The 144,179-nt window shown below is 45.0% G+C and overlaps 2 protein-coding genes, 1 long non-coding RNA gene and 1 pseudogene across 4 annotated transcripts; 3 read left to right on the forward strand and 1 right to left on the reverse strand.

Annotated features, from left to right (window-relative positions):
• Positions 1–5,366: 5,366 nt before the first annotated feature.
• LOC109452365 (uncharacterized) lies at positions 5,367–7,564 on the forward strand. The gene is made up of 3 exons (XR_012498783.1): positions 5,367–5,573; positions 7,095–7,200; positions 7,438–7,564. It is a non-coding gene; the product is annotated as an uncharacterized LOC109452365 (long non-coding RNA).
• Positions 7,565–7,651: 87 nt separating this feature from the next.
• CABLES1 (Cdk5 and Abl enzyme substrate 1) lies at positions 7,652–116,239 on the reverse strand. Of its 2 annotated transcripts, XM_019741223.2 has the most exons (10): positions 115,044–116,239; positions 68,880–68,951; positions 63,412–63,504; positions 45,795–45,872; positions 30,421–30,517; positions 29,032–29,188; positions 27,539–27,642; positions 13,220–13,326; positions 11,857–12,064; positions 7,652–9,064 (listed from the first exon to the last, which is right to left on the reverse strand). In XM_019741223.2, the coding sequence occupies exons 1-10, from the start codon at positions 115,868–115,870 to the stop codon at positions 8,924–8,926; spliced, it is 1,884 nt and encodes a 627-aa protein (XP_019596782.2). In that variant the 5' UTR covers positions 115,871–116,239; the 3' UTR covers positions 7,652–8,923. The 2 variants fall into 2 exon arrangements, with proteins under 2 accessions (XP_019596782.2, XP_019596783.2); XM_019741224.2 differs by lacking the exon at positions 45,795–45,872 and having other exon boundaries at positions 115,044–116,203.
• LOC109452364 (U6 snRNA-associated Sm-like protein LSm8) lies at positions 69,589–69,878 on the forward strand (annotated as a pseudogene).
• A 9,266-nt stretch (positions 116,240–125,505) lies between the features above and the next one.
• LOC109452321 (large ribosomal subunit protein bL17m) lies at positions 125,506–131,097 on the forward strand. The gene is given in 5 exon segments (XM_074339771.1): positions 125,506–125,594; positions 125,917–125,971; positions 130,460–130,729; positions 130,732–130,827; positions 130,830–131,097. Coding segments are annotated over 5 exon segments (597 nt in total). The 3' UTR covers positions 130,917–131,097.
• Positions 131,098–144,179: the final 13,082 nt, after the last annotated feature.

The raw sequence follows: 144,179 nt of genomic DNA on the forward strand, positions 1-144,179 counted from the left end.
TGTAGTGTACTGAGGTCACTATGGGCCTCAGGTTTTCTCCCCAGCCCCCAGAGGGCAAGGCCCATATTCCTGCAGTAGCCTCAAGGTACCCTGTCCAGTTGTAGGTCAAAAGCTTGATGAGTAAGTATTGCTTCAATAGCAGGCCTGAGATAAGTCGGAATAAGACCCGTCCTGTGGGGCCAGAACAATCTGGTGGAGCTTGTGATCTATAGGCAGCCTGTTTGCATGAGTTGATGAGGTAAAGGAAATGATGAAGAAAATACAAAATATGACTAAATTTTCACCCTCTGCTGCCCCTCCCTGCACCCTACACCCATTTACACACACTAACACACTCACTTTCTCACACACACTTATACACACAGTCATTCACACACACTCTCACACAAACACACGTTCACACAGATACTCGCTCTCACACCTCTGCCTCAGGGACTCATGATTTTAAGAGCTGAGGTAAGAGGGCTGCTCCATACATAAGTCACAGAAGACATTTTCAAGAGGACCCTGGAGGACATTAGCAATGGAATCAAAGGTGAAACTGAGAGGGAGAGAGGGTTTTTTTTCTCTCACTTCTTTGAAAACACTGTGCTGCTCTGGCCCTTTGGCACATTGGGGACAGCACCTGGGGGCCAATGGGTGGGACAGTCGTGGCCCTTGAGGTGGTGGCTTTGGAGGCTGTGGATACCTAAGGGGAGAAGGGGAAGTGTCAGGCAGGGGGAAGGATTGTCACCTGTCAGGTGTGTGAACTCTCAGGTTGTCTTTGATCAATTCTGCCCCCAGTGGGGACAGCACATAGTAAATGCCACCTTGTTCTAGGGCATGACATTTATTTTCATTACGTGGCAAAACTGATTCTTCACTAGCAAGAACTCCCTACCTCCATGGTCTTTCCCAGCTCCCTTGCTCACGTGGGTCCACAGTTGCGTCTGTTGAGATCGGCAGAGCCTGGGCACGTGATTCTGGGCTGCAGGTGAGAAACTCTGCTGAGCCTCAGTTCTCCCATCTTTAAAATGGGAAAGGTAATTAAATCCCCTGCTAAGTTCATGGAAAGAAATGAAAAAAGGTATGTATGTTCACCATATATGTATGTGTGTATGTATGTATACCATATATAGACCATATATGTATACATATGGTGCTTAGCACTGTACCCAGCACATAATAAGCTGTAAATGTTACTGTTGATATTATCATCCAGGGTGGCTTTCCATGGCAGGAGCCTTGGAGTGTCTGAGTAAATGGAATGTGACAATGAGGGAAATTGACTTTAAAGTCTGTTGGCACTTACATATCCAAGTGAGTGTGGAACAGGCAGCCACCCCAGAAGTCCTCATTCCTTCGTTCGGAAAGTCAAAGGGTGCTTACGTTCTCTAGGTGTTCATAAGCACCAATCCCAAGTGGCTCATTCACCTTCCCCATCTCCACAACTATTCCAAACACTTTCACTTGCTTCAAAACTCTTTCCCCATTTTTGCCGTTCCCTTTCCCATTTCGATGGGCCTTGTCTCTTTCTTAAAAGGAAAATAGAAGCTATCAGATGCAAACTCTTTCACCTTCCCAATCTCTTCCATGCAAACTTGCTCACACTGGCACTTCTCTTCTGTGTATAGTTGAGGAGTACTGCCTCTCCAACTTAACATTAATCCCTCTACCTCTGCTCGTTTTGATCCCAGCACCTCCTGCCTTCTCAGGAACCTGACCATAGCTCTCTTTTGGTTATTTGACATTTCCCTCCCAACAGTGGCAGCCCCCGCAAACTCCCACTACACTGGACCTGTCATAGCCCACGCATCTTGAGGCGGAATGCAGGGCAGCAGGAGAGGGGCGTGGGAAAGGCAGGGCAAGGGTGAGAAGCCAGTGCCTCTTTTTCCCACCTGTGGATGGTGGTAATGAATAATGGCTAAGTCATGCCAGTTAACACGTGGGGGTCACATCTCTTTTCACAAGACTGCCCCAGATTCTTCAGGGTGAACCTGGAGGCAGCCAGCAGCATTTTCGACCTGGGCTCTGATTTAGACAACTTACTGATGGGTGGCAGTTCGGGCGGCTTTGTGTGACTTCCTGAGAGACTGATGGCAGGACCTGTGCAGACACAGTTATAAGACAGAGTGTCAGGAGCTCTCACACTCTAGGCCGTTTGTCAGAACGCTCTGCTCCAGAATGGGGGTCCCAGTCAAGCCGGCCGGGCAGCCCAGCCCACCCTCCTCGACACTTCTTGACCGTCTCCATGGGAAACCTCTAGAAGGGAGGAGACTGGAGGGAGAGAAGCCAACAGGCATCTCTGCTTGGCAGGGCACCACGCTGAGGGGATTCTCCAAGGGCCACCTGTGAAGACAGGTGACTTTGGCCAGGGAATGGAACTCCCCCTTGGTGGTGGTAGCTGACCTTCAAGTCATCTGGGAAGAAGACTCGAGGCCACAGGGGCCTCATAATCTCCCCACTGAGTTCCTAAAATAAGCACTCGGAGATAATGTGGGTTAAAGGCAGCAGCAAGGCATCCAGAGTCGATTTGCCTCCTCTCCCAGCACCTGGGTCCCTGTCTGCCCAGCAGTGGGGACAAGAACAGAGTGACCCCTCTAGAGAGCCACAGCGACTCCCTGAGATTGGGTGGGGTGTGAGCACATGAGTGAAGTATCACCAGAACCAGGAGGAGACTACTGGCTGGAAGCTAAGGAACTGCCTGGAAGCAGGAAATGGAATCAGGGCACTCTGCGATTTCCTGCAAAAAGACACTTCCTTGTCATCTCTCTTGAGTCTCCTGATACCACAAATAACTCCACAGCTAGGGTTCCACTGCGGGGCAAGGATAAGCAGTGTCAGCCTTTCCCACCCTCCTACCCCACACTGTGCAGCACAGGGCTGGTGCTGTCCATCCAAAGCCCTACTTAGGGGGTTCATTGACAAGATGGCCCTTCTCTTGGAAACGTAAGGACTGTGGCAATGGAAAGGCTAGCACTGGGACCCAGACGTCTCAGCCAGCTATACCACCAGTCACTGTGTAAAGCTCAGCAGGTAAAGTGTTGGCGTCAGGCCCCTCATGACCTTGTTTTTCCCCAACAGTTTGGCCTGCTCAAAAGTAACTTCATGAGACAAAGAGGGAGAGGATCTAGGAGCGTGAAATATGACTCCCAGGTGTTCACGGGCCCCTCCAGGATCTAACCTCCAAGATCTTTACTCTGACCCCTTGGAAGAGGTGACCACCTGCCTGATTTCCGCTGGGTAGGATGGTTACAGAGCTGGGTTCCTGAATCTTCACCTCCTTCCCTCATACCCCACTTGCTCTGGCCTCTCCAGAACCCTCTCCTCTGCAAAGTGGTGGCCTGGGACAGTTGGGTTCTTGCTGCCCTTCTGAACTGCCGCTCTTGACTGCCCCTGCTTATCTTACATAGCACCCATTTCATTTCTCAAGATTTCTAGGGAACCCTCACACCCTCTCCATCCTTGGACATAGATAACATGGCCTACTCATCCTCTGAAGGGTCTGCCCATTGTCACCCAGGGCTCCAGCAGCCAGCTGCCCCAGGGGACGGAGTGGGGTGGTGCTCATGTCATTGGGCTTGTAGGGGGACCACGCATTACCTCTACCCCTGGCCTCTGCCCTCCTCCCTCTTACCATCCAGCACCGCTGAAGGGTTGGGAGCAGGCATACCTTTCTCCAGCTGCCTGGCAGAACACGTCCCTTCTGGGCAGAACAATTAGGAAGGCGTCCCTTTCTCCAAGCTTATGCCACAGCGTGACTTGGTGAATGAAGCTAGGGCTGAATTCCAGTCCACCTCTCAGCAGCCCCTCAACTGGGCACGCCAGGCAGGGCAAAGCTGCACGGTCGTGCACTCCACAGTGACGCTGGGTCACCTAGACCCTGGGGGTCCAAATAAGTTACTGTGTCTTCCCCATTGGGTCCTAGATGGCGTAGCTGTGCTCCAATAGCTTCCTCCGTAAAGCACTGTTTTATTTCTATTTTTGCTAACTCAGTTCAGTGGGAAGTAAAATAATTGCTTCCATTTATTGAACTCCTACAGGTGTTTGCTGCACCATCTCATGTGCTCCTCCCAAACCCCTGTGATGGGAAGTAAGATCCCCTTCCCAGGGAGCACCTTTCAGTGACTGGCTGAGGTCACAGGGTCTGTTGGCTCTGGCTCCGGAGCCCCTTCTTCCCTTCTCTTCCCCTCTCCCAGGGTCCCTGCCTCTGGTGTCACTCAGGGCTGCTGCTGAAATTCATCCTTTCTGTTCCAGGCCCTCCTGCTTCTGGCTGCTTGCTCTTCCCAGGAGAACCTCTTGCCCACTGGCTCTCCTTCTGCCACTCTCTCCAATACACACAGGGAAGGAGAGGGGAGAGTAATCGATTCCATTTGTGTCTTGTTTTTATTTTGCAAATGAAAATGAAAATTGGTTTCATGGGAGAAGGCAGCTGCCTTAGGAAAAACTTGTATCTGCCTTATTAGGTTGCTGCAAAAGTAATTGCGGTTTAAAAAGTTAAAAATAATTATACAAACCGCAATTACTTTTGCACCAACCTGACAGAATCTCATAAAACAGTAGGTGTCACCAGGGATTATGCCTCAAAGGGGATTTGCTTCTTTTCTTAAGCCAGGGTTTACAGGATAAGAATTTATGGTGAGTGGTTATAGCAGAGGATACCATCAACTTCTCCACTGGACCCACTGTTTTCTTTTTGGTCATCATTTATGATCAGCTCCTGTTCAGAAGCCCCTCATAAAGAAGGACTCCCGAGAACTTTGAGGTTCCAAGGGAACGAATGCCCAGTCGATGGAGAGGGGGCCTGGATACCACCAGTGACCTGAGGAGGGCTGCTTCGGGGTCAGGTGCATTGCAGCAAAACTGTTTTTGTTTTTTGTTTTTTCAAAGGGGCACATGATCTTGGGCTTTCACATCCTTTCTTGATGTTTTCATGGGAGATGTTATATAGGCAAGTACCGTCCCTGGTAGGCACGTCTTCACGGTTCAAATGGTTCAGCCAGTCCTGTATTTGCAGACTTTCTGGAATATCTATTTAAAAGTGTGGATGGTTCTTTCTGGGGTGAGGGCTCTCTGAGAGACCACTCTTACATCCTTTGGTAGTAAGAGGAACTTCATCTATCTTTTTCTTCATATATATATATATATATATATATATGTACAATTTTTGATTATATATACGTATATATAGTCAAAAATTGTATACACATTTCAAGAAAGAAAAAACTGTAAGCACCTCTTGTAATTGCAGAAGTCAAACATAACTTGTATTCATCTTTTGTTATCGGTGTATATTATTACAATTTTAATAGCTTTTCTTTTCTTAAAATGTGTACATTTTTTTGCACCCTGTGTGTGTGTGTGCGTGTGTGTGTGTGTGTGTTTAACCTCAGTTCTGCCTTGCCATTGCACTACTGGAAGCCACCTTTTAAGCTGGTGTTAATGACACGTGACTCAGATTCAGCCCTGATGTTTCCTCCTTTCTCTGGCCCTCAGCAGTCCTCTACCAGGTCCTGCCATGACCTGGCCAGCACTCCTCTACTTAACAGCCTCAACAGCCCCTGGGACATGAACTCAGGCCATCCCTGGAAGAGGTGAGCCCACAAATCCCTTTCTTTGAAAGACTTCTTCCATCACTGGACAAATAACACAACAGGTAACAAAACTACCTGGCTCAAATTTACTTTGTTCTCCAGCCTACCCTTCCCCGACAATTGCAGCGTGCAGGCTGAGGAAGGTCAGAAGACCGCAGGTTCTAATGAGTTATGGAGGTGGAGGGAGAGGGCTGGCTGTTAAGATACTGAACCGGAAATGTCTGAGAGAGAGATAAAGAATTTAGCAGCAGGGGCAGTAAAGAGTTTTATTTGCTGTTTGGGGAGGGAAGGGGACAGAACAGAGTAACAGGGAGGAGGGGAAGGGGCCTCCAATGTCCCCTGCTCCCACATCAGCAAGGCAGTGGCCGTGGTACGGAGTAATTTATTTGGAGTAAGGAACTGCCCCAAAATGGGCCTGCTAGACTAGGACAACAAAAACCAAGAAAAACCATCAGCTTTGCATTTGGTGTGGATTTTCTGCTTTAATATAGGTTTGACTGGGGGAAAGGAGGGAAAGCAGTGGCTTCTACTGTCCCTGGGCTGGCACAAGCTCCGATCCCAAGGGCAGGTATTCTGCGGGACAAGGGACCAGACCCTTCCCAGGCAGGTCACACAGTGGGGCCACTGCTCCTGGAAAGGGCAGCAGCTGCCTGCTTCCTCCCCAGGGTGGCTGCACCAGCCTTTTTGCTTGGTTTGTTCCTAGCTCTTACCTGCCTTCATAGTCAAGGCTGACTACAGGAGCGGAGCCCAGGGTCCCCCAGACCACTCTGAGGAAACCACGTCAAGCAGAGTGGCTAGCACTGTCCCAAGGAACATGTGGCTGGGCAGGGTTTCCCCACAGACATTTGTGCCTGAGGGGCAGGCCTGAGGAGGGAGTGAGGCTTCTAAGGGGCCTGAACCTGCACCCTGTGGTGGAGGGTGGAAGGGCAGAGCCTCGGAGTCTTCTAGAACAGTCTGCTGAGTGGCCTCCTTCTCTCCACACAAGCTCAGGCTGCCTCCTTGAGTCCTTGCAAAGCCTAAGGCAACGGAACTGAGAGGCACATTACTGAGGGGCTCCGGCCGTGAGCTTCACCCCTCCCGCTCCCCCATCTCAGCCTTCTTGCCCTTCAGAAAGCTCATGTTATGAACCAAAAGGAAACCTCTTGACAAAAATCTTTCATCCTCAGCACCCCCTCCCCCCAATTAAAACCAATAAAATTGCCTACTCAACAAACCCGCAGGCCAAAATAGTTTAAAATTTAAGACTGGTCTTTAAAAACAAAATAGACCAATAACTTAAGTCCATCTCATATATTATAAAACCAAATAAATCGTCCCACATTCAAGAACATTCACTTGATTTTAAGACACAGGAAGGATGCAGGCTGTCCTCCCCATGCCTGTCCTAGTGGCGTGTGTCACCCACTGGATGTCCCCCCGAGCTTGGCAGGAGACGCAAGGCAGATGATAGATGGGGAGCTGTGCGGGCAATTTCTAGATGTCAGTGGCTCCTGCTTCTCAGAAAGGCTTTCCACCCACCAGGCACTCACCAGGGAGCTGAGTGAGCTGAGAACCAGGGTGGCTCATCGGAGCTGCAAGTGACAGACACCAGGAGAGGAAGGAAGGTCAAGGACACATTGTATTTAAGGTAATGGAGATGCTTTGAGCGCTTTGTGCTTCCTTCCCAAAGTTGCCTCCTAAACAGTAGGTGCCCCATAAATATTAGTTGATCTAACCAAAGAGATAACATTCATCATAGCCCCCAACAAAATCACTGTCTTAAACTGAATCCAACTAAGGAAATTTGTTAGCAAAATATTTAGCACTAAACTCGGCTACATCTATAAAATGGAAAAGGCAGGTATCCTGTTTGCTCTTTCCCCAGAGGCTCCTTGAATTTTTCCATCCTGCACGACTTTCAGATTCTTCAAGTTCTGCTACCTACAGCTGTATATGCTCAGTTTCCCTGTCGCTCTTTCTCTGGAGTGCTGCAAGAAGCTCCGAACCTGTGTGTGAAAACTGAAGTGGGGATGGTGGCAGGTGAATCAGTAATGCAGGGTGAGAGGTTACATGTGACTAAACATACACATACATGAATATAAAAACAATAAAATATTTTAATTCTCTTTGTACACGGCCACAGGCTTTCTTCAGTCAGGTGAACCCCAGTGGGCACTTGTCTTTGCAGCTATGAGGTGACGGCGTGGTCATGTGCCTCGGTACAGGTGGTCCCAGCGAGTCAGTACAAGTCACAATTAAAATTCTGCACTCACGGCCCTGGGTATGTGGTGGTGATGAGAGTTGCTGCCTCTATCAACGGACACAACCTCAGCTCAAGATGCAGTTTGTCTCAGCTGTAAAACGCCTCAAAATATCAATCACATGTCTTACCCCTAGTTTGGATTTTTATAAAATGCTTTATCTATACATATATACATGGCACAATAAATGTGCTTATTATGCACTCTAACATAGAGCACAGCAATACATACACACCAAGGAGCGTAACCCCAGAGGTCTCCACAGTGGGAAAAGTGCGAAGGTTAAATATATGCACACGGTGTGACGGCAGACAGGTACGGAGCGCCACAGTCCACGCCTTACCACGAGACCCACCCGACACCAAGTGCTTGTCTCCTTTGTCCCATGGGTGGTAGGAGCAGTAATAGAAACAATGTCATTTTCTAAGGGCAGCAGATGTCAGACAATCTGGTACAGAGGGAGTGATTGCTATCCGGAGATTATCTAGAAAGAATTGCTGAAGGTCAGCCTGGCTCATGACCCCAGGCTGACGTCTGCTCTACAGAGGGTGGGGCTGGCTTTGGGGGTTGCGGGCTGATGAGATATCTCTGACACACACACTGTCACACTCACTCATGCACCTGCCCCAGGAGAAAGTGCACTTCAACAGCTGATACAAAAATAGATTGGCACGGTCTTTTGACACAGGGAGGGTATCTTTTAAAAACTTTCCCCCAACTTCTGCAAATTCCCTTCCCCTCTCTAGAACTTCACAGTCTGAGTTGGAGCAGGTTTGGAGACAAGGCCCTGGACCACACTTGCAAGGGTTGTGTGTGCCCGGGGGGAACTGGGGAGGAGACAGCTAATAACTCTTGCGAGTGGAGAGCTGGAAGGGTGTCTGCTGTCTTCTGCACAGGTCTCCCTTCCCTCGCTGAGTAGTAAACATCTCACAGCTCATCTTGGCTAGCCAGACTGAAGAGTCCCTGAAAAGTTTCCAGCTGCATCTACACAAAAACATGCTGAGAGGAAATAAGTTTCGTATGTTGAGTTCCATTTTTGCATTTCCAGTAGTAAGCGCGGGTCCACCGGGCTCAGAAGAAAGGGTCCCTGGCCCCCCTCGGGGGCCTGTGCTAGGAGCTCTGGATCAGGCGTCTGTAATGGGGCATGACTTCGTGCTCTGGCAAATGAAGGGCAAATTCCAAGGCCACTAACACTGGGAATTCAAAGGCAATCAGTTCTCGTCTGTTCAGCCGGAACTTCTCTTCCAGTTTCTGCAACAGAATTAAAGGAAACCAAAAGCATTTTAGCTCCAAAATCAAAATCCTAAGCTTTCTCCATGTGTAACCTCTCCATCCACCAGCCAGTGTTTACAGAGAAGCCCACTGTCAGCAAAACTGGGGGGGGGGGGGAAGAAAGGAAAGCATCAGCTGTATTTCCTGCCCTCAGTCCTGGTGGCGAAGAAATCGAACCTTCCTGAGGATCCACAGTTTGTGGAAGCCTCACGTACATCCCACGACTTCACTTAATCTCTCGATATCTTACAAGGTTGATGCTACATTTATCTCCATTGTACAGATGAGAAAACAGGCTCACGCAGGTAAGGAATTTGTCCACAATGACATGGGCAGTACATGGCAACGCTGAGATTCAAACTTAATTGGGACGCAAACTTCAGTGCTCCCACTAGGTTATTCAGACTTAGAGGTAAGACGGAAAATAGTGCAAATCATTGGCAACAGTAACAATCTCATGGAAAGTTCAGAATTGCATGAGCTGATTATAGTGGACATAGCTGGGTCTTTTTATTTTATGCACAGGGACCCTGGTGAGGTCGCCTCACTTTTAGAACATCACACAACTCATGTGCATCTGAACAGGCTGAGTGCCCAGCGTGTGGCTCTGCACCCAGGGGCTCCCCTCCTGCACTGCCTCTCCGTCCTCCCAGCCGTATGGTCCTGTTGGGGTAGAAGTGATGGAGGAACAATCAGGGTGCAGGTAGGTAGCGAAGGCCTCATTCTGTTTTGGCTTCAACTCAACTGCTGGCTTAATAACAATAATAATAATAATAATAATAATAAAATCTCATCAACAGAGTAGTTGGTCACTGCATTCAGTTTATAACTGGGATGGGAGCTTGTGTTAGGCTAACTGCTACTGCAATTGGCTTGTCAAACCATTATTTACCCTTATTCTACACTAACACGATCAGCTTTTGCTGGGTGGTATTTTATTTGACTATGATTAAGCAGGCATAACATCACTTATAATTTTATTAATATTTGTTACTTCTAAAGATTCATTAAATCAGCAAATATCTATGTAAACCTGTCGAATCTCAGCTCAGATTTGGTATCATCTCCAAGTCAGGTGATTTTGTACCATTGCTTACACTCAGTAAAGCACTGACCTAAAGAATACTTCCTTCCATTGGTGGATGCATGGATAAACAAAATGTGGTATATACATACATTGAAATATTGTTCAGCCTTAAAAAGGAAGGCAATTCTGATAATGCTACAACACGGATGAACCATGATGACATTACGCTAAGTGAAATAAGGCAGATACAAAAGGACAAATGCTGTATGAGTCCACTTATAGGAGGTACCTAGAATAGTCAGAATCACAGAGACAGCAAGTGGAATGGTGGTTGCCAGGGGCTGGGGGGACGGGCGTGGGGGGGTTGTTGTTTAATGGGTACAGAGTGTCAGTTTTGCAAGACGAAACAGTGCTAGAGATGGATGGTAGTGGTGCAAAACAATATGAATGTACTTAATACCACTAAACTGTATACCTAAAAAGAATTAAAATGGTAACTTAAAAAGCAAAAAATAATACTTTTTTATGTGGAGAGTACCTACATTAGCTCCCTTTCTGCTTTTTCTCCTTTGCCACTGAAGACAGCTGCACAGCTAGACATATGGGGCATTATATTAACCATGTCTTTTGTTTTCTGTATTCTGATGCTTGGACATCTTGGAGCCTTGCTGACCCTGGAGGGGCTGTCCCTCCCAGGGTTAGCCAATTCCTAGAGAGCCCAGAGAGTGCATGTTCAAATGAAAACCCACCAATGTGGAGCACACACCCCAACCACTCTATCGGCTCTCATCCTCTGGGCGACTAGGCCCCTTCCCCTGATCACCCAGGGCCAGATGCCAGACACCCAGGGACAGCCTCTGTGCCCAGAGCCCACTAGCCACTCCTACACCTGCTCACCCTGCCTGGCCCATTCCTTCCTGTGACAACAGAAATAAAGTCTCCTGCCCACAGTCCCTCCCACTCCCTCTGAGCCCTGACCAACCCTGGGACTTCCCTGCATGGCCCCTTGTTACGGACTGAATGGTCGTGTCCCCCTAAAATTCAGTACTTTGACATCCTACCCTCCAATGTGATGGCAGTAGGAAGGGGACCTTGGGGAGGTGATTAGGTTTAGAGGAGCTCATGAGAGTGGAGAGCTCATGACGTGATTAGCACCCTTGTAAGAAGAAACCAAAGGTTGCTCTCTCTCTCTCTCTGTGCCATGTGAGGCCACAGTGAGAAGCCAAGAAGAGGGTCCTCACCAGACACCCAAGTAGATGGCACTTCAATCTTGAACGTCCAGCCTCCAGAACTGTCCGCAATGAATGTCTGTTGTTTAAGCCACCCAGTCCATGGTATTTTGTTATGGCAGCATGAGCTAAGACACCCACCTCTTGGGAACAGTAACAAACTAGCTCTTCGATGGCAACTGTGTCCTGATCTGTTGGCTTTCGTGTACCTCAACTTTTCTATGAATACACTATATTTTGAAACAGGCATTCATATATTTGTGTAAGGAGATCAGTGTTCCTTGCTCTGATGGGGCTCTCCTTTAGAAGAACGTAGGAAACACTCAGTCAAACACACGCCCTTCCCCAACGAGAAGACAACCAAGGCTGCAAGAAGCTAAGGCGTGTTGAGCCAATGTGTTTGATGGATGCTCTATGGGTCACATCTCCCAAGACCCCAGTGGTTTCTGTGGCTGTGCGAGTAACACTGGACTAGGGTGAGTGCAACCCCAACCATCAGGACACAGGCTACTTACATCAATTAAATGCTTGACTTCGTGCTTTTTGAGATCACTTCCGATTTTGGCTGCTAACAGCACACATGCTCCAGCACAAAGCTTCCGGTTCTGTTTGTTTAGCTTGCCCTTGAGGGCAAGCTTCTCAAAGTAGACAAAAGCCATGGCAACCGTGGGCTCCTCGAAGCCACAGTCCTCCTGGGCCAGCTTCCGCATCTCTCGCTTCAGACTAGAGAAAGACAGGAAAGAGCGAAGTCTTAGTCGAACTTGGAGTTTCAGGGACCCCAAAGGAAAAAAAGACTACTTCATCTTGAAAGCATTTCCTCTTTCTCATTCCCAGGAGGGTGACGTGGAATGAAATTAAATCCCTGTGAGTGAGAAAGTTACATAATGAGTAAGGAATAGACTCAACTCGCTGGGGCTCCAGACTGCTCTGCTGGTGGAGTGCCGTAGACCATGTCGACATGGGCCACAAAGGACCACACTGAATCCTAGTGGATGTGTCAGGGTTTCTCTGGAAACTAGGAGAGCTGTCCAAAGTGAGAGAGGGAAACTATGAGGAGAACTACAGTCATTCCAGAGAGATGAATATAGAAATAAATTAGGTACTTGGTATCAGCTCTGCAGAATATCGGTTACGTCATTAACTACAGCAGAAGGGCTGGAGTTACAGCACAATGACCAGTGAGTGTGCTTAGGAAAGCTACCCAGCAAGTGGACAGTGTGAAGTTAGTTTTTCTTACCTCTTTGGCTCAGAACATACCAGAATCGAGTCAGTAGTAGGATGCATGTGTACATGTGTATAGGCTAGCCCCCACGACCACACATACACACCCCGATACCCCCAGCCAGATTCTCTCTAGCCCAGCAAGGCCAGTCCTTTTGACTATTTGGTCGGCACACATGAGTCACCAGTCGATCCAATCAGCTACAGAGAAAATACAGGCCTGATTTTGCTTAGGCTGCTTTGCTGACTGATTAAAGATAGGGCTTGGCTGTCACTTCTGGAAAGACAATTGTGGGTAAAGAGTTATCTCAAACCCTACGATACCAACTCTTTTCTCTTTTGTTTTGTCTGCATTTGAGAAAGCAGGGAACCGAATGTTTCCTATTCTCTGCGTTTTCTATAACATAAATCTTAGTAAACTGGTGAGCTACAGAAAGTGTGAAATGATCCACCAAAGGAAGCTCCTCCCAGATCCTGTCAGCTCACGTCAAGAGCTCCGCTTTCTGTCCTGCTGCCCTGGGCTCTCACACAGGGGCGCGAGGCAGCCAGCATCACACGAGCTTCTTTTTGCTGAATGTGCCCATACTTCACTTGAACCATCACACGAAGCATGAGCTGAATGCCTGCTGAGAGGGGGGTTGAAGGGAAAGTTCATACCTCCTTATTTTGCTGAGTGTTAACTTAATGTGAGGAAACTTCTCTTTGAAGGTCTCGTTCATGTCCTTCTTGAGATCTGAGGGCTTCACGTAGTCGATTACTGTGGTCTGTAACAGATCAGGCAACAAGGTCATGCCGTACAGTGAGGGTCCTGGGTAATAATTACGTGTAATGCTCGGCCAGCTGACAACTTCCAACACCACCACACCGTGGGGAACCCAGGTGAGCACTAGTTAAGGGCTCTGCTCCATGCAGGAGCCCGAGCAAGGCCATGGGCCCTGGAGACAGAGGGAAACCAAATCCCTGCTCTTAGCAGAACCAGGTGACATTTAGGAATACCAGCCTCTTGACCTTCAGGGGTCAGTGCCTGGCACAGAGGGGCATCCCTCTTTCAGCTCCTGTGTTTCAGCCTGTAAGTCACACAGTGCTTGGGGCCTGCAATTTGGACTCACAGATCTGGGCGCTCTCTACACTTGACCATCACTAGTGGACTGGCTGTGGGAGGCTGATTGAATGACCCTGACCCTCAGGTTCCACATCTATAAAATGAAAACAGTAACAGTGCCTACTTCATATGGCTATTTCAAGAACCACGTGAGAAGTAAAGTGTCCTGTGCAGTGCCTGGCATACAGCAAGTGCTCAATAAATGTTAGCTATTATTATGTTTTAATTGTGGGGAAATATACTAACATAAAATTTACCATTTTAACCATTTTTAAGTGTACAACTCAGTGTCATTAAGTACATTCACAGTGTTGTGCAGCCATCACCACCATCCATCTCTAGGACTTTTTCATCTTGCAAAACTGAAATTCTATACCCATTAAACACTAACTCCCCATTCCCTCCCCTTGGCTCCTCCCGGCAGCCACCATTCTACTTTCTTTCTCTCTTAATTTCACAATTCTAGGTACCTCATATAAATGGAATCAAATAGTATTTGTCTTTTTGTGACTGGCTTATTTCACTTAGCATGCCCTCAAAGTCCATCCATGTTGTAGCATGTGTCAGGATTTCTTTCCTTTTTAAGGCTGAACAATATTCCATCCTATGTATACAATATTTGCTATTATTAATACCCCCTAGGAACTTGAGTTTCTTCCTCTTTCCCTCCCTGTTTCTAATTCTCTCTATCCTTAAAGGTTGGCTCCTTTGAGCCCTTTCTGAGTCCTCTGGGCTTCCCTGCTCATCTGTGCCTCACTTACCCTATTAACTCTGAATTAAACAGTCTCTGGCTGGGTACCATCAGGCTAGTCTCATCTCTCCTCCTCAGGAGCAACTTTCAAAGGGCTGCAACGACAACTGACGCCTCTTCTGGCTGGCGATAGGCAATAACCTTCATCAGGCAAAGCCGGAGAAAAGAGAAACTACAAATTCTAATAAGAACACCTATCGCCATGGAAGGCCGCCATTGCCAGCCTCTTCTCAGGCAAGTGCCTGGCCTTTTCCAGAAGATGCATCAGTGGTTTTCTCAACAGCTCTAAGAAACGCTGGTGGCTTTCTGTGAACACCACCATTCAGCAGACACTTGGTTCTGTGTGATTTTAGAAGAGGCACATGGAATGCCTCTGGTGTCGGTTAACAACCAAGGACAGTCCAAATTCACACTGACCTTAACAGCACTTTCTTTGCTTTTCTGGTGAATAAAGGCAAATGCAGCAATATCAGTTAACTCAAGCAATCCCACCACAGTTGTTCAGAGCTTTCTCAAATTCTGGGTGGAAGGGGACGCAGTGGGTGCAATGCCTCCACTTCTTCCTCAGAGCTGTGCTCCTTCTGGCCCTCCCAGGAAGGCACTCCCTCAGTTGGCCCAGGACATGCCCATTCTGGTAGTTGTCATGTGTGCCTGTGACGTGCTGGCAAGGAGCAGGGAAGTGGAAACGCAACTGTCCGGCGCCCGCATGCAGACATGTGCACGTGAACACATGCGTGTGAGTGCACTCTGCCAGGAGCAGAGGAGGGTACATGGCATTTTATAGAGGCCACTTACTGCCAAGGTCCAGCAGAGTAGATACCTCCACCGTCCTCCAGGATGGGCTTAGTTCCCTTCCTACTTTTCAAAACTGCTCTATTTCATCTCAAGCAAATATCTTTGCTGGGTGAACAGGATGTGATTTTTCATTTAGGAAACAGGCAGCAGAATGGGGGACCACATCTAACAAGCTTATCTAGGCTGGGCCCATTGGCCAATTACCCCATTCTTCTGTTTCCTAAATACTCAGCCCCCCTCCCCCTTTCTCCCATCCCTCCCACATCCAGGCACCCTGGAATACCAGGTACAGCCCCTCCTGCTCTTCCTCTGTGGATGAAAGTCACGAGGTCTGCAATGATGCAAGCAGGTTCAGGCAGAGTCAGTGGCCTTGGTTGGGGTCCAAAGCCCTGTGAACCCCAAGCAAGAACATCCTGGGAGACAGGGGTTGGGTCTGATTCCTCCCAGCATCTCTGCTTTTTTCTGTTTTGTATGGAGGTACATGCAACACTTTTCTTAAAAGGAGACTCCCACTGCCAAAAAAGTTTGCAAATGCATTCCAGCCACCTCATCTTACAGATGAGGAAACAGAGGGTCAGAGAGGTGAAGTGGCTTATCTTAGACCCCAGCAGGCTGAGGCAAGACCAATGCTGGGATTCGGGTCTCCCAGCTCACACCTACTGCTTTCTTGCTTTTCTGTTCTTAATTAGACTGAAAGGAGCCGGCAAGAGGAGGTCTGGATGGTGGTCAGCGACCCCACCTCCAGCAAGTTGGGCAACTCGGAGAAAGAAGCTTAACCTCCCTGAGCCTCACCTTCTCTTCTCTGCACTAGGTAGGAATACTTGACAGGGCTGTTTCATAGGTTTATCTTTCAAGATCAAACAGAACAGAATGTACCTAAAGGATACTGGAGAATTTTATCGAGCGCATCACAGGGGAAGACTGCAGCAAATTGGGCTCAGCTCCAGTCTCACTGAGTCAGTGTCTGAGGTGGGGCCCTGCTATCTGCACAGTGACGTTGCCCAGGTGATTTTTATGCAAATCATATCCTCCTACCTGGCTAACACCCATCCAGGTGTGACTTGTAATGACGCATCGACAGAATCATCTTCCTTAAACCTACCCTGTGGTTGGGTGCTTTCCCGGTGACGCTGCTTCAGTGTACACTATGATTGGGATATCCGACCCCCTTCTGGGACACCTTCTGTACCTCCCGACTCCCTTGCAGCTAGGATTCTAAATACAATTCCAGTTCTTCCTGTCCAATGTACCAGCATGAGAATGCAAAATTGAAACAGAGGCTGCTCTTCTGTTGTTTCTGCTGCCAAGAGGCATCGTGGCAGGGGTCCCTAGAGTCCTGAGTGTCCATTTTGCAGGTATAACCCACAGCAGGGGCAGCTTCCTGACCATGGAGGTGGCAGCACTGCCACGTACAGAGCTGGTGACCCATTCGGCGTCCCAGTGGCCTGGCTCTGCGGCGTGGCTTTGGGATCACTCCTGAAATCCCAATTTAGGCTGTTTCTTCAACCTCCCCAGTGATTCTATGAGCTATTTTAGTAATAAATCCCTTTTTTCTTAAACTAGCTCAAGTGAATACTAAACTATGACTGATGCATACACTGCTTTCTTTCATCGATGGCATTTATCATTATCATAATTACACCTCACTGGGGAGACATGGGGTAAGGACAGAGATTCTGATTTCCCTAAAGGCACCAATCGTAAGTTTGCAGGGGCACCAAGTCTTCGGGACCCTCACATGCCACTTCCTGAGCAGTCCTTGCTTTCAATTGACTCCGTGAGTACCAACAACCCAGCTCAGCCTGCAGCCCTAGAGCTGGGGCAAGGACAGCTCAGGCTCAGCCCGGCCTTGCAGGAGAGACTCATTTATACAAGTAGCTCTTTGGGACACAGAGCTGCAGTCTACTTCTCCTGACAGACGGATGAGTGCACATGTATATTTACTTCCAGACTGGACCCAAGAGAGGGGGACAGAGAGGGCCAGTCAGCTGATGCTATGAGTCCCTTGGCCCACTGCCAGCTAGGGCGACACACAGCTGCCGCAAAGACAGCCAAGCCCTTGAGTTCATCTTCTGGGTGACAGAATTCTTCTGAATCCTGGCTCTGCCGCCCAGAGGTACAGAAGCAGTGTTCTGTGTTCCTTTCTGTGTGGAGTTTCCAGCCACAGGGCCATGTCCTGCAACTACTCCCAGCACAGAGTAGAAGACTCACTGACAGCTTGATTCTCCTCTTACTCATCTACGTGGCCATCACCTGGGCTACTCGGAGTCTTTTCTAAACTAGATACAGTACATTTGGGGGGACGGGTGGTCTGCAAACCTCCATCATTCTGTCAAGGCCCCCCATTTCTGGACCTCCAAGTGGCCTCCCAGCCTCCAGGGGTGTGTGGCAGAGGAAGGGGGCCTGTCAGGGCAGGACAGACACAGGCCAGCTGGGCCCCGCATTCCCAGAGTGGCTGCTTTGGGAAATCCAAGGGCATCTGGGGAAAAAGACTGAGAATGCTGACTACTGGAGGCTTGCTGCTGCCCATACCTGAGGCAGGTACCCAAAGCATTCTAGTCTGTTTGCTTATATCTATTTGGGGGGGAGATAGATGGGCTATTGGAGCCATGAAATGCCTCCAAGACTCAAGATGGAGGAGGATGGTGGGAAATTGTGGATGTCTGTCTGAGCACCTTAGGCTCGTGGAGAATGTGAAAGTGGTTGCATTAATTTCCTGTGGCTGCTGTAACAAAGTACCACAGACTGTGTGTCCTCAGCAACAGAAATCGATTGTCTCACAGTTCTGGAGGCTAGAAGGCTGCAATCGAGGTGTCAGCAGAGCCACGCTCTTTCTGAAACTCTAAATAGAATCCTGCCTTTCTTCTTCCTCGCTTCTGATAATCGCAGGCACTCCTTGGCTTACAGCTGCATCGTTCCAGTCTCAGCCTCTGCCTTCATGTGACTTTCTCCCTGTGTCTGCTCACATGGCCATCTTCTCTCTGTGTCTCTGTCTTCTTATAAGGACACCAGTCACGTTGGATTAGGGCCCACCCTACTTCAGTATGACTTCATCTTAACTAATTTGTATCTGCACACACCTTATTTCCAAATAAGGTCACATCGTGAGGTACTGGGGGTTAGGATCTCAACCCATCTTTTGGGGGTACTCAATTCAACCCCTAGCAATGGTGTCTGTGTGTAGTGGTGCTGCAATGTGGCCCCGTTGTACTCTGACCGGCCCAGCTCTGCCTCAGGCACCAGGTTTTGGCCTTGGCCTTAGTTTGAGGGTGCACTTTCCGTGTTTTATCTTTCCCTACCCCCTTTGCTTGCAGAGACAGCTCTCTTCAGTCTGGCTTTCATCTCACTTCTCTGAGTTGCAGCTCTGTGGGGACGATCCCAGACTCTGGAACCAGATTCTCAGCTTTAAATCCCAGCTCTTCCACTCAATAGCTGGACAGCCTAGTGTAAACTGCTTAAGCTCTTTGTGCCTCAGTTTCTTCATCTGGCTTCTCCATCATCCACTTTATGTTGATGACTACAAGGCACCAGATCTATGGAGCTGCTCCAGGTCCTGCTCACACTCGGCTGCATAAGTACAATCAGGGCAGCTGAGTGCGTGGCCCCCAACGTGACAATCTGCTCTCAGACAGGGTCTAGCACACAGGCTGTACCTGGAGCCCACTGCTCCACACTAGCCCCACAGGGGCTAGACTCTGGGTATTGGAAGAATCACCCTGAGCCCAGGCCACCCCTCCTTCAAGCAAATTCTAGAGGGGATGACAATCCTTGCTGGCCTCAGCTCCAGTTCTCTGTAAGAAACACTTTCTGGAATTAGCAGCCAGGATTCCGCTACACGGTCTTATCTGTCTTGAGGGGGCCTTGTGACACCCTTTAGAGGCTGGACCTCCCCCCCACCCTGAGACAGTCATCCTCTTTCCAGTGATGGGAGGCTGAGGTGCAGGGGTGGGATTACCATGGGCCTCCAGCCACTCATTCATTCTGGCTTGAGAGAGATGAATTAAGAGTGAGGCCATTGCTTTGTTCTGGCTCCCCTCTCAGTCTAATTGTACAGTTTATAAAGACTCACAATGTCCTGACTTTGCTAGTGCATGCATGTTACTATGAATCCAAGTGCTAATAGACAGGCTGGGGTTCCTTCCTGGTCTTGGACAGACTAAGTGACCACTGTTTCCAATGCCACCTAATTCCAGGCCATGGGATTTGCCAGATTCAGGGCTCCCTGTGGCCCCAGCAGTGGCCGACAGCTGCACTAGGCTGTATGATGGATGGGCAGCTACAGTCCTGCCTGCGTTTTCGCAGAGGGGGGCCATTCTGTGCGTGGGGTGACAGATCACTTAAATGCACGTTCTCACAGCTGCCGGGCTGCGGAGAAGCTGTGTGTGCACAGCTGCATAAAGGGGAAGGGGAGAAGGCCAGCTGAGAGGAGGAGGCCACTGAAATGCAGACTTGTCCAGAGAGATGCAATTCAGAAAGGAGCCCTGCCACCCTGCCCACCAGAGACAGGCGGCAGAGTTAGGAAAGGAAGGGCCATGAATCCCTTCTGAGATAACAGGAAAAGATGGTAAGACCACAACTGTCTACCACATCTAACACGGAGACACTGAGACAGCCTTTGCTTTTTTAAAAACAAATAAAGGTTTGACTCATCATGAGAGAAGGGAGGGGGCCTCCATGGAACTGAACTGGGGCCCAGCCCAGCTCACGACAACAATCTTGATGCCATAACATGAAGGTCTCTCAAGCTGGGGTGGGGGTGCAACGGAAGTGATGGGGGCCAGCAAGGAGAGAACTGAGACAGCTGGTGTGTGTGGGGGGGTGGAGGTGGGGGGGGCATGCCCTAATAACACTGGAGAACAGTGAGGGGCTCAGAGCTGACAGGTTGTTGATCTGATTCCAACAGAAACAACATAAAAGGTGCTTTTCCACCGTGGGGCCTAGTATGTGCCCCACTCTCCGGCCCTCCACATCTCCCTGGGAGTTCTTATGAGCAGCTCTCAACAGGTGTTAGCTTGCTGTAGACTCTGCTACTGTTCTCCTCTGGGTCAGAGGGACCCCTGGGGGCAGGAATATTCCAAAGGAGCCAGGTTCCAGCCCCAGGAGCCAGCAGGGAGCCCCGGGACAGGCATGTAGCCTCCCGCCTCAATTTTTTTGCCTGTGGAAGGAAGGAGGGAGATAAGGCAGTGATATCTGCAGCTCCTTCTAGCACCAAGAGCCAACTGCACAACCAGGGCTAATTAACCTGCTTCTCTTGCACTTGTCCGACATTGATCGGTGCTCCAAGCTCAGCTGGGCAATGGGAAAGCAGATGTTACATGCTTGCTAAGGTAATTAAACAGAGCAGCAGCCCTCAACTAACCACGAACAGCTGGGTATTTTGGCTGTTCTATGCATTTAATCCTTTCCCTAAGAGGATAGTAAATCACAAGGAAAATATGGGAAAGCGCGGTCAGCCTAGGCAGACTTGGGCTGCATTTGTTGCTATTTCTACCCATTAGATTCCAAATACATAATCCTGGATTTATTCTGCCTTCCCTCTCCTTAGGGGAGCTGCTTTTCAGTTTCCCTCACTGAAATAAAATGGTTTGCAAATCAAGGAAACATAGGAAAAGTTGCCCCTGCTTCAGGTTTACACAACCACGTGGATTTATCAGCTAGTACAAAGCACATCCAGTTTCAGATATTTGTCAAATATATATGTGGGACTACAGAAACTATTGTAGTGTCTCCACCCGCTTGAGATGACACTTAATGTACATGTGGCCCTGTCTTCACACACACCCAGATAGCAGTAGAATGCACTTTTAAATGCATGTTCTTACATGGTGGGCTCAGAGTATGAGCCAATGAACTGTGTATATGGAGGGTCATGTTAAAAATCACAAAAACGATTATCAAAAATCTGAGACAAATACACAGAAAGGAAACAGATGCTGCAACATCTTGGGTAAAATGTAAAGCTAATATTTCATTTTGTATTATTTTTATAAGGAAAAGAAGATTTAAAAAAAAAATCCAGAATAGGTAAGTCTATAGAGACAGAAAGTATTAGGTTGGTGCAAAATTAAAATGCGGTTTTTGCGATTATTTTTAACCCTTTAATCCACAATTACTTTTGCACCAACCTAATAGATAAGTGGCTGCTTAGGGGGTGGGGGTCTAGGGATAGGAACTTCTTTGGGGGATGATGAAAATGTCCTGAAAGTGACTGTAGTGATGGTTGCACAACTTTGTGAATATACTAATAACCTGCTGAGCTGCACACTTTAAAGAGGTGAATTATATGATATGTGAATTATATCCAACATAGCTGTCACACACACACACAAACCCAAAACAGAAAAAAACCCCAGCATAATTTGACACAGCATTTAATTTTTAACACTTATACCAAAAGCTGTCAGGCCTCAAAGATCCTGCTGCTCAGCTCCCGGGCAGGTGTCTGGCAGATTTTCCCTGGAGCTGGGGGAGCTCCAGAACCCTTTCAAGTCTCAGGAGGGGCCTCCTCATGGTGTTTGTGTAACACTGGTGACTTTTCTTAAAGAGGGTCTCCTGAACTGAATAAACTGCACGCACCTTCAAACCTGAGAACCTGGAAGGAGCCTTGCCAGGGAGGGCCCGCAGGGCTCAAGCTGCTTTGTCGCTTCTCCATAAATGCACCTCGTAGATAGGTAAGTAAGTGCCTAGGTCATGAAGACAGCTTTCAATGGAAATGAAGGTGTGGTGGGCGAAAGCACAGTCAATCGCCCACCACACAGAAGGCTGAACTGGTCTTCCTTGCACTGAGTCTTCTATTTCCCAGCACTCAGCATCTCACACTGACCGAAAAATGAAGTTTTATGATACATCCCCACAACACTGGGGAGATGTGGGTGGAAGGAGGGGTTTTCCTATGAGTACTTAGATTGTAATATGAAATAAAAGAATAGGTACTCTATCAGAGAGATCAGTCCACGACATGTCCTCTTGAGATTTATATGCTACACATATCAAAAAGGTTGATAGTCGGTTTTCTTTTTGTCAAAACAATTCGAGAAGGATTTCTTCCTGAAGAAAGGAAAAGGATCCAGAAATCCATTCAAATAACACTAATTTTGTTGACATTATCTCAGCTCTTTCACTTACTTTCTCTTCTTAATTGCGCTTCACACCTATAAAGGGGGTGGAAAACCCACTACGAACTTCAGCTGCCAGGTTCGAATGATAAGTAACCACCCTCTAGTGAAACTTGAATCACAAGCCAGGCAGTATACAAAGCAGGCAACGTCCAGTTCTGACTCGAAGACTCCCACTCTCCCTCGCCACTATGAGAAACACCATCATTAGCTAAGGCCCTACAAGACCCTGCATGCAGCCAGGAGGCTCCACAGCCTTTCGTGTTCTGTGGTCACCTCCTAGAAACTCGAAGGCCAAAATCCCACGGGCAACTGCAATTTGGGTTCCACACCTGCCCCGGGAATTTTGTTGTTGTTGTTCAAAATATCACCTTTGCCCTATCACAGTGGCTAACACCGGGAATGATCTGCATGGATCAAAGTTAAAAAATATGATTGGGGGCCGGCCCGGTGGCTCAGGTGGTTAGAGCTCCATGCTCCTAACTCCGAAGGCTGCCGGTTCGATTCCCACATGGGCCAGTGGGCTCTCAACCACAAGGTTGCCAGTTCAATCCCTCGAGTCCCGCAAGGGATGGTGCGCTCCGCCCCCTGCAACTAAAATTGAACACGGCACCTTGAGCTGAGCTGTCGCTGAGCTCCCGGATGGCTCAGTTGGTTGGTGCGCGTCCTTTCAACCACAAGGTTGCCGGTTCGACTCCCGCAAGGGATGGTGGGTTGTGCCCCCTGCAACTAGAAAACGGCAACTGGACCTGGAGCTGAGCTGCGCCCTCCACAACTAAGACTGAAAGGACAACAACTTGAAGCTGAATGGCACCCTCCACAACTAAGATTGAAAGGTCAACAATTTGGGGGAGAAAAAAAAAAAGGCCTGGAAGTACACACTGTTCCCCAATAAAGTCCTGTTCCTCTTCCCCAATAAAATCTTAAAAAAAAAAAAAAAATACGATTGGAACTATGAACGCAAGGCCAATTCAAAAGGGGTACCACTTAAACTGTATAAATAATAGGCTTCTTTCTGAGCCTCAGGGAAATGTTCTCCTCTGGAACCCTCCCCCTATAAGGCACAGCCCAACTGTGGCAATGAGTGGCCTTTTTATCTTATACTAGAACAAAGAGGAATGAAAATATACATCCAACTATATCTGGGATGGCTAACATCACCTACACGCTGACTCGGAAAGCCTGATTCTCGGTATTTACCTACGAGAAGGGAAAGTATATGTCCACAAAAAGACTTATACAGGTACGTTTGCAGAAGCAATATTCATCACATCCCTACACTGGAAACAACCCATATGTCCATCAACAGGACAATGATAAATAAACTATGGTATATCCATACAATAAAACCCTACTTAGCAATTAAAAACAATTTACTGATACACGCAACAGAAGTGAATCTCACAGATATTAAGTTGTGTGGAAGAAGACAGGCCAAATAAAAAATAGAGTACACAATAGATGACTCCATTTATATGAAATGCTACAATAAGCAAAACTAATCTGTGGTGACAGAAGTCAGAACAGCAGTTGCTTTTGCGGGGAGGGAGTGAAAGGCAGAGGGGACGGTGGGCAAGAGGGAACTTTCTAAGGGGATAGAAATGTTCTGGATCTCGATCAGAGTGGAGGTTCCAAAGTTCATGAACTGTACACATAAAATGGGTGCATTTGATTGTATGCAAATTGTACCTTAATATGAAAAGAAAAAATAATGGCTGCAGCAGGATTTGATGGGGTGAAAGGACTAGCTCGTCACTTTCAAGGTTGATGGATTCTGCAGAGGCCACACGAACATCTCAGATCCTGAAAGTCCACAAGTATTGGGCACCCAAATCACTGGATGACGGCCCTCAGCTCGAGGTCTCTGCGGGGCATAGGCAGCAGGAGCCCAGAGGCCTTGGGCGCTGACATTGAGGGAGGTGGGGGGTGCTGCGCATACAGTCCGTAACCTAGTAGGTCGGCTCCCTTCCCCAATCTCCCAGTAAAGACCTCCCCCTTCACTGGGAACCCTGAAGAGTGGGGCAGAGGAACAGGGCTGCACAGGCTTCACATGGGTGTGACGTCTACCTGCAGGGCGTGCCCTGCCAACCATGAGGGCTCACACTGCAGCAGGAGTGCTCCCAGCCAGGGCTGCCTGGGCAAAATGCCCCATCTGCCTATGGGACAAAGAGGGCTTTCAACAGCCTGTGTCAAATAAACCTGTAGTTCTCTGTCCAACTTGGTAGTCAGTGCCTAGTACAAGTACATCTCCCTGCGCTTGGGTCGAGTTAGTGGAGGGTTTGTCAGGATCATCATTCTACAGGCTTGACTTCCCTACCTGTCTGTCTGTCTGTCTGTCTGTCTGTCTGTCTGTCTGTGTGTGTCTCTGTCTTTCTCTCTGTGTAGAGGAAAAGGCAGTAACTTTTACTGTTAAAAATACTGATTTTATACAAAGTCAACCTGGAAGGTCTTGTACATGGGCTCTCCCTACCAAGGCCTGGCGTGGCTACTCCTTCCCACCCTTCCGCACTCATGCTCAATGCCATTTCCTCAGGGGAGCCTTCCTTGAGGCCTACCTCCAACCTCCGATCTCCCGGTCATCTCCTACAACTTTCCTCACCATCTTCATGACTACAGTGATTTGTCTACTTATTCACTGTCTGACTTCTTCACTCATTATGAGGTCGAGGAGAGTGGGGACCATAGCTGGTTATATAAGGAAGCAGCTGGCCTGGCACATAGTAGGGCCCCAGTCAATACTGCTGAGTGGACAATTACTGTACCTGTTACCCAACACACAAAATAAAGCAAACAAACAAATCCCCCAAATCTCACACTCTTCTTCGTACAAGTTCAATGTAAAACGCATGTGAAACTGCCCTATAATTCATGCCTGCTTCTAGAGAGGAAGTCTCTCTAGGAGCAGGTTTGAGGCTCTTTGTAACGCATGACCTGTATGTACATCAATGACTTAGACAAGAATGTTGAAAAGTGTGCAGCCCACATTTTATGAAAGTACCGGTTGATATCTGTGGCCAAAAAGAAGGAGATGTAGCTCTTACAGATCTGACCAGGCAAGTGAAGTTCACGAGCAATTTCATTCTCTAAAAAATGGACCATTACAGGAAGCACGGGCTATAGATTCAATGTGGTGAAATGAAAAATGACCTACTTGGGAACATAAAGCAAGGAGAGTAGGACGTATATGCTGACTTGGCAAGTCATCTAGCACACTGTCCCAGGAGGAAAAATGACTCGTGTGCACAGGCAGACACACATAGCCTGTAGCCCAGAACCTTGAAGCTCACAATAAAATGAAAGAAAAGAAAGAAAGAAGGAAAGAAAGAAAGAGAGAAAGAAAGAAAGCACATCTGGCACCAGCTTGCCACAGACCAATAAAAGGAAAGGTCAGTGTTATCACCAGACATAACGTGTATGGAAGAGCTCCCCGCCAAACTCCAACATCAATCAAAAAACAGTGCGCTCTCTTATTTTCTTGGAAAATAAATTTGTTAAAATGTATTAAACTGTTAAAAATTTATTCAACTATTAGAAATTTGTTAAACTGTTGGCCTAAAGAATCATTTTCACATCCTCCTGAAGTTGGCAGTTCTGCCACTGACTGCTGAGGGATGTGGGATTTAGAGGCAAAGTGAGAATTGCGCTGAGCCAGGAGTTCTGGCCCCCGCACCCCACTTCCTGTCAATTGTGACTGCCTCACTCAGGCTCCCTGAGCCAGTTTCCTACCCAAGTTACTTAATAAATAAAGTGAACTTTAATAAGTAAAGCAGTGAACAACAGAAAGAATCCTTGTTCTTCCCCAAGTTATGATCTTTCACTTGCTCCCTCCTTACCATTAGGGCAATGATTCTGGTCATTTATTGAACATTTATTATGTGCAAACTTACATGAAAAAGCCCTGGTTTTTAAAAAGAAGTTAATCATATCACAGGTCATAGAGTGGGGGAAAAATAACTACACATAGCTCTGGTTTTGCTTTCTGTGTTAGGAATTGGGGAATAACAATGGGAGAGTGAGGAGTAGGGGCAGTTTTAAACTAAATGCCTTTGGTAATTGATTCTGACTCAATGTGACATATTAGAATGATCTCTGAGCTCCTTGTCAATGACAAGAGGATATACGCTGAAAGTCACTGGCAAGGGCCTAAGCTCTACCTAACGTTTGTCTGATGTCAGCTACTTGCCAAATGTTTCATGAGGAGAAAAGCTGGAGGGTGGAACCCCACTGCTGAGAACTCTAAGCTCTGAGTAAGTGTTCAGGTGCCCTTGGAGTACATGGGTTTGGGTACCACTCTGGCTTCTGCAGACACAAGAGCCTATAACAGAAAAAAGACCCTCTACTCAATGCTAGGACTAGGGCTCCTGAGAACAGCACAAGCTGGGGAGGAGCGAGGAAACAGAGCAGGACATGTCAGCTGTGCATGCCCCATCCTGGCCTGGCAGGGAGGCAGGGGGGGCATTCGGGGTCAGTGCTCTCCCACCTGAAGCCGTGTGTGGCAGGGCTAGTGCAGCGGGGTTCCCCGCAAGCCCTGCTCTGCCCTCCTTCCACAGCAGCCCAGGCTAGGCCTGCCGCCGAGTCAGGGCAAGTCTGCCCCAAGAAAGTACAAAGGACCCCATCAGGCCCCGCTGGTGTCTGGAGAAACGGCCGCCCAGAGTAGTGGGAAATGGTAGTTGGCCAAAAGCAGAAACCAAAATTACACAAAGGGAAAAACAGGAAGAGCTCAAGAAATAAAAACCAAGGAAAGGTTTTGCATTTAACACCCACATTGTCCTACTTTCACTTTCCCAGGAGAGAATTCTGTCATCCAGAGCCCAGTGCCAAATGTTTACTCGGAGTACAGTCACCGAGGAACTCCAAACAGGGCTGAACTTGAACTCAGCGCTGCCAGTGATGTGCGATTCTCTCCTAGTGGGGTCTATGGATGTAAAAACTCTGGAGAGGCCCCTCAGAGGTGAGGTCCCTAACCCTGAGCTGGTAACTGATGTGACGTATTCAGCCCAGGTGACGAGCAGAATTCTGGACGAGCATGTGCTGGTCCATCCATAACAAGCCACACTGGGGGGTCCTCAAGAAGGTCCCCAGGCAGAGCAGTGTTTGAACAGCCCCCCAAACCCAGGCAGAGCAGCCATCTTTAAGGCAAGCATGCCACCTCCCAGCTACTTCCTGGAGGCTGAGAGGGTAAGCAAACCAACCATCTTTCCACTGCTACTCACCATGTACGAAGGAAAGATCAGAACGCGTTTGTGCTTGCCACAAGGCCACTGGGGGTCATCCAGGAGATTTGGGTCGTAGTCCATAAAGTCTCCCACGTCACTGCCTAAGGACCACATGCAAAGTGATAAGTAGGGGCCTCAGACCCTATGAAGCAGAAGCTGCTGGGCTACAAATGCCAAGTATAAAGTTAAAGAAAGGCTGGCTTCAGGGCATTTAGCTCAGAGTCACGTCTCTCGCTCTGACTTTTAGTGCATGACTCTGAAAGCCAATGAAGTGTATCCTCCCGTAAAAGGATTCACCAAATTCTTAACATTCTGACATTTTTTCCATTTTAGAAAATTATGTGTTAATCTCCCTGACCCAGAAGAGCACAAAACCTCACAGAGCATGAAAAATGCAGTGAACACTCACAGATTACAAAATGTGGCACCGAAAAGTCTCCTTAGTAGTTATGCAGTGTGAGAAGCACATTTTGAGGGTGAATGCTTCCAGGCAGGTTACTGTGTCCGTGTAAACACAATTCAGACCAGATACCAATGCAAACAGCTGTAAATGACCAGAGGTGGCCGGAATATTAGGACAGTGCTTCCAAACTCAACACCTGGACAGGCCTAAGGAACTTCATATTTACTTGGAATTTCTCTGAGAATTATAATACTGCTTCGTAAAGAGCTTTCACCCTTGTGTCAACTCTCACAGAGGTTTGTATAGGCAAAGCTGGAAGCAAGCAAGTCTTCTTTCAGCAGCCGAGTTAGTTTACCCACTCTAAGGATCACTTGTCTTATTAGAGCGACAACTTCAGAGACAGTGATAGATGCCTGACCACTGCACTGTACACCTGAAGCTGAAGCTGAATAATATTGAATGTCAACTATAATTTTACATATATATATATATGGTCACAGGATGTGGAGTACAGCATAGGGAATAGAGTCAGTGGAACTGTAACAGCGATATTCGATGTCAGAGGGGTAGTAGATTGGGAGAGGGGGGTTATCACGTTGTGAGGGGTGCAAATGTCTAGTACATTGTTTTGTACACCTGAAACTAAATTTTTTTACAAAAAGAATCACAAAGGAAGTTCTCACACCAGATCCTGGGTTTCTAGCCCAGTTATTTGAAGAAAAGCCAAACCTGAGCACTATGAAAATATAGGTAAAAAGCAGGTAACTGGTGAGGTGAGGAGCTGAGTGGTGACGAGCAGCCAGGGAGTCCAGCCATCGCTGTAAGATGGCCTTGACATTTCTTCTTGTGGGCGCTCAGGGAGTTGGCAACTGAGGCATCTCATTAGAGAAATCACCTCACCGTGTGGCCTGGTTGTGAGCCTACATGGCCTGAAACCGGGCTTGCCCAAAAGTCACATCACCTGCCAGATGAGCCCACACTCTCGGGGTCCCCATTCTCCATTCTGCACACTGGGAGACCCAATCCACATTGTACATCAAGACCCATCTTGCTCTGGGCTACCAGACCCAGCCAGGTCCCAGGTTACCTGTGTCAAGGCTCCCCTGGGTACTGCTTGTCCGTCCTATGGAGAGGCTGCGGTGGCTCAGGTTACGGAACTGGGAGAAGGAGGAGGTGGAGTCAATGGTATTTCTCCGGGCTCCAAAGGCATTTGTGGGTAACAGAAATTGGGTATAAGAAACAGTCTAAAAGGTGAAGAGAAAAAAGGCAGTGATTAATCCCAGGCAATGTCAGGTTTGCATTCTGACCAAGCTACGTTGCCACCCAAGCTCAGGTCCATATGCTCCTATCTGCAATTCTAAACTCCAATGAAATCTAAAAAATGAAACTTTTTCTTGGCACTCTTATGGCAAATTTGTGCCAGAACTGACTGGAGGATACCTATAGTTTTAATTTGTCCTACCTGGTGTGAATATTCATGTTATGTGGCAGAAATATTAGTGTGTTTGATAACAATGTGCTGTCTCAGAAGCTGTTGGGGTTTTGTGTAACACACGAGGCACACATTATTATTACTTTTTATAAACCATCAAATGCAGAATTTCAGAACACATTAGGCCCAGGAGTCTCTGATAAAGGACTGTGACCTTTGGCAGATGGTCTCTATGATGTGTATCTGTTTTAGCCTCCCTCATTCCTGTGAACACCCAGCCTTTAGGAATGAACATAGAACAAGTATTTGTCTTTTCACCTGCCTGGGGAATGGCGGCTATTGTACCGTGAGCTCAGGGCTGATGTCTGGTCACAGTGGTGACCAGCTGTCCTGGGGGAGGGTAACAGGGAGGTCATGTGCTGCCCCAGCAGCTTCACACGCAAGCACACTATGCTGGGGAGGCTTTCCCAAAGAAACACTGGCATCGTGCTGTCTCCACAAACAGGCCTTGGGAGGACTTACGAAGATTGCCTGGAGTCAGCACAAGGAGGTCAAGTTCATATTTCACACTTCACTCCTCAGACTTCAACCCAGCAGCTCAGTGAATTGTGTGTGAGAGAGGAATGCGACAGCCCTGTAACTCGGGGGTCATTACCTCAGGCTGAGAGACTCTTAGCTTCTCAGGACCACAGGAAGCCAAAAATAGTTTATAGTAGTGGGAATGTTGCCTGCCGACACCATCAGTTAATGCATGTTCCAAGCACCTGTCACTCCCTCCCAGAACACGCACATGTGTGTATACGTGTGCCTGAGACACTGCTCAGGATTGTGCATTCCACCGTAGGAGGTGTAGGCAGGGAAGTTGTGCTGCTATCTAATCACTGTCTTGGTGGATTTCTGCCTGCACACTGGGGGAGCGAGCCAGGCTGGTGCCCCACCCTGGTTCCTCCACCACGAGCGAGAGTCATGGTCTGTCGCGCTGCCTGTGTCCTGACCTTTGTGGGATCGGCACAAACCCGTTGACTGGAAGCCAGGCAACCTCACCTTCCCATCAGCTCCCAGCTCCACACCTTCCAGGCCAATGATCTCTTTTAAGCTCACGGCACCTGTTGATTGTCTCCCTCCTTCCAACTTCAAGTCCCTGGGAGGACAAAGCCAAAGAAAATATGCTTTTGTTTGCACCCAAAAGAGACACGATAATGATTACTGCATGAGACAACACAGTCACACTGATGAAAATGACCAAGCAGGCCCTGGCTGACCGGACCTCCATTTGTCCCTCCTTTGGGGCTTGTCAGTGACACTCTGTGGGCAGTTCCACCCACTCTGAGATAAACAAAATCCAACCAAACAGAAAGCCTGAAGAGGAAAGTCAGGCTCAGAACCCGATGGATTACTGACCTCCTCTGCCTCTCAGTAAGGTCCCTCACCTTAGACGGTCACCGAACAGGAAGCCCGGGAGCATTCCCTGGGTACAGTGCGACAGTGGCTCTCTCGGACTCTAGCTGCTGGCTTCTTTTTAAATCTGGGAGAGACCACCTCTCCTTGGCACTCCCTTTATTAAACCAGAGAAAGAAATTCTTGTCCTAAATAATTCTCAAGTTTACTGCTGATAATGAAAGAATTAATGCCACAATAGTCACCCCGGCTACCTTGCCAGGCCAGCCACCTAGAAAATGAGTATCTTTCTATAAAAGAATAATAGCCAGTATTAACAATAAGCACTTAAGGAACACGTCACAATTTACAGACTTTCACATATCTCTTTCATTCTTAAAGATGCCCCTATTAGACAGGTATTGGTATTATCCTATTTTACAGATGAGAAAAATGAGGCCTGGAGTAGGTCAATGGCTTGCAAAGATCACTGGGATAGTAGGTTGTAGAGACTGGTTTTGCATCCAATGCTGTCGCCGTCTCTAATACACCACATTGCCTAGGAGATGCAACATGAGCTGGCTGCGGCTATGCTCAGACATAACTGCAGGCATTTTTCAAAGACAGTCCCCTCCTTATAGTTCTCAAACTTGGCTGCGTATTAGAATCACCTGGGGAACTTCGACAAACTACTGTGGTCTGGCTGCCACCCCAGCCATTCTGACTCAAGCGGTGTGGGGTGCAACCTGGAAGGCAGCAGTTTTAAACGCTCCCCAGGTGATTCTAAATTGCAGCTACATCTGGGAAGGACTCTCCCCCAGCTTCTGCTTCTGTGACACAGTGCTTGTTAGTCAAAGCCACCTCAGGCCAGCAGTATTCTTGCTGTGTGGCCGGAAGAGGCACCATACTCAGGGGCTGTCTTTCTACAACCTAAGCAAGAATAAAGAAAATGTAAAGGCAAGACTCTCTGGACCCAAGGTAAAGGAATCAAAGAAAAAGAGAAAGAGAGAAAGGGAGCCAGGTGAAAGGGGAAAAGAGAGACAGAAGCCCCCTCCACGTCTACAGAGAAACACAGGATTCTCTCATTTTGTTGGGTGCTCATCCTTGTCTATGGAAGTTCCATGGATGAATTGGCTCCCTAGTCTTATCTATAATGCCCAGTGTGAGTCATGAAATTTTCAAAAGAAATACCCAACATCTGTACCCAGTAAGGACCACATTTTTTAAGGCAGTCTCTTTGGGAAGCCATTGTTCCGCCATGCTCAATGCGTCTCTGGAGTCCCTTTTGGAATTGACATTAAATTCATGCAGAAAAAAGCAAATAGCCAAGCTATCCCAGTGTTCAAACTTTATATACATGTTTTTTCCCCTGAACACTATTACTTTAATCAGTGTCCCCACCACCATCACCACCACCATTGATCAGATTTGACTGTAAATGACTTCAGGTAATTCCAAAGATTAAACTCACCCCTTAAGGACAGTACAGAACAGGACAGTAACTCATAGAACTGTAAGCACTTAGTTAGAAGGTGCAAATCATCCCATTGAGAGCTCCAAAAATGTTCTGAGCCATGGAAGCGCTGTCAGGATGTCTGAGTTCTCCCGAGGGTGCCTCCTCTGCTGGGGGTCCCACTCAATGAGGGCCATGAGATCCAGGATGGTTTAAGTCACATCGCTTTATCAACATACTGTGCCAACAGAGAAACCTACATTCCAGTTATTGACCTCAAATCTGTAGCTGGAAAGAAGAGCAGGTTGGAGAAGAGTGGGGCCCAGCAAGTCCCCAGAGCCTCAGGACTATATGCCAGAGATCACTCGCTTTGCTTCCCCACCTCCTACATGAGCCATCCAGGGTGGCTCTCAAAAGACTTCCTCTAGCAATTAAGGATGGAGATGATGAATGCATCAGGGCACTAACAAAGCAAGAACCAGGCAACGAGGATAAAACAGCTGGTGGGTCAGAAGCAAGGAGCCCCCATAGGGAAAGACCAGGAGGTGAGCTGATACAAAGACAGCAGCGCCTTGCGTTTCATTAAAAATCCTACAGCATGCTTCCCCGGACTTTCTGCTTGCTTGCCCAAAGCCAAACGCAGCAAGCACGTGCCTCAAATTCCCAACTGCCAAACAATTGTATCCTTGTTTCTATTTTGCCAGAGAATGTTATTTAGGGCTGAAGTTAATATAAAAGCAGGGAATGTGTTTATGGGGTGAGAAGACCAAAAGAAATAAGGAGTATTAAAATAGGGCCCTATGAAGAGTGCTCCTTACACCTGAAACTAATATAATAATGTCTGCCAACTATACTTGAGTAAAAATTTATTTAAAAAGAGTGCTTCTGGATGGAGAACGGGCTGCAGGCAGGAAGAGTCTCAGTCTAGGTGTATAGCCTGTCTACAACAATGTCTGGTATGTAAAGATGTTTAAAGAAGTGTTTACTGAGCTGAGGTAGGCTGGCTTGTTGCCATCTCATGGGTGCTGGTTCAGACAGACAACATGGGTCATGGATATTTTTCCATTGTCCTCCTTTTTGTCTGTCTCAATTTGCTCCCAGGCTCACTGTTTCCACAGGCAGCCCTGCCTTTGCCAGCTGGCCATTGGCTGCTAAATGTACACACCCCAGTTTGCAAAACCAAACCATGTTCACCCCACACTCCCCTTCTTGAAGCCTCCTCCAAGGCAGATGGGGCCATAACAAAAATTATACTTTGGGTGCTCATATAAGATCTAAGACTCCTCTCCATGAGAGAAACTCCAAACCCCATTTAAAGACACAGGGATTGTTAGACCTGGTGATTATCCAGGTGCCTCATGGATACTTTGGACCACACTTTGCATCGGGGGAAACTCCATCACACCTACCCACGGGCACCGATCTCTCGAGAATGATTGTGTTGGTCTGCATACTGCAGCCGCCACTTCCCACTGGCTCTCCACTTGTATCATTCCACTTTCTAAATGTAAGAAAACAAGCTAGGACAATAGTGGGGTCACCCTTGGCTGCTACTAGTAAAACACATAGTGCTCAGCGCTGTCCACAGAAACTCCTGTGGTGATGGAAATCTTCTCGTCTGAGCTGCCCAATATGGTAGCCACGAGCCATAGGTGGCAAGTGAGTGCCTGAAGTGTGAGAAGCTGACTGAGGAAATGGATTTTTTATTTCAATTTAAGTTTAAAAAGCCCCATGTGGAGAGTGGCTACTGTATTGGACTAGAACGTACTCATCAGGACTTTGGCTACCACTAATTTATAAAGTAAATAGTCACAGATGATATATTTAATGACTTGGATTCTGTCAGCCAGTGTTCTTCCCCAAAATGGCCCGGCCATCTTCTGCCCATTGTAGGGGAGGTGGGAGGGATGCCCAGTGATATTAAGTATGAATTTCCCTCTGACTTTGTAAAAGGGGGGGCTAATAGTGCATATGAAGTAGATTCTTAAAAAAAAATAGAAATGAACCCTTTCTTGCACACGAAGCTGATGCGCTCACATCTGTTCCATTCGCACGTCAAAAACCTCACTGACACAGCAGTCAACATCACAACTGCTCTGGAAAAGTGAAGGCTTCGTGGTGGTGGTGGAAGGCACACATTGCCGATTTTTGTGCCTGAGATTCAGGGAGAAGTTGTCACTCACTTTGGGGTTGACATTTTGCTGGGCTTGAATTAAGAGCACATGTGTACACACATCTGCTGGCACAGTCACATGTCCGTGGACAACGGTCCATGGAAACACACAGTTCATCTATTTCAATGATGTTGGTTTCTTTTAACAACTTTTGAATGTGTATATATTAAGACTCTCAGGATCTGAAAAATATATCTTTCACAAAGAGGCTTATAAACTTCTCTAGGGTCGTCCGTAGCTAAGTGCTGTTGTATTGCTGAACCATTTAATGTGAACCATATGAAATTGTTGTTACTTGCCCACTTTGTCCTACTTAAACAGTGATTTCACATCGTGCCACCTAATTTACAGATAAGGTCACTGCTCAGGCCTTACATGTGAGTGTAAAGCAAGCAAGAGACCCATGGCTCTTCATGCCCTGCTTTTCTGGGAGCTGAGAGGGTGGGAGGTCGCCTGCAAAAAGGAACTCTGAATAGTGTTACTGGTTCATTCAAAGAGAGTGTTTTAAAAACTCCAGTGAAAAATAAATTAAGCAGAAGTCCCTGTGGAGTAGTGATAAAATCTTGATGTTTTCTTTGTAAGATCACTAAACTCTCATTACAATGGTGTATGAAAATAGAAATATCTTTTTTGGCTCAAAAGCCAGCATTTACCCTCCTGTACCAGGAGATAGAGCTGGACACCGTGGAACTACAGCTGAAAGTAATTAAAAGCAAACTGAAGTTGGACTTTTTAATTTCTTTGAAAAGCCTAGAAGATTATTTTTTCCCAGATTAATGTTGAGTTCAAACATTAATTTATTTATGTTCCACCTACTCCTAAAAATGGAATGGAGGCAAGTTCAAATACCATATGTGGATATTGTCCAAAATTGTGTGCAAGGTTTCAATGCTGTAGCTTGAACTCAAAAATAAACACGTTTAGTCTGGTTATAGGAAAAGATCTCATTTGAGTAGAGACACTAACAGAATCACACCATGGACAACACATGGTGTGATTCCTTCTCTTCCATAGCCCTGGATGGCACTACAGCTCTCAGTCTACTTAAGTTGCTTAACTTTTGCAGAGGTTGTAGGCAACAAACACACTTTGAAAACCCAGCACAAATATTTTTTTACAAAGGCTGGCCGGTGTGGGTGGCGGGGATGAGGGATCGTGTAAGGGGGGACAGGGGAGGGTGTCACAGAAGATTGGGGAGAGGATTAAAACAGGAGATGAAAATGCATTTGGGGAGATGGCCAAGCAGCAGTTGTACTTCTAAGCAAGCAGCAGGAATATAGGTTGGTTCTTCTTAGAGGTGTAAACCCATCCTTCATAGGATGGCACTGCAATTCACTTAATGTAGCTCTCCTTGAAAGCCTGTAACTTCATGGTTGGAAAACCCCTGGACCTCTGTCTTAGTTTTGGCTCCCACAGCATAAAGTGAATGTACATGATTTCACAGTTGTGGAGTCATCTGGTCAGAGCAGATGGCCAATCTAGATATCCTGGTGCCCAAAGGGGGTTGCCTAGGTCACTAATAACCACACAATGGCCAACTCCTGATTTCATCTTGTGTAATAGGCAAAATGATCTTTTCTTTTCTGAAAGCTTACTGAGCCATAATGCATGGAATCGATCAAACAAGATTCCCTATTAGAAAACAAGAAGTTGAAGATAAGTCCCTTTCCTTAGAGAGCTTATGGTTAATAAACCAGTATTTCTCTTTAAAAAGAAAAAAAAAAGATTTAAATACTTAACAACTGGGAAGTAGATGCAAAGTGTGTGTGACCAATTAACTAGTTCCCAGGGCTTTCTGCTTACAAGATGGGGATGGCCTGACTTCCATCAGTAATGATTTCTCCAATGTGCTCTGAACTCAAGACTTTGGCATGCCAGCTGGGAGCTCACCTAGGCACTTGCTCTTTAAAGGACAACAATAGGTGGAACACTTTGAGGTGTAAATAATTTAAAAGCGAATTAAATATTAACAAAATTTCCAGATCCTTCAAAAAAGAAATTTGCTGTACAGAAAGCAAAGCTTGAAGCTGGATTAGGAAAGGAAATGCCAATTGTGAGCTAATTTTAATAAAGAGATTACATCCACTGGAATTCAACAACAGAAGCATGAATTAGTTTAAGAAGCCCTATTTGTTTCCTCTTCACATACAATATAGTAGCTGCCATCTTGGATTGGGTCTGTTTACTTGTATCTGAGCAGACGTTATACCCCTATAGTTCAGAGTCAATGGAACAAGGCCCGGGGCTGACAGAAAAAAGTGAAATCAAAGGAGCTTTTCAGTCTTATAGTCCTGCCCTTCTCACACTTAGCACTTCATGGATAAGCCATCCCCCAAGGGTAACTGGCAGACAATGAAGGGACCTTAATGTAGCTTACACCAAAATCTTTTGTCTAAAGGCAGTTCCTATAAACAGCCGGATAACGGCATGATTCATCCATGAGATCATTCCAGAATCTGTCTCTGTGTGGGAATATGCTTGGTGTGAGGAAAGAAACACAATTTGTGAATGTGTAATTTTCCATAACGAAAAGAGGTGTTTTGGGGGAAAGTGGGTGGGGAGGAAGCAGGGATGGACCCAGGGCCGGCCTAGGCAGGGAGCATTTAGGCTTGGAGCCCCTCTCTAAGAATAGTAGAAGCTGTTCTCTGTGTCACAAAGTGATCAACATTCAGGAAATGGACCCAAGAGTATGATGACCTCATCTGAAATGCCCCAATGCCAAAAGCTAAGGACATAAACACCACATGGAAGCTGCTATTTTAAAACACAGCCCCAGAGACACCTTGGACTCTACTAGGAAGCCATTTTCTTCATCACATGGTCTCCGATACCTCTGTAGTAAGCTTACTATCAATCAATCAGCAACGGTTATCTCAATGGGTCTGTAAACACACACATATCACAGAGGCTATTTTTCGCTGCAATCGCTAGCTTGGTTATTTTACAGAATCCCCAACTACAAATTAACTGGGTTTGCTCCTACTTCCTTTCGATCAGATCCATATATACAGGAACACCTACTGATGTCCATATGTTTCAGGAAATAAAGATCATCGGGGCACTCATGTCTGTGACCTTATGCGCAGGGACAGTCCTGGGACTGGCCCTCAACACAATGCCTGCAGTCTCTCACTTACCAGTGGGTTGTGTTCCGAAAGCTTTTGAGCTGGCCTTCGGGAACTCGGAATGCATATTCCTATTGGCATGATGTTATAAATGGAGATTAGCCCCACACAATGCCCTTTTAGCCAATAACTGAACTAGCCCCATAGTCCAAGTAAAAGCTCTGTTCGTAGGAGTAACAGGTCAGAGGGTGAAAGAGGGTGAGTAGGAGAAAGCTGAGTCTCCCTCATGGTTTCTTGGTTTGGGGCTGACCTTCAGCAACATTTTAAAGGAGGTTGAATTTGCCTTATTTTCACCTCCCTCTCCAAATCTCCTTGTCTTTTCGGGACTCTAGGATCCTTTCTCCTAAGCTGTTCCTGTTTTTCATGATTTCTTCCCTTTTCTCTCTATTTCTGAACCCATCGATTCCTTTGCAGCTCTCAGGTTTTCCACTCCTGGTCCCTTGGTGATGGCACAGCAGCCCAGAGGACAGGGTGGGGGTTGGTGAGCAAGAGGAGGGGCAGTGGTCCTAGCTAAAGGTGTGGACGAGGTGTGGGGTCTGCCTACTTAGGAAAGTCGAGAAACTTGCTTAAAACTCATTTTATAAGTGGAGAGTCGCCAAGCCAAACCACAACTCCACACCAGAAATGAGAAGGCAGTGACTAATGTGAATAAAAGGCAAAAAGTCTCAGATGGGCCTTGGCAACTGTCGGCTGAGAGAAGAGGAGCTGGTTTAAGGCTGGGACTCTTCCCAGAAATGGTATAATTTAAAAGCTTAATCGGAGAAGAGTGTTTACAGCTATGGGAAGGTTTGATGTTACAGTTATAGTGAAAAAGACGGGCAACATCTGTTCCTCTTCTCCATAACCGGCTTCCAATAGCTTGTTTTAAAAGGTGGGATTTGGCAAAGCTTCTTCACACCAGCAAGAAAGATCAAAACAAAACAATCATCTCTTCATATTCCATACACGCACTAGGGAAAAAAAGACTGGAAGGAAATAGAACAGAATGGTAACGATGGGTTTGTTTAGGGGAGGCTCAGTCATTTTTAACTTCCTTTTATTTTTATGTGCTTTCCAGATTTTCTTTACCTGTACCTCTGAGGAAACCAATTTAAAGACTAAATAAAAGCAGATCTGAAGATGCATCCTTTGTGTTTGTAGAAATGCACAACTGGCTAAGCCATCATGAACCCGTGTGAGATTTGCTGTGTTGGGGCAGATCTAGAAAAAGCAATGAACTAGCTCTTGTGATTGGACAAAAACGAAACGAAAGCTACCATTTAAAGAGTATTTACCATAGCCTGGCACAGTGCTTAGAGCTTTCGTATGTAATATTTCACTTCACAGTCTCAAAAATCCCTGGGGATGACATTCTAGCCAACTTTACAGGTGAGTAAGTCTGGGACCAGCAAGGCCAATGAACCAGGACCAAGGATTCGACCTGACCATCAGCTCTGTCCTATGCACCCTACTGGTACAGACGACAGGCACAGATAAGGATTACAGTTTCCCAACGGGGTCATGAGGGACGGAGTGGAGATAAGCAGGCTTCTTGTCTCCATTCCCACTGTTCTGGAAGAGCTCTGTGGTTAGCTGCTTTATTTATTGGTGTTCTGTCTAAACTTGTGTTGGAAGAATGGTTTCTACAGCTAAAAAAAGTCTAAAAACCAAAAGACTACACAGTGTCCAAGTCCCTTCCCACTCTAAAAGTCTATTCTCAGAGCTGAAGAGCGTTCCCTGTCATTCAGCTTGGGTGAACTGGCATTCCCGGGCCAAACTTCCAGGTCAGATATCTGTTAATGAATTAGCTCGGGGACACCCCAAGGAGAAGTGGCAATACCCTTGTGTCCAGGAAGGGCTTCCACATCCTCGGAAGTGGTTTCTGCTCACTGAGTTCAGCCCATGAAATGCAATCCGTCCCTGGTAATGATTAGTGAAATCCAGTCTCAAGTGCTGTGTTATCTGAAAGGAGTGAGCATGGCCTATAGCTAGTCTCCAATCTAAGCATGCCAGTAAACCCCAACATCTTACCAACACGTGCACTTCATTAGAAATGGCCTTGCTGGGCCAAGGGAGGGCAGCAAGGGCCAGGCTGTGTCTGTGTGAGGCGGGGCTGGGTGGGTAGTGGCGAGGAGGACAAAGGCAGGGGTTCAATCCACCCCAGACACTGAGAGGGCCTCCAATGACCTGGTAAAGCTCCCCACTGCCCCCTCCCCCCAGTCCTGACCTGGGAAAACCACTCTCTTCTAACTCTGCACTAGATTCAATCCAAAGATGTCCCTTGCTTTAAGCAAAAACAGTATACATGAAAGGAAAATCGTGTGTTGATCTGCTCAAAATGGAGCTGTGTATTATTTACATTTTGATCACACGATGCTCGTTTGGAGATGTTCTGACAATCTTGAGTTGATCAAGGGCTAGGTGGAGGAAACCACTGAAAACCAAGGAACTCCGTACAGCATTAGGAATAGAGACAGTGGAAATGTAATGGCTGTGTGTGATGTCAGAGGGGCAGTGGATGGGGGGAGGGGGGTTGACACTGTGTGAGGGGTATAAATGATAAATGTCTAACTATTACACTGCTTTGTACACATGAAACTAATTATATATATATATATATATATATATATATATATATATATATATATATATAATTTTTTTTTTTTTTTTTTTAAAGTCAAGGAATTCCAAAGGGGTTTGGGAAAGAGGGTGCAGAAGCCCGGGGTGACCACAGTGAAGACCCCACTGTCTGAGTTTAACCCACCCTGCACTATACCCCTCTGTGCCCATCAGAGCCACTGCGGCTTCAAGGGACCAGCAAGCCTGAATTCCTAAAGTGAAAGTACAGGAAGAAAGGACGGTTATTAGAAGCAGCTCATGTTATCTAACAGATGATTTCCTGAAGAAAGAAAACTCTGTCAAACAATACTTTAAGATATAAAATAAGAACACTTATTAAGAAAGTAAGAGAGCTCTTTAATTTAAAAAGCCCTGTTACCAATCCTTTTGTGAAGACATGTTTGGTGCTGTACTAATCCTCTAATGTAACTGTTTTACACACTTTCTCAAAGAGAAGCATTTCTCATGCATGGCGTAAAGACAGGAAGAAGACCCTCCCGGTCCCTAAATCGCTTCCCTGTGGTGTTGCGGGGTGACCTGGCTGCAGCTGGGAAGCTGCTGGGGAGATGCGAGTGAGCAGCACTTTGTCAGGAACCCGTGAAGCCCATGCACAGAGTGTCTGCATTGTGTCAACACCTGGAGAATGGGACCACCTCCCTAGTCTCTAATTCTGTAATTCATGCCTTCCTATTCTATAACCGACAAATACCCAGAGAGGGGAATTGACTCCACCCAGAGTTGCCTGGAGTTTGACCTTGGAGGAGCCAGGCTGCAGTATAAACCAGTAACCTCCAAAGCCATCAGAAGGCCACCACTCAGCACCTCGGCCACTGGCTCCCCAGAAAGCAACCCTCCTATGGCACATGCATGGAGCTCTGTCATCACCCAGACACACATCCGTCAGCTGGTGCCACCTGCTTGTTGCTGGTCCAGAGCCAGCAAGCCCAGCCCCAAAGGGGTGGTGGTGAAGGGAAACCCACTCAGTTCTCAGGTGAACACTAGCACTTCGGGACTGCCTTTGCGAGGGTGCCAGCCCCAAAGCAGAGAACCCTGCACGGCACAGAGCCTGCCTGCCTGCCTCCGACCTCTGCCACTGCTGCCCCGCCTCTCCCTGCCCCAGCCTCACATGCATAAAATGATCGCTGGAGAACTTACCTTATGAGGTGGTTCTGAAGATTAAATAAGCCAATGTATATAAAGCACTTAGAACAGTGCCTGGCATACTGTAAGCATTACTTATGTTTCAGCTTATGTTATTACCTCTATGTGTCACGTTCACACAAAGGTTTGACTACACAATCAGCTAATCTTAAGGAAAGATGCTCCTTTCTCAGATATCTGTATCTATTTATCAAGGCAGGAAAGAACAGTTTGAAGATTGGGGCAGTTGTGAACTAATCAGGGCAGTCTGCTGCAAGCAGAAGCTCTAGACATCACTTTGCGAATTATCCTACTGTCAGCTTAGCATAAGTCTGGTGGCATGTAAAATGACCCTAAAGGGTTCCTGTTCTCAAGCCTGGGTTGATTAAGCCCCAATCTTTGTAGCTCATAAGAGGAAACATACCAAATAAAACTGCAAAAAGTCACCAGATCTGAACATTCTTTTAAATCTCAAATTGTAAAACATTGGACAGAGAATGATTCAGATCGGAGCTCTCGATCATTGGTGGATGTGGAGTGTGAACAGCATGTCCCATTTATAAACTCCTTATTCAACCAGACCTACGGCTTCCACACTAACGAAGTTGACAAGGAGAACACAAAGACATGCTATCTGAGCTCACAGGATCTTTGGACTAAGAGTCTTTTGGAATAGACTCTTTGGAGTCTAGCCAAACCTCCCCATTGGGCAAACGAGGGAACTGAGACCCAAAAGGCTGAGTGATGGGCCTGTGACAGTGACATCCAGGACCAGGACCTGGTCTCCCAACATAGCTCACTTCTTTCTGCCTCCACCACCTCCCCTTCCTCACTATAGAGGCATGAATATGGCAATGGCAGTCAGCAGTGGGATTCCGCTGGAATGGTACGTTACTGAGTTCTCTCAGTAGGTCAGGCATGACAGAGACCCTGCGCAGAAGTTTCCAAGGAGCCAGATCATCCGCATTCTGACATGCTCAGAAGTCCAAATTGAGGCTGGAATATCCTTCTCCACCTCTCCAAGACCACACACTTCTACGTCTAGCTAAAGAGCCACCTTCTCTGGGGAGCACTCCCAGACCCCTCCATGTGAATTCACTGGACTCCTTCCTCAGCGCTCCACCCGCACACTGCTTAGGACTCATTTCATTGTTTGTTCTTTTGTTTGACGGTTAGTTTGTTTGTTAGTTCATTTCTGTCTCCTACCATTAAGCTCTGTGAGGAAAGAGACATTTTCTTATTCACCATTGTATCCCCACTGACTAGAACAGTTCCTGGAACGCAGTAGGTTTAATAGATCTTGTGGAGGGAATGAATGAATGCTGCTGTGCGGCGGGCGCCCTTGAATCTCTACATAGGAGGCAGGCAGGAATGACAATATACTTAGAGGGGTAGGTGGCAAAAATGAGACTTTATGTAGCAAACACAGCTTTTACTGAAGATTGCAGATTTACTGTCAATGTGGACACTGATAAAGATTTGAGGGCCGTTAAAACACTCTTTAGCACGTCTTACCGCCCAAGTCCAGCTATCTTGGCTGTTCACATGTCTGACTTCCTTGCTCAATGATAAACTCCGGGAGAGTGGGTCTTACTCATCCCTGCACCGCTCCCCCACCCCAAGCCTCCATCAGGGCCTTGTGCTCACTAGGGGCAGAAGAAATGACTGAAGGGCTAAAAGCATGAATGAATGAATGAATGAATGAATGAATGAATGAATGAATGAATGAATGGGTAGATGGTGAAACCTCTCCTAAGATTGGCCTGTTTGCCTTGGCCAACTGATGACTGGAGCCAATATAAGTGTTCAGTTCAGTTTAAAACCAAGAACAAAGCTTTGGGGTCAGAAGGGAGGGAGGGCAAGCCATGATGTGAGAGCGAGACTTGGGAAGCTCAAGGGCAGCATGAGGAGCCAGAAAACAAAACCGGAAAGAGATAAGGCCACGCTGATAGATGCTTTCCATGTAAAGGAGGTTTAAGTACACAGTGGATGAACTTTTGAGTTTCCTGTTTTTAGAACTTCCTTGTGATGAAGTTGAAATTGTACATCGCCCCTGTCAGCAGGGTGGTTTGCGCTTGTCTGGAATAATCAGGCACATGTGGTCTAGTCCACGTGCATAAGTACAACGGAAACATGGGAGCTAGAAACCACAAAGTCAGTGGGCTGGGAGGTCTGCGTCCTGGGCTCTACTAGGGAGGTGGTGAGTAGGGTTTCCAGGCAGGAATTCCCACCTATTCTTAGGAATTTTTTTCGCTTTCCCATTCCCGTATCCTAAGAAAAGTTGGTCGGGAAATCGGAAAAATCGACTCCTTGAACCCAGGTGCTTGGTAGTATCGGCCGTCACTTTGTGGAAACGATTCATCGTGGAGAACAGAAAACAGTTTATATCTGGGGATTTGGGAACGGGAAAGCGAAAAACACTCCTGAGAACGTGCGGGAATTCCTGCCTGGAAACCCTAGTGGAGAGCTTCACCCCCCTGTACCTACAACCTGAGCTGTGAAGCAGGGAGACCATACTATGTCATCTCTAAAGTCCTTTCCACCCCTGAAATTCTATGACTTATGTCCTGGTCACAGAAAGAGCTTTAGCATAAAAATAAAGGAATTTTCCACAGTGCAAAGGTATTAGCTAATATGTATATGAACTAAAGTAGTTTAAAACATAGATGTATGCAATTTACTAGTATAAATATTTTGATTATTTGAGCATAGTTGTTTCCCAATAACTAGTAAAAAAAGTCATAATTATGATAAATGGCAGCTATTCATAAATAAGAATTCTGCTCATTAAAACATTTATAAAGCAGAACACTTCTTAATCCTAGTGCTAAGTTACAATATTTTGAATTGTGCTCATAGTTTCTTGTGTGATACTTAAGTAGCATATGCCGCTGAAATGGGCACGTTCTTTTCTCCGTTAGTATTACAAAGGATCCAATTATGTGTTTTGTTACAGGAAAAAAATGAACCTTTCTGCATCTTGTTTCCTCACCTATGAAATCGGAAGTGGTGGTGAGTTTGAGTTTGTTCATGTCCAAGATGAAAAAAGTTTATATCTTGTGACCCCACATATTCATTTTGCTTCTTCATCGGGGCCAAGAGACAGAATAGCTGAATCTCCTGATAATCCTACAGGTGACCCCTTCTGAAATACAGTAGTCCCCCCTTGTCTGTAGTTTTGCTTTCTGCAATTTCAGTTATCCACCATCAACCACGATCTGAAAATATTAAATGGAAAATTCCAAAAACAGGCAATCCATAGGTTTTAAATGGCATGCTGTTCTAAGTAGCTTGATAAAATTTAGCGCCATCCTGCTCCATCCCCCCTGGGATGTGAGTTACCTTTTGACAAGAGTCTCCACACTGTAGATGCTCCCCACCCGTTAGGCACTTAGTAGCCATCTTGGTTATCAAATCAATTGTCACTGTGTCACAATGCTTGTGTTCAAATAACCCTATTTTACTTAATAATACCATATTCACATAACTTTTATTATAGTATAGTTATAGTTGTTCTATTTCATTATTATTATTGTTGTTAACCTCTTACTGCGTCTAATTTATAAATTAAACTTTATCATAGGTATGCAGTGCATTGGAAAATCATAGTCTATGTAGGGCTCAGTACTATCCATGGTTTCAGGTATCCACTGGGGGTCTTAGAATATCCCCCTCGCAGATAAGGGGTGCTACTGTAAATGATGAATCAGCACCAGGGACCATCCTGCCCTCCCACGGGGTAATGGTCATGTGTGAACAGTGTGTGGTTGTCACAACGACCAGAGGGCAATGCCAGCATTTAGTTTGCAGAGGCCAAAGCCAACACCCCACAATGCTCCCAGCATCCTACGCAGTGAACTGTCCTGTCCTAAATACCAGCAGCTCCCTGACAACAAACACCAGATGCAGTGAACAGGGGAGGGGTGAGGGAGTAAGACCCAGATGAGGAAATGAGCAGAGTTCAGAGATGGGGAATGAGGCGGGAGGCTCTGCAAGAGCAGAGACTCACTTACCTACTTTTTTCACAGCAAAAGGAGGGGCTTGTTGATCTAGAGAGGTGATTGTTTCTCTGGCCTGTTGCAAATCACATTAAGTCTGTTCCTGGTACTACTCTGCTTTAATATTTGCTCCAGCTTGCCGGTCAGTTCCCAGCCCTAAGCCCAAAATGCAAGGAGGCAGGATGCTACATGGTTTGTCTAATTCCTCTCCGGACCTACCTTTCTCCAAAAGTCAGCAAGGCCCTGTGGGATAGAGTGGGCCCTGTATTGTTCTTGCTTTACAGTGTTGGAAGAGATGACAAAATGCATATTTAGAAACAGGAGGCAATACGGTGAGGACACACATGCACACACATGCATGTACACACAAAATAACAAGGAAGCTTTCTGGTTGAAAAGGAAGTGGAACTTTTTTTTCTTTCACATTTACAAATATTGAATTTGCAGTGTCAAAGTGAGGCATGTTCTTTGAAATGGAAAGAGCAGCACATTATGCACATGGCATCACAACTTTTCACCCAGAGAACTACAAAGCAAGCATGCATATACATACCCAACGTGGGCACTGTCGCGATACGGCAGCACTGAAAATATACTACAGAAGGATCTTCTGCCACTGATAAGGACTATTCTAAAAAATAAAAAAAAGAACAAACAAACAAACAAACTAAATGCAAAGACTCTTAAATTAAAAAAAAAATTCTCTAGCAATTAAGCATTCATGGAATTCATAGCAGTATTTGCACGCTCCCACCACCTCCTCTGACAGATGGTGTTCTGAGCGCCTTATAAAATGCAACCTCAGCACAGCAGCAGTTTGCTGCCTCTCCTGATCCAAATGTGAACATGCGAGACACCAATGAGGGTCCCTAACGAGTACACATGAATCCTTTCTCTGGTGAGAGTTGCTGGCTGTGGGCGGCACATGCAAGATGGAGAGACAGAGCTATGAGTCTGGGGGTGCCCAGTGCTGAGCCGAAAGTCATGCCACATTTAAACCATTGATATTTACTCTGCAGTATACAATGCAAGAGCAACAGTGCCAGAAACCGTGAGCAGGAAAGACACTCAGATGCCATTATGATCATTAGGTTTTTTGTTTTCTTTTAATACGCTGGCAGCATGTTAGGTTCTGAGAATAAATTAAGGGAACAATTACATAATCAGTCTTAGCCTCCATTCCTGCTATAAAGATACTACTGGAAACAGTTCTACATGATGTTCTTATGCAATCAAAGGCCACTTAGAAAAACATTAAAAAAAAAAAAAAAAAAAAAAAAACCTCTCAAAAGTACTTATCCTGGCATCTGAGAATAACATTTGTGAAAATAACTGCTGATGAAAAAAATGGAGAGATGAGTGGAGGAGACTAAAAAACAACATTCTTTAGCACAACAGCCGTACACATCAGATATGGAGCTTATTGACTTTGGTAATCTCTTCCTTCAATAATCGTAATAATAAAAGCAGGAGAAAAAACACACAGTACTAGTAACGGCATCAAGGTTTAGGGATTTTGACCTTGTTTTAAAACTGTGATATTAAATTCCCTATACGCTCAGGATAAAGTCAGGTTCCCTGGCATGGCACACCCAGGCCTCTGTCTTCTAGTACTTTCTGCCTCTCCAGCCTCAACACATACGCGGTATTTCCTCCCATGCTTTACCACTCATCGTGCTAAAGGACTTGCAATGCCCCACCTTAAAGCCCCTGCTGTTTTATACCTCTGTCCTTCCCATGCTATTTCTTCTGCCTGCTGTGCCCTATGTAGGTACACTTAGTGAACTCCTATTTATTCTTCAAAACCTAGCTCAGAAGTCACCTCCCCAGGAAGCATTTCCTCCCCTCTTCGCTGAGTTAGTTACTCATCCCCTTCCACTTTCAGGAGTGCACTGATCACAAGAGCTGCTAATCATTTGCCACCCTCTTCTTCCACACAGTGAGTCCAAAGGTTTAGCACATGGCAGCCCCTCCATACACAGTCTAGGCAGCGCTGTGCTTCAGAGCAGCGCCTGAGTACCTGTCGCTGGGGGTACAACACTGGCTGTCTGTTCATTCCACAGTGTTTCATGTCTACAGTAGCTGACAGGACCAAAGAAACATTCCCAGCCTCAAATGCCAGTGTGGTCACCTTTGTATGACTTCAGGCAGCTTACTAACTCATCAGTTTCCTCATGTAAAAAAAGTAGGATAAAATTAGTAACTATCTTATTGGAATGTTGTAAAGCGTAAACACGTCCATATGGCAGATGTGGCAAATAATATTAACTGCCTGGCAAATAATACATACCCAATAAATACCAGGGGTGCCAAAAAATATAGACACATGACTTGTACTCATCTTTTGCTTTGGTATATATTATTACAATTTTAATACTCAATAAAAATGTGCATACATTTTTTTGGTACCGTCTGTATTGACTGCTTTTACTGGGGACCATGTTCTTGAGTTGCGGTAAGTTTTACCAGCCTAGTATAATACTTAGATTGAGGAACTCTTCGGACCTCTGTGCTAAAATACACAGGTCTGCTCAGATATGACAGGCTGTGCTCTTAATGACAACTGAAGGACGACACATGTGGCTTGTCTACAAAGATGTGGCACACACACAGAGGTGTGTCTCCTATCTCAAAGGAGATGTTTCTCATCAGACACCTCAGACCCAAGTCTTGGTCACTGCTGCAAGGGCAGGGTGTTGCACCCAGTGGGGCACCAAGGCCTGAAGGACAAGGGTTAAATGAATCATGAGCACACCAGCCTGCCCAACACCAGCCTGGCTCCGTGGGCGCTCACTCAGCGAGACCAGCAACAGAGCTGACGTTGCAATGCCCTGTGTCAATGTACTTAAGCAGACATAGTAACAGCTAATATTTAGTAAGTATCAATTAGGTGCCACGTTCTAAATGCTTTAACTAAGGGGGCACAAGCAAGTAAGTGATGCGCCGAAAGTGAACGAGGGGGTGTGACTGACCATGGATTCGAACGCATGCTTTATCACTATGTGCTTTGATGCTTTGCTCTTCTCTAAGACTTAGAAAAGTCTGCTCCTGTGGGTTTGACTGGGTACCCACAGACTTCTTGGATGCCAAGAAGTCTGCCTTCACCCAGGTGTTCCAGGGTGGCTTTCCAGTGTGACCTGCAGGTCACCAGGCCGAGCACGGGATGGGGCCAGAGGGTGACCAATCACAACAGTCCTGACATTAGAGCTCCTGGAGCCGTGGGTGAACCCCTCCTCCTGCTCTGCTTAGGGCCCCTTTCCTGATAAAAGGACAGAGGTTCTCCACCACCACCCCCTGCTATCCACCCAGAAGTAAAGCCTAGAACTACTCATTCCCGTCACTGGACATCTACGTCTTCTGCAACCCAGAGGAAGGAGTGTGTTGAACAAACTCAACTGTCTTAGCATAATTAATTTTCTTCGTTATGTAGTGCTAATGTGTCCTTCCTCCCCACACACCAAACTTATTTGGACATTTTTAATAGAACAAGAAAATGAGAGGATAAAAATGCATGTGGAATGGAAGCACTTTTTCCAAAGTTTCAACCACAATGTGCCTTTTAGTAAAGAAGTTGCAATGTTCTGCTCAATTAGGGCAGCACTGTGTGGTCCTCACCATTTAGGTCTAGGAGAGGCCGACAGCATGAGCTTCATTCAGAAAAAAAAAAATGTTATTCTAGCACATAGGTCAAGCTTAGCAACTACGAATATGGAACGTTTCTCAACAATTCCAGCAGGGTTGGTACTTCTCTGGTTGGCCATTCACAGGCTGCTGGAGGGCGGAGGAGGTCAGCAGGGAGCACCACATCTTTGAGTACTTTCCTTCCATTCTTGTGTCCAGCCATCCCGTAGCCCCTCACTTTCTGCAGGGACCAGAAGAGCAATCCAGAGCAGAGACCCGCATAGCAGCTCTGCAACAGGTCTGCAGCAGTTCAAGCAGGAAACAGCCAACTAAGCTCCCAAGAACACATCCTACGTGTTTCCTGAAGTACTTCTGGAATCTGGGAGGGACTTGAGGTCTTCGCCAGAGCAGGCAAATATCAACAAGTGGTAAGCTCTCGTCTTCTGTTTCTTACACGGCAACTTTGAGCAGGGTGAATCTCAAGACCTGCCCCCCCCTCAACCCCTTCCATTGTGTCCAGAACCTGGAAGGTTCATGTGAATTTGCAGCTTTGCTCTTTATAAATATCAGGCAATGCCCATCATACTGGAGGATAAGCACAGAAGAAAATCAGATTCATTTGCCTCCTCTGAGTACTTGTGTATTTGTGAAAGAATTAAACCAGAGCTAGTGGAGAATGATATAAGACGGCCAACCCCCATTTCCAATGGACTTCGAACACTGAGCACCTCATGTCTTCACTTCCAGCCACTGTAGCTATCTTTTATGCCCAAATGGAATGCAAAAAGCCCACATAATTTTCTCCATCTGTGACATATAACGCTTTACTTGGAGTCAAGCTGACCAGAAAGCATTACACAAAAGATTATTACTTCAAAAGAGGAATTAACTCCAGAGAGATGGGTCTTCAAGGAATTAAAGACCACATTTCCATACACAAACATCTGTCAGAGGAAGAGAAAAAAATAGCAAAAGAAAAGACTCCCGAGTGCTGCAGCACACATGGGCAGAGCTCCCTTTAAATACACAGTGTTTTCCAAACCCTTCCAGGAAGCACTGAGCGTGTCCGGCAGCTGGAACACTGTCTAACTTTCTTCTTCATGTAGCCTCATTTCCATGCTTAGGAAAATGTTTCTGGTATGAGGGAACTTGCAGCTTCAGGCCACAAAGCTTCCATTTCGCCGGTGAGACGCTGGAGTCTTCAGAACAGCCAGGAAATGCACAAGGGCCCCCACAGCTGCCAGTGCACCATGGGCCACTTTCATTGAATCTGTTTTCAACCCCTCAGCCCAGTTCTGACAACGTCTGAAGAGGCATCCAGGACTCTTTAAGTGTTCCCTCTTACGCCAAAAACTGGCTTCTTGTTCTATTTCCAGAACCCTGAGGAGTCTCTGTTGGCTGTGAGATGGTTCAAACTGTTCCAGGTGGAATATTCCATTAGGGCAGAAATAGTCTCTTAAGGACATGAAAACAAGCAACCAACTTCAGAAGTCAGAGTGAAGAAAACCACATTCACAAGAATGGTGGCTGAGTATAGGGATGCATGAGTATGGCCCGGTGTCCAAGGTCCAGGGGTCCACATGAGGTACTGGGTGTATATGCAGACACTCTCAGATTCTGTAGCTCATTCCTGACATGCCCAAGAAGCAGGAAAAGAACACACTTAAAAATACCAGTATTGTGGGTTGAACTGTTCCCCCAACAGACATGTTGAAGTCCTCACCCCCAGAACCTGTGAACGTGGCCTTAACTATGGTCTTTGCAGAGGTAACCAAGTTAGGCTGAGGTCATCCTGGCTTAGGGTGAGCCTTAGATCCAATGACTCTATGACTGGATTGAATAAGGAGAGAGATTTGGAGGTACCCAGACACACACAGAGGAAAGAAGACCACGTGATGACAGAGGCAGAGGTTGCACTGAAGCGGACCACAGGAAGCCAAGGATTGCTGGCAGCCGCCGGAAGCCGGAAGACGCAAGGAAGGATGGTTCCCTAGCGCCTTCAGAAGTCCCATGGCCCTGCCGACACCTTGATTTCTGACTTCTGGCCTCCAGAACGGTGAGAGGATACATTTTTGTTGTTTTAAGCTACCGGTTTGTGACCCTTCATAGGGCAGCCCTGGGAAAGGACTATGGCTGGCATTCCGTCACTTGCTTCACAGTGTTGCTCAGTGCCACACATCACCTGCTCAGAAGTCTCCTGCGCACTGTGCTACGTGTGCTGGTGCACAGACACAATACTACTCCATTTCAGGGAGCTGGGTGGAGGGAAGGAGCCTATGGACAACAAGGACCTAGAAGCCTGAGCAACTGGTGGGGCTGGAGCCTGGGACAGGCGCTTGGGGTCTGGGTCGGGTCCTGGAGGAGGGGTGGGACTCCAACAAGTGAGAGCAGAGCATGGAGTGCCCAGGATGAAGGGGAACACAGCCAACAGTGATGAGTGAGGCCATGCGAGGTGTCGGAGTGAGGGGAATTGGGGGACTCGGGGCTGGCACAAATCAGATGGGCAAATGCATCTGAAGATCTACACTAAGTGGCCCACAAATGCAAGATGGCGGTATTATCATCAGTGGGGGTGTCAGTCTCATCACGACTGCTCATACTACCACTATGTCCACGGCCACTTCCATTACTGCCAAGATTATTACGATGGCTGTGCAGGCCTTTGCTGCCTGCTAAGGTGTACCTTACCCTACAATGCAGGCGGTGGTGGAGGATTTCTGAGAAACAAGTTATATGATCTTCCTGTCCTCCTCCCTCCATTCCACAAATATTTTCTGAGTGCTTACTCTAGGCCAGACATTTTGCTGGTGCTGGGGATCCCATCATGAACAGCACAGGCAAGGACTCCATCCTTACAAAGATTACGATTGGGTGGGAGATAGGTACACAGGGGTGTGACTGCCCTGGAGCAGTAGAGGGCGCTACAGAGCACATCGGAGGCACAAACAACCTGGCCTGAGGGAGGCAAGGTGGGCTTCCTGGAGAGAGTGACAGGTAGGCTGAGACAGGAGAGATACATGGCAATCAGGCTACAAGGAAAAGATACACTGGCAGAGGGCTTGGGATGAGGCAAGGCTGGGAGAAGAAAGAGCAGAAGGCGTAGCTGAGAAACTGAGCATGGAGTAAAATTCTTCCCTGAGCTCCACTTGCCTGACGCACCAGGCTCTCCACACCCCTCTGTAAATCACTCTGAACGGCACACACACAGCTCAGGCGGGGAGGCTGTTCTCTAGAACATCCACACTGATTTGTACACTTATTAAGAGTTAGTTATGTACGTCTCCAACCTGTTTACAACAGTTGTACTTGTTACTTCTACTTATCCTTGTTCACAAAACAACTGCACAAACTAATGAAATGTGGAAAAAACAAAACGAGAAATGCTGTTTCTATAAAAAACAAAACAAAACAAAACAAAAATGATGCTGAATACTTTAAAAAATATTCAAACAAAGCAAGTCACCCAAAAAATTTTGCATTTGAGGTATGGGCAAGACATCTATAAAAGATAAGAAAAAAAATTCTAAAAGTCTAAAAGGGTTTTACACGTAGATCTTTGTGTCACTTTAAAGAAGTCCAATCTGGATATGTCAGCAATGGGTGGGTATGACGACATGTGAGGTTGATACCACAAGACAGACCCCAATCTGTGGGAACCACATGCAAAGAAAAGTCCTGGCATAAAAACAACAACAACAACAAAAACTGTTGAATGAATAATCACCAATGTGCCTTAAATTAAAGCACAATGTTTAAGCTATGTATGTAATTTTTGTGGGTATTTCTTCCAGCATTTACTAACCTCTTCCCTTCACCAAGCAATTATTGTAATATAATTCAGTATAGCTGGAGGGTGGCGTGGGGGTGGAGGACTGGAAGAAACGAGTGAGGCTGGCCAGCTCTGGAAAGGACTCCTGAACGTGTGAGGGAGCTGGTCCTGGGAAACGGGAGGCCTAGGATTAGATAAGATGGTGATGGCGACTGCAGCCGTGGTGTGGATGAGCTTCCCCAGTGATGGGGAATGAAGTGAGAAGAGAAGAGGGACCAGGAGAGCAAAGCCCAGAACTATAGTGAGGCAGTAAGGGAGTGTGTGAGTTTGCTGGTGCTGCCATAACCAAGTGCCACAGGCAGAGTGGCCTACACATAGAAATGGGCTGTCTCACAGCTCTGGAGGCCACAAGTGTGAGCTCAAGGCATTGACAGGACCATGTTCCCTCTGAAGAAGGCACTAGGGCAGGATCTGTTCTGGGCTTCTTTCCCAGCTTCTGGTAGCTTCTTAACTGTGACAACATAACACCAACCTTCACATGGCCACATGCCATTCTCCGTGTGTGTGTGTGTGTGTGTGTGTGTGTGTGTATGTCTGCCTGCAAATGTCCCCTTTTTATAAAGACACCAGTCATATTACATTAGGGGCGACCCTGCTCCAGGACAATCTCATCTTAACTAATTACATCTACAATGACTCTACTTCCAAATAAGGTCCCACGCTGAGGTACAGGGGATGGGGACTCAGCATCAGAATTTTGAGGGAACACAAGCCAACCTGGAACAGGGAGACAGGAGGAAACCGAGAGTAGTGTGGTGTCACAGAAATTAGGAGGTCCCCTCTTGAGCCCTCGCCTACTTGTTCTTCCCAGACAGCACAGGTAGCTGTGCCCTGACGCGTGGCCCAGGCCCTGAGCCGGCCACTAGCTCTAATTCCTGTTTTCCTCTCAGGCAGCTGCTGCATATCACTGGTGAGAACCAAGGTCTGGTTTCCTCCAGGCTCCCAGGCCCTCTCACCAAGCAGAGAATTAAAACAGAACCTCCAAGGGAAGGTTCTATCCAACCCTAGACCTTTCCTCTGTGACTCGTCTTACTTCTTATATGTCAAACTGGTTGAAAAGAAGCAACAAGCACTTGCAATCTGCAAGCTATTCAGCAGCATACGTCTGCACAAGCGAAACACTGAGTACAGTTGCTTATGACTGAAAATGATTTTTCTCAAAAACCTCATACAGAGCCAAAGAAAAAGCCAGCATAACCTCCATGCTTCCTAAAGAGATACAAATAATAAAACCTTACCAAACTCTAGAGTGTGGTGCTGACCCAGCGCTAGCCCCAGCTGGCCCCAGGGCACAAGCATTCCCACCTCCCAGAGGTTGGTCTGCAAGTGCAGCTCCTCCCTTCCTCCCCCCACTCAGCACCTGGGAAGAACTTAGAGTAAGTCCGTGGGTCAGTCACATTGGAGAGCAGCTCTGGGGGACCTTTCGGGGCCATAAGAGGCTGGGCCTGGAGTCTAAGTGAGGTTGGGGGATTGCTGAAGGCTCCTTCAGTCTATACACTCCCCTGTCCCACAATTGGCTATAAACACTGATGATGATGTAAAGTTCCCTGCCAGCCTCCTGCTGGGGGATGGTGGGTTTTAGTCTTCTAATGAAGCACAAAGGTTCTGAGAGGGAAAAGCATGCTTGGGAAAAGGTGGATGGTGCAAGGAGCCTCACAGAAGATGGTCACCATCTATCAAATTGGATGGATTCATTTAAGGGAGAAAAGGCAATGACAGTTTTCATCCTTCAAGAAGGCCAGTTTCAGAACTGGTAACTAGCTGTTTTATTTTTTTGAAATGTGCCACTTCCTCCAACTCGTTTTTCAAACTAAACTAGGCTGACAGATTGGAACCGATGAGATCACAAACAAGGTCTTAATTTAGTTATTACCCATCCCCCTTCCCTCCAAAATTTTCAGTATAAAAAGGAAAGGGTACAACTTGACTTCAGTTACTGCACTTTTCACTTCTTACTTGAAAAAGCAGATCAAGAGTGCCAAAATCTTTTTTATGTATTTTTGAGTTTTCCCACTGAGTTCACACTTTAAAGAGAAAACACTCTAGCTCACTTGTTTTTCTGCTCCCATCTCAAATCCTTTTAAATCTCTGAAAATTCCTTCCGAGGAATGAGATGGCCCAGTCCACTCACTGCAGAGCATTTCTCTGCCTGTTCAGAAGGAAATGAGTCTCAAAGCAGACCCATAAGAAGGGCATTTCCAGTGTACATGGCAGCCATCACTTGTATATAATACACACATTCGGAAACCAGATGACTTCCCATAGATGATAAATAATGCCCACAAACTGCATGCCTGAGGCACGGTGACACCCATATTCTTCAGTCTTCAAGCACAGCATCTCCACCTTCCATTCTGATGACATAGTTCTCTACCTGGCCAGCAATTAGCTCTCTCAGTTGGCACTAGCTCATTTTGTAATGTTTGTCATTTTCAAGGGTGTGTCTTATCCCAGAGGACTGAGATGTATCTGCTGTAGGCTAAGTTCCTTTCTCTCCCCAGTATGCAGTGGGACTTTCGGTGAAGACGCAGAGAGAGCAAAGTGACTGACTCTCCTCTACTAAAGACACAGCAGCTCCCATTAGCCAACCACCCCCCTCACCCTCCTGGAATGTTCGAGAGCCCATTCCAGATGCTGTAGCATGCGGCCACTGGTCACCCCTCTTTTGTGAGTTTGCTCATATATTCATGAAGTTTTTTAAAGGCCTCAAGTCATCTTTGAACTTCATATCAAAATTAATTCACCTTTAGAAGATAGTACACAACACACACAGTCTAATTTTCTATAAGAATAAGGTTACCAGAAAAAGACCTGCAATGCTTGCCCTTGATTTTTGGGTGGCCAGAGTGCTCCTGTTCAAGTGCAAGCCAGGTCACACCAGTCCACTGCTCAGCACGTGCCGTGGCTCTCACCCCACTCATAATAAAAGCGGACGTCTTCACAAGCTACCCTGCTAGTGTAACGGTGATCCTGTATCTTCTATTTTTGCAATTTAAACCTCTGATGTAATTCGATTTGACAGTGGTTTGGCTTGGGACTTTTTGAAAGTTTTTTTCTTTCCTTTCTTTGCTTCCTTCTCCTTCCCCCAAACGCTGATGACTGTTTACTGTGCATTTACCATGCATACCAGTTCCAATGGTTCTGTTTACTTCCGGGCCAGGCCCGGTAAGTTGGGAGGAGTATTTTGCACCTGTGTGGGGTTCACTCCTGACCCTGAGGCAGAAGAGCCTCTAAAAAGCGCTTTTTCCTGGAGTTCCCTGGCCCACTACTACTCCTTCCTTTGCTCTGCCCCTGCTTGCGTGTCTATAAAACCTTTTGGTGGTATTAAGAGAAGTAGTTAGTCTTTGTGACAGGGAGTCCACTGTCTTCCCTTAATGCTGGCATTTTGGAATAAACCTGATTTTCTTTCCACCAACCTCGCCTCTCGAGCAGCCGGACCTTTTACACAGTAACCGTAGGACTCAATCTACTTTCTCTCTCTCCCTCTCTCTCTAACTCATCCACACTGGCTTCCCTACAGCGCTTCAGGCTCATCCCAATGGTGCAGCCTCAGCGACTCTGCAATTGCTGTTCCATCCACCCTGAACAGTCTTCCCCACTGAGCTAGCACAGGGCTGGTTCCCTCATCTCTTTCTCACCTGCCTCACCTCTGCTCTAAGGTATCCCCATCTTTGAAGCCTTGGCCCACCACAGGCCCTGCTTCTACACCCCCAACCCCTCAGCTGCTTCTGTTTTCCTTCACAGCACACCTACCTCAGCTCTGACAGGATACGTTTACTTGCGTATCATCTGCCTCCCCAACTAGCATCTAACTCCTCGCAGCAGGACTTTTGTTTGCTTTATTCACAGATATATCCCATCACTTAAAACAGTGCCAGCACAGAAGAGGTGTCAGTACCTGGGTGCTGAATGGGCTAAACACTGGTATCACTTCACTCTCTGCAGTTAAGGAACCACTTTATTAAGGTATCTTTTATCCGGATGCACATGTCTCCTTCCAGAAAAAAATGGCTGTTTACACATAGGTGTTTCAATGAAATGAGACAGAACATCTGGCTGTTCCCACTTGCTATATGTCATCCATCATGTCCTGCATGGGAAAGGGGACTGGACAATCTGAGTCCACGCAAAGGGGCCATCCCAATACTCATGCAATGTCTTAAAATGTGACACTCGTGCCGATTGAAACACGACAAATGGCTCTGATCCTGGCTGGGTGCAAAAGTGATAGATACATTTCTGTGACATTATCCTTCAATTAGGACGTGCTCAATTAGCTGGCTCACTCTGTAGTTCTTAGCTCCTAAGGAACATGCTGTTCACCTAAATTCCAAGATATTTTTTCCCACGAACTCCTGAGAAGTGTCTATCCTGTACTGGAAATCACTTATTCCTGCTAAATTCCGTCTCAGTGTACTGTGCCTTGCATTTTCAGCTATTGAAGTAACTGAACCTTGGTTCTCCTCTATAACATTCTCCTGCTCTCCCTGCTGCTTTTGGTTTTCCACAAGGCCAACAAGGCTTACTGGCTTTCACTCTGAAGAGGAGATAAAGCTCAAGGGAGTACCATGTGCTACGTAGTGTCCCTACACACCCCTTTAGGCAAACAACCATCAGCTAAAAACTCTCAGCTGCCGGCAGGCTCTCTGGCCTCACCACTGCCCAGCCCACAGCTCACCATTCTGTCGACTGGGACGGGCTGTAAGAGGAGCAGTGTAACATTCTGCTGAAACCAATTGTCATGTCTGTGAAGTCCCCTAATTTACTAACCTAGGTATTCCATCAATGAGGAGACGAAGTTAACTTACCATGACTTTTTCTCAGTGAGGTCATATTGACTATTAGCAAACGCTACTCTTTTATAAAAGCACCCAAACCATCTGTTGCACAATCCATTCCAGGACTCAGCCAGCCATCAGCTCTGGGCTGGCTCGTCTATGATTATTAGAACTTACCCTCTGCTACCAGCTCAGTTTCTTTCTCACTTTTTGAAGGCGACATTTGCCTAGTGTTGAACTTAGAACTTCTTTTAGTCTCCATGGTGTTTTAATGATCGTTTGTTCTGAATTCTTTCTATTCCCTCGGATCTAGTCCTGCAGACTGAAACTCATTTAAAAGGCCTCTCCATTCATTTATTCTACAAACACCAATTGAGTGCCTACTGTGTGCCCAGCACATTGCTTTGTTTGGTCTACATTTCACAGTTCTACGTGTTAAAGAAATTGAAACTAGGCCAGCAGCTGACAGCTACTCCCTTGTACCATCAACCCCATGAATTCACCCTCCCTTCCCTCCTTCTGAACATGGTTTTAAAAGCCCATGGCTATCACTGACATTTTATTTTATTGTGACGAAATACATACAACATAAAATATGCCATTAACCATTTTAAGTGCACAATTCAATGTCATTAAATACACACACAAGGTTGTGCAACCATCACTGTTATCTATTTCCAAAACTTATCCATTGCTGCAAGCAGAAACTCTGCAACCATTTAGCAATCACTCCCTTTCCCCCAGTCCCTGGTAACCTCTGATCTACTTTCTGTCTCTGTGGCTTTACCTATTCTGGGTATTTTGTATAAATGGAGTCATACACTATGCGGCCTTTTGTATGTGGCTCATTTCAATCAGCATACTGTTTTCAAGGTTCATCCACATTGTCGTACTTCACCAGCACTTCGTCCTGAGTAATACTCCTTTGTATGTATACAGCACGTTCTGTTCATCCATTCATCTGCTGATGGACACTTGGGTTGTTTCCACCTTTTGGCTACTGTGAAAGATGCTACTATGAACACTTGTTACAAGTGTCTGCCTGAGTTCCTCTTTTCAATTATTTTAGGCATAATCCTGGCGACTGCTGGGTCATGTGGGACTTTTACACTTACCTTTCTGAGGCACTGCCGAAATATTTTCCACAAGTACTGCACCATTTTATACTCCCACCAGCAATGTACAAAGAGTCCAGTTTTCTTTCCTTTATGTCCTTCTTTAGTTTATTCTGGACTTGGGTCTTCCTCCCAATATTCTTATATGTTTGCCACTCTTTCATCAGTCTTGGGCCTTTAGCTAATGATTTTTTAAAATAGAGTTGTCTCAAAATTCACCACAACATGCTGTCTACCAGTGTATGGATTTTTAATCTCCCACCCTTCCCTTCCATTGAGAGAAGCAACTTTGGAATCCGATGCTTGGATCTACGTTTCCACCACCATCTGACCCCACTTTCTAGCTAAATGTTGCAGTTTCCTCCTTTGTAAATTGGGATAAGGAGTGTTTTAGTTTCCTGTGGCTGAGCTAACAGATTACTGCAAGTTAGTGATTTAAAACAACATACGTTTCTTCTCAGAAGTCTGAAATGGGTGTCACAGGGCTAAAGTCAAGAGCTGGTTCCACTGGAGGCTCTAAAGGAGAATCATTTTCTTGCCTTTTCTGGCTCCTAGGGGCTGCTGCATTGCTTGGCTCATAGCCCCTTTCTCCTCCTTCAAAGCCGGGAATGGACAGTTGAGTCTATCTCACATTGTATCGCCCTGACACTGACTCTCCTGCCACCCTCTTCTATTTTTAAGGACCCCTGTGATGACATGGAGCCCACTCAGATAATCCAGGATAATCCTGCTATTTTAAGGGCATCTGATCAGCAATATCAACTCCATCTGTCACCTTAATTCCCCATTGCCATATAACCTAACATATCCACAGGTCCTAGAGATACAACATGGACTGCTTTGGGTGGGGGTAAGGGGCCATTATTCTGCCTGATACAACAATAGTAACAACTCCCTCATAAGGTTATATCAAGGATTAAAATGTGTATTTCTAAATTCTTTCCATTTTTTCAAGATTTAGTCCTAAAGGCTAAAACTCATTAAAAGGTCTTTCCACTCATTTACTCACCAAACATCCATTGACTTGAATGAACGAAACAAAGCCGATCAAGAATTGAGAGCTTGGCACCCAGTAAGCACTCAACAAATGTATCCATTATCACTTTATGATATTCACCATTTTATAACCCCTTTTGGCAGTATGGTAGCAGCTACACGAATCCATTTCTTAGTTTGAACTTTCTGAAATCTGTCTTTCTAAAACAGTCAGTCATTATTGTCTTTTCCAACTATCAAGTCCAACACGACTTCCCTATCGCCAACCTGTCTTTGTGTTAAGGCAGAAGAAGAACTGGAGTGTGGCAGCTCCCGTCACCACGTTCCCTACCTGCTAGAAGATGCAACACCCAGCCGGGCCAGGAAAGAACGCATCACACTGTCTGGTTCTAACAGTGGAGCAGAAGCTTCCACTGCTGGGTCTGTCAACTGTGTCCAGGCTCCATCCTTCACTCCACCTGGCCCACCGATCTGTGGCATGGCTCCCAAACACGCTCAGCTTGGTTCTCTGCACTGTAGCCACACACAAAGCCTTCTAGCACCGTGTTGCCCCGAAAGTAAGACCGGGTCTTATATTAATTTTTGCTTCAAAAAAAGACGCATTAGGGTTTATGTTCAGGGGATGTCATCTTGAAAAATCATGTCAGGGCTTATTTTCCAGTTAGGTCTTATTTTCAGGGAAATACGGTAGATCCCTAATCCAGCCTCACAGAATTCAGGGATTCCAGACAGATGAAGATGATTTTTACTTCCAATAGACTCCATCTTTCATCAGAACTACACCTTCTACTGAAGGTGGTCACTTCCACTTCACGACACGCCAGCTGGGATTTGTCTCATGTCATGGAGAGAACTGGGTGAACCTGGAGCTGGCCCAGGCCCCACGCTTTATTTCTAAGCAGGTATCCTAATATTACTGACCATGAGGTCGACCTGGGTATTTCGTTTTTTCCATAACACAAGTATAGTCTTTTACCATATTTGGTGCTCAGTTTCTATTATCTTTTCCCCTTTCTATCTTAAAAATTGACCATTCACAGTCAGGTTAGATATTGAGTCTCAAGACAGATGCTCCCCTCTCGTCCCTGTCAGCTGCACTCCAGCCCTTGCTGAGACAGGAACCCAAATCCTCCTTGAGGCTGGTGCCCGTCACACACACAGTGGGCTTAGGGACAGAGACAGCCCACCACTAGCGTCTTCAGAGCCAGAAGAGCAAGCAGGTTTGGCCTGCGGTCTGAGAGGCTGGTCTGTGCTGGTCAGAGGTCACAAGGAGACTTTGAGTGGGCAGAAGTAGGGGCTGGAGCAGGGACCAAAACCACCTGGGGTTGGGGGAGCCTGCTGTGGGACTTGGGGCTGTGCAGGCTCCTTTTCAGTCTCTTCCCCGGGTGTGAGAAGAGGCGAACATTCCAGTAACTCAGGCCATTCTGTTTCCAGTTCGGGCCTTCAGGCTCTTTAAGGAAGACTTCCAGCCTTCTCCGTAAAGCCTCATTCCCTCCCCAACACGGGCAGGCAGGCCTGAGGCGGGTGCCCCTCTTGTGTGCTGTGGTCCACTCCGTCTCTGTACACCCGGGGTCTCTGTACACCCGGGGTCTCTGTACACCCGGGGTCTCTGTACACCCGGGGCGGCTGTGGAACCAGAGACCCCGCCCAGCCATGGCCCCAGCCCCGCCCTTCTGAGCGGGAGGATCGCCGCCCAGGATCCCTTATCCACATGTCCCTAGCCACCCTCCAGCAGGACAATCTCACAGCGGCTGCCCAGCAGCACTGGGGGCAATTCTCTTTTCCTTTCTCGAAAGGCTGGGTCACATCCTCCCATTCATCAGCTCTTGACCACAATTTCCTTCCGTCCCCTCAGAAATCGTATTTTCTTCCTATCCTCCCGGGTTCTTTCTTTCATCTAAGAACAACCCATCTTTGCCCATAAACCAGAGCGGGGGAAGGAGAGCGCCTCCAGTCCTTTCATCTTCCTTCAGCACAAGAAAGGCAGGTCTCACCTAGGCAGTTACAACTGGCCACGTCACAGCCTCTTGCCTGTGGGTCTCACAACAGCTCTAAGAGCTTGCTTTCCTGTCCTAAATTCCAGTTCTCAGATCTTCAGATAAGCTAACAGTCTCTCCTGGCTCCCTCTGAAAATTCCCCAGCAAAACTGCCAGCCACTGCATGCCTTCCTGACTGTTTGTATTGTTCCTGGGTCATGGGTGTGCTGAGGAAAGTGGCTTCATAATGTACACTGGCAATCCCATTAGTCCAAATCTTTTATTAACTACATCCTCTCACTACTGAACTGTGCCAGGCGATTATCCGACTGAGTTATTCTCGACAGCACAAGGAGGCGGGGATACTATTAATGTGGCCCATTCCTTTGGCTTTGTCATTGATTTTATTTAGGAATTAAAGGCTTTCTATGCTTATCTTATGGCTAAAGGGATTATGGAAACAAACACAAATGTAAATAAATAATGAATAATTATAGTAAAAATGGCATGAATAAAGTTTGGATTTGGTAATTAAGAGCCACAAAAGACAAGAAAAACACAGTGGTTAAATGAATAAGGCATGATTGTAACTGAGCGTAAGGAGGAGAGAGAGAGAAAGTCAGAATATTTTATTTCACAGATGACAGTTGGGAACATTTTAATGAAAGCTCTGTATTTAAAATAGAAATATGTACTACGTCAAAACTATTTGAGGGAGAACTCAATTTTGCTATTCCGAAATCACTGAATAGCCATACAACTGTTCCTTATTTAACTAAGGTTTTAAAGGTACGCATAAACTTCAAGACAACAAGTCTTTAAAAATTGTAGTTATTAGTGTTATTATTCAGGTTGTATAGTGTGTTTTATACCAAATTACAGTAATGCTGGGCCTTAATCATTCCATGAGTCTAACGACTTTTTAGCTCTTTTCATTTGGTATAGAGTACTAGTGGCCTTCTGGAATTCAGGAGATCAAACAAAGTGGTCTTTGAGCAGGACCTCTGCTCTGGGATGGTGTCTATAACTCCCCCATTCAAGGGAAACCACTATCCAGGTCACAGGTCAGTGGGCGGAGCTGCCCGTAAGGGGTACAGAGGGGTACGAGCACAAGGGAACCCCAAGAGGTTTTGGATCTCTCTTCTAGCACTGCCCTTAGGCTACCATGAATGGACTGAGCCATTCAATCACAAACAGGCCAGCGATAATGATTCTGATCTATTTGTCACCAGAATAGTTTTAATATCAAGGTCCTATAAATTTCAACTGTGATAATTTTCATTTAATAGCACTTTCCAAAAGAGCAACTGAAGAACTAGAGAAACACACGCTCCAGATGTCAGCAGCCCAGGAATTGGAATTAGTGCCCAAGAGAATCTGCTGGCAAAGTCGTGATTCTACTCTCCTAAAGAGTCATCAAAGCTAGCACCAAAACCAAGTTCATCTGGTGGGACAGTTACTGACCAAGGCACACAGCCCCGGTGAAAAAAATAAAACAAAACCCAACAAAGCAGAACGAGAAGGGGAAATAACCCCCCAAAACAAAAACTCAGCTGTTTTTCTGTTCAAAGTTTTCTATAAAAATATATTTGAGTACTATTAAAAATTCAGTTTTTGGTTAATCTGATAAATCTCACCAAGCCTGTGGTCAATGTTAGGGAGCATTATTTCCTGTGGATTCTGGTGGGAGTGGGGTGGAACTCGTCTGGGAAGGTTGTAGGAGATTCTGCTCATCTTCACAGCATGGGCTTCACGAGGCTGAGGTCTGGTCATTCAAACAATCCCCTCCTCCCTTCCCCACTGGACGCACCCCTTCCTACAACCGGGAGGTGCAAGCAGCTTATAAGTGTAGTACCTGCCATTCCTCGTATCATGTTGCCGCATATTCTTGATAAAATGAATCTTCTTAAAGTTCTTTGGTCTGGGTGAACCTGAGAGAGTTCGACATCTGAAAAATAAAGTCATTTCAAAAACAGTCAGTGGCCCGCTGGACAGCTGAGACATCTCCACAAAAAGACAGGAAGGAAAGACCAGACAAATGGTTTGAGTCACCCCAAGGATAATGAGACAATATGGCTGGAAAGAAAGGAAGCTTAAAAAAAAACCCAGTGACAGACAACTTCCTTGATAATACTGATAATAATTTATATGGGTCTCTGAAAAGCCAGCTAATGAAAACTATTGTCCTCAGTTACAATAATATAACCTATGCAGATTCCAAAGACATTCTTCTTACTTGTCATCTTAAAAAGAATCCTCCAGTTTCAACACACGTAACGGGAACAGAAAACTGTATATTTAAAAGATTTAGAAAACAGTAAATTTAAAAAACTTGGAGAGGAAAAACACTGGAAAATTCATTTCAAAAGCAACCCCAAATCATTTTTCTTCCGTAGCCATGCTCTGGCCTGACTTACCTAGACAGCTGCTTCAATTCTCAACTTGACTAGGCCTGGAAGTCACAGCTTTACTTTGAATGAGAATCAGAGACCTAGCTAGTGGCTGTTTCTTTTCTTTTTAAAATAAATGTTAAATATTTGTTGAACAAAATAACTTCGATTCAAATTATTTCTTTCTGGAATATACATGTGCTTGCACTACAGGACTGACAGAACAGACCACAGGCTGAAAAGATCTTATCTGTGTATATTTTTTTCCCAAAGTTACCTGGCAAATTCTAAGTTACACAGCTGCAACAACAACAAGGGGAAAAAAGCAAAACCCAACTCAAGAGAGTCTGAAGTTGGGTGTTTTCTTAAAACAGAGAGCTGTGACTTTTCTATTTTGGTTTTTGCTACCAAATTTTTTTTTGTTTACTTAAACTTTTCTGACCATGGACCCCAAGCCCAAGGGCTGATCCTGCCATCGAAAGTGGATACTCGAGAACGTATGCGTCAGAGAGCAAGTTCCGGAAAGCAGTGCCCGGCTTCCCAAAGCCACACTGAGGTCTGGGCTGCGGCCACCTTTCAAGTTCAGTCAGTTCTGAGCTTTGAGGCTTCAGGTACAAGAATAACAAGGTGACCCAACCAGGAGGCAGGTGGGATGTGGGAGCAGGATGGGGCACAGGCCAGGGAAATGGGCAGGGTCACAGACCTGCAGAGCAATTCCAATCTTTATAATCCCCCAAGAGTCCAGCTCAAGGGAAATTAGGTGATATCCCTCGTCCAGACCTCAGGACGTACAACCCCCCAAACCCGCTTACCCACCCTCTAGGAAGGGCCAGTCTTTCCAGAAGCCTTTTCCCAGAGAGCACTGAAAATTTTTTTTTCATAAAAAATAGCACCTTAAAATGTAATTTAACTTGAAAATAATCACATTGAAGTGAATGACTGCCTACCAAAGCAAAGACATGACATCAGATATTTGATGACTTTCATCAGGAAAAGGGGGTTCCCACGGCCTTGGGTTCAGAGGAGGGAAAGCCCCCCTTTTATTCATCTCCACTACATCAGGACAAGGTCCATATTCGATGTCTATAGCCCATATGGCCCTGCAAGATGCCTCAGCAGAAACCATGGTCCTCCCAGTTTCTACCCCCAAACTCACAAGAGACCCTGATTACCAGTAGTAACATTCCTTCCCTGGCGTTGTGAGGACTAAATGTGATGATGTACACAAGAGCTTCATAAACTGTCAAGTGATTCGTTCACACACAAATATATACGTTCATGCATATGTACATACATGTAACTATTCATATACACATTTCAGGTGTGATGAGTAACAGACCATTAGCTACAGAGGGTACATATTTTGTTACTACTTGCCACATATATTGTTAAAACTGCAGCCCTTAACAGGGTCCTGAATTTTCGGTTTTAAATAGATGATTTTAAAGACTTGCAAAGCCCTGCCTCAGGGCATTTATTAGATGCGTCCTGTGGACTTCAGGCAGAATTTGAATAGGGGACAACACCCACCAATCCCACTCCCCACTACAGGCTTCTAAACCCAAATTTAGTCATTTTGGGGTTCAAGGGGATAGAGCCTCCCTCTGCTTTCTTGGGGCAGTTCTCTAAAAGCAGACCCGGGACCCCAAACTGCCTCACTTCTACTTCCAGAAATGACTGCTCAATTCTGCAGGCTGCCTAACATCCCCAACTGTCTCTCTCACACACAGAAGAAGGTTCTAGAAACATGTACTCACTGGAGCGAGGAGAACCTCCGAAAGCGTAAAGGTATGCTTCCACTGGTTTCTGGACAGGGCCACGTGTTCAGAAGTGTCCTCACACCCTTACCCCACTTTCCCTTCAAAAGCAGATCTTCCTGGGCCAGCCAGTCTGAGGGCCATGGGCCCAGAGCTAGACTGTGAGGGGACCTTTCCTCTCCTACCGCAGGGGTGGAAAGCTGGTACCAATCCCAGCCCAGAGGAGGGATGACCCCAAGCTGTTCTCTGCCGTCCGTGCCTGAAGAAAGAGATGTTGCTGCCTTTCAGGTTTGAGGACAAAATTCCCTGGGTTTCTACAGGATCTGGATGTCAGCAAAACAGCCAAAGATGGCTCTCAGCACCAGCAACCCAGACAGGCTGGGACAGGTAGTGATGACTGTCACATTTGCTGCAGATGACCTGAGGGGTTTCCTGGATACCTAGTAGGGATATCCCAGGTACTTATTTCTAGGATACTAGGTAATCACCAGGCAAGTTGAACACTCCTCAGTCTATAAACCCTCTCCTTGTAAATGTCCAATTCTTGGAGTTCCAGGTGAATACAGGAAACAAACTTACCTAACAAAACTGTGAGGCACAAGACTTTTCAAAAGAGTGCTTTAGGTCAATATCAGCATCCAATTCTGTCTGGGTGGGCCACTAATCTAGCCCTTTGTTCATAGAGCCGTTTGTTACCTTACTTTTTTTAAGCATTCAACTAAACCACCAGGGAATCTAAGAACCGCTTTAAGAGAATTGTGGCGTTAGCAACGATTGCCAAGGAAACCAGAAGACTGAGCACTCAGGTTGAATCAGGTTAAGCAAAGAACAAATTAATTTCAAAGCCACCTGCATTAAAGTGTAAATATTCATTTAAAAACATACATTTTAAGTGATGCAAAATTAAATTAGGTTAGAATTAAATTAAAAACTAATTTAATGAAAGATTAGCTCTTTCTTGTTAGCACTGATTACAGGATACACTTAATTATGAAAAAGGTTTTTAATAGATGCCTCTTGCCATTTGTTCAATGTGCTGAGTTTAAAAGCAAGTTGGGCTAATAGCCTTCCACCCCCACAGTTCCCAAAATACTTCAGTGTCATTAATGGTACATGCATTTCACAGAATCAGGAAGCTGAAAGGACCTCAGAGATCAGCCAACTTGCCCCCTTCCATTTTATAGATGGGAAAACTGAGTCACCAGAAAAGTTAAGCGAATTTCCAAGGCCATGGAACTAGTAAAAAGAATCAGGCCAAGAACTCTGGTCCCCCGACTCCCAAACTAACGTCCCTTCCTGCTATGCCATGCTAATTTTATTTCCTAGGAACAAGTAGTTTTCTAAGAAAATATATTTTTTTTAATTCAAAAAAATCCATTTGAGGAAATAAAGGCTTGTTAAACTGCCTAAATTCCCTTGATTTCTGACGGATTTTTAAATTTTATATTTACACGAGATTTGTTGGAAATTAAGTACAATATTCAGCTAGAGGTGGATGAAGTTGTAGCTGAGGCAAATAACCATTCTTACTCTGCTCGTCTGTGCTCTCAGAGGCCTGAGGGGTAGAGGCAGCAGACCAGCATGGGCAGATTCTGAGAGGAGGGTACGAATGTGGTGACAGGACAGGTGACCAGGAACGCAGTGCCCAGCTCCTCCCCAACCCCCCATTAACCACCTAGAATCCCTGAGGAGGAAGTAACATTTTTTTACCTGGTTTCCTTGGCTCACAGCTACCACATTGGCTCCTCGCAGCCTTTTGAAAGACCAGAGGCTTTTCAGCTGTATTCATTGATTTTCCTATTTGTGGTACCTGCTCAAATGCCAAAGCCACTGGTGCCACCTGAGAACATTTCTCCTCCACTCTTGCTGATTACTTTGGACTAGAGCCAGCTCTCTAATTTGACTTTTAAAGAGCATTTTGTGGGCTCCTTCAAGGAAACAGCCCTTCTCCCAACATGTAATAGTGACGGATGTAAGCACACTTGCACGCAAGCTATTTATCATGCAGCTACACGCCTTTCATCCTAGGATGGGCCCAGAGGTTACGTATGTTTCAAAAGACTTCAAAAGTGGAAATTGGACTGTCTGACCCTGGCTGTCTCTTTGGAATGATGTTATTGATGACATTCAGGGTCACCTAACACTTTTGAATAGACCCCAGGCCTGTCTATGCTTCATCCAGGTGGTCTGTGTACAAGATCTAGAAGCGGGGAGTGAAGGTCCTGGCAGGGAAGGAGCCGGCTCCAGGGTGAGATACCTCCCTCCACATCAGCACCTTCCCAGGCTCAAAGGGAGGAGCCTGGGGCTCCAGAGTCCTAGCCAGGGGCCACAGCACAAGGGACGCAGAGGTGGGTTCACAGAGGAGCTGCTGTGAATTGAGGGGAGCACATCTCCCACAGGCCTCCCCCTTGGCCGCCTGCCATGCCTGCCCTGGTAAGCCACAGCGTCCCATCTTGCCTCAGCGGCTTCTGCAGGAAGGAGCCCCTCCACGCTGGCCAGCCCTGGTCGGGCTGCAATGAGGACTAAAGGGGATGTGTTGTATGAGTATTGTGTCCTCTGTTCAAGGAGGGCCTGGTTGGACCAGGACCATGGTGCAGTTGGGCAGGACTGGGCGAAGGGGTGGGGAGGGAAGGAAGCAGCAGAGAGGTGCAGGATTAGAGGAGAAAAAGCTGCCAGTCAGAGGCAAGGCACAGCTCAGCGATTTCTGTCACCCAAAAAAACAGATGCCTTGCAAGCACTTTTGTAGTCCTCCGGGAGAAATGGAGTGCTTTCAGCCCCAGGGGAGCACTCCCAGCTGGCCTAAAGAAAGTTGCTGGCTCCACAGTGACATCGTGGTACCTCCTAATGAAGCTCTAGACCGTGACACCGGTGCCAGTGCACTTGGGAAAGCTGGAACAATGAGGAGGTCTTCATCAGGCAGCAGCTTTCGAAATTAAAGGGAACCAGGACCCAAAGTCACAGGCAGACTGGAAAATACATACCTGGAGTTTAATAGTTTTCTAGTTCTAAGGGTCCTCAGAGTGGGGATTTCTAAACTATGAGTCTGGGAATCAGAGGGTCATTTTAAAAATTTAACTCTGTAGATCAAGAACTTAAAAAAAAAAAGGGCAAACTTTCGCTGCCATCTGGTACTGCAAACCATTTATATACATATAAATGTAACACCAAAAACTTACCTCCGTAGAGGGGCATTCTCTTCAATATCTTCCAGGGTCTCCAAGGATGATCTCTGGGAGATGAGGCGACGTCTGCAGAGAGAGGCGAAAAAACTAGGAGTTAAAACTGCACTGTAAAATGTCATTTCTGTACATCTAAGACTGTTCTAAGAAATAAAGTCCATTAAAAATAAAAGATCGGACAAGAGCTGGCTTTAAGAGGCTGCCATGTTCCCAGCTTACACCCCGAATGCCAAGCCCATCTTGCCTTGCTGAATTCTGAGCATTCTCCTTAGCTATAGGGCTGCTCTGTGGTGATTGAGGAAGTGACTGGTCCTTATTATGCTGTAATTTCCCCAAAAGACAAAAAAAAAAAAAGACAAGGTGCCTCTTATAATACATGACTTGGGTACTGTGTGCAGTTTTCCCTCAAGCGTTAGGTCATACTGTTAAGTATTTAAGTATCAGTGGTCTGAACCAGATTGACTGATAAATATCAAATTTTAAAACCATATTAAATAAAATCTCAATTAGGACACAATAAAATCCTTAGGAGGCAATAAAAAAAAAGTTATGGTCTCTGGATGGTCATTGCTGATTTCCAAAGCAATTAGAAACAAGGAAGACATTCCTTTGGGAGAGTTTCTCAGAGACCAGTAAGAATAAATACTGCGGAGCTCGGCTTGTCACCTAAGCTGCTGTGCTGCCCGGAGTGGCCCGGCCTTGCATCATGACGTCCGCTCTGGAGAATTACATCAACCGAACTGTCGCTGTTATTACTTCTGAGGGGAGAATGATTGTGAGAACACTGAAAGGTTTTGACCAGACCATTAACTTGGTTTTGGATGAACGCCATGAACGAGTGTTCAGCTCTTCACAGGGCGTAGAACAAACGGTAGTGGGGTTATACATCTCAGGGGTGACAATGTTGCAATCATTGGGGAAACTGATGAAGAAACAGATTCTGCACTTGCTTTGGGGAACATTCCAGCAGAACCTCTAAACTCAGTAGCACACTGAGGGAGAATTACATACATTGAACATCTGTACATTTTTGTACAGAAACTGATTATTGAGGATGATGTGAGGAATTTTTATGAATGTGTAATCATGCAATTTTGACTCCATATTGATTCATTATAATATGTAAATTAAAATATTTTTACATTTTCTTGAATAAACATTTTTTTGCCTACATAAAAAAAGAATAAATAGTGTGGCATGGTTAAGCAATACATTAACTCTTTCAGGCTGCTAAAGAATTGCAAATCACCTGCTAACACCTCCTCAATCTAGTTTCTTTTGCTTGACCTGAAATAAGAATAGGTCCTAGTTAACAGAGACTGTCTGGTACAGGGGTCAAGGTGGGGTGGTAGTAACTTTCCAGGAAATTCGAACAAAGACCATCATTTCATAGTACATGATTGGCTGAGGGGGATAAACAGAAAAAAATCTGATGGGATCTTTCTTTACCTTGAAAAAATGGGACTAAAATTAGAAGGATTAGTCTACTTTGACCAAATTTGGGGTAAGAACATGCAATTATAATTATGCTCTAATTTATTCTAAACAATAATTTAAAAAAAATGATTTTGTTTTTCTTTCGAGGGTACTTTTTCTGACCAACTACCCTGACACCTTTTGCTTTATGTTTTGCTTTTAGTAAGACATCAGAAAGATCTTTTTTTTTTCGGAAACTATTCAAGGGCTTCATCAATTTTCTAAGAGTTTTTCCTAATCTTTAATTCAAATGTTTTCTGAAATATTCATCACACACCTTCCTCCTTCATCAGTGAACTGGTCTAATTCTCTCAGACCTTAATTCCTCAAAGTGTGAGATTCCTGAGTTCTCCAACATCACCTTCAGCGTCTTCATGACATACTAGACCTTCTGCAAGATCTGCAGTTTAACTCTGCAGTTAGCTTACAGCGAATTCCCATTTCTATAGTATTGCCAGATTTCTAGCAGTCAGCCAGACTTGAGACAATGGCTGTGGGGAGACACTGGTCTGACTTGTAAAGCTGCAAAGGGGCCTGAGGGGGCGGAGAACTGATTTTGCAGGTGGCCAATTCATGAGGAAGCAGGACTTGCCAGTGTAGTCCTGTGACTCTGGGGACTTGGCTCACCAACCGGACAGCAGCCTACAGCTGTGGCTTTGAAGCTTCCAGGCCATCAGTTGAGGTGTAGTACCTCCAGGTCCTAGGTCTGGTTGGTATGAAGTCCCAGCAGGACGGGGCATATGCCCAGTTAGTCACACCCCTACCTGTCACAACTCTCAGGGGCAAGCACCCCCATGGTCCTCAGCCACAGGACAGGGCAATTCTACAAAGGAGCACGCGTGCCAGGTTAGACTGACTTGGATTTCAGTCCTGGGGTTTGGAAGCTTTGGAGCCTTAAAAAACTTCTTAATCCTTGAGACTCAGTTTCCTCGTCTATGAAGTGGGAACATGAGAGTAACTAAGAAACAGAGATTAAAGTCCTCAGCACAGGGCAGCTAATGACAGGCAGCTACTGGGTTTTTGATTGACACTCCAGTTTCCTCCTGGAAACTGGGGCTGCACCCTGACCTGCCCTTGCCACTGTACTGACCAGGATCAGGTTGCCTGTCCTAGCTCTGTCCCTTCTTCCAGTCCTAGCCAGTAGCACGGTTACCCAAATTGTCTTGTGTATGAGCCCACCTGAGACATTACTCCTTCCACACCTGCACTCCCCTCTAAGCGTAACTAACGCTGTATGTCACCTTTGCTGATGCACTCGCCACCTATAAAATTAGACACCCCCCCCCACAACCCTCCACGCACTGTTCTCGCTAATATTTACCAGTGTTTCCTCTGCAGCCAAAAGATAGTGATTAAAATGTTTATCTCTGGATAATGTTCTGAGTATTTTAAATCAAAAGCGAAAGATTGATTTAGGTATTTAGGTATGCATATCTAGATTGTCATTAGAGATAACTTCCATCCATAGGTAAAAACAAACGTATAGGTTTCAGATCCTGGAGATCTCAACAAATTCTGTCAAACTTTGAGCCTTCCTGAAATACCATTTTAGATAGAATAGAACATTTAGATATTTAGATAGAATAAATGTTTAGATAGAACAATATAGCACAGCATAGCATTTCAAGTGACCAGTAAATAGACAATTTGCTCAATAGATGTAAATAAAAGTTTTGCTCCATAAGCAATTGTACAGCTCCAAGGAGTCCTCCTTCAGTTATCCTAGCAGAGAGCCACTGGGAAGCTCTTTGGTCTGCTCCTCCGGCAGTAAAGATACAACCCAAGGCCCCAGCAAAGACCAGGAAGATACATCCTCTTAACACATCCTGCAACCACCGCCCTGACCACACCAGCTGCAAACCTGGTCTGCTGGAAACACAAAGCTGACCTGGGCTTGACTCCTATGCTCAAGGAGCTCATAGTCAAGAGGGAATGCATGGGACAACCACGAAGGAATTCCATTAATCCCTCAAGCCCCTCTGGCATTTGGAACTGCCCCTCACCCCATCCCCAACTACCCCAGGAGCAGTGTGGGGAGCACTCCAGCTGAAAAGGCCAGCAAATCCCATGGTGAACACACGAGGCCCCTGCCAGGCAGCCTGGGACCCCGTAGGTTCTCATGCAACATTCAGACCATGGTGTTCAACCCTAGAAAATAGGTCCATTCACAATAGCACACAATCGGACAATCTCCCTATCAGAAAGAGAGCGGTGATTATTTAGAAAATAACCCAATTAGAATGTCTTTCTATACATTTTTAAAAATTTGCTTTTTAAATGCAAGTACATTTGATACTCTCTTCATGAGTTGAACACTGGTACATTCACACATTCACACTCACACACACACACACACACACACACACACACACACACACGGACACTTATAGTCTGGATTCCTTAAAGGGGAAAAAATCCAAAACCCAAATGCCCACCTATTCCTTTAAAGTTAGGAGATGTGCTTCCCTTCTTCATGAATAGAACCAAGCAGTATATTCTTTAAACTGGAGCTGCAGAGTTTGGAAAGAACTACTACCAGTCATTATAAAGAAACCGTCATATGAAAACAGAGATGTGATGCATGCCCTTTCTACATAAAATAAGGATTTGTTCACTGCCACAAAGGCATGCTCTTTGGTGATAACACAGTGGTGGTCATCTCTGCCCCTTGCCACCTTGCTAGATCCTTCCAAGGTATGTAACAAACTTTCTCCTTGCTGTCTATCCTCACAAAGCCCACAATGGAAGAGAAGGATAAGGGCAGGTGGCCAAACTTCACCAGGCACTTTTCACCCCACAATCTGATTCACAAACAAAGTCTATTACTACACAAACTCTTTATTACCAGGACAGTTAACAAGCACAGGTCTGCGTATTTTAATGACGGACAAGAATACCTAGCCTTCAACCAAATAGCATGCCCCCTTATTAACTAAGCAGACATCCACTAAGAGACGGACAGACCTCAAAACAAAAGCATTAGGCGCCGACATCATCAAATGGAAGAGTCTGAGTCTGGTCCTCAGAACTGGGAGTTCCCTGTCTTGTCTGACAATTACAATTTGAACCTTTCCACACTGGCCAAAAACACTTTAGAAGCCAACGTGGTTCATATCAACACTCACATGTAAGTCAGCCTCCCTGAAACCTCCAGGCTCATTTTACAATATTATCTTTTGAATGTTCAACTCTGCCTGAGCAAGGAATTGGTAATCCATGAAACGACTGTGTATCTGGATATATACACTTGGACCAAATTAATCCTCTTATCATTCGGGCTAATGGTTCATCTGCCAGTGCACGTGCACGTCGCTGTGTGCTCCGGGGACCCAGGGCTGACCAGAGTGGTCGTTATAGTAAATCCACTTACACTGAAAGCTTAAGGAAAGGTCACAGGGAGAAGAAGAAAGAAAGAAAAAAATCACACAGAAAAGCATGTGACAGGAGAGACAGATGACTGGATAAGGCAGGACCCAGGACCAGTATTTCTAAGGTACCTTTAGGCACAAAAATGTCACTGACTCCATTTTCAGAGCAGGAGCAGGGACCAACCATCCACACTAACTGACCAGAGGGAAAATGGGCCCAGTGGCCTGGCCATCCTGAAAGCTGGCCAAAGCCCTGTCATCATCCCAGTTAACATTCTGAGCCCCCCAGGAGAGTGAGGTGCAAAAGGGAGCTATGCTCAGGGCACCGTCGTCAGTGCTTCTGGAAGAGGGATGTCTCTTCTTAGCCTGGTAAGCAGAGTAGCTCAGAGAGAGGACTAAAGTGGGCAGGGAGGGGAGCATGTGCCAGAAGAACCTCACCAAAGCTGGACTCTGAGCTGGCTGTTAACTCTGCTGACCAGTGAAGCCACAGCAGGGTCATCCTGGGGTCCAGTGGGGCCAACTGCTCAAGGCCAACCCGCTTATGGGGTAATCTGGGGAAGCAGCTTGGCCGGAAGGCCAGTGTCAGACCATGGGCAACACAGGGGACAGCTATAGCCTGAGTTAGGATCAGCATGTGACAAGGAAGGTGACCCCTGGCCTCGGCATCAAATGAGGAAGTTAGATTAGGTCAATGGTCTCCACCCTGGCTGCATGCTGGAACCCCCAGGGAATGTTAAAAATCTTTCAGAGCAAAACAGGCTTTGACAGCAAGAAAGGACCTTGGCCATCTGGGCCAACCATTGCTATCCTCACAAAAAGGCAATTTTCTATGTGGCTCTAGTTCTCTCCAGGCAAGAAGCCCCCTTCCTGGCTGTAAGACCGGCCACTGGAAGGCATGATTACTTCTTCACAGGTGTGAGGGAAGTGAGGCCACTATGGATACCTCAATTACGCAGGTAATGGGTGAGCTGAGGTTATGATTACCTCAGATCTGCTCAGTTATTATGACAAAAAACATAAAAATAACTTATTAACTAGTCACAAGACACCCACACACTTGTAATTTATTTACTTTGTTACTTATATTTTTCTCCCACTGAGCATCTCCGTCCTCCAGACAAAACTGATCCACACTAGACAGTGAGCTGCTCTCAGGGAGGGACCCTGCTTTCCTCACCTGTGTAGTCCTAGGGATGAAGCATGCTTAGCCAACAGGTGCTTGATCAAGGCTAGCCAAATAAACTAATGAACTCACTCATCAGGCAGGTGGGTGATGGTCTGTGGATTTTCCAAGGGAGTGCCTCCACGCTTTTCCACACACGATTACTAGTGGACCTCTCTAGTCAATATGAGTTCCCACGCTAGTCACCAGAAACCCAGAAATCATGCCCAGAAAGCTTCCCAATGCCTCACTACAAGAAGTACAGGGAGGCAGCAGACCCTTATCTAGTGGAAGGAGCAGGTAGGAAGAAGGGACACTCCCCTCCAAACACAGCTGAGCAGACCACAGGTATAAGGTGTGACCTGTGTAAAATGGGTTTCTTCTGTTTAAGCTTAGTAAACATTCATTTTTCCAAGTGGAATCTTATATGTCTTACGGTAAAAAAAATTCAAACCAGGAAATAAAGTAGAAAACTGAGGAAATGACTGCCAACCCCAGTGCCCAGAGAGCACCCTATGAGATTTTGCTGTATAGCCTTTCAGATTCTTTCCTAGTTCCGCATCTACTTATAAACGTAAATATATATTTATTTGTCCATGATTAAAACTGTGAAAAGGAAAAGAAGTGTTTGCCTCTTAAAAACAAAGGCAGTCAGGAAGAACACCGCTGTGGGACAAAGCTGAAACCTGGCTCCACTGTTGGTGACACTCACAGCATCTGAGCAAGACAGAAGAATGGGATCTCAGACAGACAGCAGCCATGAGAGAACCTGGGTCCTCCCCCAGGTTGGGAAGCATCCCCAGGGCTGGGTACCCGGTTCTCCCCACACTTTCTGGCTATGGATGAGCTAGCGAGGAAAGCAGTCTGCACAGAGGGGCCACGCTTGATTGCGCACAACACCAGTTAGGGAGGTGGGGGATCAAGGACCACCGGTAGGATGAGGGCTCCATCCTCACCGTCGAGGCCTGGTCCTGATGACCACAGGTCCAGCAGCCTTCACCATGTTGAGCTTCAGGTGTGGGAGAGGTGGCCCGAGATCCTTCTAGCGGCTAGTGGACTATCAGGGCATACACCACCATCCCAGGTAGAGTGGGTGCTGTGGGATCACGGGCAAGGAGTCAGGGCTGGAGAGCAAGCAGTCCCACTTCAAGCCCGAGAACAAGGGAACCTTCCACTTTTAGCCTCCTTTTCTGACTTGCAGTCGCAAAGCTTCCAAGAGGTCTCATGAGGGCCTAGCAAGAAAAGGTTTGGGGGTCACCAGCCTAGAAAGCAGAGCTGGCCTTTTTAGCAGGTAGAAAATTCCCTCGTAAAATGTCATAAAATCCCATCCCTTGCTCCTTGTATCCCCACATCACAAACATATTATTTTGTCCTGGAAATAGTTTAGCTCAGGCAGAAAAGGTGGTCTTAAAAGCAGGATATAAATCTGTAACTTGTAGATTGATCTATTATACCATGTGTCGTGCGGGAGACCCTGCTCACTGCGCCATTTGTCGTGCGAGGCGGCCTGCGGGGCCTCTAGTCCCGCTCCCCACATAAGAATGCAGGATATGGTGAGGCCAAAAAGGAACACCCATGGAGCCATAGATAGGGGAGTCATACCACTATAGTCTCGCTGGAGGCTGGATCCACACGACCTGCTGTCCGCTTCTCTGCCTGCCAACTGACCGACTGACCAACCAACGCAGCCACGGGAGTTATAGCAGTGGCTAATTGGCTAACTGGTTACAGCTGACGGTCAATTAGCCACAGCTGATGGCCATCTACTACCTGAGCCAGAACCTTTCCATGTGAGGCCGAGAGCCTGGAAACTGCTCTCTGGGACTCTGTCCCCGCACCATGGGAACCTACTTCTAAAAGAAGCCCTAAAGAGAAGGATCTCTGTACATCCAAGAATGATACTTTCATTGATACATCTCCAGTGAAAATGCTGGTTTTCAAATACCAGACTCTCTTAAGGCCAAATACACCTCTAATTTCCCATGGTTGTTTCCCCCATTTCTCTAACACAGCTTTAAGTTGTTGACACCACAGTATCATGAGCTTGCTCTCCCGATTCAGCAACTAAGTTATGATAACTTTGTTCATTGTTGGGCAAATCTTACAGCCTAGATTCCAGAAGCTCTTCTAGCACAAGTCAAATCAGATTGTGATTACTGAAGAAGCAAACTGTTTTACAGCAATACATATGTGTTCACAGATGAAGAAAGAAAAGTCAGCTGTCACCTCTTAATAGATACTACGTAGAGTCTTAAAGCAAAAATGCTCTTGGCTTCAGCCTGAAGACATGTTCAGTAAATACGTGCTTAGTTCTGCTTTCCACAGATCTAAAGCTTTGTCTAGCAGCAAAGTGGCTGATGAAACCGAGTATGGCCCTTATTTACTCACCTGGCAATGGCTGCTTGTTAGACTGATGGAAATTGCCGAGGAGAACCATGGGATCTGACACTGCACTGGTAGACTGGCTGGGCCAGGTCATCAGGCTGGGGCGACCAGCAGAGGACCCTGTCTAGGACCCACCAGCCCCTGCAATGCCTCTGAGCAAGAGCACACGGCTGTCTTGCTTTTGGAAGGAAAAGCCTCCTCTCCCCATGGCAGCTTATGTACCTAAAGCCAGATCCATACCCAGGATACTGACAGAAGCAATTCAAACTCCCCAGCAGGTCACATAGGTCTTCCTCATAAAGGAAGGAAAATATGATTATCTTTAAGAAAAGGAAGGATGCACAGATCAAGAAACAGAGAAAATACTAGGAAACTGACTTTGAACCTGGGTACGTTTCAGTCTCCAGCTAATGAATGAGGTAAAAATCAAATTAAAATCAACACACCAAGAATGAGCCAATCAGCTTGTTTAAATAAGATCTGTTTCTACATTTTTATATGGAGGTCAAGAAAGCAACTCTGTTTACAGAGAATACAAAGGCACTCAGCTTGCCTATGTTTACTTTCCTTTTAAGGTTCTCATCAGACTTGCCAAATTCTGGAAAACCAAGGTGTGAGGTCAGCTCAGTGTCTAGGGCTTTATTAGCAGGATTTAAAAACTGGCCAGGAATTCACTCCTCAGATCTCCCTGTCCACTGCCGCCCTGCTTAACTTACACAACACCCTTTCCATCATGTCATTCCCCAGTTTGAAGATCCACAATGATTCCTTCTGGCAACAAGTTTAAACTTCTCTGACAAAGGGTAGGTCAGAAGACAGCAGCAGACACAGCACACCTGGCCATCCTGAAGGTACCTGCCCAGTCTCTTAGCTCGTCCTTGGGGTATCAGGAAATAAAGGGGCCATCCCAGGGCCATGGGCTGAGTGACAGTGCTGCATTCTAATTTCTACTCACCCTCATGGGGGGGGAGGGGGGGGGGCTTGCCCTACAGCTGGAGGGAGCAATTTGACCAAATGTGCAGAACTGCAGAAACCAAAAGCAGGTGTACTGGTTGGGGGAAAAAAGTCAGGATCCAGAAAGGTATGGGGTTTTGTGCGGCTGATGAGGTAAATGTGTCATGCAAGGTCCCGCTCCTGGAGGGTGGACACAATATGGTGAGGCCAAAAAGGAACAACAACGGAGCCATAGATAGGGGAGTCATACCACTATATTCTCGATGGCAGGTGGTCAAGACACAAAAGCAAACATCCGCCAGTACCCCAACGAGGGGTCTTCTTGCACCCCAGTCTCGCTGGCAGCCGGTCGAGACACAGGAAGTAGGATCAACACAATCCTCAATGTAATCCGCTTGCTAACCGCACTTGCTAGCCGCCATCTGCCGTCTGCTTCTCTGCCCACCAACCAACCCCCTAGCATAGCCATGGCAGTTATATTAGTGATTAATGGCTAACCAGTAACAGCTGATGGCCACCCAGCCACAGCGGATGGCCATCTGATTACAGCTGACAGCCATCTAATAACTGAGCCAGCACCTTTCCACGTGAGGCCAAGAGCCTTACTGCTTTCTGGGACTCTGTCCCCACAAAATGGCATTGTCCTTGTTATAGAATATGCTGGATACCCACGGTGGAGGGACAAGTGGGAGCCAAGCCAGGACAAGGTGAGGTGGGAAGGAAACACGAGCAATGGAAAACCACTCAAAATAAAAGAGTCGGCTTCATCCTGGAGAGAAAAGAGCCCTGTCCAACTAATACCATGTTTCGCCGAAAATAAGACCTTACCAGACCATCAGCTCTAATGCATCTTTTGGATCAAAAATTAATATAAGACCCGGTCTTATTTTAATATAAGACCCAGTATAATATAATATAATAAATATAATAATATAATATAATATAATATAATATAATATAATATAATATAATATAATATAATATAATACCGGGTCTTATATTAATTTTTGCTCCAAAAGACGCATTAGAGCTGATGGTCCGGCTAGGTCTTATTTTCGGGGAAACACGGTATAACCAATCCGAGGACTTTGAGGCCAACTCATGTATGTTCTGGGTGAGCATCAGAATTCAAGGAATCAATCCAGGTGTTCTCTGTGAAAGGGATTCCCTGAGCCACATGGTGAGGGTGGCTGGGAATCCAGCACCTGGATCCAGAGTTTAAGGCCAGGACAGACCACGTGTGGAGGGTGTGGAAGGCAAAGGAGGGCACCCGTGAGCTCAAAGGAGAGCCCGATTTAACTAGGATGAGGCAACGGAAATACGTCCTGGAGAAGGCGTGACTAGACCAGCATAGACGGTTCAAGGGATAAACCCAGGATGGACTTCTTACACACATGCTCAACAAGATGAGGCTAAACAGGACGAAACACCAGATTTCAAGGCACAGAGGAATTCCCTGAAGCCAAATCAGGGAAGGAGCCAATGGGAGCCAGGAGACAGCCAGGCCCCCAGTCAAATGGCTAGGGGTCTGTTCTAGGAGGAGCTGGAAGGACCCCCAAGGGCCAAATGAACATGCATAGAAGGGTGAAGCTGAGGGCAGGCACAAAAGTGTGCATTGCGTAAGAGCTTGCACACATGTGTGTGGACACTTATGCAGTGTTTCCTTCTGAGACCAGAAGAATAAAGGAGGTGCCAGAACCCCTGCAGGGCTTACGTAAGCGTACAAGGGTGCAGACGCAGGAGGTTGGAGTTGCTTCCTTAGACAGAGGCTGATTGCAACCTGATCCCAAGCTTTCTGAAGCCCACAAGTACCTGAGTTATAGCTGATAAATCCACGGCCTCACTCATCCCCAGCTTCTTTAGGAATCCTGTTTCATCCTGGACCCTCTTCTCTGTTACTCAGCATGGGACCATCTCTTAAACTGCACCCTGACAATGGGCCGAGAGCACTGGTGACCTCACCTTTCTTAATCATTAGGACTTGCTGGTGCTTTCCAGGAATACATTTGCATGCTGAAGACTTTCTAAGCCAGATAGATACTTATTTATTTCCCATTAGAAAGCAAAATGATGGCTCTCTGTGCCCTGCTGCAAGGGGTTTGCAGAACAAAGACTGGAGACGGACAAGAGGAAGCCAAACCCTGACTAGACATGAACTCCTCTCCCTGCTCCCCACTCCGGAAAAGCTGAGATGTCAATGGAAGCTAATTAGAACCAGCAGGGAGTCAGGCAGGACTGGTTTCTTCCAAGTAGTTTGTTTGTTTGTTTTAAATAATTTTACCAATCTCTACTTCCCCCCCTTCTTCCGCCTCCCCACCCCCCACCCCCATCCCCATCCCCCACTCCTGTTCAAGCCGTTGTTTCTCAGTCTAGTTGTGTAGGACACAGCTCCCTGGCCCATGCTGGTATTGTGAGCCTTGCGCTCCCCTCCTGGCTGAGGGAGTCGGTCACCTCTCACAGCAACTCAAGGCAGCTCTCACCGGCCACTGGCCGCTCATTAGCCCACAGCAGCTCATGCCAACCTCCAGCTGCTCACAGCAGCCCAGCTCCAGGGAGAGGCCATTGTTCACAATGTTAGCCATAGAGAAGGCACAGCTTACTGGCCTATGTGGGAATCGAACCAGCAAACTCGACGTTAGGAGCACAGTACTCCAACCACCTGACCCACGGGGCCGGCGCCTCCAAGGGTATTTAGTGGGACCTTCCGGATGCTGCCTTCCAGCATAATCACTTCCCTAAGTTTCTCCCTTGGTTTCCAGCATGATGTTTCTCTGTTCCAAAGGGCCTTCAAAAGAAATGGATTTTGACAGCTTGGAAACAGCATGTAATAATTTATAGCAAATTTGGGATTGATGGGGTTTCATCAATCCTTATTTTGTAGTTTTTCAGATTCATGATGGCCCACGCTCAACAGCAGCTTATGAAAACAAAGATTGATACTTACTTTTCTATCCTCCTTCAATCAACAATGTCCCTTTTCCTACCAAGGAGCCCAAATGATTTCATTCCTTTCTGGAAGCCTTTAAAAAAAAAATCATAGTTTCTCCTTGGCCACTGATGTTTATTCCCATTATTATAAACTGAATGGGACTGGGCACAGCTGAATTGCTGGACTCATTAGGGGTTTATGGGGTAAGGAATACACCAAGATGGACCAAATCTCAGTTAAAAAAAAACACAAAAAAACTCAGAATCCGCTTCACCAGCTCTTCATCTACCCAAATCCTACCACCCTCCTAAGGTACAGTGAAGTGTCACCTGCTCTGCGAAGCTCTCCCTGACATTTTCTGAACTCCTACATTTGGTGTCTTTGCCATATTTGAAAATATTCATATCTTGCTGCTTGTAGAATAGTTGATTTTATTCTTATTTTATCCCCTGTATCTCCCACCTGACTTCAAGTACCGTGACATCACATGTCTTCCCTTCTTTAAAACCCCTTCAATGACTAGCATATTACCTTGTCATAGTAGATCTCAATAAATCCGTAAGTACAGCATGGACAACAGTTCGCAACTACAGCTAGCCCACGAGGGGAAAGGATGGACCACACCAGGCAGTCAGATTAGCACTGCTCTGAGGGACTCTTCTAAGACCCTCCGCAAGCCAGCATACGCCCAACCCATATGAGGAACAAGGTCCAAAACCAAAGCTGGGACCTCAGAGATCACCAGATCACTGATATTCACTTTTTTGAGTGTCAGAATATTATTTCTCAAACTAAATCTTATTTCAAATCCCAAATATAAAACACATTTGAATAATTATAAATTTTATAAATCTGAATGTATAAAATTTACTTATAACTCAATCACTATTAGAGCAGTGGAGTTATTTTGATGTACAAACAAATCTGAAACCTGGAGTATGGGTGACATTTCTCGTCTAAGGTCAATAACAGCTTCTAATTTATTTATTTTGGTCTTGGTTGTACAATAAGGAGATGATCCCAACTGACACAGATAAGTAGGTGCCTATGGTAACCATTTTTAAACATCTCAGGATCCAATTTAATTAAATAGATGTGGCAGGTGAAGCTTAGTTGCAGAAAATCAACTTACTCTGGGAACGAAAGTTAATTAATGCGTAATTAACATATAGATGGTCATCAGTGTGATAGGGTTTGCTACAGCACACTACTTAGTTTTTTACTCCAGTTTTAAAAACACTTTATATATAACTATATATGTATATAAGTATATGATATATACACATATAAATTATACCTCAAAATGTTAAACATAGAATTACCCCATATGTCCTGTAATTCCATTCCTAAATATAATTCAAGAGAAATTAAAGCATACCCACACAGAAATTTGTACACAAATGTTCACAGCAGCATTATTTACAATAGCCAAGATGTGAAAACAACTCAAATGTCCATCAACTGATGAGTGGATGAATAAAATGCAATATTATTCAGCCATAAAAAGAAATGAAGTACTGACACTTGCTATAAGATGGATGAACTTTGAAAACATTTGCTAAATGAAAGAAGCCAGTCACAGAAGACCACATAGTGTATGATTCCAATTATATGAACTTCCCAGAAGAGGCAAATCCATACAGAAAGTAGATTAGTGGTTGCTTAGGGCTGGCTGTGGGGAGTGGGAGGAATGGGGAGTGACTGATAATGGCGGGGGTGTGTGTGTCTTTTTTGGGTGATGAAAATGTTCTAAAATTAGTGGCAATGATTTCACGGCTTTGTCAAGATACTAAAAACCATTGAATAGTGCACTTTAAATGGATGGTGTATGAATTATACCTCAATCAAACTGTTAAAATATTTGTATGATATATAAAATCTACATATGCAAGAAAATATATATATTGGAAAATATACATAGTGAAAATGAATCAACTATTTGTAGAACTCCTAAAGCCCTTACTGAGATCTTTATAGCTTTAGACAATACATTTTTTATTTCAAGAAGCACTCCTCATGCCGCCATTTCTGTGATGTCTATAGAAAATACATTTTTGAAAACTACAGATCGGTTCCATTTCTTTTGACTAGAGCTATGGAGACTGAGAGCTTGACTGTCCTACCCAGGCCAGAGCTAGGTGGTGGGGGAGCAAGGACAGGGCCCAGACTATCTCACTGCAGAGCTGGTCCTTTTCCTTTCTAATATGGGTTAAACTGGTATTTTCTGGGGATGTTTCCAGCAGCAGGCACCAGGTAAGAACGGAAGGTGGTGGACGAGGGGCAAGGCCTGCTCACCACTTTCACCCGAGCTTCATTTTCTCTGATCATCCACTTGGCCTCACGTGCTGCATCACCTAACACCTGCCCACTGCCCACCTGTCATCTCTTTCTCCCTGCAGGGCAAAAAGGGAACCTCTTTATTGCACACATCAAAGTGTTGTTTGTTTGGAGCTCTGAGACATCAATTTCCTTAACTTGCCATTTTCCTAGCCTCTATGTAAGAGATACCTGCAAATTACTCCCTTCTTATAAAGACTGATATACTTTTCTAGGATAGAACTCCGGACCACCTTTGGGCATCCAAGAAGCAAGAAGAAAAACAATACACCTCTTTGAGTTTCTGTCAGAGTCTGGGGAGGTAGTTTAATTTTTTAACAGCTCATTGAGAGCTCTTTGAAAATATATTATTAGTGCATCTGCCTCACAGTATACATCTGCCTCACAGTATACATAATTAGCAGGCACAGCTGAGGCTATGCCGGAAAGATTTCCAAAGTGAGTGTGCAGCATGAAAGCTGTGCCTAAAGCCACATGAATATTCACTTAGATGTAATGTGGACTCAACTGTTGATTGGATTTTTCGACAAAAGCCTATCCCAGAGGTCTGAACCGCCCCTTTAGGCCAGGGCATGGGTGTGATACCACATGGTTATTGTGGGAAATAATATATTCTTAAAAACCTGGAAGGTGGAGGATATACTGTTTTCAACCAATATTTTCAGAAAGCAATGCACTAAAATAAATGCAATCGACTGCCATTTTATTTTCCTAAGGATGGTCAATGGTGTCATTCTTTAGGGCAGGATCCTTAAACTGTGGTCCCTGGACCTCCTGGGGGTTCTGTGTCCCTTCTAAAATCAGACGCAGAGCATTCATGTGTATATCTATGTCCATTTTTCATTCTTTTCTAAAAGTATATGTGATCCCAAGAAAAGATTAGAAACCACTGTTATCAGGCAAAGGATGGTGCTGACAGGGGTAGTGGGGGGTAACGGGGCAGGGTTCTCGATCCAATTCTGTCTCTATTATGTGACTTGAAGCAAGTTGTCATTGCTATCACTCTTATCACCACACATACACAAGTAGTGGTCCTAGGTGTTAGGGATACAAAGGAGAGTAAAGAAATGTAAGACGTGGTCCCTGTGCTGGGTGGCTCGTGACTTAGTGTGGAGACAGGGCAAACACAGCTTTAAAACCTTTAAGATTTTGGTTGAATACTCACAGGCCAGAGCTTGGAATGCAGTCAAGCTCTGAGCCATGCCCCGTTCAGCAGGGATGCAAGGCTACTAGGATGTGGCAAACCAGAGTTCCAAAGAGGGTACATGTGGCAGGTGGGAGCCCAGCGAGGATCAGTGGAGCCTTTGGCTCTGCTCTGAGGGGGCCAAGCCCAGGAGGGTAGGGTTTCAGTGGGTGGCAGGAATCTTGGAAAAAAGCTGAGGGATGACTGTCAAAGCAACACAAGAGTAGAAGTGACAGCCCTCTCTGAAAACTGGGTAGATTCCTAAAAATTGCAAGGAGAAATAACACTTTGATCTGTCCAAACAGAAATAGAGAGTAGCAAAACAGAAAGACTGTAAAACTTTACCAAGAAACGGAGGCATGAATAAAGAAAGCAGGGCTGACAAGAAGAGTATATATGCCATGGGAAGGTTCACTGCACGTGAACTTTCTCCTCCACCACCTGGAACAGAGCTCACCAGAATTACAAACTATCATTCATTCGTGCATCCATCATTCATTAAACACCCACAAGAAGGTACTAGGGAGTCAAGGATGAAAAGAGCATAGTCTCTGCCTTCAAGAACCGTCTGGTGGGGAGACACATTAAGAGAGAACTATAAAAATGAAGAGTGCACTGATACATGGGTCCTAGGTGTTGTGGGGACAAGGGAGGACCCCAGACCAGCCAGGGTGGGGCCAAGGAGGAGCAAATCAGAGAAGGCTCCCCGGGTGGTAGCTCTGGGACGGACTGGGGAGAGCACTACTCCAGGTGAGGAGAACACACGCGGCCCAGGTTACATGTTGGCAAAGCCCACCAATGATGTACAACACTACCCGCTCATCTCTAAATGGAAGAGCAAACTCTCACCTTCTCTGAAACCAACATGTATGGGAAAAGGCCCCTCAAAGTGGCCCTTGCTCCCTGCTCAGTCTGAGAGTTCTGTTCCTCGATTTTGACATGTGTCCTTTGAAAGGGAAGCTTGTCATGCGTCAGGACTAGACTGTGCCTACTAAATTGGCTCCACAATTTAATGCCTCATAATCATCCAGAGCCCATTTTCTCAGGTCCATGAAAACCTAGCAGTCTGGCTTTTAAACTAATAAGAAGCATAAGGGGCATAAACGGACCCAAGCCCCATCAACATCCTGTCGAGAAGACTTGTGTCTGTGGTCTTGAAACCCAGAAACACAGAGCATAAAACGTGGAAGCTCCCCTGCCACCCAACCCTCCTCAGGCCTGAGCGAAGATGTGGGGAAAAAAGGGACCTTGATCCTATGCAAGCTTGACATTCCTTCAAATAGCACTAAGGCTCCCAGGAAGGATCAGACCAGATGGAGAAGCCAGCCAGCCCTAGTGACATGTCTCTATTTCATTTTGGGAACAGTACATACCAAGCACTCTGCTAAAGGCTTTACAGACATCTTTGCGTTTAATTCTCATATCCCTGTACTTCAGGCTGGTATTATTCTGACTCCTATTTTACAGATGAAGAAACTGAGGTTCCGACATGGCACATGACTTGCCCAAGACCACAGAGCTAGGAGGTGGTAGATAACGAACACGGCAACTTCTAAACTAAACAGTCTGAGGTGGTACTTTCATAAGGAAATTCATTCTTGTAAGGGGGAGCAGTTTGCCACCCCAAAATATATCTTTTTAAAGATACTGATTATTTTTAAGCTGGTTATGTTTAAGAAATGAAAGACTCGGGGAAAACCTTTGACCTCCCCTCTAACTCCCTAAAAGAATTTGGACAGAGGCCCTGCTGCAGGAAGGGAGCTATCATCATAGGTAACTGTAGTTTTTAATGGAAAGTCGTGTGTGTACACAGGGAAGCACCTAGCAAAGCCCATTGGATCAAAGTCCTCTGTGTCCCATTGTTACAGACGGCCCAGCAAACATTTCTTTACCAAACATTTGCTTTTCATCTCCATGAGAATTGCCTTCCTCCCCCGTGAAGTTCCAAACCAAACTTCCCCTTTCTCCTCAGCGCAAGATGGCACCTAAGTCTTAACTGCCCAGTGTGTCCTCAGTTTCATATTCTCATGCAACCCCCATACGTACATACATGATAAATTTAGTAATTTTCTCCTGTTCATCGGTCTCACGTCAATTTGATTGTTAAACCAGCCAGAACTTAGAAAGGTAAAAGGAAAATTATTTTCCTTCCTCATGCTTGCCTCTCACCTCGTACAGAACAAGCAGCTCAAAACGTGAGCCTCTTATGGAGGAAGGAGGGCTGCTCAGTGATCCCTCCCGCCCACAGGGCTGGCTGCCCTACTCGGGCCACTGCCACGCCCAGGCAGGAGCCACCTGCCCCATGGCTGCCTGTGTGACCCCATAAAGTGGCTGGCTCCAATTACGGGAAACCAACAGGATTTCAAAGGCATCTCAGGAGAGCCTCTGCAGGTCACACACCACTTCAGACCCCCTCACAGACTTATCCAAGCAACAGGACATCTGTGCCACAGTCCTTTCAAATGCTGATGAGTTCTCCAGAAGTTTCTTTCAAAAGAAGTGAAACTTTCCTAACGGTTTCGGCTATGTTTGAAAGAAAGCTGTTTCAGCTTCAAACAACTTCAAAGTTTATTTTCAAATGAAGTTATTTTGCCAGAGAAATATGAAAGTTTTACCCAACTATGTAGGAATGATGGGTTTAAAAATAAAATTAACTTTGGAACCTTGGATTGGGCCAGGGGAAGCTTTACTTTTGGAACTCTGAGGCCCCATGAACATTAGAAATAACTATGTTTTCCTGACAGAAAGGGCAGCTTCTTTGTAAAATATCTGACCTTACAAGTTTAATGTGTTTAATCATCAGATCGGGTCTTCAGGTGACTGGGAGCCTAACTGGAGATCATGTATCACGGGTACCCGGGGGGGGGGGGGCCTCTGGGACAGAACAGATGGGCACATGCACCGATCCCACTGCTTTTCTCATGATGAGGGAGGGGCTAATCACAGGGGACACAGATAGAGAGGGGAGCTTCTCCTGACAGCAGGAAGTAACGTGGCTGCGGGCTCTTATTCCAGGCTCCACAGTCAGCCCGGGCCACAGCTTAGTTCCACGCCGTTTCTTTTTTCCATTAAAAATAATTTTTTGATTGTGGTAAAATATGCATACAACGTAAAACTTATCATTTTAACCATACAATGTAGTGGCAATAAGTACATTCACATTGTAGTGCGACCATCTGTCCTTAGAAATTCTTCATCATCCCACACTGAAACGCTGTACTCGTATTAAACTCTAACTCCCTATTACCCCCACCCCCCATCACAGCCACCATTCTATTTTCTGTCTCTATGAATTTGACTACTTATCTACCTCATTTAAGTGGAATCATTCAGTATTTGTCCTTTTGTGACTGGCTTATTTCACTTAGCATAATGTCCTCAAGGCTCATCCATGTTGCGCATGTGTCAGAATTTCTTCCCTTTTTAAGGCTTAAGAGTAGTATAGACCACATTTTGTTTAGCCATTCAGCCACTGATGGACACTTGGGTTGTTTCCACCTTTTTGCTATTGTGAATAATGCTGTAATGAACATGAGAGGGCAAATATCTGTTTGAATTCCACACCTCTTTCTTTTTGTTTTCTCTCTGAAAGGGCAAACCAGCATCAGTTTCATCAGATGCCCCAGTGGTTGCCCTTGGGTGGCCCTGAGGGGCCTCAGGTGTGAAAGGAGGCAGTCCAGGAACTGCCACGCTCAGCCCTGCCCACACAGCCACAGGTGTCACCCAAAGAGTTGCCAGCTCAGCTCTGCAGTTTATGGGAACTTGTCTGTTATTTTTAAGCATGGGAATGAACAGAAAGGCACAAGTTCCTGCACGCCCTGTCTCCTTCCACATCCCAAACACACCCTTCCCTCAAATGAGGTAAAGCTACTTGCTGAGCTCCCCCAGGCCACACCTTGGACTGCAAGGGCCCTGCTGTGAGATGGCCCCTTCCCTCCTCCTTCTTGCCCCTCTGCGTGCCCCTCTGCAGGGCCCCTCTTTGCTCCTTTGGCTTCCTGGGCATAGCTCTGTCACCAAAACCTTGCACCACCCTGGTGGACGTTCTTGTTTGGTTCTTCTAAATAACTCAGGGATAACTACGTCCAGGACTGTAACTCATATTCGGTGTACAATAAATACCTGCTGAATAACTGAACATACCAAAATAATTAGCATCCCAAGATCCCAAAATAATTAACAGCATACAAATTATAACTGGCAGAATCTAACCGATAGGATTTTCATAAGGATGGCACCTTATTAGACTTGTAAAGTATATTTTGAACAAGCTAATAAAATGACAAAAAAGGCATCATCTGGTAAATAAAACAGACCCTGAATTTCCAAACAGCCTTTGAAAACACTGGTCTACAGTTGGACCATCCAGAGCCTAATGATTCTCCGTGGGGCAGTGAAGATGGCATGAGGGGGTGGGTCCTGAGCTCTGTCAGTTTTGTGGCCACACAAGTTTCCAGTCCTGGAAGAGGAAAGATCCAGGGCATCTCCCAAAGAAACCTAGAAAGTTTTCTTTTCATTTTTTTTTTTTAAGTGGGAAAAGAAAAAAGACATGGAATTGAAATTACTATTAAGCAAACATAAAATTATTAAAGCACACTCCCAGGAGGTTAGGGAAAATAATTTCCGCTGATAATGATCTTGAGATTGGTTTTATCAAGTGAATCAAGCACCAGGCAGTGAGTGAGTGATCTGGTTTCTATTTCCAGCTTTCCCCATCCTGCTTAAGTCATTCACAGCTAACTTCTACTCATTTTTTTCTACTATATGATGAGGGAACTGCAACCCTTCCTCCTCCTGACACAGACCCTTTAGGACACCTGACTTCCGACGCAGCACCAGTGAGAGAATTCACTATGTTCCTAGTATGAGAGCAGTGCTACCCAGCCACCAACAGTCACATGCAGGATACAATTTAATAACATAATGTGTTATTTAGTGAAAAAAGGAAACTCCCAAATAGTACATGCAGTTTGGTCTCTCGTATTAAAAAAGAGAATACGTACATATACACAGCAAATGATAATCACAGAACCTAACCCACCCAGGTGTGCCTGTCCTACACCAAACGTTACCTGGTCGTGTGGGTGGTAGGTTTATGGGTAATTTGAATTTCTGTGTTTTCTAAATAATTCTCACAGGTGTTCCTCTTTGTTATAAAAAATACACAGTTTTTTTAAAATAATGCATTCATATTATACATTGAAACATAAATATGTACATGTATACTGTTATGGGATTAGACGTAATATTTAAGAATCAATTGGCACCACTTTTCAAGAATATAGGTAGAAAGGCAAAAAAAAAAACCAGAATAAAAGGTTGATAAGACAGCCCATTATGATTAGGCAATTCCTTATCCAATTGCTTGCGCACACTTCAAAATATCCCTAGAACTGATTCTTTCCAGAAGACAGGATTCACTCATTTCCCTAAAGTGTAAATTTTCAGGAATCAGGTTTGATGAGGAATCACTGCATTCAAACCAACTTTCCCCTTCCCTTTGTAACCACCCTTGCATGAGAGTGCTTCTAGATAGGTTGGAAAAAAGAACAAAAGCCAGTGCAATGTACACCCGTGTTCATAGCAGCATTATTCACAGCAGCCAAAAGGTGAAAACAACCCAAATGTCTATCAACAGATGAATGGATAAAAAAATGAGGTGTAAACATACAATGGAGTATTATTATTCAGCCTTAAAAAGAAAGCAAATTTTGACATATGCTATATAACATGGATAGACCTTAAGAACATTATGCTAAGTGGAACAAGCCAGTTATAAAAGAACAAATACTGTATGATTCCACTTATATGGGGCACCTAGAATAGTCAAATTCAGAAACAGAAAATGGAATGGTGGTTTCTGGGAACTGGGGAGAGTGGGGAAAGAGGAGTTGTTTAGAGTTTCAGTTTTACAAAATGAAGAGTTCTGGAGATTAACTGCAAAACAATATGAATGTACTTAACATTACTAAACGGTACAATAACAAATGGCTAAGATGGTAAACTGTGTTATCTAAAAGCTCAAGTGTGGTGGTTTGTGCTCTCTACTCAGTTTGGTTTACAGATACACAGAGCAATTTCTGGCATCCAGAAACCCCTATTTTCCCGACATCACACATATCTTTCAGTGGCGCTTAGCCTGTAGTTAAACCTAACAGGGAAAAATAATCTCATTCTTGATTCTGCAACTGCCCACTCAGGTCCAGATGATTTAAAAATTACAACAGAAAATGCACAGCCCACCCACAAGTGGCCTATGCACAGGGCTGAGCTGCTGGTAGCCGTAGGGGCCCTGCATGGTTAGGCTGCACACTTGCTGCTGGGCTGTTGTGATAATGGACGGTGACCTGCGTCAACCCGAAGGATGGGGGAGGGGGAGCGTGGGGGCAGAGGGGACCGGTCAAGAATAACAACCACAGACTAAAGGGAGACAACCACATCCTAACTTGCAAAGTGACATTAACCATTCAAACCATATACACGGGATTCAAGTTGAAAAAGTGTTTAAGACTTTAGGGGAAAGGGGTGAAACAGTTCCACCTCCTTATAATGCTGCCCCTCTAAAGGAGTGTAATGAAAGACCACCTGGGTGGCCATAGAGTCCCAAGGGCAGTAGGGCATAGCAGATAAGAACCCCGACTCTGGAACTTGCCAGGTCCATGAGTTCTCAGCCCTGGGATCATGGATGAGCTCATCTCTCTGTGCCTCTGTTTCCACATCTATAAAACAGGGATAGCACGACCTACCTCTAGGACTGTTTTACAGGTTACATACATGTGTTAATATTTTTTAAGCTCGTTTTTCACTCGTGTTTAAGAAAATTACTACTAATGAACATAAGTCTTTATTATGGTAATGGAGGGGCCCTTCCTCAAGCCTTCCAGTCTGAAGTGACCTCCTCCTGTGAATAACCACTCCTATGTCCTTATGTTAAATGACCACAGTCAAGCAATTTGATGTTACTATAAATCCATGCTCGTCAGCCTCAAACAGACACTCCATCATCCTGCTATGTTTCTGTATCCGTCCCTGCCCCCCCTGCCCCCAATGCTCCCAAAATGCTATTTTGTGCTTTCTCCTGACTCCTTAAACCCTTCCCACAGCCCTTTCTGCATCCCCTCTCAGCCCCGCAGGCTCCCAGGCCCAGTTCCGCTTCCCCATCCTGGCTGCTCTGTCTGCTGCTAAGTCCTCCCTCGCTCAACCTCTCAGTGTGGAAGACCCTTGAGGTTTGAGCTTTTGTCATCTCTCTGTACCCCCTGCATGGGTGATTCCACCCTCCTTGGGCCTTGAACACCATCTACATGTTGGTGATGCCTAAATGTGTTTCACCAACCTGCCTAGCTTTGGAGCTCCAGGCCCTTGGATACCCAAGTGCCTTCCTTAAGTTTCCATGTGGCATTCTCACAGGCAGCTCAGCCTTCAGGAGCCAAACTCCTCCTCTTCTCTCCTCCTCTTCTCTCCTATTAAACCCCACTCCTGCAGACTGCTCCATTTCAGTTGGTGACACTGGGAAGCCAAGTCACAAATCCAGGAGTCATGTTTGATCCTCCTCTACAACCCATTCAGTACAGCACCAAGTACTGTCTGGTCTATTTCTCAAATAACCCTTGAACCCTCTGTGTGTCTGTCCACCCCAGCCTGATCCTGGCTCGTGTCCTGAGTAGCCAGTGTGAGCTAACTGGATCTTGTGGCTCTGGGCTTCAAACCCACTGACTGTCTCCCACTGCACTGAGAAGAAAATACAAACCGTTTAAGAAAGCCCACAAGGCACAGCCTCCCCTAACCCTCCACCGCCCCCCTCCAGCCCCCATACCCCTCTGCCACAGTGGCCTTCATTTCTTCTCCAAAATAGGCTATTTCTTGCCACGTGGCCTTGGAACATGTGCTCATTCCTCTGCCTGAAACTCTGTCCCACACACTCCTCACATGCTGGGGCTTCTCCTCCAGCAGCCAAAGACACCTCCTCCAAGAAACCCTCCCAGACCCTACCCTGCAGAAGCAGCTCTCCCCGCCTCCATTATTCTTTTCTCAGCTCACATTCTTTTCTTCCAGGGCACTTAACACCACTTATACGGTACTCATACTTTTATTCACTTATTTACTTATCTAATTGTCTGTCTCCTGCCCAGGACTATAAATTCCCTGAGGGTGAGAACCAGTAATATTTTGTTCAACCCTCTATGCCTAGCCCCCGACAAATGGTGTAAGCTCAATAGACACCCCCTGAAAGAATGAGCCTAATGAAAAACAATGCCAGGCACACACCTCCTTCAGCTGCCTACGTTTTTGGAAGGGTATCAGGACTTTGAGCAGCTGGGTGTCTAAGCTAACAATGTCTTACTTAAAAAGACCGTAACACACCCACAACAATCATCAGAGGTGATTACCTAGATTATAAAAACTGTCTTACAAAGGATTTATCACAATTATATTTTAGAGCTTTCTTGTTACTTTACTAATGTGGTTCTTTTTTGCCTTGAGTGAAAAAGAAAAAAGCAATTCAAAAACATGGTATGAAAGGCATGATACCACTTAAAAAATAAACGTGCATATAGGCAGACACATACACACTAGTCCTCAAACTCCACGAGAGCAGGGTTGGCATTTATCTCACGTACCTCGTCCAGAGCCTGGCACAGAGTACAGGCCCAAGAACTACGGGATGGAGGCATGAGGGATGGAAGACAGAACCCCACCCTGGGAGTCAGTGCACGAACATGCCAGCAGTAATGGGACTGCAGAGGACTTTATTTGTTATTTTTAAACTGCCACTCATTTTTAACACAACCATAATTTTCAGACAACTTTTCTGAAACACAGATTCCCAAAAAGCACCAGAGTAAAGTGCTCTAGGAAAAAGTATGAAGATGAAACATGACTGATAAAGTAATAGTGTTGTTTTTTTCCAAAGCAAAATTTTTATCACAATCCACTGGCCGGTTTGTATTTAGAAGGGACCTTCCCTGCCAAGGTAGTCTCAGGATGAAGGCCAGGCAGGACACATGGCCCCTACAAAATACACCTGGGAACCGTGTGGGAGAAATGCCCATGACTACCCTCCCCCAACACTGGGTCTTCGGCTATACTGATTTCAGACAACACATGTACCCGAGGTCCCTCCAGGAAGGGCTCACTGGACAGCCGGGCAGCAGCCCACGGAGGGGCACGGAATCTACTGTTCCCAACACCATGTCCTTGCCAATGCACCTGGGGCAGAGGGTCTAACAAAAGAAAAATGGAAAATGACTTTGCCTACGTCTTTTCCCATTTTTTGATTCAAGTAATCCATCCTCTTATCAAAATAGTTACTTGAAAATCAACACATCTTTTTGAAAGTCCTTGCTTGGAAGAATTTTATCTTATTTAGGTGATTTCGGAGTAGCCACAGACAAGAATTACCTTACACTTTACCAGAGACACAAAAGGGTCCTAGCAAGAATATTTTACCTATGTAACTTGACAACGAGTTTTTTTAAAAAAAATTCAAACCTTTATCATTTTCTCTACCTAGATTTTTATCTTTAGATGAAACGGAAAAAAAAAAATCATAAATTCTTTTGAGAAAAACATAAAGAGCCTCTGTAACAGCAGACTAATTTTAATCAGACTAGGAGCAACAACCTTTTGTCTGTGCATGTGTTTTAATTATTTATTTTTAAACTTAAACAGATGTCTTTTATAAGCTCACACGGCCATGATCATCTGACTGGAATCTATTTAGCAGTGTAGCTCGCACCATTGCCTCAGGCTAAATAAACAAAGACACAGAAGAAAGAATCACTTGTTCACTGATTAAAAAAAAAAGTGTATACAGTAGAAAAAACTATTTAAGGTACATGATCTACTTAAAATGTGTCACCAAAAACTTGCTTATAGGAAGGTGCCCTTTCCCCTTAAAGAAATAGGAGTTTTCTAACAAGAGAACCCTGTCAAGTTTATATTTATGAATGCAACAAGGTTAGGCAACGCAAAGCTTAATATTAGATAATATGACAAATGTGAATTTAGGTCTGCAATTTTTGTAAGCATAAAAACAGTCACCTTACACCCCAGGGCTGGAAAATTCCAAACTCCGTTTCTAGAAAGTAAACAGGAATTTCCCACATTGCTCTCATAGTCTGCTGCCTTATGCCCTTGTCCCTAACTGAAGCATCCCACAAAAAGATTAATTTTGTGCCATTCAACTGTGAGACCTGGGTCCATGGAGGGAAGAACAAATGCAGAGAGTAACTTGACTGCCCAAGAGTGGGGCTTCCAGAAAGAAGATAAAAAGAATTGATTTTCCACATCACTACCATATCATAATTATACAGATGTGGAAATAACTCTACGTCCTTTGTAATTATCTCCTGCTGGTGACATGAAAGGTGTTACCAAAGAGATGGACTGGCTGCCTCAGGTCTGTTTAGAAAGGTATATATCTGATGGGTGCAGGGATGACTTCAGTTTGAAGAACCTCCACACGACGTGGTCTCCCTATTCCTACGGGGCATGCAACTGCTTTTTACTAATATCGGTACCAGATGCTGAGCAGAAGGAAGGGAAGGAAAATTCTGGCAGTTTTAAACACACTGTAGTAGCTGTAAAGATACAGGTTTTGGGGTGACACACAAGTTTACTCTTTACATGCTTTAATTACCGTAGTATTTCCCCAAAAATAAGACCTAACCGGAAAATAAGCCCTAGCACGATTTTTCAGGATGACATCCCCTGAACATAAGCCCTAATGTGTCTTTTGGAGCAAAAATTAATGTAAGACCTGGTGTTATTTTTGGGGAAACAGGATATGCTCTGACTTGTAACATCTCATATCCTTGTCTTCAATCACTTGAATTAAAACCCAGCAGGTTGCCTGGCTCCCAGCAGGTGCTCAGTAATATTTGTCAATGTGATTAGCTGTCCACTCATCAAAAATGACACAGACTTGACAAGTCTGTTTACAATCTGCTGACTGCTGGCAGTCACACTGGATGAACAGAGCTTTAAAACAGATTTTCCAGGTCTGAACTAGGGAACTCAAATAGATCAAAAGGACTGGAAAACTGCAAAATCTCCTCTTGGCTCTGAGTCGTGCAGTTACAACCATACTTTAGCATTTCTCTAATTTTTAAATTCATCATTGATTACTCAACAAGCACTTCCTGAGTACCTATCATGCTAAATGACAATCATGGCGAATGCATACAGTGGACCAGGCACAGATCTAAGTGCTAAATATGAATTAATTCACATAATTCTCACATTAACCCCACACATTGGGTGTTAATACTATCCCTATTTTGCAACTAAGGAAACCAAGAGTCAGAAAGGTTTTATTTTATTTATAAATTACCCAAAGTCACATAGGTAGGGAGTAGCAAAACCAGGATTTAAACCTAAGTCAAGCTCCAAAAGTTACGCTCTCAGTCATACTGTACTTTCTGCTGGGACCCTAAGTCACATCAGTTCTCTGGTTCTTGGTTTCCTCATCAATCAAGGAAAGACAACAAAGTCAGCCCTTCTTCCTCCCTCAAGGGTGTGATCAGGAATAAATATGAGAATGAATGGGGCAGACCTTGTAAAACAGAAAACAGACTCCTTCGGAGACATCCCAGTCTTGGGAAGCCTCCAACACACAGCACATACTTAAGAAACACCTGAATAAAGTACCGTAGTCCCCCCTTGCCTGAGGAGGGTATGTTCCAAGAGCCCCAGTGGATGCCTAAAACTGCGGATAGTACCAAACTCTATGTATACTATATTTTTTTCCCCTATATATTCTTGTACATACCTTTTCACTTAAAGGAAACACTTTACAGCTTCTCTTTGGCATATCCCAATTGCCAGCATCACTTCTTTCATGCTTTGGGGCCATTATTAAGTAAAATAAGGGTTACTTGAACACAAGCACTGTGACAGTCAATCTGGTAACCAAGATGGCAGCTACTAAGTGACAAACAGTCGGGTAGCATATACAGTGCGGATGCGCTAGACAAAGGGATTATTCACATCCGGGTAGGATGATGCGGGACAGAGTGAGATTTCATCACACTACTCAGAACAGCATGCAATTTAAAACTTACGAATTGCTTATTTCTGGAATATTTTGTTTAATATTTTAGGACCGTGGTTGACTGTGGGTAACTGAAACCAAGGGAAAGGAAAACCATGGATAAAGGGAGACTACTGTACAGTTGATTCTCATTATTTGCAGATTTCATAACTGCCAATTCGCCTACTTGCTGAAACTTACTTGCAACTCCAAAATCAATGCTTGATGCTTCTTCCATCATTCATGGACATGTGCACGTGCAGAGCAGGGAAAAATTTAAATAGCTGAGATGACAAGATGAGACTCTGCCTTCTTGTTTCAGCTCTCATACTGCAAACAAGTGTTCTTTATGCAGTAATTTTAGTGCCATGTTTTGCATTTTTATGCTTTTTGTTGATGATTTTGCTGTTTAAAGTGGCCCCAGGCAAAGTACTGAAGTACAGTCTAGTGTTGCTAAGTGCAAGATGGTTGCAATGTGGCCAACAGAGAAAATACATGTGTGAGAGAAGCTTCCTTCAGGCATGTGTTACTGTTGGATGTGAGTTCAATGTTAATGGATTAACAATATATATTAAATAATATATCTTTAAACAGAAACACACATAAAACAAGTTTATTAATTGATTGGATGATGAAAATGTGACCAGAGACTCATAGGAACCCAACCCTGAATTGCCTTTGGGAACAATGGTTCAGTATTCAGTGTCTGCAGCTGGTTCAGCGTTCACATTGGCTTTATAGAACATAACTACTGTGAGTAATGAGAATCAACTATATAAGCTAAAACTTTTATAATATAAATTCACCCCCTTACAGTAAAGGTGCTAACATAGGAGGACAAAGTTCAGATGCTGAGATCCAAGAGGAAATGCAGAAGTATTGGAACATACCATCTTGGCACCCTCTGAGTCTCCATCCAAAGCTGAGAAGCCTTTGGCCAATATTATCCCCAGTGTGCAGGGGTGAGGGCTCTCATCCTTTCGTGCCAACGTACATGGAGCTCAGGAGTGCATGGCAGCTTCACTTCTCTGGGTCTCTCTGCGGTCCCTTCTCATCCATCTGCAAGACCATGGCCCAGCTGCTGTAGGAAATACCAAGGCCCATCTGGGGGCCATGGAGCAAACTCACTCCATTCCTCTGCTGTGATACTCCAACCACCCAGCTCTGATATTCTTCTTTCACAGGCTGAGCCTCAGAGAGTGCTTCTCACCAAAGTCTGACAGCATGAACGTCAGATCTCAACTTATTGAGAAGTCAAAGATGCGGAGCCAGAATTCAGACCCAACCAACTCTCCTGGTCACCCAGGCAACACTCCAACAACTCAAATGGGAACATCAGCATATATTTTTACATAGCAGCACCTTTTAGAAAGTATTCAAGGAACGCAGCAGAGGTGTCAGGCTATTCGAAACTTATTTTACAAGTCATTCAAATACCAGCAAGAAAAACAGCCTGTAGGATAAGGGAACACTGTTGAGACCAAACCTAAGACTCAAAACTAAAAGCCACTTTTTTAAACCATAGGGGAAAATGTGCAAGCCACCCCATGAGCCTGGGTTCCTGCCACATGGAGACCACATGGGGCCAGCTGCCCCAGACAGAAGTGCTCTTGTGTTTCTCCTCTGACCTGCGGTTGAAGGAAAATGGAAATGAAGCTACTAGCTCTGGACATAGCCACTCAAGGCTGAACCAGCTCCCAGTGCAAGTGGGAGATGCCAATGCTAATAAAATGTCACCTCAATTACTTTTGCCAGGGTTATAAAAAGAAACTGGAGACTTCCTCCCGTGGGCATCTTCTTGTTAATTGTCATTTATAAAAGTTCTGTTTGCTGGGCCTGTAATATGCATTATTTTCCCTTTGAAAACAAAAAGAAACTTCTAAAATATCCATCAGCATTCCAAATGGCAAAGTGATTTGTTTTCCAACTCACATTCTCGGACCAGCTTGGGAGTCTGTCTGAAATGCAGGCATCTGGTATTAATTTGTGACAATATAAAATCAAAGCTGAATTCCCATGTAAATATTGTTTTTTAATTCCAGATTTCACCAGCCTGCATGTTTCTTATATGCCAGTCCTGACTTTTATTTTCCTGGCTCCAAAAGAATTAAAGTTACACATAACAAATGTCACACCTCTTAATAAGCTCTACAGGTTAAATTCTTTCCAGCTCTGTAAAATATAGCTCGCCGTGAGGGTATATCCAGATGGATGAGTGAATTTAAATATATTGTTCCCATCTCCTTCAATCTACATGGCCTCAATTATTCACTGACGTTTGGAGGGTCAAATAAAAAAAAATCTGGTTTAGTCCCTCCATGTACACATAGCATCTCCCACTACACATCCACAGTCAAATACGGGCTGGATAGGAAAGTAACACAATCATCAGCATATATGCTTAGACAGTGAAAGTGTTAAACAGTGCAAGTGTCAAGAAACACAACCTGGATTCTACAACAGAACCCATTTTGCTCAGGAAGGTGAGCAAACAAAACCTGTTTGGATAAAACATTACATGTGTCAAAGGCAATATAAAGCACAGGGGCAGGACTGTGGGCTTCAGAATTAGACAGGATCCCAGCTCTACCAAGCTCCATGTGCCTTGGCGAGAAAAGTTAACTCCCTCGTGCTCAATTCCCTCATTTGTGTGGCGATGTCAGCCCCTACAAAATACAGACCAGCACAGCATCTGGGATATAATCGTCACAGCAAATATTTATGGAGAACTAACTTAGTACCAGGCACTGTGCTAAGTGCTTTACAGAAGTCATCAGATATAACCCTGACAGTCATACTATGAGGTATCTGATTATTAAATATTATTTCCTCCCCTTTACGGAGGAGAACTGAGGCTCACAGAGATTACAGAATTTACCTAAGGTCACATTCCGGAAACAGCAGATCTGGGATGTGAAGAGACTTGAAAGGCTTCATAGCTCAAAATGTTAGTGTCCAATAAGCATGCCATTACTGTAACCCCCTTACCTGCGATTTTGCTTTTCATGGTTTCAGTTACCCAACATCAACCCTGGTCCTAAAACATTAAATGGTAAGTTCCAAAAATAAACAATTCATATGTTTTAAATTGTGTGCCATTCTGAGTAGCGTGATGAAATCTGTCACCATCCCACTCTATCCCACCCGGGATGTGAGTCATCACTTTGTCCAGTGTCTCCACACTGCAGACAATTCCTATCTATTAGTCACTTAGTAGCCATCTTGGTTATCAGATTGACTGTTGCAGTATCGCAGAGCTTGTATTCACATAACTCTATTTTACTTAATAATGGCCCCAAAGCACAAAAGTAGTGATGCCGGCAATTTGGATATGCCAATGAGAAGCCATAATGTGCTTCCTTGAAGTGAAAAGGAGAAAGTCCTCGACTTAAGAAAAAATATCACATATTGAGGTTGCTAAGATCTATGGTAAGAACGAATCTTCTATCCATGAAATTGTGAAGAAAAAGAAATTCGGGCTAGTTTTGCTGTCTCACCTCTAATTGCAAAAGTTACAGCCCCAGTGTGTGATAAGTGCTTAGTTAAGGTGGAAAAGGCATTCAATTTATGCGTGGAAGACATGAACAGAAAACGTGTTCTGACTGATGACAATGTGTTGTGCCAGGAAGCACTGAGCCTACACGGAGACTTCAGTAGGGATCCCTACATGAGTGTCCACATTCCCATAACTTTTATTACAATATATTGTTATAATTGCTCTATTTTATTATTAGTTATTGTTGTTAATCTCTTACTGTGCCTAGTTTATAAATTAAATTTTATAATAGGTATTCATGTATAGGAAAAAACAGTGAATATAGAATTCAGTACTGTCCATGGTTTTAGGCATCCACTGGGGGTCTTGGTACATATCCCCTGCGGTTAACGGGGAACTACTGTATTACAAAAAACTACCAATAAAATAAGAAAAAGATGCAGTAGCTGCTGGAATACTAAGACTGCACCCCAGCTTTACTTTGATGTTTGAAATCATGCGGAAACTGGGCACTTGTTTAGTCACTGCAGCAGACCATGATGCAGTTTCGCAAAGGCATTTTTTCTTTTTCTCTTGGACAACACATCTATACTCTCCACATTCAACATCACCCAGACTTCAGCCCCTGGTAATTAGTTGCAAATATGTGCAAGCTGAACTGGAGACTGAAAAATCTTACGATCTCACTTAAGGATATTATTTTTTTCTGTAATAAAGAGAAATTATATGTCTTTAACTGAGATTAAATGAATAAAATCGGATTTGGGGTGCTTATTTGAAAATGATATACTCAACACTTACCTTAAAAGGTAGTATTAGAATTTTTAGGCCAAAAATTTAGGAAAAACTTGAGATTATCTCTCTTTAAGTATAAACATCATTCTCTACTTTGGAAGAAAAAGGAAAATGCCCATCCTCACTCAAAAGGAGTGACATATAACCTCAAGCTATTTGGAGAGTAAAGGCACAAGTTTACAGAAAAAAGTAAAAATAAAGACAATGAAAAGAAATAGGGCCATCTTCAGTTCTATAATTTTCTTCTAGGTACCATGTTTCCCCAAAAATAAGATCTAGCCAGACTATCAGTTCTAATAAATCATTTGGAGCAAAAATTAATATAAGACCCAGTCTTACTTTTATATGATATAAGACCCGGTTCTTATATTAATTCTTGCTCCAAAAGATGCATTAGAGCTGATGGTCCAGCGAGGTCTTATTTTCAGGGAAACACGGTATTATTTTTTAAACTCACAGTATTGCATTGTGCCACACACTCCTCCATGTCACAGGGTGGCACTGCCATTCGATCAGTCAACACACTAAAAGGGGTCTCCATGATGCCTTTGTCTTCCCCACCCTCCACAGCCATTCCATCTCCAAGTCCATTCCACTGTCTCCTAAATCTTTTGGAATCGGCCCAGTTCTCCCCACCCCCATCACTACCACTCTAATATAAGTGGCCACCATCTCCTGCCTGGACTATTGCAGTTGACGCTCTGATTTCCTCCCATCTGCGGCTTCCCACATCTGTTCTTCCACACTGCAGCAGCACAATCCTTTTAAAACACAAGTCCCATTCTGATTCCACCTGGCTGAAAACCCTTTGATGGCTCCCGACCACTCTCATGATGCAAGTCAAAAATCCTCCACATGACCCTTATTTCATTTGTTCTCTTCTGCTCTCCTCCTCACTCTCTGTGCTGTAGACACACTGCCCTTCATCTACCTCCTCCAGGGCTCCCTTCTCTTTCCCACTAGAAAGTCTGCCGCTGGTCCTGTGATCTGACCAGTCCTCCCAACTGTTATTCATCCTTTAGACCTTAGTTCAGCAGTCACCTCCAGAAACCAGCTTTCCCCACCACAACCAGGTCAAACCCATCAAGATGCTTATTATAGGCTCCAACAGGACCAAGGACCTCCCCTCTATGATATGCAGTACAGCTGGATTCTTAACATTTGCTGGGTGATTATTCAAGCATCTCTCTCCAGCTGGAAATAAGCTCCATGAGGGCAAGGACTGCCCAAGTTACCTACAAATTCTGTCAATTCTATCTCCAAAATGCACCTTGAGTCCATCACCTCCTTACCATCTCCACCCTAGCCCAGGCCACCGTGTCTCTCAGCAGGACATTCCCTGGATGCAAGAGCTCCCAAATGTCTCCCCACATCCATGCCTGTCCTCCTTTAATTCCTTCGCCCCACAGCCATCAGCAGAACCTTAAAAGGTAAGCCAGAGCACACCACTCCCCACCATAACACTCTCCAAGGGCTTCTACTTGCAGTTATAACAAAGTGAGAACTCTCCACCGTGTTCTATAAGGCTTGGTGTGCTGTGTCCACCCGCCTCCCCCCAATTCTGGGGCCTTGGCTCCCCCCAGCCCTGAGTTCACCATGCTCCAACTAACCTGTCCTTTTCTTCCTTAAACACAGCAAGCATGTTCCCATCTCAGGGCCCTGGAACATACGGTTCCCAGTGCCTGAAACCCATGTCCTGTCTTAGGTGTCTAACTGCTTTCTCATCTTCCTCAGAAAGGCCTTTAGCGGCCACCATGTCTAATAGACATTCACAGACCTCAACGACTCCATCCACAGCATTCTTCAGAATTTATTTTATGTGTCATTGTATTCAGTTGCGCTTTTTTTCCTTTTTCTTTTTTTGCCCATCTCTCACACTAAGATCTGATGGCAGGAACCCCCATTTCTCTGGTGTCCCATTATATCCCCAGTCCTTGGCATGTAGCGAAGGCTTTCAACATATCTATTTGAATATTTGAAAACTGCTAAGACTGTAAAATAAAGGTAAATATAAAATGCTTTAGGACACAAATGAGAGCAGAGATACACCAGACAGAAGTAGGCAGGGAAAGCTAATGTGAAAGGAATTCATTAGACCTGCATCTACAAGTTCACCAGATCAATAGCGTGATCATGTGGGACAGAAAAGGAGGGTTGAACCTCATGGTTGTGTGGAGCTCAAACCTGAAGCACCTAGGCTCTCAGCACAGCCCTGCATCAAATGATTTCCACTGATTTGTGCTAAAATAAATGCCCTGAAGCAAAATAAAAATATTTCATGTAACACCAGCACTATTTACACCTTCTAGGAGGTACAGTAAAGGTTGACACACATGAGGCTTTGTCTACAGCAATTGTTCCCAAACTTGAACGGGCCCCAGACACACCTCTCGAGGGCTTGAAGGGACAGACTGCTGGGCCCCACCCCCAGAGTTTCTGATTCAGAAGGTCTGGGGTGGAGCCTGGGAAATCGCACTTCTAACAAGCTCCTAGGTGCTGCTGGTCCAGGGACCACATTCCAAGAAAGACGCCAGGCCAAAGAACTGAACAAAAATAGAATTGTTCAACACAGAGCTTAGGTTTTATTCCCCAAATTCCACGGCGCCTCAGCCACCTACAAATGCCCCCATTCAGGCTCTTCTTTCCATTGACTTCTGTCCAATCCCACTGGCCAGGGAAGAGGAAGTCTAGTCCATCTGGGCAGAGACCTGGATCCCAACTCTAATTCTGAGGTACATTTTCTAGGGCTGCCATAACAAATCACCACAAACTGGGGAGCTTCAAAAAGCAGAAATTTATTCTCTCGCAGTTCAGGAGGCTAGAAGTCCAAAATCAAGGTGACAGCAGGGTTGGTTCCTTCTGGAGGCTCTAGGGGAGGGTCCTTCCTTGCTTCTTCCCAATGCTGGCGCTTGCCGGCAATTATTGGCATTCCTTGGCTTGTAGTCACATCACTCCAATTTCCATTTCTGTCTTCACATGGTGTCCTCCTGTCACTGTGTGTTCACGTGATCTTCTTACGAGGACAATGGTCATTGGCTTTAAGGCCTACCCTACTCCAGTACGACCTCATCTTAACTAATTACATCTGCAAAGACGCTATTTCCAAATAATACCACATTCTGAAGTTCCAGATGCACATAAATTTTGGAGTACACTATTCACCCAGTGCACACAATATCTGCGGAGGTGGGTGACCCAAAGGACTTCAGGAACTACAGGAAGTGGTGCCACTAAGGGATGTGCCCTGAATCCGTGTGGTTACTAAGCACACAGTGACAAGTGATGATCAGAGGCCTCTGCATCCAGGCCCCCACTTTTCTCTGGGACTCCCCCCCCCGCTTCCTTGCTGATCGTCCTCTCTCAGGGACATATGTACAGGTGTCCATGAACCCCATTAAACTCTTTCTAAAATTCTCTATGTATAAAAATAGATGAACTCTCTACAACAGAAAATTTTGAATGCGCACAAGTTCATCTTTCTGAAATGACAACTAGGACACCAAAAAGCACTGCAATTACTCCTCCGGCCAACCTGCCTCTAGCTATCAAAAACCCAGCTCTCCTTACACCTGTCCCTATTCAAGAGCCTTCCCCTTTCCTCTGAAATAAAACTCATCTCCGTAACTGAGTATTCAGCGTGCTACGCCATCATGCCGACCCAGCTCAAGGGCCATCTCCAGGACGGCCACCTGCTACCACTGCAAGAATGGGAGTCCTGACCACTCCTGCTACCCGGGAACGCAGCTACCTTGGGCTGTAACTCTCCTTCTTTTCTGGAAGTTGGGTGTTGACTCTAGTAATCTCTGAACAACCAAGTCACTTGTCACACAGAGGTGTGTGAACAAGCTGGCATGTAGAAGGGTGTGGCTTGCTGCTGACCCAATGCCAAGTGAAAAAGCCCAACTCCGTCTCGCCAGGGGTTCAAAAGCAGGAAGTGGGGCCAGATGCAGACAGACTTGTGAACAGGGAGGAAAAGCAGTGGGGGAGGGACGTGAGGCCTAATCACCAGAGTAGCATACACAGACTCTGTGCCACGGCCACACAGGCCCCAGGGATCCCTCCATTCTGGGGGTATTCTGCTTAGAAAAAAGGCACAAGTGGCAACACAAAGACCACAGAATGAGGGACATGGCTTCTGCAAAGGAAGTGAACCAAGGTACATCTTCCAGACTTGTCCTTGGAGGTACCCGCCCCTCCCTTCACATGTGCCCCAACAGGGCTGCAGGGATCCTCCAGGCAGGGCAGCGTCCTCCGTGTACCTACATGTAGGCCAGATCCACTGTCACTCTTAACCTTACCACTTTGCTGCTCTAAGGGTACAATGCTGAATGTCAATTCACCCCTTCTTGCTTCCCTGTCCCCAAGACCTTTACTTTGGCAATGGAAATTGGCAAGAGTCCAGCGTAACTAGGGGCAAAATGCAGCACCTAATGGAGGGGGCATTGTTTTTCTTTGCTGCTCCAATTTTAGTTTACTACTATTTAAAATTAAAACAACGCAGCAAATTATCTGTTTAGTGTACCATAGCATTAGCTCCACCAAAACAAACAGCTCTGCTCCCAACGATCTCAGCAGACCTTGCCAAATTTCCAAACTGCTTCTTGACCGTGTAGGGCGCAGGACAATTGTGAACAGAATTAACAACTACAGTTTTATTGACCAGCCACCAAGAGCCACACCTCTGCCAGGGACTTCATGTTCCATTCTTATTTTAATGCTGCAATACCCCAAAAGGGCAGGAATCATTATTCCCATTCAGTGGATGAGGATGCTGAGGCTCAGAGAAGTTAAACAAGTTGCCCCAAAGGTGCCGCTAAGTGGCAGAAGCTGACTCCAAAGCTGGTGTTTCTTCTCTTGAATCTGTTCACCCAATTTGTTGAGAAGGAGGCTGAGCAGCAGGGGTGCCCGAAAGGAGGAACTGACACCAAAACTAGGCTTTGGAGAGAGCTGTAGTTATTGGGAAAATTTTCCACAACTTGGGCCCCAAACCAGGGTTCTGTTGGCCTGCCCCAGAGGTTATCACATGAAAATCAGCATTCTGGCTGGATGAGAAGGCGCTGGCTAGCCAAAACTATAGCACAGTATTTCTTTGTACTTTAACATAGTGACCTTGATTGACTCTAGCCCATAGGTCTGAAATGGATGAGGCCCTAGCATTTTTGTTCTCTTGAGGTTAACTAATACACAGTGGAAGATTTGGGGCAGGAAGAAGAATCAAATTTTATAGTACTTAACAGAGTTCTTTGTTTTTCTTAAGTGGTACAGCGACGGTAGAGTTTTCTGTTCATTTTAAGAGTCTTGACTTAAAGTGACAAATGAACTAATAAAACGAAACTAATAAAACTCATACATACAGACAACAGAATGGTGGTTACCAGAGGGTAAGGGGGTGGGAGAAAGGAGAAATGGGGGTCAAATATATGGTAACAGATGGAAACTAGACTTTTGGTGGTGAGCACACAATAGAGTATACAGATATTGAATAATAATGTTGGACACCTTAATTTATAAAAATTTTTTAACCAATGTTACCTTAAAAAAAATCAATTTTAAAAAAAAAAAAAACCAACTCTCAACTTAGAATTAGAAAACATTGGTTTCAAAATTCCAGTCCTGCCACGTAGTAAGTACTTGACCATGGAGTAGTCACTTAGTACCTTATGGTCTTGACTTTCTAATCTATAAAATAGCTACCACGTTGCCTTTTACAATGACTTGATAAAATAAGATATATGAAATCACTTTGTAAATTGTAAAGCTCTAAGCAAGTAAGTAGAACTTATATTATCATATATTCATTTTGTAATGGATAAATTGAACCCCTCAATTACCCACATAATTTCCTGGAACATTTGTAATCTCATCTTCCTTCTTCACTACTCTCTCTCACAAGCAAAATTTATTCGACTCAATAAGACATAATACTTCATTGAGAATTCGCTTTCAACATCAGATCAACCATTTAAACCCTAACATGCCAAGTTTTGTCATAAGCAAAAAACTATAGACTTTGCCTTTCTTCCAGTCCTTCACATTTCCCCCCTCTGTCCCTTCCTAAAATAATCAAAGTAAACATTTTGCTTTATAAATCATTGGGTCAATGAATAAAGTGCTTTAAAATAAAAATCAATGTGTTAGGCACATAGAAATCTTTGGCATTCTCGAATATTTTATTAGTCTCTTCTTGAATCGCCTGTCATTTATTTATCATGAAATGTAACTTAAAGTACACCCGGCATTTAAATCAGGGACAGGACTAGGCCATTTAATGCCACACATTATTACACTGTTCCAAGTCCTAAACTTCTAGCATTTGCATGTTCTGTTTTATAAGCTTTTGTCTTTGTGACTACATGTGCAGCAATAAACCCCAAACCACATTAATGATAAGCCTGTTAAATATAATTATCCAAATGCAATTATCCAAAATGCTAACACAAACAAAAAGGAGGGGGTGGACTAAGGAACTCTGATTGAATGTATGTTCTTGGAGGCTTTTAAAAACTAAACAAAAATAAAAATACATTACAGTTTGTAAAGAAGAGTAAGGGCTAATAAATGATTGTATGATTCCTACATGTAATACTAGGCAGTCTGTTTGAGCCCCACAGTATCTGTGAAAAGTTTGGTTTTTAAATTGTATGTCTAATGAAACTTGAGGGGGTCAGACATTTTTTTGAAGTGCAAAAATCGGTGATGGTGACCCTTGAGGGAAATTCACAAAATTATGTCAAGTAACAGATTCTTATAAAAAGTCTGGTTTTCAACACTCTTCCTCTGATGGCAACGTTTTGCACAGCCCCTCAAGGGGAGAATTGAACAAAAACATATGTGGTGTAGCCCTTGGTACACGTGCTGGTAAAACAGCTCTCTGCAAGAAGGAAAGAAAAAAAAAAGCCCTGGCTTAAAAAGTTGGCTGATTCCTATGGTGTAAATACTCCCACCACGTCAGATTTCAGGCCCATAGGACTACTGGGTTTAGCAGAAACCCAGCTTAGAAGTCAGAGAAACCAGGTGCAAATTCTAGCTCTAGATTCCAGTTATGAGGCCTCGGGCAAGTTTCATTAACCCTTCCAAGCCTCAATCTCTGTAGCTGTAAAATGTGTATAATCCCCAGGGGAACAGCGGTTACAATGGTGTCCAGGGGGTGCCACGGCTGCCTCACATGGAATACAAGGAATGTAAAACTGACAGGATCGGTGTGGGTTTCCGCCAGGGGAGAAGGTATTGGCGGGTCCAAACAGAAACCATGAGCCTCCAGAAGGCAAGGAAAGTGATGGTAGGCCAAAAGGGACCTGGGACCATGCTCACCTCCGGGGTATAGAGCAATGGACTGGGGTAGAGGGTCACACACTTTTTTTGTACGGAGCCAGAGAATGAATAGTTTAGGCTTTTCAGGCCATGTGGTCTCTGCCGCAACTACTCAATTTTGTCCTTAGAGCACAAGAGCAGCCAAAGACAATACAGAAATGAACAGGCGGGGCTGTTTCCCAGAAAATGTTATTTATAAACAGCCAGTGGGCAGATTTCCCTATAGGCCGCAGTCTGCAGACCCCTGGGCTAGGGGAAAGGGTGATGATGAGAAGATCATGGATTAGAACCTGGTCACAAAGTAAGTGATGGAGCCAGAGCAACAAACACAATTCCTGGGGGTACCAGGCTCATGCTCCTATTCCACCACAATCTAAACACAAGGCATGTAAGCACCAGAGGCAAAAGAGAGGCAACAAAGATGACGCAGAATGTGGTATAGCTGAGAAGAGAGGAAGCAGGCCTGGGGCTGGGCAGGACTGAGTACTGTAGCACAGGAGTCTGTCTACCATTCACTGTCCTTTGGGCCTTCAGACAGAGATCCTTCCTGAATGACAGAAAAGCAGAAACCAAAATAAGGAATCTACAGGGTGAGTAGTGCCTTTACAGGTCATTTAGGCCACCTTCTGCCCAGTTCAAGTGAAGCCAGTTTGACAAGCAATTCTGAGCCTGACACACTCTGGTATCAGAATGCATAGCTTGGAACCCAGCTCCCACATATAGGCTGAGAGATCCTGGGAAAGTCACTTAACCTCTCTGTGCTTCAGAATGGGTGTGACAAAGTAGTGCTGTCTGAGGGTTATTATAAATATGAACTCCCCATACAGTACTTAGAATAATGTCTGGGACATGTTTGTTAGATAAAAGTACTGTGTCAAGGCATTGAGTTAGGTCCCACAGGGGAGGGCCTGAAGTGTCACTGCCCTCGTGGGGGCTCAAACAAGAAGCTCCCCTCTAACCAAGCATCCATCACTGGAATCAATGGCCTATTTGCGTACAGTCTCCCAACAGACAAGGACCATGTCTATGTCTCCCATGACTAGCACAGTAGCGCTCTCAAATTTGATATTCATTACCATGTTTCCCAGAAAATAAGACCTCACTGGACAATCAGTTCTACTGTGTCTTTTGGAGCAAAAATTAATATAAGACCCGGTATTATATTATATTATATTATATTATATTATATTATATTATATTATACTGGGTCTTATATTATAGTAAAATAAGACCGGGTCTTATATTAATTTTTTCTCCAGAAGACGCATTAAAGCTGATGGTCCGGCTAGGTCTTATTTTCGGGGAGTTTAATATTTGTTGAATAAATGACACAAGGCCTTAAGTCGCAATACTGGAATTTCCCCACAACAAACCTGACAGATAACAAAGCACTTACTCTGTGACCTTGGATTTGTGCCCTTCCATGTCTACAAAAGTATTTTGTTTACATTCATTATTGTCCAGCTTCAGCTTTAGGTGTACAGTGCAGTGATCAAGCATCTACATCATCCCTGAGGTGGTCTCCCTAATAACACAAGTGTCCATCGGATACTCTACAAAATTTTTACATTATTGGGGGGGGGAAAAAGTACTTTGTTTACAAATGTAAAGTTTTATAAACAAAGGTTTACCTGAAGGCCCTTCAGCAACAGAGAAGGTTACTACAGATCATTTCTGAAATGCGGGTGGTGGTGGTTAGGGACTGATCGCCGCACTGGGCAGTCGCTTCCTGCTTGGATGGCCTCCTAAAGCTGTCTGTCCAGTTGTGACACCTCCACTGCCAGAGGGAGCACAGCTGAAGGTGTTTTTAAGTTCTCCCTTACACTGAAGGAAACCCATTCATTCATTCATTAGCGCACGTCCTGCCAACTGAACCCACATGGAACAAACTTAACACCACGTCTGCATCTGATTCTAAGGTTAGGTTATCCAAGCATCTGATTCTAGGTTAGGTTATCCAAATATCCCCAAGCTAAATGCGCCCCAGCCTCTGCAGCAGGCCACAGTTCTAAGACTCTTAGAGCACTCAAACTGGAAGAGCTGTAGTTTCCCTGGCCCAACTCTTTAATTCCATAAGGAAACTGAGGCTGGGCAGGGGGTGAGGCAACCTGTCCAGGGTTACTAGCCATGGCAGGGGCAGGCCCAGAATCCACGGTTGCCAAGTGCCAGTTTGGCATTCCTGATTCACATCACATCACCTCACCCAGCCTCACCTACCTTTCCATCCCAGTGTGTTCCAAAGGCTACCTGCCCTTGACCTTCTCTCTACCTAACAACTCTCCTTCCAATGGAAAAACGTCCAGGCAGGCAGAGCTTCCCGGGACAGCTCTGTGGACACAGTGCAGAGCCATGCTGCAGCTTCCCCCGCCATTCCTGGAGGGTAAAAGGTCACACTTGAACTTGCTGCCCTCTCTGGGTACTTGCCAGGAGTGAGCAGGCTTCCGATCTATTTCCCCTTCTGAGTGTACTCATGCCATGACGGGCTTTGTGACTGCAAAGAGGAGGGCAGCAGGTGAACCTCAGACGGCTCACCTCAGGCCCTGGCAGAGCACTGCATCCGCCAACCCCTGGGGAGTGTTCATGCCAACCACAGCCTGGCCTGGCCTGGGACTGCAGCTTTGGCTTCCATAATTCATGGTGCTGGAAAGATGGCTCAATAATAACTTGGGTTTGCTTACTGCTGAGGAGTTCAAAGTGTTTTACGGACTTCTGAAATGCAGATGGGTTAGGTGGCTTACAGCTGGAGCACACAGAGCGGTGACTTGCCTGCAGTCATGAAGCAAGATGGTGACAAAGTTAGCAAATGTTTTATTCCCCTCTCTCTCTGGTTGTCGATCCCCTAGTCTCCCCTAGTCGGCACATATTTTTCTTTTCAGTAAAAACCAAGACTACAGTTACAGCACGAGCCCAGGTTTCACCCAAGAGGGGCAACGTAGAGGGAGTAGTTAGAAGATCCAAGGCTGCAAAGCAGTGGGGTATGAAGTGAGTCTGAACTCTGTCCCAATGTTGACAGGGCTCTCTGAGCCCTGGTTTCCTTGACCTTACAGTAGTAACAATGAAAGTCCCCCTAAAGTTTGCTCCCTCAAAAGCCCATTTGCATCCCAGGGAACCAGTTAGAAATGCAGAATCAAGGTCCCTCCCAGACCTGCAGGATCAAAATCTCCCTTTTCTGGAGATCCCCAGGTGACTCTAAACATATTTACATTTGAGAAGCCCAGATTATGTATAAAGCATTTATTATTACATTCCCACGCATAATCAGCCCTCAATAATAAATGTTAAGTGCAATTACCACTTGAAAGAGCCCAAGACACAGGCCAAGGCTCTCAAGAGGAAACAGACTCAGAAAAGCTGATTAACTTGCCCTGGGTCATGCAGTGGCATCAGAATTTGAACCCAAGACTTGGGGTTCTTCTGCAATACACGACCTCCTTCAATTTAATACCTACCTCTCCACAAGGCACAGCGCTAACTCAGTTATTCTCAGAATCAAAACCCTCATGGTTATTTTAAAGTAATACCCTAGTCACCATTAACCCCTCTGGTGAGTAGTAGCCTAGACTATGTGCTTCTGGGTGTCTGTCTGCTATTCTTAAGATCTAGGAAGTGGGGTAACCCAGGACTGCTGCCAGCTGCTGCCTGAGATGAAATTTTTAAAGTGAAAGGAAACCTTAAAACACACTTTATAAATTTACAGTCCTTTTCACCCATTAACACCTTCCTCATTCAGTGCTTACTGCCCAAGCAGAGAAATAAGACAGGGTGGCAAGCTAGAAGGCATCTTTTTGACTTCTCACGTCTGACTCCTAGCCTGAGAGCAAACCTCAGCGTGCTGGCTTCCCAGGGCTGGAGTCCCTGCTTCTCAGCCCATCATCCTGGGTTCCCCAAACACTACAATGGAGACTGGCAAGTAGCAGCAAAGCTGAGGCTATACTGGGCCTGTGAAAGAATAGCCATGAGGATTAAATGGGATGTCAAATATCCAGCCCAGAGCACAGAGACTGTGTGATTAGTCCATCGATATATCTGTGCCAGGCCTGGGCACAAAAATTTTCCTCTGTGTTGTATTTCAAAGTTTGGAAGTCAAAGCAGTATTTGTGATTGGTTTCACAAGTGTTCAGATGTAAGTAACAAAAAAGAACAGGTTTCCAGATTTCAGATGGGATAATTCTGATTTTTATACACCTGTACCAAACCTGATACATGAAATCTCAAGTTCATTAAAAAAGGCAGATTTCAGATAACACTATAGCAATGCTTTCCAAACTTCTATTTGTATATGAATCAACCAGGATCTTGTTAAAATGCAGATCTGGACTCATGTAATCTAGAGTGAGGCTTGAGAGTTTGCATTTCTAACAGCTCCAGTGAAGCTGAAGAGCCAAGAGCCCACGCTTTTGAGCAGCAAGGTTCTGTAGAAGTCCTTAAATCACAAGAAACAAATCCAAGAAAAGCATAATTTGATTTTAAAATGACATGCCAGAAGAACATCCATGAAGAAGCATATGAACCACCCAGGCTGGCAGGGTTTCTTCATGGGAGGCACACCAACAAAGCAAATGGCACTCTTTGGGCTGGCCCTGACCTTTCTTCAAATGAGTTTGTACTTTATATCAAGCTTTGTCTCGGTAGGTGAAAGTACTCTTTAGTGATGGTAAAAGCAGCATGCTTCTGACAAAATTCTTGAAAGCAGGGCAGTGTAGGGAACAAAGCATCCTAGGATATTTCAAGTTCACTGCCACTCCAACAGCTTGTAGGCCAAGATAGCTTTTTCAAGCCCTTTCTTAAATCAAGGTTTACCCATTTAGCTCCTCTCTGTACATTAAATTTGATGCTGTTTCTGTGGATAGCTGTAATTTTTTTAAAAAATGCCTATCAAGTTGCCAGTGATGGAAAATTCCAAAGTAGCAAGATGAATGTGATTGTCAGGTAAGGAAGCACCTTATATTGACTAACTCATCTTAATGTGTGTGTTGCGGGGAGAGATCAATAAAACATCTAAGAGCTTCAAATTGATAGGATCAGAGATTAAATTCTGACTACTCGTTGGATCAGAAACACTAACACAGACCATCCTCCATATTCCCTTAAATGAGATTCTCAGAGACAAAGTGTGAGGTAATCTGATCTCCAGCTGCTCTTAGCACAGGAACACATCTATCTATGGAGACACAGTCCAGCCTTGCACACTGGCTTAGAATAACATGTATGTTTATTACAATGCCTGTCATGACCCTCTGGACTAGCTGCGCTTATGCTCAGCCTGTAGACATGAGCCAGTGAGTGATGTCAAGCGGTAACACTGAGCTGCCCAGAAACTGCTGAGTGCGCACCACTTACCCTGAATGGAAGGGATTTCCCTCCTGTGTACTCCTGGGCTAATGGGGAGATGTCTTTAACAAGAAATGCCAGGGCCAGGCTGTCACCTGTGCCCTCACTAACTCATCCATATAATCACAAAGCTGCTTCCCCCACTCCACACCCCTGCCTTCAGCCTACGTGCCGCTACATACTGAGTAGGGCCATGATTTCACCCACTTGGGAAGAAAGAGACTCAGCAAACTTCTGGATGAGCCTGGCTTGTTCTTTCCTATTTGTCCCTTCGGGGAGGAAGTTAAGTTTTCCAATAAGCCACCTTCTTACTTAGGCCAGAGCAAGCCTGAGCTTTCAGAAGAGCATTACAGGAGGGAGGAAGGAACAGAAAATGTTCTCCCTTCTCATCTTGAGGCCTGAAAATGTTAGCAAGGTCCCAACCAGAAGGGGAAACTAAGGCCCCAGGAGGTTAGATTAGCTGAGCAAAGGTGGAGTCAGTGCTTTAACTGACTGCATAGGAGGCCTTATTAACTCATAAAGGAGAACAGATACTCCCTCTCCCAGGCAACAGGCCTGCATTCCCCAACCCCCTACTCTGATCCTCTTCCAATCTCCAGTCCCACTGACTGACAAATCTAACTAACTGTCCCTTGAACATATGGTGACAAGCTTCAGCTATTTCCTGAATAAGCCTATTTCCAATACTTAATGTTTTTGCTAAGATGCGAATACCTGCAGATAACGTAAACTAGCAAGTACAACAAGCTTTTAACTAACTAGCAAATTCATCTTGGAATGGAAAAAAGAATCCTCAAGCCCTATCCCCGCACCGCCCCCCCCCCCCGCCCCTCCACCCCCAAGGCCCGGTTCAAGGGAATGTAAGAAGGACTTTAAATTTTTTTAGGAAAGTAAAAGGAAAACGCCAAGTTTTCCTGAGACACAGGAATACTTGAGCGTATGCGGGAATTTCTCAGGAGGGATTCACCGCGTCTGCGACAAGTTCAGGCTCACACGTGCGACTGAGACGTGAAGGCCGGACCCACTGCTCGACTCTGCCCCTCCAAGTCTCGCCTGGGATGGGGAGAGCATGTCTCCGGGTTTGAACTGGGTTTCTGGAAGTTCGAGATCGCTTTGCGATGGGAGGGTTTAGTGCTGCTTTTTAATGATCTCCCGCAACTCCTAACTCCGGACCCACTGTATGAAGGTGGTGCTTCTGCTCTGCGAGTGCTGGGCTGGGCACACACGTGTGAACACATACTCTCTGGGGACTCTCCCTCTTTCGAGTGCCCTTGTGGTTTGGAATTCGGGCCAGAAGCCCGGAGATCCCGCAGGGCGCGGGAAAGTGGGAGCAACCCGTATCCCGCAGCAAAGAGCACGCGGGAAGGGACGCGGGGTTAGACGCGCGTAGTGTCCTGGATACTCACCGGGATCTCTGCAGTTGCTCGAAGGCGCTGGTGCTGCCCCCCTGGCCCGGCTGCTCCAGGGTGCAGTAGTTTTGCGAGGTCTGCCTGGAGAAGGCGATGGGCAGGATTCCCTGAGTGAACGAGTTGAGGCGGCCCCGACTGCCGCTCGCACTCCCGGGAGTCCCAGAGCCCAGGAAGGCGGTTGCCGGCACCTGCACGCTGGTAAAAGCATCGTCCTCCTCCAACTCCTCTTGCCCGTCGGATAGCTGCAGATGAGCGCAGGCAGCGAGAGGCGCCGGCCGGGGCGACTGCAACTGCTCCCCCGACGCCCGGCCCGCGCCCAGAGGGCTTGCGAACCCCCGGGTCACCCCGAGTCCCGGAACAGACGCGTGGCCGCCGGGAGCCAGGGGCGGCAGCGGTGAGGGCTGCGGGAGGCAGGATCCTGCTGCCAACGCCGCCGCCGCCGTGCCCGCCGCCACGAGCGCGTTGCAGCCTCCCCGCTCGGCAACGGCGAGCATGCTGAGCCGAGTCCTCCCGCCGCAGGCGCTGCCCGCGCCCGACTTGGCCGCGCCGCTCTCCTCGCCGCCGCCCCACTCCTCGTCCTGCAGCGGCGGCCGGCCGTCCAGCGAGATGTTGGTGAGGAAGGAGAGAGCAGCCTGGCGGCGCCGCGGGTCCATGCGCGGCTTCCTGGGGGGCTCCGGCGGCGGCTGAGCCGGCGCAGTGGCCGCGGTTTGAGTCTGCTGCGGCCGCTGCTGCAATCCGTTGGTGCCCGCGGCGTCGGTGCCGCCGCCGCCGCTGCTGCTACTGCTGCAGGCGGCTGTGCTGGGGGTGGCTGCAGCCGCCGCCATTGTGTCCGTCTGCGGCGATATTTCTGCGATACCCCAACAAGCGAGCGGCGCCCGAGTGCTAAGCCGCGGGCGCGAGCGCCAGCGACCCGGGCTGGGCAGGGCGCTGGGCGCTGGCGGCGTGCGCGGCGGCCCAGCCCCCCCGCGGGCGGGCCATACTCGCCCCTCGGTGCTGGGGCGGGGGTCGCCGCCGCCCCGGCCCACGCGCTCGGCTCGTTTGCTCGCTCTCTAGCTGACGGGCTGGCTGGCTGTCCGCAGGCTGGCTGCCTACTTGTCCCGGCGCTGGCCCTCCCTGCCCCAGCGTTCTCCCGCGGCCGGCCTGGGTGTCCGTATTTATAGGTGCGCGCGCCCCGCGCTCGCGCTCCGGAGCGCTCTTTGCAATAACACAGTATCACGTGTGGGGAATGAAACCTGGGAGGAAAACAAAGCCGCAGGCGGCGTCCGCAGAGGCAGACGGCGGGAGGCGAGGGGCCGGAGAAGAAGGAAGAGGAGGAAGGGAAAGTCGAGCGGGTGGCGGGGCGGGGGATCCGCCGGGAGGTCCTGGTCGCCCGAGCTTCCTGCGGGGAGAGTTGGTGGCTCCCGGGGCGCACCGTACCCAGGGGCAAGAGGCGAGCACGTTTACCCCGCGCGCTCAGACTGGAAGTTGGGGGGTGCGAGCAGAACCTCTTGAGTCACCGTGTGATGATGTTGTCCCAGAAGAGTTGTGGGTCTGCGGGATAGTTATTTGGATCAACGCCTAGATTTGGCCCTCGAGCTTGTTAACTGGACGCCGCGCTGCTGTTGGACCCTGAGAAATAAGTGCTTATTACTGGTTACACGGGTAGGTCAACAGCCCCTTACATGGACTTACAACAGTCCCATCTTAAAGCTGTCGCTAACCATTGAGGTTGTGTCTCATTCATTCTCAGGTTGAGGAAGCACCCCTAAGATAAATGCACGCCCCGGGTGCTTAAGAGTCCAAGCGCGTGAACATCTTCCGTGTGGCCAGACTAATTTACACACCACCATTTGATGGTGCTGTCACTTTTCATCTCTTTCTTAGCAAAGGCCAACATAAATTTTTACTTTGGCCCTGAAATGTGCTCTGCTTTCTATGAATACTGAGGTGGGCTAAAATGGCCTCACTCCACTTTCCCCTTGTTACTTTGCAAAATTTTGTGATTATGATCTCTTTTCCTCCCGTATAAACTGGGACCAATATGTACAGTTAACTACCATTCATTTGATAACATCCGTTTGGCACCTACCATGTATTCTATAAAGATGGGTTCCTACCCAGAGCTGCAGCTCTGGATCTGGGAAGAATCGCTGAATGCTATACCCCAGAACCATCCCCAGGGGTGTATGAGGGAGGACCGGCGTTACGGGGGGTGGGGGGTGGGGGGAGTGTTTAGGAGCGATCTGAAAACGTGTTCTGGTTTCCCTACGCATTTTGGGTGACTTCCCAAACGCAGTAAGGAACCAACGTCATACTGGGTTAAGCTCTGCAACATCTAAGAAACCTCTGTACAGGTTTCTGAGGGAGAAGCAATGTGTTTAAGATCAACGGATTAATTTAATTAAAGGTTTAAATTTAGCCCTGGAGCTAATGGGTAACTAACTCTACATTGAAATTCCACTCCATTTCGAGTTCAGGAGAGTAAATTGAGTAACGGAGAGCAAATACACCCTGTCCAGAGATGTGCAGCCAACCTGGAGGATGAGATATGGGGGAGTTTCAGGTTACATTTGCTCAGGACAAACATGGCACATGGCCCTTTACATGAACAATTGTTCATATTTTATTTTATGTCATTTTTAGGCCTTTTGAAAAACTGAAGCCCATGTCTATTTATAGGAGTCTTTCAGCAGCTAAGTCAAAGCTTGGTGACCAGCTCTGTGAAGTTTCATTAGGATTTTAATTACTTTGTTTAACTAACTACCTAGAAACTTCCAAGGCTCTTTATTACAATTAACTTATTTTCCATTACCACTGGCCTGGTTGTGCTGGCAGGCAGTGTTGAATGAAAGACACCAACTCTGCAAAAGAAAACACTAGTTTTTTAATTATAAAGGTGATATATGATAATTGCAGAACATTTAGAGAATAAGATAAGCAAAGAGAAGTAGGAAAAAAAATCACTAACAATCTCATCTATGGAAATAACTTAAAATTTTGACTTTTGTTCTGTGTGTATTTTTAAACAAAAGTGAAAACAGGCTGTTTGTGTTTTGTGATTTTTTTGCTTGTTGTGTTGTGATCATCTTTCCATTTAGAATATTCTTCTACAGCATCATTTAAATAACTGCATAGTGTTCAACTGAGAGAGAGACTATGATTATTAAACTTGTGCCCATATTGAACATTTAGGTTGTTTCCACTTTTACTGTTATAAAGATACTGGTGGTCACATCCTTTGTTCTTCTAAATTTTGCTACCAGTCAGTATTTTTTTCTTAGGTCAAATAGATTCTGGATCAAGCAGCATATCATGTTTCTAAGGCTTTCCAGCTTAAAAAAGGTTGTTACAATCCACTTCCTTACCCTCTTGCCAGCACTGGATATTAAAATTTTTTCATCAATATTAATTTCTTTGCTCATTTGATATAACTCTGCTTATTTTAAAATTACAAATATGCAAACTAATTTAAAATATTAAAGCATCAAACAAGAATCAACATGTGTTTTACCTCCAAATTGTTCCTGTGATCCTCGTATGGGACGATGAGAGAGATGATTTACTGTTCACCTACTGTGTGCCAGGCACAGAATATTTCTAATCTTTAGACCACCCTGCGTGTGTGTGGGGGTGCATTATCATCAATATTTTACAGATGAGGCTCAGAAAAAAAATAACTTGCCCAAGGTAACCTAGCTCTTAAATAAGTAAATTTGGAATAAGTCAGGGGGTAAGTAGACTAGGATGGATAAATAACAGTGGCTGGGCCAGTATTACAAACCTTATTCCAAGACCCATTCGTGTTCTGGCGCCCTCTGCTGGTGAGGATGTTTTATGGGAGGGGGCCAACACCAGATTTAATCTTATAGATGTACTTGAGAATCAACTACAATGGAAATAATAGAAACTTTGGAGGAAGAGGATCTGGGTGTCAAGAGCAAATCTCTTAACCTCTCCAAGCCAGTTTCCTCTGTGGGTTATTATGAGGTACAAATGAGACTGAACAAGAAGCATTTTATAAACTTTAAAGTACTTTTAAAAACTGTTATTTATCCATCCTAATCTACTTACCCCCTGACTTATTCCAAATTTACTTATTTTTTTCACCCATTTATTCACTGATCAAATATTGAGCAACTTCTATGGGCACAGCGCCACCTTGTTACAAAAGGAATAAAAAGAAGTGTGGCCTTTAGCCCTTGAAAATAGTGGAAAACAAAAGCTCAGGTCACATTTAAATAAAAATGCAAGACAGACTGATTAAGTGAGCAATCTGACTGGGACTGTAAATGTTACCAAATCTTTATTTGAGATGGGGGGGGGGGGAATTTAAGCTGACCTGGGAGATAAAGAAGGGAAGGAGTGGCCACTTCAGGGAGTGGAAATTCTGCAAATAAATTCCTCGTGGATTGCAGGCATAGAGGATTACAACTTAAAATGTATTTTTTTTTTTTTTTTTATCAACCAAGGTTTTATTTATTTCATTTACTTTCATAGTGCCCCTTCCAAGCACCCATCCTGAAAAACATTTTCTGGCAGGTATGAACTGTTTTGATTGACACACATGAGTGTCAATTTTACCAAGAAAGAAAGAAAAAGAACCTGCAAGTAATGGCTGACCCTTTAAAATGAGAAATTAGCAGACCACGAAGTCTGAAAATTAGCTTAGAGATGACAATGGCTGTCATTCATAACAGAAACCATTGGATATAGTGGAAAACAAGAGACTCTGATGCCCGCTTAGACTCTTGCAAGCTTGTGAGCTTTTGGGGCTCCAGGTCGGCCCCAGCTATGTGCACAGGCTTCCAGATGAAGGCTCCGCTAGACTCTGCATAAATAGACAGGTCTAGAGAGCTTTGTGTCTCCCAATATAAAAGCATTATTTTATAGTGTTTGCGTTTGTTCAGGTCATTTTCAGGCCATCAGAGTGGGATGGATGTGGCCAGATTCTGGGGAAATATCACCACTTTGCCTGCCACTGGGAAGTTCAGTTGGACTAACTGTTGACCATAGTTACCTTCTCTGATAGATGGGCAAAAACATGAAGCGACAGCTCACAGAAAGTGAAATGCAAATGCCTGGTAATTGCTTGAAAGAAGGAGAAATAAGAGTAATGGACACTCTTATACTGCTGATGGAGTGTCGATTGAAACAACCTTTCTGGGAAGTCATTTGGCAATAAGTATCAGGAGCCTTAAAAAGTTCAGGGTTGACTACATGAGCTTTAGAGTCAGACTGGCCGGGTTAAATTTTGACCCCACAATCATGGCTTTGAGTGCACTGAGCGTGTTACTCTACTTATTTGTGCTTCTGTTTTTGTCATTTGTGAAATTGGAGTGATAATATCTACTTTACAGCCTTGTTAGGAGGATTCCGTGCAGTAACAGTACAGTAAATACTTGGTACATGGTAAGCACTCAAGAATATAGTTACTGTAGTAATCCTAAGGGGCTATTGAGAAACAAGGTCAAAGATTTATGCACAAAAATATTCATTGCAGCATTGTTTAAAATAAAGACAACTTGAAAAAAACAAATCCTAAATGTGAAACAATGGGACACTAAGTAAATTATGGTTTACTCAAACAATTGGCTATTGTACCTCTATTTGTTTAAAATTATCTTTACCAAGCTTTCTTAATGATGTGAAAAATGTGTTTTGAAACAATGCTAACCAAGTAAGACAGAACAGAAACTAGATCGATCACAATATCTCAACTTTGTGAAAAACTGAAGGGAATTGTTTTAAATACTAATATGTGTCTAACAGCTACATGTGACCAGAGGTTAAATCGCTGCTTAGTAAGATTATGGTGATTTGTATTCTGCTTGCTTATTTTTGCTAACTTAAATAGAAATAAGTGTGTGGTCATAGAAACTGCTTCTCAATTAACAGTTTTAAAAATATGTTTAAATGCATGGAAACAAATCTTGGAAGAAAATATGCCCAAATGTTAAGTGGTGGAATTATTGGGGACGTTTTTCAATTTCTTTAGGGCTATTAGAAGGCAACTAGCTTTCTCTGCCACAGGTGAGTATGACGTAATTAGACAGAGAAGAAAATGCCAGTTGACGGGGGACTAGGTATGAATGAAGGTGCAAAGACAGGGATAAGAAAGGAACAGACTTTGGAGAAGTGGCTGGCAATGAATAAACCTGCCTGAACAGCTAGATGAAAAGGATTATAGCGGTGAACAATGGGAGATAAAGTTGAAAACCAGTATATAGTGCCAAATCATGAAGGCCTTGAATCTCAAACAAGGAATTTGAACCTATAGGTACTAGAGAGCCATAGACAAGTTTTAAACAAAAAAGTGACACGTGTATTGAAAGCCAAACTAAAGGAGAATTAATTTTGCAAATAAGAATATGCGTAAGGGATTGAAGAGAAAGTCTTTCATTTCTGTATTGATTCATTCAGTATGCATTGAGCTGCTTGCTCTATCCATTCATGCTCTCTGCTAGGCACTTAGAGTAAGTCAAGGTCTCAGACTGATAAGAAAAGGGGGGAAAGAGAGCAAAGGGAATAAGGGTGGGTTCTCTTTTATGTGCAAGCCCTGAAATGGCCATTTCTCCTACATAGTTTGAGTTCTCGCCACAGTCCTGCTATTATCCTATCTGACAGACGAGACAGACGCTTACCAAAGTCAAGCATGGCGATGTGCCTCTGGTCACACACCTGATCCCTGGGTAGTTCCTTCTGTAATATCTTAGGGTGGAGGTTTGTGTCAGCAAGGACCGGCCTAATCCTAGGGGTCAGAGAGGCCCCACAGAAAAGGTGATATTTAAACTTGGACTCTAGTTCACGTGTGAGATAGGGTATTTCAGGTCATGCAAAGACACGGGAACAATAATGTTAGGACTCTATTACAACAATTCAGGCCTAAGGCAATAAAACTTGGAATTGGCAGTGAGAATGGAAAAGAAGGGTCAAGTGCGAGAGACATTGAGGAGAAACTAACTGGCTTGCAGATTTCCAAACGGGGTGGGGGCAGCTGTAACTTCTGAAAGAACCAACAGTACCCTAGGGAGGGGAGAACAGATGAGAGGGTAAAACGCTGGCTGAATTTTGGCCTGAGTTCCTGTTCTATACCATCACACAGTGGCCCAATGAAAAGGCTAAGATCTCCTTTTTCTAAATCACAACTTCACTCATCTTAAAGAGAAGTAGGCTTTGAGTCTGTACCTCCACAATCCTCCAATTTGGTTACAGATGGCCGCACACAGTAGGTTTCTCTGCCATAGGTGGGTAGGGCAGTGGCTGACGACACAGGCCTCTGGAGCACCCTGTGCTGGCCATAATCACACAATCCATTTGCCCTTTGAGACACAATTCAGAGGCAAAACAGCATTCTGGCCCCCTTTTGTGATATACTGAGAGAAGTCTTTGGAAAAAGAACTATTCCAGGGTCATGCTCATTTCAGCCATTATAGGACCTCTTTGAATGTCAGAAACCCAAGTCAAAGCAGCTTAAGGAGAATGTATTCAAAAAATACAGGCGGGTCTCAAGAAATATATAATCGGGAATACAGTTGAAGCCAGCACATAGAGAATTGTGCATGTAAACACTTGGGGACTCACCTCTTCTCCAGTGCCCAAGTCACGTTCCATTATCTCCCTCTACAAATTAGGTTCCTCTGCTTCTCTGGCCCATGGGGCAAGAAATGTGCCTTTGACAGATTCCCACATTTATAACTTACCAAGACTGGCCCCTCTAGGTTTCCATTTCAAATTTACAAAGAAAGACCATGATTGGCAAAGCTTGTATCAAGCAGGTCCTGGACCAATCAGCTTGGCCAGGTCTCAGCTAACAGGTATTCACTCCTGGAAGCAAATGGATGAGGTGTGTGGGGTGGGCAATTTCCAGAAGAAGGGAAGTGCATGGTAGATAAAACAGTAGGGGTCTACCCTGGTGGGGCACTTCCTTAACTTCTCTAGGCCTATTTTCCTCACTTGGAAAATGGAGATACACGATCTACCTTGGAGGTTATTATTGTAAAAACTAAAGAGGATAAAAAGATGGTGGTGATACTCAGACTTTCCACTTAGCGCTCCCAAACATAAAGAGAATAGACTAACAGCCTGAGAGGTCTGTCAATGAAGCTTAAAACAGGACATTTCTTTGAGGTCTTCTTTTTGGCTTCAAAATGTAGGAGCTATGGAAATTTAGCATATGGTAAAATTGACATCTCAAATCAGAAAAGAAAAGATACATTATTCAGTCAACGACGTTGAGACAACTGGGTTGCCAATTGGGGGGGAAAAGGTAGATGCTTCACAGTTTGCACCAAATTAAATTTGTGCTGAAAGAAAGATTTAAATGCAAGGGATGAAACCGTGGGAGTACTTAGGAAAAGTACTAAAGACCTTAGCGAAAGAACTTAGAACATGTACTCATGGTTTGTTTTGTTCAGTGCTGCAACTCCAGCACCTAAAGCTGTGCTTGGCATAGAGTCGGAGCTTAGTAAATTTTTGCTGAAATGAATTCATGAAAGAATATTTTTAAATCACCTAGATAGGAGAAAAGCCTTTCTAAGAATAAAACCCAGAAGCTTTAAAAGCAAAGATAAATTCAGCTAGTAAAAAACAAAAAAATTATAAATGACTATAAGGGGTTGAGGGGAGCAAACTAAATCAAAAGACAAACGTACTGGAGAACAATATTTGCAATTCATATCATAAAAGGTATCTTTCCTTAATAGTTAAAGAAATTCAAAATATTAAGGGAAAAGCCAACAATCCAGTAGAAAAATGGACAAATGATATGAAGAAACAGTTCCCAGAATAAGAAATACAAATCAGTCTTAAACATATAAAAAAAGATACTCAGCCTCCTTCATATTTAAGAAAAGCAAATAAAAACCCAATGAGATACAAGTTTTCACCTATCAGATTGGCCAAGGTCAGAAAGTCAGGGAACACACTGTCTACTGTGTGTTGGCTAAGGGGCAAGGAAACAGATTCTCTGACACAGCGATTGAGAGATTGAAATTCTCTCCAGAGTGTGATTGGACCATACAGTATACCTGTGACCCATTTCTAGGAATTTGTCCTGCAGATATCCTATCACGTGTACAAATGAAGAATATTTAGGGTTATATTTGTTGTAGTGTTTGTAATAGGAAAATATTGGAAATAACAATCATAGGGCTAGTTAACAGATTCTGGCACATCCATACAATAAAATATTCATTGTTCAGCTGTTAAAAGAATGAAATAACTCTTTATGAATGTGTTATGAAAAGATCTCCAAGATGTGTTTATCTGAGAAAAGCAAGCTGCAGAGTAGTGTGTATTTTATGCTATCATTTGTACTAAGGGGGAAAAAAAAACCAATTCACATTAATAAATATTTGGTTGTACTATGTATAGATTATCTCTTGGACAATTCCTAAGAATCTGGAAATAGTAGTTGCCTCCTAAGAGTGAAGCTGGGTGATTGGAGAACAGAGATGTAAATTTTCATTCTAAACTCTTTTATATCTTTTGAGTTTTGTTTCAGGAACATGTGTTACCTATTCAAATAAATTAAATCAGGAAAAATATGTGTTAACTTAGCATTCTGCTCCATGATATATCCAAGACGGACATAATATAAAAATAATGTTTTAAATTACTTACCTTACACTAATTAACTTTCCCTCACAAAATCTAGAGTGAAATTAACATTCTAGAAAGACACAACACATTTATCCTGGGACTTTTTCTTTTGGCCATACCAGGAAGTATCCCTTTTCCATAGAGAATGGAACTTTGCACTGTTTGGCACATTGAGTAGCTGCCCCACAAATGTGAGTTCCTCTCTCTGTGGGAACGGAACTTTTCCTGGCAGAGGAACCGGAGGGAACCACTCCATTGGCGAGGTCAGAAGGCTGCTGAGTGTCTCATGCCCTAAGTAGAGGTTGGGAGGTATTATCCCATGAAATCCAAGGTTTCATCATCCCAGGAAATCCACATTCTTTAACCTGGACCAATGCCTGGCATATAGCAGGTTCTCAAAAAAATATACAGAGGATGCCAAAAAACTGTATATGCATTTTAGATAACATCTCTTAAAATGTGTATACATTGTTTTAAAATAAATTTTATTAGGGAATATTGGGGGACAGTGTGTTTCTCCAGGGCCCATCAGCTCCAACTAGTTGTCCTTCAATCTAGTTGTGGAGGACACAGCTCAGCTCCAAGTCCAGTTGTCATTTTGCAACCCTGTTGCTCAGAGCTCGCACTCTAACCAACTGAGCCATCCGGCCACCTGGAAATGTGTATACATTTTTTTGGCACTCCTGGTATTTCTGGAATGAATGAGTATACCAAGAGTTGGGGGATCTCACCTGAGAGAATGGCAAATGCTGTTCAGAAGCTTTCGGGAAGTCCCATAAATAGGCGACATTGAACCTGGGGCTTAAAGAAGAAATTCCTCATCTAGAAGACAAGGGAGGTGAGTCGGCATTTCGGCAGAGAGAAAGGCTTCTCTTTGGCCATGAAAGTAGAGGGAGAGGAGCCTGGGAAGGCCAGCGGTGCAAGGTCATGGAGCTCCTATCTGCCCACTTGGAGCAGCAATCAGATGTGGTCAGTTACCTTGGGGGATATCGCTTGTGATGGTGGTTATCTGACAAAGTTAATTTGTAAAGGTCCAGAAGCTGACAGGCAGGAAAGAGACTAACCAGGTAGTATTCACTGGAATTCAGAGGCTTTGGAAAGGGAGAACCTCAGGGAAAGACTGACTTTGAGCTGGTGGGCAGAGCTGTGCTCTCAGCCTATCAGATCCAGTACTCCCTTCTTATCCCCCTCATTATCACGAAGTGAGAGCCATAGACAACAAGAGAACCACAATCCCTATCCAGAATCCAAAACGCCTTGAAAATCCAAAGTTTTCCTTTTTTTTTTAAAGTTTACAAGCAACATCCATTGTTAGTCAGCAAAACCTGCCTGAAGGAGACCGGAAGGTACATAGACCATTCTAAGTGTCTATTTATATGTTTTGTTGTAGAAATATTAGTGTGCTTGATTATAGGATATTGTTCCGGACACCCCTGAGGCATTATATAATATATTGTATGTGCACCATACTACTTTACTAAAATCGGTGAGATTCTGAAGTATATCTGGCTCCCAAGAGTTTTGGATATTGAGTTGTGGTGTAATATAATTGACCAGTACACGTAATGTTTAAAAACAAAAAGTAATATAATGCCCTGAGTGTAAAATAAAGAAGATAAAAAAGAGTAGACATTTACAATAATATAATATATATTTCGATATGTGAAGGCTGGGGTAGGGCTGCACTTGAAGACCTAAGAAATGAGTTGGGTGCTTGCCCCTACAGGTAGGAGCTCCTTAATGTGACAATTCAAATGCAACTGATAAAGTTGTATATACTTTTTTTGCAATTCAAATACTAGGAGAGACATTGCTGTGATTTTCCAAAATGATGAACATCTCTAGGTAAAGTTCCAAATATAAAAAAAATAGTCTCTTTCAATGTACTCAGTAGTTGCGTTCCTGGAAAATCTAGGGCATACAAAAACCATGCAGAATTACTTTGTGTGCACTTGTAAAACATAATTAGGTTTTAGGATATAATTATAATGAGACTTTTTGCTTATAAGATACATTTTAATGAGATGTTTGAAAGTGTTCAGGATGCAGGACAATTGTTTGTTGTGGGCGACGCCTCACACATGGCAAGGTACCTCGTGTCCCTGGCCCCACATGTTAAATATCAGCAGTGCCCCCTATTAGACCACTGACAACCAGAAATGCCCCTCACATTTCCACAAAGCCCCTAAAGTGGTAACTTCAGGAGGGGAACACCGCTCATCCCCAGTCTGCTGGGAACCACTGGGGTGGAAGAAGCTGGCAAGGGCTGGCGGATGAGCCCATGGAGTCCCAGGGCGGGCTCCCATCCAGCAGGGGAATCCCAGTCAAGTCCAGACGAAGCAGTTTGGATGTGAAGAAACTTGTTTTCCCTGGAACCTAAGCCTCAAATAAACAGACTGCAATTGCACACCTAAGTTCCTCATCAGGTGTGCCAGCATGGAGCTGTGGCACTCCCATTGGCCAACCGGAAGGAGATTTTGGCCTCAAGCACCTGTCTTCCCTGCCAGCACGGTGGCGCCTTCTTGAATGGGCTGATGGGCCACATGGTACTCAGATGATGGGGAGTTTGGGGTGTGTCAGGCAGCCTGCAGGCTGTGTGGCCTCCTTTAATTCACTCCTCGAAGAGTTAATGTATTTTAGTGATTAAGAGTTAAACCCAGAAAGATAGTTTGGGAACTATAATCAATAATGTTGTAAAGATTTTGTAGGGTACCAGAGGGACACTTGTCTTATTAGGAAAACCACTTCATGGATGGTGTAGACACCTGACCACTGTGCTGTTACACCTGAAGCTGAAGCTGAATAATACTGAATGTCAACTATAATTTAATATTTATATAGTCACGAGATATGGAGTACAGCATAGGGAATAGATCAATGGAATTGTAACAGTATATAGGAGTAATAGATTGGGGGAGGGTGGTTATCACTTTGTGAAGGGTGTAAATGTCTAACTATTACATTGTTTTGTACACCTAAAACTAATTTTTAAAAAGATATAAAAAATCCAGATATTGAAATAGAACACTTAAATTATATAAGCTTCAGTAGATCCCTAAAACCCAAACTGTAACAATATTTTAATACCCTACTCTTAGAAAATGAAAATGTTACATGTACTATAGGTAACAAAAATAACAAGATGATTTTTTTTTTTTAAGTTAAGTACAGCAGCATTATTCACAATAGCCAAAAGGAGGAGGCAATCCAAGTGTCCATCCATTGGTGAATGGACAAAATGTTGTGTATACATACAATGGAATTATTATTCAGCCTTAGACAGGAAAATTGAGATACCTGCTATTATGGATGAACCTTGAGGACCTTATGCCAAGTGAAATAAGCCAGTCACAAAAGGATAAATACTGTATGATTCCACTAACTAGAGCAGTCAATTCAGAGAGACAGAAAGTAGAACAGTGGTTGCCAGGGGCTGGTGGACGAAGAAGGAGGAATGGGGAGTTGTTGTTTAATGGGTACAGAGTTTCACTTTTGCAAGACGAAAAGAGTTCTAGCGATGGAAGATACTGATGGCTGTACAATGATGTGAATGTACATAATGCAACTGAACTGTATATTTTAAAATGGCTAAGCTAGTAAATTTTATATTATGTACATTTCACCACAAATAAAATTTAGAAAATAAATTAAAAGCTAAGTCTCTGATGGAAAAGTTACCAAGCAAGGGCTCACTGTTGAAAGCACATAGAAGCCAGTATTATGGCACCGGCTTTTAAGACAAGAAAAAAATGAAATCAACTGGCAAGGAGACAAGAGGCAAGGCTCAATTCTGTCTCCCCCATCCAGGATTCTGGGAAGATTTAAGGCATTTCAGCACCAGTTCTTCCTGGACAATGAACCCTCCGCTTCTGAAAGGGTTCTGGTGTTCAGGTTCTGGTGACCCCCTAGTCCTTTGGTTCTGTGGAGGGAGTGGGGAGCAGTTAAGGAGTTGTTACTGTGCTAAGGTCTGGCTGTCTGCCGCTTGAAAAAGTTAAAAATCAAGAGACAAGTTTGGTGGAAAGAAAAGCAGGTTTATTCAAAATGTTGGCATTCTGGGAGGATGGTGGTCTCACAAGTGTTACTTGTAAATGGTGTATCCAAGGTTTAATCTTTGGTTCCAGGTCTTGTTAGAAACAGGATAGGGCGAGTTTGAGCTGGTTCTGTGCTTCATAGAAAAACTAGTAATTAAGTTCTGGCTTTACTATTTACCAGGAAGTGATGGGTCTTGACTACGTTAACCTGAGTTTCAGTTTCCTCATCTATAAAACAGGGATAATGACTGTACTCTTCTCATGAGGGAATTATAGGGTTCACTGGAGATCGTGTGTATAAATCAAGGGGCACACTCCCTGCCGGGCACATTGTCAGTACTCAGTGTGATTATTGTCGTGCATGCAGGTTTCACATAGTCTCTGCTCATGGAAGCAGTCTTTCCCCCTCAGACACTCCCATGGAAGCATTTGGGACATTTAGTTAGAAAAATACTGACAAAGAAGAAAGATTGCGGGCCCAGGGTTGTGCGCGTGTAACCTTCGTGGGGCTTCCTGCCTGTGGGTCAGCCTTCTCCCCACTCACAGCAAACCTCAAGGTTCTCCAAGCAACTTTGCTGTATCTAGAGAAAGCCCTTCTTAATTGACCTTCAGAGGGACACTTCTCCTTAAATGTAAAATCTCCACTATTTCCACTTAGACTCATAGGGAGAGTTGATAATTGTTGACAGCAATAAAAGTTCATTTTCTTTTGTTTGGATTAAACAATAATTTGATTGGAAAATGCTTCCTGGAGCAGTAATTAATGACTGGCTGCAGTTGCTAACTATAGAGGTAAAGCCAAAGGCACTTAACACAGCTAGTCATTAGCTACCAGGATATGTTCGACCTAGAGGGTATTCATTCACTGCTGGTACAAACCCTGAAATTCGTAGGAAGAAAAGTGGGGAAAAAACACTAAGCAATTTCTTTTTATACAATGAAAAGTTTAAAAATGGGGCATTGTGTTGCCTTGGACACCATTTCTGGCTCTGGGGAGCTCTGGGCTGTCCTCCACCATTGCCTGCAGACCTACAACAATTAGACACGGTTTTCAGCAGGGCAGCTGTGCCTCCCAAGTACCTATAATGAGTATCTGCAGCTCCAGGCTCCCACAGAAATCCTCAAGCCTTCACTTGTCACCGTAATTTCCTTGGGAAGTGTTTCTAATTACACATTTCTTGCTGCCTGCTCCAGGTCAAGTCTTCTTGCACACAATATATGAATTATATGAAACCACAAAACAGCCAGGGGACCCTGGAGTGGTCCTAATTGCTATGTAGTTGTTTTTAACTTAGTAGTTAAGCATTACGGATGTAATAGGGCATAATTTGCATGAGCAAAAACAACATTAAAGCAACAGCACGTGCCTCCTTCTTTGTAACTCTGTAACGGTCAGGACCAGTTTCAGCAAGACAGCTATAGAATTACAGAATTTTCAACTCTAACACGTGGAATGTTTATTTTAACTATTGTGGTAGGGTCTATGCGAAGAGGGACTTAATTTTTTTGGATTGTCCCTTGGGACCTGCCATTTAGGGAACTTCTGGCAGTTTAGTTTCCTGGAGATGGAAACAGTTACCTTTGGACTCTCTTGGTTTAGGAAATTATGCAAGATGTAAGGCAACGTTCACCAACTATCCTTAGAGAAAACTGAAATCAAGTGAAATCTAAATCCAGATGCTACTATTTGGATGTTAAATTTTCTCTCTCTCTTTCTCTGTCTCTGTCTCTCTCTCTCTCTCCTGCCCCCACCCCCCCCTTCTATTGAGTTGAGTAAATTGAAGAATTATTTAGCTCTTATAGAAGGGCCAGCAGTCAGTCGCCACCGCCATCTCCCATGGCCGGGTATTCTGCCGCCTGGGCCTTGGTCCCGATTCCCGCATCCACTTGTTGAGGAACTTGCTTACCGGACTAGTGCGACACGAACGCACCGAGGCATCACGGGCGCGTCTGGACGAGATGAGGGGTTACGCTGAGAAGGAGAAAGACTTCATCCCAAAGCCATTTCAAGAACTGGCCCCTCAGTACCAAGGTCAGCATGGCGGCTGCACAGGAATGCTGCAGATCCCAAATGGGAAAAGCAGCATCAGACCAAGATGGCAGTGATCGGGTACAAAGGAAACTGCCTCCCAGCCCTGCCCCTGCCTCGCAGGGACAACAACCTTACTTTACACCCCTAAATCAGCTACTTCAGGGGCTGCGGCAGGACCAGGAAGCAAGCATCCGCAACTCCCACACAGCTCAAACACCAGCGATTTAACTGGAGCCAAAGGGTGTGTGGCCCCCATCAGTGCCCACGATCATAGGCCTTTGGAACTCTTTTTATCTCTAAGAAGAACTAGAGCTAGAGTTGTGAAATGGACAGTCTTAATGGAGCCCAGAACCTTCTGGGGAGCCAGATAACCCTCTCTTTGCACAATAGATAAAATTCCTTGTATGAATATATGTAAACTGATTTTTTTTTTCCTCTCCCCTTGGGATTTCTGACAATGAGAATTATCCAAGTGCTCAGTCTCCGTGGGATAGTAAATTCACAGTGTATGTTTCTGGCTCTTAGATCTGGATTTTGTTTGGTTAGACAGTTTTGTTTTTATTTTTCTGCAAGATGTAAGGCAACGTTCACCAACTATCCAACCAACTATGCCCTATTACATCCGTAATGCTTAACCAACTAAGGAAGGAAGGGATGCCAGTTAATATGGGCATGAATCCTATAATTCCAAAATGGCCCCCAAAGTTGACTGTGTTTTGACATAGAGACTGAGCCCCTGGGATTTCTTAGAGAAAGATTACTTCCTGATAGGAATTGGAGATTGAACATCTAGAAGTGAAACTTCCATAATAATCTGGTACACTTCAAGGAACCAGATTCCTTCAAGGAACACTACAACCATTCTGTCTCTAAGCAGGATGACATATTACCCTCATGTGCTCCCCTCCAGCCCTGAATGGGCCTCAGAGGAGAGGACCTGAGAACTCAGATATACTACCATCCTGGCCAAGGGTGTAGAATCATTCAGCAGAGGATGTGAGACTCCAGATAAGCTCCTTCCTCTTGGGGTGGGAGTTGGGGTGGGGAGAAGAGTGAAGGAGAGGGTTGAAGTTGGACGGGGATTAGGAAGTTACACCTGGGAATTTTCTGGAAATTGTTTATTGTTGTCAAATCTGGGCCTCTCTGGGAACTCAGAAAAGGGAAATTTGGCTTCAAAATGGCCAGAGTATATAAGAAGTAGGAAGCCTAACTGGGCCCAGCTGGGCTGCCCATCCCTCGAGCCTCCGAGGCTTGACTAGGGTGGTGGTTCTGGGAAGACTTTGTGCTGTCATCCCAGCCGAAACATTTGATAGCAGGGCCTGACAGTTCCCATATCCCTGATACAGTGGAAAGAAGAGATTTTATCTTAGGCTGGACCTTCAGATTGTATTGGGCCCACCAAACCTGTCCATTGTCTGAGATAGTAAGTGTGAAGGTGGAGAGGTCACTGGTCTAGCAGAATGATACCAGCTTCGGTGACAGAGGTATTCTGGTACTATTTCACTGCAGTTCTTCTAGTCTGACACTCATCTACTCCCAACAGAGTTCTCCATCTCTCTCCCTGCTCCAATTTGTCTGTCACAAGCTCTTTCTGACATTACGAGTGACATAGTAGACACTCAAACCATTTATTGAATAAATCTACAACTCTGAATGCTTCTTCCCTCCAAAAAAAAAATAAAAAAAAATTCATCCCCTACCTGTCTTGACATGAACAGCTTAAGTTTCCTTAAACTTAAAACCACATCTTTAAGAACTGGTAACAGGTGGGTCATGGCTGACTCTCATAACTTTTCCTCCTGACCCCAGGAATATACCCATCTTTGGAGCTTTCAGCAGTTCCCTGAATGCTTATTAAACACCTGCTAGTATCCAGCATCAACTTAGGCACTTAGGGATATAATCTTTATCAAAGTGTTTGCCATATGTTGAAGCCCTGGGAGAGATACTAGGGAGACAGAGATGAGAAGAAACCTCTTCCTTCAAGGAGCTTACAATCTAATGTCCCACTCCCAATGCTACAGTGGCCTCAAGGGACACTTTAATATTTTGGCACCCCCTTTAATAATGTGGCCCTAATAAGAGTATATGAATCCTAGAACTAACTAAAGGCTCAGGGATAGCATGGGAAATACCACTATCGGTTTTACTAATCTGGCCCTTAAATGATAATTTTTCTCCTTAGTTGTTGGACTATGCCCTCAAGTCCATCTAGGCACCTCGTTAGTAAATTGCAAACCCCCAGGAGAAGGGCCTAAATGCACTGGAATTCCCTCGCTACTTTCAGAGCTTTTCTGTCTCAAGATCCAGTTCTTTACTGCACGGTTGACAGGTATGCCCACTTCCTTCAGAAAATAACAAATGAACTCTAGCCTGTAGGGACAATAAAGTCAGTCAGGCTTCCTTCCCCCGGCCAGCTGGTGACACTAACTGGCCTGCTGGTCCGATAAGCTAGAAGGTCGCACAGGCGCCATCCATCCTGATGTTGCTGTTTATGTACCCTTATGTCAGCACCTTGGCTGTGTGCCCTTTTTGTCTCTATGTGGTATAAAAGGGTCCAACTACTTTAGGGGGCTGGCGCGGAGACCGAGGGCTGGGGCAGAGAAACGGTTGAGACCGTAGGCTGCATTGTACAGAACTGCTGAGAAATGGGGCTGTGGGGCCCGTGCCCAAGGGCGGCTGCTGTGGGCTGCTGAGAAACAGGCTGCTGTGAGTTATGAGGCTGCTGCTGGCTGCGGGTTGTAACCTGAAAATGTCCAGCTGTGTGAAGCAGTGAGGAACTCTGGCTGTGTCCCAGAAAGCCTGTGAATAAAACATGTCTGCTCTGAAAAAAAAGAAAGAAAAAAGAAGGGGTAAAATGAATTTCTAAGAGCATGGATTGAACTAAACTGGGGCAACATTTGCTCCACAGGAGGGGTCTATGTTCACCCCGTACTCACCCTTCCTTGTGTTATGGAAGATTGAGCACCTGCAGAAGCAAGGGGTACTGACTATCTGATCATCTAGGTGGGCCCAAGGAGTTGTGCCCAGCTGATGACCCAGGCAGTGCCCACTTGGGGAGGGCTGGTCCTGGCCCCAACTTGCAGCTGATGCAAGAAACTATCCTGTCCTGACCCCACTCACTAAGGAATTATAGCAGGAAGTGGCAACCACTGCAAGAAATGGCATTTGCTCCAGGCTTCCATCTGCCCACTGGCTCCTCCTCCCAATCTCTAAATGTTAGGTGTCCAGGGCTCAGTCCAAGACCTCTTCTCTGTCTAACTCGCTACCTGAAGTGATCTCATCCAATTACAAGGCTCTAAATAAATACCATCTGTAGCAGATTACATTTTCCAGAGTTGGCCACAATACCTCCATCCTACATGCTCTTCTACAATGTGATCTTCATACTCCTTCCATCGAGACAAGGGCTCTATGTCCAATCAATCACCCTCCCCACCCAGCCTTGAATCTAGGCAGGCTGTGACTCTCTTGTAGACCATAGAATGAGATATAAATGATGCTGCATGACTTCCAAGGCTAAGTTAGGAAGGAGGATGCAGCTTCAGCCTTGTTCACTGGCACACTTCTGGAGCTCTGAGCTGCCATGCAAGCAGTCCAACTACTCCAAGGCTGCCGTGCTGTAAGGAAATCTAAGTCACATGGAGACGCCGCTGTAAGTATTGCAGTGGACAACTTCTCTGAGACCCCAGTGACTAGCCAGCCTCAACTGCCAGATTTGTGAGTAACAATGCTTCCAGGTGATTCTAGCCCCAGCTATCATGTTGCCTCCAGCCCTTGAGTCTTCCAAGTTGAAGACCCACAGCTGTGGAGTAGAGAATAAATATTCTTGCTGTACCCTGCCCTGAATTCCTAACTCACAGACTGATAAGCACATGAAATACCTGTTTTCCGCTAAGTTTGGGGGTCATTTTTTACACAGCAGTAGTGTCTGGAACACCACCCATATGCCAGTGACCCCCAGTTTATATCTCCAGCGTAAGCCTCTGTCCAAGCTCTAGCCTGTTGATGTCTAACAAGCTTGTCATAGAACATGCCCCAGGTCAATCTATTCACCTATCCTGCTCTGCAAAGCTGCTCTTCCTTAAGGTGTCCTCATCTCAATAAATGACACCATCACTTACCCAATACCCAAGTGCTCAGGCTAAAAATCTAGACATCATCGGTAACTCACATCATGAGTCTCAACTCCTCCTCGTTCACTTCTCTGGCTGTTGGCCAGGAATTGGGCTGGGGCTGTTGGTGAGAATACTCTCCTTCAGCCTCTTCGTGGGGCCTGGACTTCCTCACAGTATGGTGGCTGGGTTCAGAGAGCAAACATCCTGAGGGAGAGAAAGAGTCAACTAGGAGTGACTTTTAGGATTTAGCCTTGGATGCCATGTAATAGCACTACTGTCACATTTTTTTGGTTTAGGCAGTTACAAGGCTACACCCAGGTTCAAGGGCAGGGAACCTAGACTCTACCTCTCAATGAAGCCTGTTAATGTCACATTCTAAAAAGAGCATAGGAGATGGGATACAATCTGCCACACCATCCATAAAGATTTAACTACTTAAGAAAGAAAACTGGACACAAAACATACCACAAGCAAAATGTAAATGCAAAAGACATCATAAAGAAATGCTAATTCTTTTCCCTAAGCCCCTCACTGAGCGCCTTCTCTGGGCATTGTGGGTTGATTACAAGCATATTTGGCATCATTTTTTATAGTACTACAGGGAGAAAATGGGTCAACTGTGCCTGCTTCCTCTTCTCTTTGAAAGCAGTTAGAGCAGAATGCTCTCTCCTTCATCACCACCTGTAAGACTCATTTCAAATGCCATTTTCTCCATAAACATTCCCTGATCCCCACCGCATGAGCACCGAGAGTTTTTACCCCTCTCACAGGGGTAAACTTTCTCCCTTGTATTACAGTATTCACCTGTTTCATTTAAATCTTACCTCTCTTTAATCCCTCCAGAATGGATTGATGTACAAATTTCTCAAGGGACAGGAATGTTTTGTTATTCGTCACTCTTCCCTTTTCACCTTGGTCTCTGTATTGTCCACACATGTTAATTAATTGTCCAATGCATGCTGGTGGAATTTACAAAGAAGCAGTGTGTACCAGTATCATTTCATCTATATTTCATAATCCTGGAACATAATAGGTGCTCAATTAAAACATGTTTTTAATAAATGGATTGCAATTTACTAAACACAGGACACTTAAGGGAGAAGTCAGTTTAAAAGTTGATCCTGGCCTTTAGTTATTATTTACACCTTGCACAACTATAGAAGAGCTATTACAAACAGTACATGACTATGATTTATTGACAAAAGTCTGAAACTTAGAGAAAGTTTTTCTAAGCCTATGAAGCCAAACTCAGAAAATGTAAAAATGAAGATTGATTTTTTCACCTGCATAAACATGAAACACTTCTGTACATCAAAACACATCATAAATACAATTAAGGCAAATGGCAAATGAGAAAAAATTTGCCAGTATATTAACAAAGGGCTACTATCCTTAATATTTGAAGAGGTCTTCTATATCAGCAAGAAAAAGACTTTTTTTTTTAATTAGGGAAAGGATATAGTCAAAACAAAAAGAAAACTATAAATGGTTAATAAACAAATGAAAAAACCTTCAGCTTCATTAGCAAGTACAGAGATTCTTAGTAAAACCCCACTAAGATAACATTTTTCTTTTATCAAATTGGCAAAGTATTTTTTGTTAACATGCAATGCTGGCAAGACTAGGGAGACTGAAAATTGATGTATAAAGTTGCATGTCAAAACCTTTGAAATGGGCATGCTCCGTGACCCAGCATTTCAACATCCCAAAATTTATGCCAAAGAATGTATCGCTGAGGTTTGCCAAGATCTGTACACAAAGATACCCCATGAAATACTGGTTTTAACAGCAGAACATTGGGTCAATGTCCAGCAATTGGGATTTGGTTAAATAAATCATAGCACTACACTTAATGCAATATTTCAAATGCCGGTAGGAAATAATATTTAATAAAGTGGGAACATGTTTATGTTATATAGTTAATTTTTTTAAAAGAATGAGTTTATCAAGTCAATGTAGTCTCATTGAATTTTTCATCATATATATATGATGTGTGTATATATATATGATATATGTGTGATATATCATACACACACACACACACACACACACACACACACACACGGTGCCAAAAAAATGTAGACACATTTTAAGAAAGGAAAAAACTGTATTAAAATTGTAATACTCAATATATACCAATAGCAAAAGATGAATACAAATCATGTTTGACTTCTGCAATTACAAGAGGTGCTCAAAGTGGTTACCATCAGCATAATTTTAATGCAGTTTTTCCTTTCTTAAAATGTGTATACATTTTCTTGACATCCTCTGTATGTATATATATGTGTGTGTGTGTGTGTGTATATATGTATATATATGTGTGTGTGTGTGTGTGTATATATACACACACACATATATATATATATATATATATATATGCTCCATAAACATAAACATTCATAGAAAACTTGAAAGATTTATACCAAAAATTTTAGGATTCTGTGATTTTCTTTTTCTCATCTCTTTTTTATATTTTTAAACTTTCTACACCAACTTACATTCTTTCTTATTCAGGAAAAAAAGGTACCATGATTTCCTTTAAGTTGTGTGGAAGTTGCCCCTAAAATATACAAGGGAATGCCAGTTCTGGCTGTTCCCTCTAAAAACACCTCTAGGCCCACGGGCACACACTTACAACAGCCGATTCTCTCCTGAGGATAGAGTGGGGGTGGGAGGAATTTGGGTGACTGCACTTGCAGCTCGTCCTGCAGGAAATCTCGAAGACTGTGGGAATAGGTGCTTTGCTTGCCATGGAACTGGTGAATGTACGACAGGTTGCCTGCCCTGTGTACATCATGCGGAAAGATCTGTGAGAGGAGGGCTTTGTTAATGTAAATGCCACTTCAACCCCGTCAGGAGCATTTCATTTTCACAGGCAAATGCTCTGAGTTGCTTTATTTCCTCTCAACAGAAAAAGAGGGATGATACAGTCAGTCCTGTGCACTGCACATGGCAGGGGAGGTAAAGTGAATTACAACATTCTGCAGCAAAGTAAAAATGACATGGGTGTGAGAAGTTGGATCATAAGAAGGAAACAAAGTTTACTTATTTTCTCCTTTTTTTAGGTCTCAGTTTTATGAGAATACACAAAAACCACACAAAGAAATCTGATGGGATTAGTCTATAAAATGAAAAAATAACATAAACCAATGGTTCAGCCAACATGAATTCCTCAGATTCTATTTCCAAATTTAATTCCTACATAAAACTACCCCATTTCACTTTGGGGACCACTAAAACAAGTGAATATTATAGGACAACAAAAAAGAAGAAGTTGTAAAAATGTGTGTTCAAATGCTTGCATCAGATATTAAAACCCATCAGTTCACAAGGCAGAATACCACCTGCCCACAAGTATAAACAAGAACATTTCCTTTGACTCCCAGGTATTTTTTCCATTTTATTATTGCTAGTATCAAAAGATTAGGAAATGTTTTAAAATGCATAAGTGATTTTGTTGATTTTTTTTTTAAAGATTATATTGGGGAAGGGGAACAGGACTTTATTGGGGAACAGTGTGTACTTCCAGGACTTTTTTCCAAGTCAAGTTGTTGTCCTTTCAATCTTAGTTGTGGAGGGCGCAGCTCAGCTCCAGGTCCAGTTGCCATTGCTAGTTGCAGGGGGCACAGCCCACCATCCCTTGCAGGAGTCGAACTGGCAACCTTGTGGCTGAGAGGACGCGCTCCAACAAACTGAGCCAGCTGGGAGCTCAGTGGCAGCTCAGCTCAAGGTGCCATGTTTAATCTTTAGTTGCAGGGGGCGGAGCCCACCATCCCTTGAGGGACTCAAGGAATTGAACTGGCAACCTTGTGGTTGAGAGCTGGTGCTCCAAACAACTGAGCCATCCAGGAGGCAGCTCAGGTCAAGGTGCCATGTTCAATCTTAGTTGCAGGGGGCGCAGCCCACCATCCCTTGCGGGACTCGAGGAATTGAACTGGCAACCTTGTGGTTGAGAGCCCACTGGCTCATGTGGAAGTCGAACCGGCAGCCTTCGGAGTTAGGAGCACGGAGCTCCAACCGCCTGAGCCACCGGGCCGGCCCTGATTTTGCTGGTTTTTTATGAGGTTTCTTTTGGATTCAGGAAACTTTGAATGACATAAATGAGCTCGGGACAGATGCTTCTACAAGGTTTATGGCTCATCTCAGAGGTTCCCGGAGATGATCAACTCCATCACACCTCATAGGACCCATGACACATGACAATGAAGTCAAAGAGGCTATAATTGTCTCGCGACCTTCTTCAGGCTCGAGACCTGGGAGTGCCACAGAAAACAATAAATTCAATGACACATCTGATCGGTGTCCTCCCTGTAGCCTCACCCACGAGGGGCTCAGCTATGGTGGTGTCTTGGAGTCCTTGAGCTGCTGGAGTTTATAGGTGGGGGTGAGAATGGAACCAAGGAGAGGACGTTTATTTAATAGGCTTCTGAGTGTTTCTGTTCTTATGTCACTCTTGGACAAACTGATGAAGGAAATGGTTTTCAACAACCTACGTGATAAAACTATTTCTTATTTAACTGAATTATCTCTAAAAATGCTAAAGGACAGTTTAATAACCACACAAAGTCCCCCTACTCTCTCTCTCTAAATATAGCTCATATGTCCTATAGCTGTCTCATGAATTTCTCTCCTCCATTCTTCCACAGTCTCTCAAATTTCCCCCCAACCCGGCCTACTGTGTCACCCTTTTCTCCTTTATTCCTTCTTCCTGTAGCAACTCTCTTTTCTTTCCCATGTAAATCAAATCAGCCTACCTTGGTCCTTCTCATTTTCCTCGTTTATCCCACACAACAAAGTCCAGAATCTATGAGGAAAGGTAGAATTTTCCTCATTGGGTGTGATAACTCTGAGTTTCCTTATTGGGTGTGATAACTCTGAGTATAACTCACTTGACAGATGAGAGACCCAAGATTTAGAAAGGGTAAATAACTTACCCAAAGCCACGCAGCCCTCAAGTGACAGAACCAGTCTTTAAACTTCCTCATTCCAGCGCTTGGGCTCTTTCCAAAGTACAGGGGAGGTTTTCAGGGAGGGCTCTGGGTGGATGCAGGACAGAATTAAGTCATGTTTGCTGACAGCCACATCCTCCCAGATTCATGGGCGTTGGATCTGCTTGCTTGCCCAGGACAGGAAACAGCCCTTCTCCCAGGAAGCTCCCTGTGGTGTGTGTCTCCGGAGAATCACCAGCACGTTGTGGAAAAAAGTTTGCTTGTTCTTAAAGGCCTACATCTGCACAACACCAGGCTGAGCATTCATACTGTGTTCCTGTAAACGGTGCCCCCTGGAGTTGTGTGAGACCTCCACCCAGGCTGCATAGTTCCTTTATTTCTCATGGTGCTATTTTACTGTTTTATTGGAGGTCTTGAGGGGGAAGAACTGTGACATCTGCTCTTGGAATGTTTCCCAGTCCTGCTGAGGTTCAAAGCCCACATCTGTTCCGGGGTCTTTAGCTTCTGGTTCTTCCCGTCTGTTCTCACATATACTTCAGGTGGAGACCAATAACCTAACCTCAGAACTCAGATTGTGTTATAAACCTGGAAGAATCAGTTCCTCTGGTTGTTGAGTATATTTCAAAGGCATTGAGAAAAAAGTACCCCAAAAATGAACATGTAAATATATGACCATATTCTCTAGAAGGTACTGTTATAGAAAATTCAAAAACTTTTAGGTGAGAATCTGTGAGGCTTTTTGGTGAGTGCAAAGGTATGGGAGGGGAAAAGCAGGAAGAAGGAGACTTCAGGATTTCTGTAGAAACAATTCAACAGTAGGGGTATCTTTGCCTCTTTCCTCCATCTTAAGTAGGTCTCCTCAATTTTGCTGAGCCCATCAGTGTCAGACTCCACTTTCTCACGGCCAAAGTTCCATAGCAGTTTCCTAGCTTGACTTCCTGGGGAGCTGGTGACCAATGGGAAGAACAGCTATAGTGAGAGAGCAGTCTTGAGCAGTGGACCAAGGGCAGCTTTAAAGGAGTGAAACTCCATGTGAACAAGCCTGAACCTCCTAACTCATTTCCAGTCCCCATCTTTGATCTGCTTTCAGTATCATGACCCATCAACAGACAACTGGCCCACAAGAGCCAGAATGGAAGGTTAAATTGAACGAGCTTCTCAGAAAGCAATGCTAACCTAGAACAAATCCATTTTTAGTGGCTGCGAAGGCTATCATCTGCCAGTAAGCGTCTCAGGTGGGATTAGGGGTACTGAAGCAAAAAGAAGGGAGTTATGGGTTTTGTCCCGCTATACTGAATCAATAAAAGCAACAAACCTTGGGTGATTACACTAAGAAATATGTATTTGGTCTTTGTCACCAGTTCCTGATGTAGAGCTCCTAAATCCCTTGGAGTTTCCTGGGTGAGGGGAACTTCTTTTATTCTAATTAGATGACTTTTGGCCCCTAAATAGTTTCCGAATGGAAGTTGGTGTCCAGAATGACCAAGCCATTACTACAGTGTTGGATGGACAGGGGCTGGGGATTGATTTAATGGCCCATGACTTAACCAATCGTGCCTATGTAATGAAGGCTTCCTAAAACCTCCTAAATGATGGGTTTTGAAGAGTGGCTGGGTTGGTGAACACGTCATGGTGCTGGGAGGGTGATGCGCCCAGAGAGGGCATGGAAGCTCCGCACCCTCCACACCGTGCCCTATGCATCTTTTCTATTCAGCTTGTTCCTGAGTTGAATCCTTTACAATAAACTGGAAATAGTAAGTAAAATGCTTTCCTGAGTTCTATGAATTGTTCTAGTGCATTATCGAACCTGAGGAGGGGGTTGTAAGAACCACTGAATTTTTAGCCGGTTGGTCAGTAGTACCAGTGACAACCTGGGACTTGCGGCTGGCATCTGAAGTTGGGGCAGTTCTTGTTGGATGGAGCCCTTTAGCTATGGGGTCTGCACTAACTCTGGGTAGTTGGTGTCAGAATTGAATTCAATTTTAGGAAACCCAGTTGGTGTATTCGTTGGTGTGGAAAAAACCTCTCACTTGGTGTCAGAAGTGACAGGAGTGAAGACTGTACCTTGTTACAAGTGTTCTTTTTTGAGGACTGAGAATTCTGAAACACTGCAAAGAGTCAGCACTGGGGCAAGAGAGGGGCACATTTAATAGACTTCTGGCTGTCTGTTCTTGTTTTATTCTTGGACAAGCTGATAAAGGAAAATGTTTTCAAACAGCCTATTTGATATAACTGTTTATTTGAGGGTTTTTTGGTTTTTGTTTTGTTGTTTTTAAGCTAAATTAAAGTTAACTGATACATAGTGTTTCAGGGAGCATACTGGCAATGCTGCGCCTTGCTCTGTCAACAGTGGGAAAGATTTGGCAGGCTGGGATCCAGGAGTGACCTGCTGACTGTGTCAGTGCTGCTGGACAAACAGCTGGGCGGTAGACAACACACTTGAGGAATGTTTTCCCAGCCTGGCCCGGGAAGTCTGTGCATTTGTCTCGGATTGTTGACCTGCTTTCCACAGCCAACATAGGAGACAGGTCCAGAAGGGGCTGATGTCACAAATCAGTGGTATGTAAACAATATTCAAAGCTATTCACATATTTTGTGCTATGTAAAACTAACATTAGGTTTACATTTTGTTTGTTAAAATCAAAGAGTATTCATTATGCAAAAACAAGTTGACAACATATTCTGTACATATAGCTGAAGAATTTTAAGAAACTGAAATAAAATTTTTAGACAGAAGCACACTTGCTTTCAGTGAGTGAAACTCCAAGTGTTGGGGTTTGAATAAGCCTGAACTTCATAATTCATTTTAAATATTTGTCTTTGATATGCTTTTTGCATAATGGTTAATCAATAGACATTTGAGTGAATACTTGAACCTTTGACATAGCAGACACTGTGCTGGATTATCTCATGTCCTATTTGGACTCCGAAAAAGAAAAACATTCTGTCTAGTTAGTTTAGTGTTAGAAGAAATCCCTTCCTCAATTTATGTTGGGATTAGCAATTTAGAGCCAATTAAAATATGGAGTAGAATAAGATTGAACCTTTAGAATAAAGAGCTGAGTACAGGCTTTCTAAAAACTCAATTATAATTACACTAAAGTGGTATGTCCAAGTTGTGGTCTTCCTAGAGACTGTCTAGAAAACTGTCTTCATAGAAACTCTCTGGGATTCACCCCCAGCCCCAAGTGTTTTATGCTGAACATGTACGTGAACAGCATCAACTGCTCTGAGTCTCCAGTTTTTCCGGAGGGAAACATGCTGTTTTTATCAGGCATCTATACGTTGTGAAATTTTTGCAGCTTCTCCAAAGCTCTTCATTAAGAGAAATGTGCTCCGACAAGGATAGCAATAATAGCCACACATGCACACACATACACGCACACATACACATGCACACACATCCTTCAAAAATTCAGAACATTCATGCCTGTGTCAACATGACTTCTGATAAGCAGCAACCCAAGAACCCAAACATGGTGATGGCAGAGCCTGTAAACAGAGAGAAAGCACGGCGCTTGGCTTGCCCTCACCTCATCCACCTCCTCGGGTACCGGGTACTGTGTTTTAATGCATGTTTATTATACGAGTATATAGCCAACCATCATGCTAATTTGTGTTTACTTGGTATTTTACTAAGAAATACAGTTTCTAATATTCAGAAGGAAAAAAAGTGTCACTTCATTACAGGACTATGAGTGGTAGTAACTTAATTAAAGTATAAAAGATATATGATATGTAGTTTTTTTAAATCGCATTTACAAGGAACATAATGATTTATTTCAGGCTATCATGAGTATTACAGGCCCAACATATACATGAATTACACAGCAGGTTTATTTTCGTCACAGTTTATATCATGACTCATGGATTTATTGACTCTTGGTAAAGCTGATGAATCAATTCTTTTTAAGCTGATTCCAGGTACCAAACTGCTGCTGATTCACTTAGCAACATTTTAGTAAATATTTTTTCAAAAGCATTCCAGTCTGTATCACTGATGTATCACTGATACATCAAATGTATCACTGATGATGCATTTAAGTGAATTTCTCTATCAGGTTTGGTACCGATTTTTAGAAAATAAAAAATGAATAAATAAAAAGCGATCTGGCAAAGCATAAGGAGAAAAAGATAACTTTTTGGACAAACTTTTCCCTTGGATTTGATTACATGAAAGCTTCTGATTCTTCAAAGACTGTGACTTTGATTCCCCCTCCAGTGGAACGGCTGTGTTCATGCCTTTCTTGGGAATGTGTATGGGTTGTTTGCCCAGGAGTGGCCGGTGACACTTCCTTGTGTTAGGCCGAGGCACTGATGGCATTCAACCAAAAGATACCTGAGGAATCTGAGGCAAGAGTACATGGAAACCCAAGGCCTGAGCAGCGATGAGTCAAAGGCAGGTGCACCACAAGTCAAGACCC

This window comes from Rhinolophus sinicus, linkage group LG09, assembly GCF_036562045.2.
Source record: "Rhinolophus sinicus isolate RSC01 linkage group LG09, ASM3656204v1, whole genome shotgun sequence".
NCBI classification, from domain to species: Eukaryota; Metazoa; Chordata; class Mammalia; order Chiroptera; family Rhinolophidae; genus Rhinolophus; species Rhinolophus sinicus.

Bases quoted from the DNA above. Each gene is read 5' to 3' on its own strand.
- CABLES1 (XM_019741223.2), bottom strand. From the start codon at position 115,870: ATGGCGGCGGCTGCAGCCACCCCCAGCACAGCCGCCTGCAGCAGTAGC. The intron at 68,952-115,043 runs GTGAGTATCCAG...CTCTCTCTGCAG, and splicing joins GAGCAACTGCAGAGATCCCG to ACGTCGCCTCATCTCCCAGA. The intron at 27,643-29,031 runs GTAACCTGGGAC...TGTGGTCCTTAG, and splicing joins CCAGGGGAGCCTTGACACAG to GCAGTGACGTGGGAGACTTT.